This window comes from Asterias amurensis, chromosome 10, assembly GCF_032118995.1.
Source record: "Asterias amurensis chromosome 10, ASM3211899v1".
NCBI lineage: Eukaryota > Metazoa > Echinodermata > Asteroidea > Forcipulatida > Asteriidae > Asterias > Asterias amurensis.
This window is the reverse complement of record NC_092657.1, coordinates 2,112,674-2,256,329: the sequence shown is the minus strand read 5'-3', so window position 1 is coordinate 2,256,329 and position 143,656 is coordinate 2,112,674. Positions and strand designations below refer to the sequence as shown.

The 143,656-nt window shown below is 40.5% G+C and overlaps 8 protein-coding genes across 12 annotated transcripts; 4 read left to right on the top strand and 4 right to left on the bottom strand.

Annotated features, from left to right (window-relative positions):
• Positions 1 to 22,406: 22,406 nt before the first annotated feature.
• Positions 22,407 to 45,996, top strand: LOC139943184 (serine/threonine-protein kinase greatwall-like). The gene is made up of 12 exons (XM_071939999.1): positions 22,407 to 22,601; positions 24,707 to 24,762; positions 25,816 to 26,005; positions 29,724 to 29,863; positions 31,449 to 31,537; positions 34,404 to 34,519; positions 35,320 to 36,696; positions 40,538 to 40,733; positions 43,438 to 43,551; positions 44,306 to 44,407; positions 45,258 to 45,368; positions 45,811 to 45,996. Exons 1-12 carry the CDS (start codon positions 22,485 to 22,487, stop codon positions 45,855 to 45,857), a joined length of 2,655 nt encoding a protein of 884 aa, XP_071796100.1. The 5' UTR covers positions 22,407 to 22,484; the 3' UTR covers positions 45,858 to 45,996.
• Positions 45,997 to 58,207: 12,211 nt separating this feature from the next.
• On the bottom strand, positions 58,208 to 68,305 carry LOC139943156 (protein Hikeshi-like). Of its 2 annotated transcripts, XR_011786763.1 has the most exons (5): positions 68,147 to 68,305; positions 65,335 to 65,572; positions 63,598 to 63,728; positions 61,517 to 62,129; positions 58,208 to 61,385 (listed from the first exon to the last, which is right to left on the bottom strand). XR_011786763.1 is itself a non-coding variant. In XM_071939978.1 (4 exons), the coding sequence occupies exons 1-4, from the start codon at positions 68,174 to 68,176 to the stop codon at positions 61,929 to 61,931; spliced, it is 600 nt and encodes a 199-aa protein (XP_071796079.1). In that variant the 5' UTR covers positions 68,177 to 68,305; the 3' UTR covers positions 58,208 to 61,928. The 2 variants fall into 2 exon arrangements, 1 of the variants encoding a protein (XP_071796079.1); XM_071939978.1 differs by having other exon boundaries at positions 58,208 to 62,129.
• Positions 68,306 to 73,466: 5,161 nt separating this feature from the next.
• Positions 73,467 to 78,440, top strand: LOC139943154 (cysteine-rich motor neuron 1 protein-like). Its single transcript, XM_071939974.1, has 6 exons — positions 73,467 to 73,671; positions 74,932 to 75,126; positions 75,469 to 75,663; positions 76,006 to 76,200; positions 76,540 to 76,734; positions 76,859 to 78,440. The coding sequence occupies exons 1-6, from the start codon at positions 73,569 to 73,571 to the stop codon at positions 77,083 to 77,085; spliced, it is 1,110 nt and encodes a 369-aa protein (XP_071796075.1). The 5' UTR covers positions 73,467 to 73,568; the 3' UTR covers positions 77,086 to 78,440.
• A 620-nt stretch (positions 78,441 to 79,060) lies between these two features.
• Positions 79,061 to 90,717, top strand: LOC139942871 (uncharacterized). The gene is made up of 3 exons (XM_071939673.1): positions 79,061 to 79,167; positions 82,894 to 83,053; positions 83,750 to 90,717. Exons 2-3 carry the CDS (start codon positions 82,915 to 82,917, stop codon positions 89,896 to 89,898), a joined length of 6,288 nt encoding a protein of 2,095 aa, XP_071795774.1. The 5' UTR covers positions 79,061 to 79,167; positions 82,894 to 82,914; the 3' UTR covers positions 89,899 to 90,717.
• Positions 90,718 to 91,682: 965 nt separating this feature from the next.
• Positions 91,683 to 104,261, bottom strand: LOC139942872 (3-ketoacyl-CoA thiolase, mitochondrial-like). The gene is made up of 9 exons (XM_071939674.1): positions 104,246 to 104,261; positions 101,625 to 101,791; positions 99,718 to 99,846; positions 98,418 to 98,534; positions 96,436 to 96,583; positions 95,868 to 96,040; positions 94,855 to 95,055; positions 94,342 to 94,496; positions 91,683 to 92,924 (listed from the first exon to the last, which is right to left on the bottom strand). The coding sequence occupies exons 1-9, from the start codon at positions 104,259 to 104,261 to the stop codon at positions 92,840 to 92,842; spliced, it is 1,191 nt and encodes a 396-aa protein (XP_071795775.1). The 3' UTR covers positions 91,683 to 92,839.
• A 2,455-nt stretch (positions 104,262 to 106,716) lies between these two features.
• Positions 106,717 to 126,374, bottom strand: LOC139943198 (carbohydrate sulfotransferase 11-like). Its single transcript, XM_071940016.1, has 4 exons — positions 125,570 to 126,374; positions 121,975 to 122,103; positions 113,818 to 113,996; positions 106,717 to 108,779 (listed from the first exon to the last, which is right to left on the bottom strand). Exons 2-4 carry the CDS (start codon positions 122,084 to 122,086, stop codon positions 107,868 to 107,870), a joined length of 1,203 nt encoding a protein of 400 aa, XP_071796117.1. The 5' UTR covers positions 122,087 to 122,103; positions 125,570 to 126,374; the 3' UTR covers positions 106,717 to 107,867.
• Positions 126,375 to 126,700: 326 nt separating this feature from the next.
• On the bottom strand, positions 126,701 to 131,873 carry LOC139943078 (peroxisomal membrane protein 4-like). The gene is made up of 4 exons (XM_071939889.1): positions 131,730 to 131,873; positions 129,955 to 130,017; positions 129,293 to 129,491; positions 126,701 to 128,548 (listed from the first exon to the last, which is right to left on the bottom strand). Exons 1-4 carry the CDS (start codon positions 131,837 to 131,839, stop codon positions 128,297 to 128,299), a joined length of 624 nt encoding a protein of 207 aa, XP_071795990.1. The 5' UTR covers positions 131,840 to 131,873; the 3' UTR covers positions 126,701 to 128,296.
• A 50-nt stretch (positions 131,874 to 131,923) lies between these two features.
• On the top strand, positions 131,924 to 140,358 carry LOC139943079 (uncharacterized). 4 transcript variants are annotated; one of them, XM_071939893.1, is made up of 5 exons: positions 131,924 to 132,000; positions 136,148 to 136,509; positions 136,941 to 137,146; positions 137,481 to 137,660; positions 138,283 to 140,358. In XM_071939893.1, exons 2-5 carry the CDS (start codon positions 136,482 to 136,484, stop codon positions 138,442 to 138,444), a joined length of 576 nt encoding a protein of 191 aa, XP_071795994.1. In that variant the 5' UTR covers positions 131,924 to 132,000; positions 136,148 to 136,481; the 3' UTR covers positions 138,445 to 140,358. The 4 variants fall into 4 exon arrangements, with proteins under 4 accessions (XP_071795994.1, XP_071795991.1, XP_071795993.1 ...); XM_071939890.1 differs by lacking the exon at positions 131,924 to 132,000 and adding an exon at positions 133,061 to 133,331; XM_071939892.1 differs by lacking the exon at positions 131,924 to 132,000 and adding an exon at positions 135,127 to 135,240.
• The last annotated feature ends 3,298 nt before the right edge of the window (positions 140,359 to 143,656 follow it).

Below are 143,656 nucleotides of genomic sequence, written 5' to 3'. Positions count from 1 at the left end.
TTTGTAATTGTCCGGGCCTATTTTTTGAATGACTATTATTTTTGGTTGGGTTGCCTGACTGCGCCGTGTGTTTGTGTACATTCTACACGCACAGTGTACGTCAATTTCTAATGGGTGCCTGCTCACGCCGTCGAATCTAGCCCCGCCTTAAAAATCGTCAGAGCATTCAGTTTTTTACGAGAGGAAAGCCCTTGAACAAGGCAATCCAGTGGTGGTAAAAATTTGAAGATTGAGCACGATATTGGGATCGAAATTAACCATTGTACATCTTGTTTTTCTCTCCGACAGATCTGTGCACAAAACTCCCATAGTGGAGGTTGTTGAAATCGTTTCTGAGCAACCCCGCTTACTTGAGCTTTTTTCTATCAAGAAGTGTGCAAGTCGCCCTAAACCTTTAAAAAATGGATGCCGGGACTTGCCAGGATGACTAAGGTACAAACTGCATCTCTCTAGCATTTTTAGTTCCAGAGTTATTCCAAAGCATTGCTGAAAGTTTTTAATTGTCCGGGCTTATTTTTTGAATGACTATTATTTTTGGTTGGGTTCCCTGACTGCGATTGTATACACGCACAGTGTACGACAATTTCTAATGGGTGCCTGCTCACGCCGTCGCATCTAGCCCCGCCTTAAAAATCGTCAGAGCATTAAGTTTTTTACGAGAGGAAAGCCACTGAACATGGCAATCCTGTGGTGGTAAAAATTTGAAGATTGAGCACGATACTGGGATCGAAATTACCCATTGTACATTTTGTTATTCTCTCCGACAGCTCTGTGCACAAAACTCCCATAGTGGAGGTTGTTGAAATCGTTTCTGAGCAACCCCGCTTACTTGAGCTTTTTCCTTTCAAGAAGTGTGTAAGTCGCCCTAAACCTTTACAAAATGGGTTCAGGGACATGCCGCGATGACTAAGGTTCAAACTGCACCTCTCTGGCAATTTAAGTTCCAGAGTTATTCCAGACGTTGCTGAAAGTTTTTAATTGTCCGGGCCTTTTTTTTGAATGACTATTATTTTTGGTTGGGTTCCCTGACTGCGATTGTATACACGCACAGTGTACGTCATTTTCTAATGGGTGCCTGCTCACGCCGTCGCATCTAGCCCCGCCTTAAAAATCGTCAGAGCATTAAGTTTTATACGACAGGAAAGCCCTTGAACATGGCAATCCTGTGGTAGTAAAATTTTGAAGATTGAGCACGATACTGGTATCGAAATTACCCATTGTACATTTTGTTTTTCTCTCCGACAGCTCTGTGCACAAAACTCCCATAGTGGAGCTTGTTGAAATCGTTTCTGAGCAACCGCGCTTACTTGAGCTTTTTCCTATCAAGAAGTGTGCAAGTCGCCCTAAACTTTAAAAAAATGGATGCAGGGACATGCCACGATGACTAATGTACAAACTGCATCTCTCTGGCATTTTTAGTTCCTGAGTTATTCCAGAGCATTGCTGAAAGTTTTTAATTGTCCAGGCTTATTTTTTGAATGACTATTATTTTTGGTTGGGTTCCCTGACTGCGCCGTGTGTTTGTGTACATTGTATACACGCACAGTGTACGTTAATTTCTAATGGGTGCCTGCTCACGCGGTTGCATCTAGCCCCGCCTTAAAAATCGTCAGAGCATTAAGTTTTATACGAGAGGAAAGCCCTTGAACATGGCAATCCTGTGGTGGTAAAATGTTGAAGATTGAGCATGATACTGGGATCGAAATTACCCGGTTTACATTTTGTTTTTTTCTCCGACAGCTCTGTGCACAAAACTCCCATAGGGAAGGTTGTTGAAATCGTTTGTGAGCAAACCCGCTTACTTGAGCTTTTTTCTATCAAGAAGTGTGCAAGTCGCCCTAAACCTTTTAAAAATGGATGCCGGGACATGCCGAGATGACTAAGGTACAAACTGCATCTCTCTAGCATTTTTAGTTCCAGAGTTATTCCAAAGCATTGCTGAAAGTTTTTAATTGTACGGGCTTATTTTTTGAATGACTATTATTTTTGGTTGGGTTCCCTGACTGCGCCGTGTGTTTGTGCACATTGTATACACGCACAGTGTACGTCAATTTCTAATGGGTGCCTGCTCACGCCGTCGCATCTAGCCCCGCCTAAAAAATCGTCAGAGCATTAAGTTTTATACGAGAGGAAAGCCCTTGAACATGGCAATCCTGTGGTGGTAAAATTTTGAAGATTGAGAATGATACTGGGATCAAAATTACCCGGTTTGCATTTTATTTTTTTCTCCGACAGCTCTGTGCACAAAACTCCCATAGTGGAAGTTGTTGAAATCGTTTCTGAGCAACCCTGCTTACTTGAGCTTTTTTCTATCAAGAAGTGTGCAAGTCGCCCTAAACTTTTAAAAAATGGATGCCGGGACATGCCACGATGACTAAGGTACAAACTGCATCTCTCTGGCATTTTTAGTTCCAGAGTTATTCCAGAGCATTGCTGAAAGTTTTTAATTGTCCGGGGCTATTTTTTGAATGACTATTAGTTTTGATTGGGTTACCTGACTGCGCCGTTTGTTTGTGTACATTGTATACATGCACAGTGTACGTCAATTTCTAATGGGTGCCTGCTCACGCCGTCGCATCTAGCCCCGCCTTTAAAATCGTCAGAGCTCAAAGTTTTATACGAGAGGAAAGCCCTTGAACATGGCAATCCTGTGGTGGTAAAATTTTGAAGATTGAGCACGATACGGGGATCAAAATTACCCATTGTACATCTTGTTTTTCTCTCCGACAGATCTGTACACAAAACTCCCATAGTGGAGGTTGTTGAAATCGTTTCTGAGCAACCCCGCTTACTTGAGCTTTTTTCTATCAAGAAGTGTGCAAGTCGCCCTAAACTTTAAAAAAATGGATGCAGGGAAATGCCACGATGACTAAGGTACAAACTGCATCTCTCTGGCATTTTTAGATCCAGAGTTATTCCAAAGCATTGCTGGGAGTTTTTAATTGTCCGGGCCTATTTTTTTGAATGACTATTATTTTTGGTTGGGTTCCCTGACTGCGCCGTGTGTTTGTGTACATTGTATACACGCACAGTGTACGTTAATTTCTAATGGGTGCCTGCTCACGCGGTTGCATCTAGCCCCGCCTTAAAAATCGTCAGAGCATTAAGTTTTATACGAGAGGAAAGCCCTTGAACATGGCAATCCTGTGGTGGTAAAATGTTGAAGATTGAGCATGATACTGGGATCGAAATTACCCGGTTTACATTTTGTTTTTTTCTCCGACAGCTCTGTGCACAAAACTCCCAGAGGGAAGGTTGTTGAAATCGTTTGTGAGCAAACCCGCTTACTTGAGCTTTTTTCTATCAAGAAGTGTGCAAGTCGCCCTAAACCTTTAAAAAATGGATGCCGGGACATGACAGGATGACTAAGGTACAAACTGCATCTCTCTAGCATTTTTAGTTCCAGAGTTATTCCAAAGCATTGCTGAAAGTTTTTAATTGTACGGGCTTATTTTTTGAATGACTATTATTTTTGGTTGGGTTCCCTGACTGCGCCGTGTGTTTGTGCACATTGTATACACGCACAGTGTACGTCAATTTCTAATGGGTGCCTGCTCACGCCGTCGCATCTAGCCCCGCCTACAAAATCGTCAGAGCATTAAGTTTTATACGAGAGGAAAGCCCTTGAACATGGCAATCCTGTGGTGGTAAAATTTTGAAGATTGAGAATGATACTGGGATCAAAATTACCCGGTTTGCATTTTATTTTTTTCTCCGACAGATCTGTGCACAAAACTCCCATAGTGGAAGTTGTTGAAATCGTTTCTGAGCAACCCCGCTTACTTGAGCTTTTTTCTATCAAGAAGTGTGCAAGTCGCCCTAAACTTTTAAAAAATGGATGCCGGGACATGCCACGATGACTAAGGTACAAACTGCATCTCTCTGGCATTTTTAGTTCCAGAGTTATTCCAGAGCATTGCTGAAAGTTTTTAATTGTCCGGGCCTATTTTTTGAATGACTATTAGTTTTGATTGGGTTACCTGACTGCGCCGTTTGTTTGTGTACATTGTATACATGCACAGTGTACGTCAATTTCTAATGGGTGCCTGCTCACGCCGTCGCATCTAGCCCCGCCTTAAAAATCGTCAGAGCTCAAACTTTTATACGAGAGGAAAGCCCTTGAACATGGCAATCCTGTGGTGGTAAAATTTAGAAGATTGAGCACGATACTGGGATCAAAATTACCCATTGTACATCTTGTTTTTCTATCCGACAGATCTGTGCACAAAACTCCCATAGTGGAGGTTGTTGAAATCGTGTCTGAGCAACCCAGCTTACTTGAGCTTTTTGCTATCAAGAAGTGTGCAAGTCGCCCTAAACTTTTAAAAAATTGATGCAGGGAAATGCCACGATGACTAAGGTACAAACTGCATCTCTCTAGCATTTTTAGTTCCAGAGTTATTCCAAAGCATTGCTGAAAGTTTTTAATTGTCCGGGCTTATTTTTTGAATGACTATTATTTTTGGTTGGGTTCCCTGACTGCGCCGTGTGTTTGTGCACATTGTATACACGCACAGTGTACGTCAATTTCTAATGGGTGCCTGCTCACGCCGTCGCATCTAGCCCCGCCTTTAAAATCGTCAGAGCTCAAAGTTTTATACGAGAGGAAAGCCCTTGAACATGGCAATCCTGTGGTGGTAAAATTTTGAAGATTGAGCACGATACTGGGATCAAAATTACCCATTGTACATCTTGTTTTTCTCTCCGACAGATCTGTACACAAAACTCCCATAGTGGAGGTTGTTGAAATCGTTTCTGAGCAACCCCGCTTACTTGAGTTTTTTTCTATCAAGAAGTGTGCAAGTCGCCCTGAACTTTAAAAAAATTGATGCAGGGAAATGCCACGATGACTAAGGTACAAACTGCATCTCTCTGGCATTTTTAGATCCAGAGTTATTCCAAAGCATTGCTGGGAGTTTTTAATTGTCCGGGCCTATTTTTTGAATGACTATTATTTTTGGTTGGGTTCCCTGACTGCGCCGTGTGTTTGTGTACATTGTATACACGCACAGTGTACGTTAATTTCTAATGGGTGCCTGTTCACGCGGTTGCATCTAGCCCCGCCTTAAAAATCGTCAGAGCATTAAGTTTTATACGAGAGGAAAGCCCTTGAACATGGCAATCCTGTGGTGGTAAAATGTTGAAGATTGAGCATGATACTGGGATCGAAATTACCCGGTTTACATTTTGTTTTTTTCTCCGACAGCTCTGTGCACAAAACTCCCAGAGGGAAGGTTTTTGAAATCGTTTGTGAGCAAACCCGCTTACTTGAGCTTTTTTCTATCAAGAAGTGTGCAAGTCGCCCTAAACCTTTAAAAAATGGATGCCGGGACATGACAGGATGACTAAGGTACAAACTGCATCTCTCTAGCATTTTTAGTTCCAGAGTTATTCCAAAGCATTGCTGAAAGTTTTTAATTGTACGGGCTTATTTTTTGAATGACTATTATTTTTGGTTGGGTTCCCTGACTGCGCCGTGTGTTTGTGCACATTGTATACACGCACAGTGTACGTCAATTTCTAATGGGTGCCTGCTCACGCCGTCGCATCTAGCCCCGCCTACAAAATCGTCAGAGCATTAAGTTTTATACGAGAGGAAAGCCCTTGAACATGGCAATCCTGTGGTGGTAAAATTTTGAAGATTGAGAATGATACTGGGATCAAAATTACCCGGTTTGCATTTTATTTTTTTCTCCGACAGATCTGTGCACAAAACTCCCATAGTGGAAGTTGTTGAAATCGTTTCTGAGCAACCCCGCTTACTTGAGCTTTTTTCTATCAAAAGTGTGCAAGTCGCCCTAAACTTTTAAAAAATGGATGCCGGGACATGCCACGATGACTAAGGTACAAACTGCATCTCTCTGGCATTTTTAGTTCCAGAGTTATTCCAGAGCATTGCTGAAAGTTTTTAATTGTCCGGGCCTATTTTTTGAATGACTATTAGTTTTGATTGGGTTACCTGACTGCGCCGTTTGTTTGTGTACATTGTATACATGCACAGTGTACGTCAATTTCTAATGGGTGCCTGCTCACGCCGTCGCATCTAGCCCCGCCTTAAAAATCGTCAGAGCTCAAACTTTTATACGAGAGGAAAGCCCTTGAACATGGCAATCCTGTGGTGGTAAAATTTAGAAGATTGAGCACGATACTGGGATCAAAATTACCCATTGTACATCTTGTTTTTCTCTCCGACAGATCTGTGCACAAAACTCCCATAGTGGAGGTTGTTGAAATCGTTTCTGAGCAACCCAGCTTACTTGAGCTTTTTGCTATCAAGAAGTGTGCAAGTCGCCCTAAACTTTTAAAAAATGGATGCAGGGAAATGCCACGATGACTAAGGTACAAACTGCATCTCTCTAGCATTTTTAGTTCCAGAGTTATTCCAAAGCATTGCTGAAAGTTTTTAATTGTCCGGGCTTATTTTTTGAATGACTATTATTTTTGGTTGGGTTCCCTGACTGCGCCGTGTGTTTGTGCACATTGTATACACGCACAGTGTACGTCAATTTCTAATGGGTGCCTACTCACGCCGTCGCATCTAGCCCCGCCTTTAAAATCGTCAGAGCTCAAAGTTTTATACGAGAGGAAAGCCCTTGAACATGGCAATCCTGTGGTGGTAAAATTTTGAAGATTGAGCACGATACTGGGATCAAAATTACCCATTGTACATCTTATTTTTCTCTCCGACAGATCTGTGCACAAAACTCCCATAGTGGAGGTTGTTGAAATCGTTTCTGAGCAACCCCGCTTACTTGAGCTTTTTCCTATCAAGAAGTGTGCAAGTCGCCCTAAACTTTTAAAAAATGGATGCCGGCACATGCCAGGATGACTAAGGTACAAACTGCATCTCTCTGGCATTTTTAGTTCCTGAGTTATTCCAAAGCATTGCTGAAAGTTTTTAATTGTCCGGGCTTATTTTTTGAATGACTATTATTTTTGGTTGGGTTCCCTGACTGCGCCGTGTGTTTGTGTACATTGTATACACGCACAGTGTACGTTAATTGCTAATGGGTGCCTGCTCACGCCGTTGCATCTAGCCCCGCCTTAAAAATCGTCAGAGCATTAAGTTTTATACGAGAGGAAAGCCCTTGAACATGGCAATCCTGTGGTGGTAAAATGTTGAAGATTGAGCATGATACTGGGATCGAAATTACCCGGTTTACATTTTGTTTTTTTCTCCGACAGCTCTGTGCACAAAACTCCCAGAGGGAAGGTTGTTGAAATCGTTTGTGAGCAAACCCGCTTACTTGAGCTTTTTTCTATCAAGAAGTGTGCAAGTCGCCCTAAACCTTTAAAAAATGGATGCCGGGACATGACAGGATGACTAAGGTACAAACTGCATCTCTCTAGCATTTTTAGTTCCAGAGTTATTCCAAAGCATTGCTGAAAGTTTTTAATTGTACGGGCTTATTTTTTGAATGACTATTATTTTTGGTTGGGTTCCCTGACTGCGCCGTGTGTTTGTGCACATTGTATACACGCACAGTGTACGTCAATTTCTAATGGGTGCCTGCTCACGCCGTCGCATCTATCCCCGCCTACAAAATCGTCAGAGCTCAAAGTTTTATACGAGAGGAAAGCCCTTGAACATGGCAATCCTGTGCTGGTAAAATTTTGAAGATTGAGACTGATACTGGGATCAAAATTACCCGGTTTGCATTTTATTTTTTTCTCCGACAGCTCTGTGCACAAAACTCCCATAGTGGAAGTTGTTGAAATCGTTTCTGAGCAACCCCGCTTACTTGAGCTTTTTTCTATCAAGAAGTGTGCAAGTCGCCCTAAACTTTTTTAAAAAATGGATGCCGGGACATGCCACGATGACTAAGGTACAAACTGCATCTCTCTGGCATTTTTAGTTCCAGAGTTATTCCAGAGCATTGCTGAAAGTTTTTAATTGTCCGGGCCTATTTTTTGAATGACTATTAGTTTTGATTGGGTTACCTGACTGCGCCGTTTGTTTGTGTACATTGTATACATGCACAGTGTACGTCAATTTCTAATGGGTGCCTGCTCACGCCGTCGCATCTAGCCCCGCCTTAAAAATCGTCAGAGCTCAAACTTTTATACGAGAGGAAAGCCCTTGAACATGGCAATCCTGTGGTGGTAAAATTTAGAAGATTGAGCACGATACTGGGATCAAAATTACCCATTGTACATCTTGTTTTTCTCTCCGACAGATCTGTGCACAAAACTCCCATAGTGGAGGTTGTTGAAATCGTTTCTGAGCAACCCAGCTTACTTGAGCTTTTTGCTATCAAGAAGTGTGCAAGTCGCCCTAAACTTTTAAAAAATGGATGCAGGGAAATGCCACGATAACTAAGGTACAAACTGCATCTCTCTAGCATTTTTAGTTCCAGAGTTATTCCAAAGCATTGCTGAAAGTTTTTAATTGTCCGGGCTTATTTTTTGAATGACTATTATTTTTGGTTGGGTTCCCTGACTGCGCCGTGTGTTTGTGCACATTGTATACACGCACAGTGTACGTCAATTTCTAATGGGTGCCTGCTCACGCCGTCGCATCTAGCCCCGCCTTTAAAATCGTCAGAGCTCAAAGTTTTATACGAGAGGAAAGCCCTTGAACATGGCAATCCTGTGGTGGTAAAATTTAGAAGATTGAGCACGATACTGGGATCAAAATTACCCATTGTACATCTTGTTTTTCTCTCCGACAGATCTGTACACAAAACTCCCATAGTGGAGGTTGTTGAAATCGTTTCTGAGCAACCCCGCTTACTTGAGTTTTTTTCTATCAAGAAGTGTGCAAGTCGCCCTAAACTTTAAAAAAATTGATGCAGGGAAATGCCACGATGACTAAGGTACAAACTGCATCTCTCTGGCATTTTTAGATCCAGAGTTATTCCAAAGCATTGCTGGGAGTTTTTAATTGTCCGGGCCTATTTTTTGAATGACTATTATTTTTGGTTGGGTTCCCTGACTGCGCCGTGTGTTTGTGTACATTGTATACACGCACAGTGTACGTCAATTTCTAATGGGTGCCTGCTCACGCCGTCGCATCTAGCCCCGCCTTAAAAATCGTCAGAGCATTAAGTTTTATACGACAGGAAAGCCCTTGAACATGGCAATCCTGTGGTGGTAAAATTTTGAAGATTGAGCACGATACTGGGCTCGAAATTACCCATTGTACATTTTGTTTTTCTCTCCGACAGCTCTGTGCACAAAACTCCCATAGTGGAGGTTGTTTAAATCGTTTCTGAGCAACCGCGCTTACTTGAGCTTTTTCCTATCAAGAAGTGTGCAAGTCGCCCTAAACTTTAAAAAAATGGATGCAGGGACATGCCACGATGACTAATGTACAAACTGCATCTCTCTGGCATTTTTGGTTCCTGAGTTATTCCAGAGCATTGCTGAAAGTTTTTAATTGTCCGGGCTTATTTTTTGAATGACTATTATTTTTGGTTGGGTTACCTGACTGCGCCGTGTGTTTGTGTACATTGTATACACGCACAGTGTACGTTAATTTCTAATGGGTGCCTGCTCACGCGGTTGCATCTAGCCCCGCCTTAAAAATCGTCAGAGCGTTCAGTTTTATACGAGAGGAAAGCCCTTGAACATGGCAATCCTGTGGTGGTAAAATGTTGAAGATTGAGCATGATACTGGGATCGAAATTACCCGGTTTACATTTTGTTTTTTCTCCGACAGCTCTGTGCACAAAACTCCATTAGGGAAGGTTGTTGAAATCGTTTCTGAGCAAACCCGCTTACTTGAGCTTTTTTCTATCAAGAAGTGTGCAAGTCGCCCTAAACCTTTAAAAAATGGATGCCGGGACATGCCAGGATGACTAAGGTACAAACTGCATCTCTCTAGCATTTTTAGGTCCAGAGTTATTCCAAAGCATTGCTGAAAGTTTTTAATTGTCCGGGCTTATTTTTTGAATGACTATTATTTTTGGTTGGGTTCCCTGACTGCGCCGTGTGTTTGTGTACATTGTACACACGCACAGTGTACGTCAATTTCTAATGGGTGACTGCTCACGCCGTCGCATCTAGCCCCGCCTTTAAAATCGTCAGAGCTCAAAGTTTTATACGAGAGGAAAGCCCTTGAACATGGCAATCCTGTGTGGTAAAATTTTGAAGATTGAGCACGATACTGGGATCAAAATTACCCATTGTACATCTTGTTTTTCTCTCCGACAGATCTGTGCACAAAACTCCCATAGTGGAGGTTGTTGAAATCGTTTCTGAGCAACCCCGCTTACTTGAGCTTTTTCCTATCAAGAAGTGTGCAAGTCGCCCTAAACGTTTAAAAAATGGATGCCGGGACATGCCAGGATGACTAAGGTACAAACTGCATCTCTCTGGCATTTTTAGTTCCAGAGTTATTCCAAAGCATTGCTGAAAGTTTTTAATTGTCCGGGCTTATTTTTTGAATGACTATTATTTTTGGTTGGGTTCCCTGACTGCGCCGTGTGTTTGTGTACATTGTATACACGCACAGTGTACGTTAATTGCTAATGGGTGCCTGCTCACGCCGTTGCATCTAGCCCCGCCTTAAAAATCGTCAGAGCATTAAGTTTTATACGAGAGGAAAGCCCTTGAACATGGCAATCCTGTGGTGGTAAAATGTTGAAGATTGAGCATGATACTGGGATCGAAATTACCCGGTTTACATTTTGTTTTTTCTCCGACAGCTCTGTGCACAAAACTCCATTAGGGAAGGTTGTTGAAATCGTTTCTGAGCAAACCCGCTTACTTGAGCTTTTTTCTATCAAGAAGTGTGCAAGTCGCCCTAAACCTTTAAAAAATGGATGCCGGGACATGCCAGGATGACTAAGGTACAAACTGCATCTCTCTAGCATTTTTAGTTCCAGAGTTATTCCAAAGCATTGCTGAAAGTTTTTAATTGTCCGGGCTTATTTTTTGAATGACTATTATTTTTGGTTGGGTTCCCTGACTGCGCCGTGTGTTTTTGTACATTGTACACACGCACAGTGTACGTCAATTTCTAATGGGTGACTGCTCACGCCGTCGCATCTAGCCCTGCCTTTAAAATCGTCAGAGCTCAAAGTTTTATACGAGAGGAAAGCCCTTGAACATGGCAATCCTGTGGTGGTAAAATTTTGAAGATTGAGCACGATACTGGGATCAAAATTACCCATTGTACATCTTGTTTTTCTCTCCGACAGATCTGTGCACAAAACTCCCATAGTGGAGGTTGTTGAAATCGTTTCTGAGCAACCCCGCTTACTTGAGCTTTTTCCTATCAAGAAGTGTGCAAGTCGCCCTAAACTTTTAAAAAATGGATGCCGGGACATGCCAGGATGACTAAGGTACAAACTGCATCTCTCTGGCATTTTTAGTTCCTGAGTTATTCCAAAGCATTGCTGAAAGTTTTTAATTGTCCGGGCTTATTTTTTGAATGACTATTATTTTTGGTTGGGTTCCCTGACTGCGCCGTGTGTTTGTGTACATTGTATACACGCACAGTGTACGTTAATTGCTAATGGGTGCCTGCTCACGCCGTTGCATCTAGCCCCGCCTTAAAAATCGTCAGAGCATTAAGTTTTATACGAGAGGAAAGCCCTTGAACATGGCAATCCTGTGGTGGTAAAATGTTGAAGATTGAGCATGATACTGGGATCGAAATTACCCGGTTTACATTTTGTTTTTTTCTCCGACAGCTCTGTGCACAAAACTCCCATAGGGAAGGTTGTTGAAATCGTTTGTGAGCAAACCCGCTTACTTACTTGAGCTTTTTTCTATCAAGAAGTGTGCAAGTCGCCCTAAACCTTTAAAAAATGGATGCCGGGACATGCCAGGATGACTAAGGTACAAACTGCATCTTTCTAGCATTTTTAGTTCCAGAGTTATTCCAAAGCATTGCTGAAAGTTTTTAATTGTACGGGCTTATTTTTTGAATGACTATTATTTTTGGTTGGGTTACCTGACTGCGCCGTGTGTTTGTGCACATTGTATACACGCACAGTGTACGTCAATTTCTAATGGGTGCCTGCTCACGCCGTCGCATCTAGCCCCGCCTAAAAAATCGTCAGAGCATTAAGTTTTATACGAGAGGGAAGCCCTTGAACATGGCAATCCTGTGGTGGTAAAATTTTGAAGATTGAGAATGATACTGGGATCAAAATTACCCGGTTTGCATTTTATTTTTTTCTCCGACAGATCTGTGCACAAAACTCCCATAGTGGAAGTTGTTGAAATCGTTTCTGAGCAACCCCGCTTACTTGAGCTTTTTTCTATCAAGAAGTGTGCAAGTCGCCCTAAACTTTTAAAAAATGGATGCCGGGACATGCCACGATGACTAAGGTACAAACTGCATCTCTCTGGCATTTTTAGTTCCAGAGTTATTCCAGAGCATTGCTGAAAGTTTTTAATTGTCCGGGCCTATTTTTTGAATGACTATTATTTTTGGTTGGGTTGCCTGACTGCGCCGTGTGTTTGTGTACATTGTATACACGCATAGTGTACGTCAATTTCTAATGGGTGCCTGCTCACGCCGTCGCATCTAGCCCCGCCTTAAAAATCGAAAGAGCTCAAAGTTTTATACGAGAGGAAAGCCCTTGAACATGGCAATCCTGTGGTGGTAAAATTTAGAAGATTGAGCACGATACTGGGATCAAAATTACCCATTGTACATCTTGTTTTTCTCTCCGACAGATCTGTGCACAAAACTCCCATAGTGGAGGTTGTTGAAATCGTTTCTGAGCAACCCCGCTTACTTGAGCTTTTTCCTATCAAGAAATGTGCAAGTCGCCCTAAACCTTTAAAAAATGGATGCCGGGACATGCCACGATGACTAAGGTACAAACTGCATCTCACTAGCATTTTTAGTTCCAGAGTTATTCCAGAGCATTGCTGAAAGTTTTTAATAGTCCGGGCTTATTTTATGAATGACTATTTTTTTTTGGTTGGGTTCCTGACTGCGCCGTGTGTTTGTGTACATTGTATACACGCACAGTGTATGTCAATTTCTAATGGGTGCCTGCTCACGCCGTCGCATCTAGCCCCGCCTTAAAAATCGTCAGATCATTAAGTTTTATACGAGAGGAAAGCCCTTGAACATGGCAATCCTGTGGTGGTAAAATTTTGAAGATTAAGCATGATATGGGATCGAAAGTACCCGGTTTACATTTTGTTTTTTTCTCCGACAGCTCTGTGCACAAAACTCCCATAGTGGAGGTTGTTGAAATCGTTTCTGAGCAACCAAGCTTACTTGAGCTTTTTCCTATCAAGAAGTGTGCAAGTCGTCCTAAACTTTTAAAAAATGGATGCAGGGACATGCCACGATGACTAAGGTACAAACTGCATCTCTCTGGCATTTTTAGTTCCAGAGTTATTGCAGAGCATTCCTGAAAGTTTGTAATTGTCCGGGCCTATTTTTTGAATGACTATTATTTTTGGTTGGGTTGCCTGACTGCGCCGTGTGTTTGTGTACATTGTATACACGCACAGTGTGCGTAAATTTCTGATGTGTGCCTGCTCACGCCGTCGCATCTAGCCCCGCCTTAAAAATCGTCAGAGCATTAAGTTTTATACGAGAGGAAAGCCCTTGAACATGGCAATCCTGTGGTGGTAAAATTTTGAAGATTGAGCACAATACTGGGGTCGAAATTACCCGGTTAACATTTTGTCTTTTTCTCCGACAGCTCTGTGCACAAAACTCCCATAGTGGAGGTTGTTGAAATCGTTTCTGAGCAACCCCGCTTACTTGAGCTTTTTCCTATCAAGAAGTGTGCAAGTCGCCCTAAACCTTTAACAAATGGATGCAGAGACATGCCACGATGACTAAGGTACAAACTGCACCTCTCTGGCAATTTTAGTTCCAGAGTTATTCCATAGCATTGCTGAAAGTTTTTAATAGTCCGGGCCTATTTTTTGAATGACTATTATTTTTGGTTGGGTTCCCTGACTGCGCCGTGTGTTTGTGTACATTGTATATACGCACAGTGTACGTTAATTTCTAATGGGTGCCTGCTCACGCCGTCGCATCTAGCCCCGCCTTAAAAATCGTCAGATCATTAAGTTTTGTACGAGAGGAAAGCCCTTGAACATGGCAATCATGTGGTGGTAAAATTTTGAAGATTGAGCACGATACTGGGATCGAAATTACCCATTGTACATCTTGTTTTTCTCTCCGACAGCTCTGTGCACAAAACTCCCATAGTGGAGGTTGTTGAAATCGTTTCTGAGCAACCCCGCTTACTTGAGCTTTTTCCTATCAAGAAGTGTGCAAGTCGCCCTAAACTTTTAAAAAATGGATGCAGGGACATGCCACGATGACTAAGGTACAAACTGCACCTCTCTGGCAATTTTAGTTCCAGAGTTATTCCATAGCATTGCTGAAAGTTTTTAATAGTCCGGGCCTATTTTTTGAATGACTATTATTTTTGGTTGGGTTCCCTGACTGCGCCGTGTGTTTGTGTACATTGTATACACGCACAGTGTACGTTAATTTCTAATGGGTGCCTGCTCACGCCGTCGCATCTAGCCCCGCCTTAAAAATCGTCAGAGCATTAAGTTTTGTACGAGAGGAAGCCCTTGAACATGGCAATCCTGTGGTGGTAAAATTTTGAAGATTATACATGATATAGGATCGAAATTTCCCAGTTTACATTTTGTTTTTTTCTCCGACAGCTCTGTGCACAAAACTCCCATAGTGGAGGTTGTTGAAATCGTTTCTGAGCAACCCCGCTTACTTGAGCTTTTTCCTATCAAGAAATGTGCAAGTCGCCCTAAACCTTTAAAAAATGGATGCCGGGACATGCCACGATGACTAAGGTACAAACTGCATCTCACTAGCATTTTTAGTTCCAGAGTTATTCCAGAGCATTGCTGAAAGTTTTTAATAGTCCGGGCTTATTTTATGAATGACTATTTTTTTTTGGTTGGGTTCCTGACTGCGCCGTGTGTTTGTGTACATTGTATACACGCACAGTGTATGTCAATTTCTAATGGGTGCCTGCTCACGCCGTCGCATCTAGCCCCGCCTTAAAAATCGTCAGATCATTAAGTTTTATACGAGAGGAAAGCCCTTGAACATGGCAATCCTGTGGTGGTAAAATTTTGAAGATTAAGCATGATATGGGATCGAAAGTACCCGGTTTACATTTTGTTTTTTTCTCCGACAGCTCTGTGCACAAAACTCCCATAGTGGAGGTTGTTGAAATCGTTTCTGAGCAACCAAGCTTACTTGAGCTTTTTCCTATCAAGAAGTGTGCAAGTCGTCCTAAACTTTTAAAAAATGGATGCAGGGACATGCCACGATGACTAAGGTACAAACTGCATCTCTCTGGCATTTTTAGTTCCAGAGTTATTGCAGAGCATTCCTGAAAGTTTGTAATTGTCCGGGCCTATTTTTTGAATGACTATTATTTTTGGTTGGGTTGCCTGACTGCGCCGTGTGTTTGTGTACATTGTATACACGCACAGTGTGCGTAAATTTCTGATGTGTGCCTGCTCACGCCGTCGCATCTAGCCCCGCCTTAAAAATCGTCAGAGCATTAAGTTTTATACGAGAGGAAAGCCCTTGAACATGGCAATCCTGTGGTGGTAAAATTTTGAAGATTGAGCACAATACTGGGGTCGAAATTACCCGGTTAACATTTTGTCTTTTTCTCCGACAGCTCTGTGCACAAAACTCCCATAGTGGAGGTTGTTGAAATCGTTTCTGAGCAACCCCGCTTACTTGAGCTTTTTCCTATCAAGAAGTGTGCAAGTCGCCCTAAACCTTTAACAAATGGATGCAGAGACATGCCACGATGACTAAGGTACAAACTGCACCTCTCTGGCAATTTTAGTTCCAGAGTTATTCCATAGCATTGCTGAAAGTTTTTAATAGTCCGGGCCTATTTTTTGAATGACTATTATTTTTGGTTGGGTTCCCTGACTGCGCCGTGTGTTTGTGTACATTGTATATACGCACAGTGTACGTTAATTTCTAATGGGTGCCTGCTCACGCCGTCGCATCTAGCCCCGCCTTAAAAATCGTCAGATCATTAAGTTTTGTACGAGAGGAAAGCCCTTGAACATGGCAATCATGTGGTGGTAAAATTTTGAAGATTGAGCACGATACTGGGATCGAAATTACCCATTGTACATCTTGTTTTTCTCTCCGACAGCTCTGTGCACAAAACTCCCATAGTGGAGGTTGTTGAAATCGTTTCTGAGCAACCCCGCTTACTTGAGCTTTTTCCTATCAAGAAGTGTGCAAGTCGCCCTAAACTTTTAAAAAATGGATGCAGGGACATGCCACGATGACTAAGGTACAAACTGCATCTCTCTGGCATTTTTAGTTCCAGAGTTATTGCAGAGCATTCCTGAAAGTTTGTAATTGTCCGGGCCTATTTTTTGAATGACTATTATTTTTGGTTGGGTTCCCTGACTGCGCCGTGTGTTTGTGTACATTGTATACACGCACAGTGTACATTAATTTCTAATGGGTGCCTGCTCACGCCGTTGCATCTAGCCCCGCCTTAAAAATCGTCAGAGCATTAAGTTTTATACGAGAGGAAAGCCCTTGAACATGGCAATCCTGTGGTGGTAAAATTTTGAAGATTGAGCACAATACTGGGGTCGAAATTACCCGGTTAACATTTTGTCTTTTTCTCCGACAGCTCTGTGAACAAAACTCCCATAGTGGAGGTTGTTGAAATCGTTTCTGAGCAACCCCGCTTACTTGAGCTTTTTCCTATCAAGAAGTGTGCAAGTCGCCCTAAAACTTTAACAAATGGATGCAGAGACATGCCACGATGACTAAGGTACAAACTGCACCTCTCTGGCAATTTTAGTTCCAGAGTTATTCCATAGCATTGCTGAAAGTTTTTAATAGTCCGGGCCTATTTTTTGAATGACTATTATTTTTGGTTGGGTTCCCTGACTGCGCCGTGTGTTTGTGTACATTGTATATACGCACAGTGTACGTTAATTTCTAATGGGTGCCTGCTCACGCCGTCGCATCTAGCCCCGCCTTAAAAATCGTCAGATCATTAAGTTTTGTACGAGAGGAAAGCCCTTGAACATGGCAATCCTGTGGTGGTAAAATTTTGAAGATTGAGCACGATACTGGGATCGAAATTACCCATTGTACATCTTGTTTTTCTCTCCGACAGCTCTGTGCACAAAACTCCCATAGTGGAGGTTGTTGAAATCGTTTCTGAGCAACCCCGCTTACTTGAGCTTTTTCCTATCAAGAAGTGTGCAAGTCGCCCTAAACTTTAAAAAAATTGATGCAGGGACATGCCACGATGACTAAGGTACAAACTGCATCTCTCTGGCATTTTTAGTTCCAGAGTTATTGCAGAGCATTCCTGAAAGTTTGTAATTGTCCGGGCCTATTTTTTGAATGACTATTATTTTTGGTTGGGTTCCCTGACTGCGCCGTGTGTTTGTGTACATTGTATATACGCACAGTGTACGTTAATTTCTAATGGGTGCCTGCTCACGCCGTTGCATCTAGCCCCGCCTTAAAAATCGTCAGAGCATTAAGTTTTATACGAGAGGAAAGCCCTTGAACATGGCAATCCTGTGGTGGTACAAATTTGAAGATTGAGCACGATACTGGGATCGAAATTACCCATTGTACATCTTGTTTTTCTCTCCGACAGCTCTGTGCACAGAACTCCCATAGTGGAGGTTGTTGAAATCGTTTCTGAGCAACCCCGCTTACCTGAGCTTTTTTCTATCAAGAAATGTGCAAGTCGCCGTAAACCTTTAAAAAATGGATGCAGGGACATATCAGGTTGACTAAGGTACAAACTGCATCTCTCTAGCATTTTTAATTCCAGAGTTATTCCAGACCAATGCTGAAAGTTTTTAATTGTCCGGGCCTATTTTTTGAATGACTTTTATTTTTGGTTGGGTTCCCTGACTGCGCCGTGTGTTTGTGTACATTGTACACACGCACAGTGTACGTCAATTTCTAATGGGTGTCTGCTCACGCCGTCGCATCTAGCCCCGCCTTAAAAATCGCCAGATCATTAAGTTTTTATACGAGAGGAAAGCCCTTGAATATGGCAATCCTGTGGTGGTAAAATTTTGAAGATTGAGCACGATACTGGGATCGAAATTACCCATTGTACATTTTGTTTTTCTCTCCGACAGGTCTGTGCACAAAACTCCCATAGTGGATGTTGTTGAAATCGTTTCTGAGCAACCCCGCTTACTTGAGCTTTTTTCTATCAAGAAGTGTGCAAGTCGCCCTAAACTTTTAAAAAATGGATGCAGGGACATGCCAGGATGACTAAGGTACAAACTGCACCTCTCTGGCATTTTTAGTTCCAGAGTTATTCCAGAGCATTGCTGAAAGTTTTTAATTGTCCGGGCCTATTTTTTGAATGACTATTATTTTTGGTTGGGTTCCCTGACTGCGCCGTGTGTTTGTGTACATTGTACACACGCACAGTGTACGTCAATTTCTAAGGGGTGTCTGCTCACGCCGTCGCATCTAGCCCCGCCTTAAAAATCGCCAGATCATTAAGTTTTTATACGAGAGGAAAGCCCTTGAATATGGCAATCCTGTGGTGGTAAAATTTTGAAGATTGAGCACGATACTGGGATCGAAATTACCCATTGTACATTTTGTTTTTCTCTCCGACAGCTCTGTGCACAAAACTCCCATAGTGGAGGTTGTTGAAATCGTTTCTGAGCAACCCCGCTTACTTGAGCTTTTTTCTATCAAGAAGTGTGCAAGTCGCCCTAAACTTTAAAAAAAAATGGATGCCGGGACATGCCAGGATGACTAAGGTACAAACTGCATCTCTCTGGCATTTTTAGTTCCAGAGTTATTGCAGAGCATTCCTGAAAGTTTGTAATTGTCCGGGCCTATTTTTTGAATGACTATTATTTTTGGTTGGGTTCCCTGACTGCGCCGTGTGTTTGTGTACATTGTATACACGCACAGTGTACATTAATTTCTAATGGGTGCCTGCTCACGCCGTTGCATCTAGCCCCGCCTTAAAAATCGTCAGAGCATTAAGTTTGATACGAGATGAAAGCCCTTCAATATGGGCCTATTTTTTGAATGACTTTTATTTTTGGTTGGGTTCCCTGACTGCGCCGTGTGTTTGTGTACATTGTACACACGCACAGTGTACGTCAATTTCTAAGGGGTGTCTGCTCACGCCGTCGCATCTAGCCCCGCCTTAAAAATCGCCAGATCATTAAGTTTTTATACGAGAGGAAAGCCCTTGAATATGGCAATCCTGTGGTGGTAAAATTTTGAAGATTGAGCACGATACTGGGATCGAAATTACCCATTGTACATTTTGTTTTTCTCTCCGACAGGTCTGTGCACAAAACTCCCATAGTGGAGGTTGTTGAAATCGTTTCTGAGCAACCCCGCTTACTTGAGCTTTTTTCTATCAAGAAGTGTGCAAGTCGCCCTAAACATTTAAAAAATGGATGCAGGGACATGCCAGGATGACTAAGGTACAAACTGCACCTCTCTGGCATTTTTTAGTTCCAGAGTTATTCCAGAGCATTGCTGAAAGTTTTTAATTGTCCGGGCCTATTTTTTGAATGACTATTATTTTTGGTTGGGTTCCCTGACTGCGCCGTGTGTTTGTGTACATTGTATACACGCACAGTGTACGTCAATTTCTAATGGGTGGCTGCTCACGCTGTCGCATCTAGCCCCGCCTTAAAAATCGTCAGAGCATTAAGTTTTGTACGAGAGGAAAGCCCTTGAACATGGCAATCCTGTGGTGGTAAAATTTTGAAGATTGAGCACGATACTGGGATCGAAATTACCCATTGTACATCTTGTTTTTTTCTCCGACAGCTCTCTGCACAAAACTCCCATAGTGGAGGTTGTTGAAATCGTTTCTGAGCAACCCCGCTTACTTGAGCTTTTTTTCTATCAAGAAGTGTGCAAGTCGCCCTAAACTTTTAAAAAATGGATGCCGGGACATGCCAGGATGACTAAGGTTCAAACTGCAGCTCTCTGGCATTTTTAGTTCCAGAGTTATTCCAGAGCATTGCTGAAACTTTGTAATTGTCCGGGCCTATTTTTTGAATGACTATTATTTTTGGTTGGGTTCCCTGACTGCGCCGTGTGTTTGTGTACATTGTATACACGCACAGTGTACGTCAATTTCTAATGGGTGGCTGCTCACGCCGTCGCATCTAGCCCCGCCTTAAAAATCGTCAGAGCATTAAGTTTTGTACGAGAGGAAAGCCCTTCAACATAGCAATCCTGTGGTGATAAAACTTTGAAGATTGAGCACGATACTGGGATCGAAATTACCCATTGTACATCTTGTTTTTTTCTCCGACAGCTCTGTGCACAAAACTCCCATAGTGGAGGTTGTTGAAATCGTTTCTGAGCAACCCCGCTTACTTGAGCTTTTTTCTATCAAGAAGTGTGCAAGTCGCCCTAAACCTTAACAAAATGGATGCCGGGACATGCCAGGATGACTAAGGTACAAACTGCATCTCTCTGGCATTTTTAGTTCCAGAGTTATTCCAGAGCATTGCTGAAAGTTTTTAATTGTCCGGGCCTATTTTTTGAATGACTATTATTTTTGGTTGGGTTCCCTGACTGCGCCGTGTGTTTGTGCACATTGTATACACGCACAGTGTACGTCAATTTCTAATGGGTGGCTGCTCACGCCGTCGCATCTAGCCCCGCCTTAAAAATCGTCAGAGCATTAAGTTTTATACGAGAGGAAAGCCTTGAACATGGCAATCATGTGGTGGTACGATTTTGAAGATTGAGCACGATACTGGGTTCGAAATTACCCATTGTACATCTTGTTTTTTTCTCCGACAGCTCTCTGCACAAAACTCCCATAGTGGAGGTTGTTGAAATCGTTTCTGAGCAACCCCGCTTACTTGAGCTTTTTTTCTATCAAGAAGTGTGCAAGTCGCCCTAAACTTTTAAAAAATGGATGCCGGGACATGCCAGGATGACTAAGGTTCAAACTGCAGCTCTCTGGCATTTTTAGTTCCAGAGTTATTCCAGAGCATTGCTGAAACTTTGTAATTGTCCGGGCCTATTTTTTGAATGACTATTATTTTTGGTTGGGTTCCCTGACTGCGCCGTGTGTTTGTGTACATTGTATACACGCACAGTGTACGTCAATTTCTAATGGGTGGCTGCTCACGCCGTCGCATCTAGCCCCGCCTTAAAAATCGTCAGAGCATTAAGTTTTGTACGAGAGGAAAGCCCTTGAACATAGCAATCCTGTGGTGATAAAACTTTGAAGATTGAGCACGATACTGGGATCGAAATTACCCATTGTACATCTTGTTTTTTTCTCCGACAGCTCTGTGCACAAAACTCCCATAGTGGAGGTTGTTGAAATCGTTTCTGAGCAACCCCGCTTACTTGAGCTTTTTTCTATCAAGAAGTGTGCAAGTCGCCCTAAACCTTAACAAAATGGATGCCGGGACATGCCAGGATGACTAAGGTACAAACTGCATCTCTCTGGCATTTTTAGTTCCAGAGTTATTCCAGAGCATTGCTGAAAGTTTTTAATTGTCCGGGCCTATTTTTTGAATGACTATTATTTTTGGTTGGGTTCCCTGACTGCGCCGTGTGTTTGTGCACATTGTATACACGCACAGTGTACGTCAATTTCTAATGGGTGGCTGCTCACGCCGTCGCATCTAGCCCCGCCTTAAAAATCGTCAGAGCATTAAGTTTTATACGAGAGGAAAGCCTTGAACATGGCAATCATGTGGTGGTACGATTTTGAAGATTGAGCACGATACTGGGTTCGAAATTACCCATTGTACATCTTGTTTTTTCTCCGACAGCTCTGTGCACAAAACTCCCATAGTGGAGGTTGTTGAAATCGTTTCTGAGCAACCCCGCTTACTTGAGCATTTTTCTATCAAGAAGTGTGCAAGTCGTCCTAAACTTTTAAAAAATGGATGCCGGGACATGCCAGGATGACTAAGGTTCAAACTGGTTCTCTCTGGCATTTTTAGTTCCAGAGTTATTCCAGAGCATTGCTGAAAGTTTTTAATTGTCCGGGCCTATTTTTTGAACGACTATTATTTTTGGTTGGGTTCCCTGACTCCGCCGTGTTTTTGTGTACAATAGGCAAGGTACTACAGTCTGGGAATTATAGCAGTTAGTAGACCTACTTGTTCATAAAACCATTTTATAGTTTTTTTACTCAAATATCCAGCAACATGTTACTCATTATAAGTATTATCATAGTCTAATTGTTGGTTTACCGAGACAAAAATATCAACAGAAATCATGATAGAAAACATGCCTGTTTTGACTTTGTAAAGTTCAACTGGCTAACATCACGTGTAATGATAAAAAAAAGTAATGTTTTTGTCATAGTTGTGAAACACCGCCCTCTTGTGTTTAAAGAATAATATTTTCGACTGGTTACAGTTGCAGGTGTGTAGTAAGGAACATGTGTAAAAAGGGTACCAGATCAAAAATTTTAAGCAGCGCGATGTTCAATTTTTGTGTTATCCAGAAGGATGTCATGGCGAAAAAACCTTGATTTTAGCTGATTATAATTAAAAAAACGTATGAATATTTCGTAATGGACACCAAAGAAGACACTGGAGAACCTTTTGGACGTCACAAACTTCCACAAACAGTGAAATTTAAGGACGAAAATGGATCAACCGTGACGCAGTCTGGCAGTGGCAAAGCAAGGGTATGTATGTGATTCTTGTTATGTTATTAAACGTTGTAGTATCATAATCTGTATTGTCAATGTCATGTATTGACTCTGTTGTTGGGGGGGCGGGGGGGTTGCGGTACCGTAATATTATATTTCAAAAATCTGATCTTCACTCTTGGATCAGGTGCAATAGTTGCAAGCGGACAAATTTAACTGTGGTGGCCCCCCTAGAAAAAAAGTGGACATAATTATTCATATTATAATTATTATTGGATTATTGGATAACTTTATGGCGCCGTATGGCGCCACCACTTTTTTTAATTAATACAAACTAAACTTAACCTTATGCCCCGTTTGCTATTTTTTTTACAATACATTTGGGATTTTAGGAAAAGTTTCCGTATGGCGCCACCACTTTTTCATTCGATATGAAATAATATACAGTCATTTGACCAGTTCGGGATCATTGACCAGTTCGGGATCACTTCAACTTTGCAATAACCAAATAATTATATCACTTCTCATTATTACCAATTTCTGTTTATAAATGTGAAGATTAACACCCATTAAACCAACAAACCCAAAATAAGGTGCCAAATATCATCAGCAAATAAATTATGGCTGTTTTCCTGAAGGTTGTCTGCGAAATTTATCATTTTTTTGTTTAAAAATGTTGGTTGAAAAACACTGTTAAAACTTCTTACCTTTAGAATTGGAGTGCCGGGGCAAAAAAACATTTATGTAAAATGATAAGAATGTGTAAAAAAACATTCCTGTAAATACTGTGCAGTCATCTTGTTTTTTTTGAGGTGACGAAGATCCCAAAATCTTCTTTGGGGGGGGCAACTTACCCTTGACCAGTTCGGGATCACTCAACATCTCATTGCGTCAAATGGTGCCGCACTAACTTACATGTACTAAGTATGGTAAAATCATACTACTGCAGTAGAAAGTTTGTTAAGTTGATTTTGAGAAACGTTACTTCAACAAATTCTTGTAGATTTTTTATTTTGTGAGAAAATTAAACTTGGAGGGGTCAATAATGCTTTTTAGGTTCGCTTCACTTTTTCATTTGCCTTTGCTGTTGTTTTGAGGTTTTGTCGCTGGGTTTTTGCGCTGCTATTGAGGACACTTGCATGACATTCACTAAAGAAAGGAAGTCCAAGTCCATGCCAACACACCTCTGAAGTTTCGTGTCCTTGAGAGACAGTTCTATGAATGGGAGTATGGGTTTGCAATAAAGGGCACTCTACTGATTCAGAATAGATTCAACTGATCCTGAACTGGTCAAACAGGTGACGATACTTTTCTCAAAGCCTCTTCAAAAGAACTAATCTTTTTTTTGTTAGTGAATACTTGGTGAGTTTTATGACATGTTTAGGTAAACTGATAAAAAATTTTGTTTAAGATATCAAAGAGATTGCAACAAAAAACAATGTGAATTCAAAAAGTGATCCCGAACTGGTCAAACGACTGTAGTATCCAATTTACTAATACTAGTTGCGATAACGTAACCCTCCTGCCGTCGGCAGGAGGGTTACGTTATCGCAACTAATTTACCTCAATGAGATATCCCTTTTTGTAAAAATGTGTGAATAAGTGGTGGCGCCATACGGAAAGTTATCCGGATTTTATTTCATGTATTGAAATTATGTACTTTCCCTAATGCAACACTCAGGGTGCCTTATACCTGCTGCTTGTTATGCGCTTAGCCTTGGGCCTAGTTGCGATAATATAACCCTCCTGCCGACGGCGTAGCCGTCGGCAGGATGGTTACGTTATCGCAACAACTACCCAAGGTTTTAGCCAGGATTAGGTAAAAGGGTGTCCAAATTTGCTGGAAATTTTAAAACTGGGTGTCCAAATTTGCACTTACAATAAATTTACATGTAAATGACAGATGAAACAGGGTGTCCAAATTAAAAACAGGGTGTTCAAAAGACACCCAGACACCCCTCTGGCTAAAACTATGCAACTACCTTGGGCCATGTTTTCCATGAAGTTGAGTGAAAAATAAAGGTTGTTCAAGCTCCAGTCTCCCCCCCCCCCCCAATTCTTTTTTTACCTCGTTTTCCAGCGCTTTGCATCCTCTGGTTAAGTGTACTGTTTATTATTATTATAATTATATTCTTTTGCAGATGCCTTCGATAGATGACTTCATAGTCCTGAAGCCGATCAGCAAAGGTGCTTTTGGGTAAGATGATGCACACCGGAACTATGACATGTAAACTTGTTGGTGAAACAATGGGTGCGTTCGTTTAGCTTCCCTGGGTCGACCCCGGTGTGTGGCGTTTTTTTTTCCAGGACGAACGTGGGTAACTAATTGCACACGTTTGTCCTGGGGAAAAAAACGCGCCACACACCGGAGTCGACCCAGGGAAGCTAAACGGAAGCACCCTATGTGGACATCTCTTTTGGGAGTCGGTGCTGCCTCTGAAAAGAGTTGGTTTGGGCTCTGACTGAAAATTGAGTGTGGTCAGTGGTTTTGACTTTTCAAACAGACTTTGCTCATCCAGACCACTAGTCTATTGTTGCAGTGCGTGTGCGCGCTGTCCGTTTGCTTGCACGCCGTTCACTCATAATGCCACGCACGCACTGCAGCACTGCAACATTGTAACACCCCTTTTACAGAATGGTTTAGCCCAACAACAAAATAATGCGTTTGCAATGCGATGCGACAGGTTCAAAATATGAAACTGGGAATTCGCTCCGGGATCTGGTAAGTTTTTTTCCATTTTTCTTTGAATATTTCCTAAATGGTGTTTTGAGTATAATGGCAGGCTGCATTATTAGACATTGGGGATTAAGTTCGTACCCTCAGAATTTGTGTCATGATTTTTGAAAGTGGTAAAAATGGGGCAAATCTGGTGACTAGCTGTCGAAATTGTACGAGTTGGACCAGATTAACCGATGCCGCTCGAAACAATCTCGTAACCCGTCTGGAGGAGGGTTACGTTATCGCAACTATTTTCCAGCAAACTCTTTGTTCCAAATTCTGGTTGGAAAGTCTCTGGTGACAACAACCCTGAAAAGCCTGCACAGGTATCACAAATTCAAGTTAAGACCTTGCTGGGTGTGTTTTTTTTCACATGAATACCTCTGCCCTCGCAGTCAGAGGTAGGGACTGAAAAGCCAATCCTCTCCCAAGGTTCCGGTCTTGACTCGGAATTCACTAACCACTAAGCCAGGCTAAACGGCCAAACCAGTTAAGAACGATTGATTGATTGATTGAATTTTTCTCTTGCAGCAAAGTGTACCTCGGTCAGCGGAAGGACAAAGATGAACTCTACGCAATCAAAGTCATGAAGAAGTCTGAAATGTTGAATAAGAACATGGCCCAGCAAGTAACAGCTGAGAGAGACGCCCTAGCCCTCTCAAAGAGCCCATTTATTGTCAAGTTGTTCTACTCCATTCAGACACCTGCAAATATTTATCTGGTAAGGAGTTTTTTATTTGTTTAAAGGAACACGTTGGCTTGGATCGGACGAGTTGGTCTATAAAAAGCGTTTGAAACCGTTTGTTATGAAATGTATGTGGTTAGAAAGATGTTTTAAAAGTAGAATATAATGATCCACACAAGTATCACTCAAAATTGCACGGTTTTCTTTTTACGTCGCGAACTATCACGGTCGACCATTTATGGGAGTCAAAATTTTGACTCCCATAAATGGCCGACCGTGTTATTGGACGAGGTAAAAAGAAAACCACGCAATTTCGAGGCATACTTGTGTAGATCATGCAATTCTACTTTTACATCATCTTTCTAACCATATGCATTTTATAACAAACGGTCTCAAAACGCTTTTCAAAGACCAACTCGACCGACCCAAGGCAACGTGTTCCTTTAATACTATAGGCTATATTCTTTTTAGGGAGTCACCTGACACACAAGGCTTGGAGGCTACTTCAAGGTGTGGCTACAATCAAGTTTTTCCATGGGCTGTTGCCACCTACTCCTGGGGCTGAAACCTGGTTACCCCCTTTACAGTCCATGTAGGGATGTACATGTAGGTTTGGGTATCATCCATCAGAAACCTGGCTTGTAGAGCTTATAAAGCACTACCTACCAACTTTCCCAAAGCAATTATGGTTAAGTTCAGTGCCTTGCTGAAGGATACAAGTGTTATGACCAGGGCCCAATTTCATAGAGCTGCTAAGCACACAAATTTGCTTAGCATGAAATTTCTTCCTTGAGAAAAACAGGATTACCAACAAAATTTCCATTTGTTGCATATTGCTTGTTACTGGTTTTGTGGTAAGAGTCCAGTAATTTTATAACCTTACCAACAATGCAAATTAGATTGGCCTGCAACTGCCGAGGCCTTAAATTATGGGAAAATGCCTGCAACTGCCTAGGCGGGGTAATTACTAGTTAATAATAATTACTATCTATTACTTACAACTCTAACCAATGAGCAGGTTCTTCCCTGTGAGGGGCCAACACCACCAAGCCAAGTCCAAACCTGCTACATTGGCTAAGGAAAATAGTAGCGAAGAAAACTGCCTTAATAATCGAGAACCTTCTCTGACTAGAGCTGACGATGAAGTGGATGAGCATTTGCTATGCGCCCCTCAATGTCGTTACACCTCAGCAGTTTTCAAAAGAAGAAGGGAACAAAAGCGTGCGTCTTTTGTGCACAAAGAAAGCTTTATTTATTCTTAAAGGAATTCACTACATTAGTCCCCTTCCAGATCACATGAGTTTTGACACGGGATCGGAAAATTAAATTAAATAAATAAATAAATGAAAGTAGTCCTTTAATATTTACAACTATGTGCGGTTTATTTACAAAATGCATCTAAGTATCTACTTGGCCAGTGTACGCGCCTTCCTGAGCGAGTGTATCTTGTAGATTCGTCTGGAATAGTGTTTGATGTAGAAGATGTTGGAGAAGTGTTCAGTTTAGGAGATGGTGGATTAGTGTTGGATTTAGGAGATGATTCAGCTGTAGCTGGAAGTGGTACTGTGGATTCGAAATCTGTATGTGCAACCTTCAACCTATCAATACTTATCGAGTCGTGTTTGCCGTTAACGTCAATGATAAAATATTTGGCCATTCTTTCGATGACACGAAATGGACTGTTGTACGGTGGTTGTAATGGCTTCTTGACGCGATCAACACGACTAAAAACATGTGTACAAGTAAGCAATTCTTTCGGAACATGACTTGAATGTTTAGAGTATCTAGGTTGTTTGGGTTGAAGTTCTGACATGTGCTGACGCAAACGGTCAACATAGTTACTTGGGTCAACATATTTCAAATCCACAGACGGAATTACGAATTCTGAGGGCAGACTGAGTGTGGTACCATACACTAGTTCTGCTACACTGCAGCCTAAGTCAGTCTTAAGTGATGTTCGAATACTCAATAATATCAGTGATAAGGATTCTGTCCAGCGATTTGGTTCAGTTTGAGCTTTGAACGATGATTTAAGTTGTCTGTGAAATCGTTCTACCATTCCATTTGCTTGTGGATGGTATGATGTGGTGCGGGTTCGATTACAACCTAAAAGTTTTGATAGATTTTCAAAAAGCTTTGATTCAAATTGGCTACCTCTATCGGTAGTGATAGTCGCTGGTACTCCGAAATTAGCTATCCAGCCATCAACGAATGCTCTTGCAACAGTTTCGGACGAAAATATCAGAAATAGGAATTGCTTGAAGCCAACGGGTGAATCGATCAATACATGTGAGTAAATAAGTGAACCCACGAGATGGTGGTAATGGATCAACGATATCAATATGAACATGATTGAAACGAACGTGTTGTGTGTCAAATGTACCTAACGGTGTCACTGAGTGGCGATGTACCTTTGCGCGTTGACATTGAATGCAATTTCTGGTCCATGTTCTAACGTCTTTATTAATGGAAGGCCAGATGAATCTTTCAGTCACGAGTCGTTGGGTAGCACGAATTCCTGGATGGGATATACTATGAACAGAATTAAATACATCACGCCGAAATTCTTTGGGTATGTAAGGACGTGGATAGGTAGTGGAAATATCACATGTTATAGTACCGTGGGTAGTGAAAAGTGGCAATTCTTTGAATTGAAGATTAGACGATATACGTAGCTTAATTAGCTCTTCGTCTGTCTTTTGTTTACTAGCAATTGCATCGAAATTCACTGCAGTGATTTGTGTGATCGTTTGAGTTACACTTTCAATTTGTAATCTGGAAAGTGCATCTGCTGCCCAATTTTCACTACCTTTCACGTACCGTATGTCTGTAGTAAACTGTGATACGTAATCAAGGTGACGAATCTCTCTAGGTGAGAATCGGTCAGGTTTGGCCGAAAAAGAATATGTCAAGGGTTTGTGATCTGTTAAGATATAAAACTCTCGACCTTCTAACATATGTCTAAAATGTCGAATTGACAAATCTACAGCTAGCAACTCTCGACCAAATGTACTATATTTAGTTTCTGCTGGCTGTAAACAGTAAACGCTTCGAAAAGAAAGTAATGGGCTTCATGACATTATTAACACATTGATGGAGTGCTCCTCCAACTGCTATGTTCGATGCATCAGTAATAAGACAAAGTGGAGCTTCTGAGTCGGGATGCACTAACAAAGTAGCTTTGGCTAGACTTGCTTTGGCTTTCTGAAAGGCTTGTAAAGCTGTATCAGGGAGTACAATTGATTGATTTTTTGATTTACCTTTCAACAGATCAGTCAGAGGTTGCAGAATCTCTGCACAATCCGGAATAAACCGGCGGTAGAAATTAGTCAACCCTAGAAATTCTCGTAACTTACGAATGGATTCAGGAATTGGGAACTCTTAAATGGCTTTGACTTTATTCATCAATGGTAAAATACCATTTCTGTTAATGTTGTGTCCTAGAAATTCCAATGAATTAGCGCCAAACTTACATTTTCCTGGACTGATTATTACTCCATAATCTCGCTACACTGGTATTCAGCTGATGTTTGCTCATCCTGAAAATCATGAAATTTTGTTGGTAATCCTGTTTTTATCGAGGCAGAAATTTCATGCTTAGCAAATTTTTGTGCCTAGCGGCTCTATGAAGTTGGGCCCAGGATTCGAACCTACACTCTGCTGCTGCCAACACCAAAGCTTGGGTCCGGTTAACTAGACTGCTAGGCCTGACATGCGATGAAGATAAATAAGATACGCCTTATTTTTCTTGTAGGTGATGGAGTACATGATAGGAGGGGATCTTAAGTCACTGCTTCATGTCTGCGGTTATTTTGACGAGGACACTGCAGTTATGTACACAGCGGAGATCATACTTGCCTTGGAGTATCTACACAGCCACGGAATCATACACAGGTACTGAAACAGGGCCCAATTTCATAGAGCTGCTAAGCACAAAAATTTGCTTAGCGTGACATTTCTTCCTTGACAATAACAGGATTTACCAACAAAATTGTCACGTGATTTTAAGGATAAGCAAACAACAGCTGAATACCAGTAACAAGCAATATGCAACAAATGGGAATTTGGTTGGTAATCCTGTTTTTATCAAGGAAGAAATTTCATGCTAAGCAAATTTTTGTGCTTAGCAGCTCTATGAAATTGGGCCCAGGTGGGCTTTGTTGAACTTGACAGCTTCGGCAGCGACGATTAAAAAAAGTATGTATTAAGAGTATATTTTTGCAAGTTCATCCCAAACAAGGCTAAACCCACTCTTGGTATGGGCTACAAAAAGAAAAACTATTGAATGTGAAAATAACTCAGGGGAGCTGAAGGTAGGAATTGGTATTCCTCTTAAAACAGTCTAGATTGTAGGATGGGGGGAAACATGCACCAGGCACGGAGTTCCAAAGAGATGCAGTACGTGGGAAAATTTTTTTTGGAATGGCTCCTTGTTAGAACTACATCTCATCTCAGAGTGTATGGGTTGTGCAGAAGCGGAGTGCTGAAAAGGACTGTGCCTAGTTTCATAGACCTGCTTTGATAGCATATAAATATTGAGTGGCTCAGAGTGGAATGGGAGGAATATTATCGCAAGGTAAAATTTGGACTGTTCCATTTCACGAGGCGAATTGGAACTATTACTGAAACGATAATATTCCTCCCATTCCACGAATTAAAGCCACTCAGTATTTGTTTTATATAACTGAAATATATATATCCTTGTCATTTGATGTATTTCAAAAGTATAACGTCATGAAAAATCACACAAATTACTAACAACCAAAAGTCATATAGCGCCTCGTAGCGGCAACAGTGCACAAATCGGATCACAACTTTTTGCAAAGGTGCTCCTTTGTTTTAGCAGCGGCGCGGCGGCACTGTACTGCTCAAAAACATTGGGAACAAGGATGATCCTAACTGTTGAATGGGAAATGCTATTCCCCATGGACGAATAGGTCTTTTTGATCGCGGTGTGGATGGGAGTAATAGTGAATGTCACGTGAAGTAAGTTCCACCAATCAAATGACAAGGATTTGTATGTCAGTTATATAACAGAATATATTGCTTTAACAAATTTCTGCTAAGCAACAATAAGCTGGACTTGCTGGAAAGTTTAAGTGCCTAGTTAGGCTAGTTTCATAGAGCTGCTTTGAAAGCAGAAAATGTTGCTCAACAAATTTCTGCTTATCAACAATAAGCAGAACACCAGTCACAGACGCAACATGGGAAATGTTATTTGAGCTGGTAACCTTTTTCCGGTTAGCATAGTTTTGTTGTGCTTAGCTAGTTTTTTTTATTAAACGGCTTTTTATAATAGCGCTGCGAACAACAACCACAAAAGGTGCTTTACTCTGTCACATTCTTACCCATGGAGTCAGGACTGATTATTCAGTCTTGAAATGGTAAGGCGGTGTTTTTTCTTTGACAGAACAGCCAAATTTATTACTTTTTAAGACCTTTTTAAATTGCTAAGCACTTTGTCTGAAACCTCTTGCAGGGACTTGAAGCCAGACAATCTTCTGGTAGCTGATGATGGTCACGTCAAGTTAACGGATTTTGGGCTCTCGCAGATCACTCTCAATAGAAGTAAGTATTAACTAATTGCTGCTGTAGAATTGCAAAGGTTGTGGGTTCGAATCCCACCCGAGGTATATTCCTGCGATTTTGTTCACAGAACTTGGGAAAGTACCGAGTATACAGTGCTAACATACAACGATGTTTGGGTAAAACCAATTAATTAATTAGTTTTTATAAGGGAATTGAGGAGTTGCACGGTGAGGTAAAGTATTTGGTTTGCGATTACGCCATTTGTCTATCTGCTTGCTGGGTTGATTCCGTCTTTTGAGAATTTATCTTGCATTATACTACTACCGCGGAGTAAATTCTTCAGAATTTGGGAGACTTCTTCAACTTCTCTTAGAACTGTCCTGCTTTTAAACGACTACTTGGGTGAAACTGTAGAAAACTGGGTGGTGCTTGGCCTACTACTTTCGCTTAAAGGAACTCGTTGCCTTGGATCGGACGAGTTGGTCAAAACAAAAGCGTTTGTAACCGTTTTTTATAAAATGCATATGGTTGGAAAGATGTTTTAAAAGTAGAATACAATGATCCACACAAGTTTGCCTCGAAATTGCGTGGTTTTCCTTCTACTGTGCGAACTAACATGGTCGGCCATTTATGGGAGTCAAAATTTTGACCCCCATAAATGGCCGACGTGTTAGTCGACGAGGTAAAAGGAAAACCACGCAATTTCGAGGCATGTTTGTGTGGATCATTGTATTCTACTTTTACAACATCTTTCTACCCATATGCATTGTATAAAAAACGGTTACAAACGCTTTTCAAAGATCAACTCGACCGATCCAAGGCAACGTGTTCCTTTAAAGGTACGTTACAGAACTGGTAAGAAACTAAGCTTGGGCGATATCTCGATATAATCGAAAATTGCGATACCATTTCTTAAACGATTAACGTATCGTCTTGATTTTTCGTTAATTGAATTATCGGCAAATCGTGGTTTTGATGAAGTATCATGATGTCTTCCCTAATTGAGACAGCTTGCAACCGCAACGGGCTGTTAAAAAAAATAAAAAAGTCTCAGACATGTCAGAACCAACCCAAGATTCCCCAATTGAAAAAAATAACATCAAAGACTTCAGCGCCCAGGCGTCTCCCACAGACACTTCAAAGTAACACAATGTATCAATCACCTCCTCTGTGTGGGAGCCTCGCCGCCGAAATGCAGACCACAATGGGATCATATTACACAAACCACAACCCATCCACAACCATTTTATGAATGAGAGGTCACTCCATGTGCATTATGGATGCTTATAGGTTGAAATGGGCAGGATATACACACATGTAAGAACAGCCATGCGCAGTAGACACTTTAAAAGACACTTTATGTGTGTGTAACTCATAGAGCTACAACACCATGGGTAGACAGTACACCTCACAGATCCATACCTCGATTTGTTTAGCTTTTGAAGTATTTAAATTAGGCAGAGTTAAACTGCAGAATTTTAGACTTCAAATATAAATCGTGATTTAATCGATTATCGCTATACTTTTTTGTCGATATATCGTGGGATAATAAAATCATTATCGCCCAAGCTTATAAGAAACAAAAATAGTTGATGACCAATTGAGCCCAAATTTTCACAGATTTGTTATTATTTTGCATATGTTGAGATACACCAAGTCAGGATACTGGTCTTGAACCATTACCAAAGGTGTACAGTTCCTTTAAAGGAACGACAGAATTGGTAAGAAACAAAAGTCGTGAAGATCACAGATTTTCATAAAACTTACACAGCCTAATGATGATGATAGTAGAAATCATCCCTTGAAATTTTTCTGTCTGAAATGTCATATTTGATGAGAAATAAATAATCTAACTTCGCGTTTTGAGTTTATCGCTCAGTGAGCGTTTTATTCATTTTTTTGTTTGCATCAATGTCATGTAAAATTTGTAATCGTTTTTTCACTATTCTCTCGTGACCCAAATGGCCGATCGCTCTTAAACTTCTACAGGTTTGTTAGTTTATGGTGGATTACATAAAGTGCTTATATGCCAGCAACTGTTTTGCTAGCAAAAACCAATTCTGTAATGTTCCTTTATTGGATCAAGGGGACTTCTCATTAAAAACTTTACTACCAAGGAGTGAGTTATTAATTGGTCTCAGTGTTTTAGTCAGATTGCTCTAGTCATCATAAAAGCGTCATTCATAAGTACCTAAGACAGTTTATCCACTCTGATTGGTGTAGAGGGCATCACGAGGGGTTGTTTGAACGGATGATATAACACCAGTAAAAAGTGTTGAAACATGGGCGTGACACGCGAGCTTGCACCTGTGCTTATAAGACAGTTTCTCCAATCCTATTGGTTGAGAGCAACTGCCAGGACAGTTGTGCCACATCACGCGATACGCGCGACGCGCACACCAATCTCTTAGAAGGAGTTGTTTACCCGAGGGCCTTACCCGAGGGCCTTACCATTTCATAGCTGGAGGAGTGTTGTGTTGAAAGAAATCATTGAACAATTATAATTTTTGCATTTATTTTACTTTTTGACCAAAAGTGTTGATTTTTTTAACCGAAAAGGTATTTATGAATGGGAATCAAAGTGTGTTGAATCGGTTTTCAACTAGTGGTTCTTGATAATTTACCTCAACTTCGTCTCGAGAACCAGACCTCGGCGGGTTTAAACCACTAGTTGAAAACCTCTTCACCACACATTGATTCCCTTATTGACAGACGTCTCAAAGCACTTATTTATTTTCAGGCAGGTTTTTGGCAAGTTTGTTATTATGAGACTCATTTATGTAAAACCTTGTATAGGGTTTACCATGTGCCAGGGCTCATTTAGCAGCCACCGCCAGAACCACCAGGGCTAACCTGTTCTCTCAGCAAAAAAGCGTAACCGAGTTCTTCTTCTTCTTCTTTTTAGGAATAAATGTAACCGATATCATGAGCACGCCGTCCTTACCGAGCACCAAGTCAGGTTCCAGAGATTACTTTCGGACTCCAGGACAACTTCTGTCTCTCACAACAACTTTTGCTTTCGTAAGTTGGGCCACTTCAATCCGCATAATGCATCGGAGAACTGTATACTTGTATGCCTTTCAGCCAGTAAAACCATGTCTCTCATAGAAATACAGTCCAAAATTTGACATCAGGAACCTACCATGATATGACAAGTAGAATTTGTGACTGGTGTCCTGGACATTGCTGCTCAGAAATGGTTTAAAGGAACACGTTGCCTTGGATCGGACGAGTTGGTCAAAACAAAACATTTGTAACCGTTTTTTATAAAATGCATATGGTTGGAAAGATGTTTTAAAAGTAGAATACAATGATCCACACAAGTTTGCCTCGAAATTGCGTGGTTTTCCTTCTACTGTGCGAACTAACATGGTCAGCCACTTATGGGAGTCAAAATTTTGACCCCCATAAATGGCCGACGTGTTAGTCGACGAGGTAAAAGGAAAACCGTGCAATTTCGAGGCATGTTTGTGTGGATCATTGTATTCTACTTTTACAACATCTTTCTACCCATATGCATTTTATAAAAAAACGGTTACAAACGCTTTTCAAAGACCAACTCGACCGATCCAAGGCAACGTGTTCCTTTAAGCAATAGATCCCTTGCATGACGCGAAACGCAACACTGACGCTGAGCTCATGCGCACGTTTTCACGCACAACGAACAGCTTTCTTCCAATCATTTGCCTCCAGTGGGGGCATTGTTTGAGCATGTGATGTCACATGCAATGGGTCTATATATTTTCTACTTAAGGTGCTCTACGAAATTGGGCTGTGGGATATATTTGTGAAGACCCTTAATCTTTTTATTTGTTTAACAGAATCAAGGCTCTGTTGCAAACGCCAGACCGGCTCACCAGTCCCCCTTCACAACTCCGCTTACCGCGTTAGGTAACAAACCACACCACAGACCCTCGTCGTCAGAACGCCGAGGTAGCCGAGATAGATCATGCAGTTATCTTAGTACCATAGACTGTTCAAAATCCCACGTGCCAAAAGTGGACATCAGTAACAAACACGTTACGATAGTTGAAGAAGGTGGTCATGAAAACATTTGCGTTACCTCACCGATTGATAGCTGCTCAAAGGATGAAGTGTTCAATGAGAAGGAAAACAGCATTGGTATCGTTGAGACGCCTCTGAATACTGGCGGGCGGAGACGTTTGGCGAAGAAAGATTGCAGTCTTATCGGAAGCGACTCTAACAACGTTGCCATGAGGTTGATGGAGAGTGTCTCCCCGGCGCCCCCCATCATGAAGCTTGAGTTTGACTCTTCCAGCAAGATCACATCTCCCGATCTCGGCTACGACAGCAAGGGTTCGTCGAGGAGCTTCTGTGCGCCGTCAAGTGACGGTGTGGCGAGTGACGTCAGAGCAGACTCGTCTCTACATAGTCCTGGGAATGTCAAGTTGTCGACTCCGTTAACATCTCCTGGTTTTGGAGTGCAGCAATCAACGCCAGAAGGCGCCTTCAGTAACCCCCAAAACCTGTCCTCTAAGATTCCCCACGAAGGGGTAAACGTCTCCACTTCACGGACGTCCTACAGCACCGACAGCGATGAGTTCACAACCTCAGGGAGCTTCAAAAATCCTGGTGTCGCACGTGGTCGGATTCTAACCTACGACTCAAGCGAAATGTTGCCGCCTGTTGGAGCTGGCGGAAGAAAACGCAATCGCTCCGAACTGTCGGTCATCAGCCCGATTGAGGACAAAACCAAAGGAGGGTTTTTTAGTGAGGGAGGTCACACTGGTCTGACGATGGAGATCAGCGCCATCGGGTTAGTGAACAGCTCCAAGACAGGTGTCCCGACACCTGCTTCCAACCTGTCTTCCTCGTCAATCAGTGAGAGTCTGGAAGACTCAGACCTCTCCAGGAGCTTAGACATCGGTGACGCCGAAGGAGCAAGGAAAGTCAAGAGGAAGAAGAGAAACGTCAGCTTTGGTCATGAGGTGGACACCGAAGACCTCACTCCCTCCGAACTTGTCCGACCTCGTATGAGCTTGGAGAGAATAGCAGAATCGACAACCTATTTGGACGAGAAACCTCTGGACCAATCGGATTGCAGTATGGACATTCATGATGAGAATGAGAGTGAGGGTAACCAATCGGCAGGCGGCATAGAATCAGGTGGTCATGATGTCACAATGGACGGGGCCAATAGGAAAGCAATGTTTGGGCCACCCAGGACTCCATTCAGGGTAAGTTAGAGATCATTTCAATAAGCGAAAATTCTCGCTTTATATTTGCAAATTTTATTAAACCTGTCTGACAAGAACTACACTGGCCCCTTGAAAAATTTGCGAATCACATGTTAAACCTCATCACTTTCAAAGCTCACCGTGGCCTATCTGTCTCATAGAATAATATATAAGAACTAGAGGGCGCACGAGTGATGCTTCGTGCACAAACGCCACGGGACCGCAAGATTACATGCGCGTCATTCTGCACGCGCGTTGAATATGAAATACACGTTTGAGTTTTGTTTTATTGAACGCTCACGCGATGCTGTTTGTTCAACTTACAAAATGGCCGCACAAACACACGCTGTGAGATAGCTGTTTTGTCAACTTAGAAAATGGCCGCCTGCTCGCATACCGGGGCGCGTATATAGGCCAGTGCGCGCTCTAGTTCTTATATATAACTCTATGATCTGTCTATATATCTAGCGCGTGGTACCTTATCTGTTTTTAAAAAGAACTCTTTATAGATGCTTACATTATTACAATGTATACTACTAACTACTATACACATATTGACTGGCAATGAGGTAACTAGTGTACGCCTATTCCCCCAAGGGACTTTGAGTCAAGAGAGGGCGCTGTAACCAGGCACTATTTCCAAAGACTAGCGCCCGCTCGGGAACTAGTTCCCGCAAACACGGGCGGGCGATCACTTGACTATATTAGTTCATCCCACATGACCGTGTTTCAGCCAACCAGAATACAGAACAAGCAAGAGGTGTTAAATGAATATATTCCTGTTCGTCTGCTCAGGGTTCGACCTTAAAGGAACACGTTGCCTTGGATCGGACGAGTTGGTCAAAACAAAATCGTTTGTAACCGTTTTTTATATAATGCATATGGTTGGAAAGATGTTTTAAAAGTAGCATACAATGATCCACACAAGTTTGCCTCGAAATTGCGTGGTCTTCCTTCTACTGTGCGAACTATCACCGTCGGCCATTTATGGGAGTCAAAATTTTGACCCCCATAAATGGCCGACGTGTTAGTCGACGAGGTAAAAGGAAAACCACGCAATTTCGAGGCATGTTTGTGTGGATCATTGTATTCTACTTTTACAACATCTTTCTACCCATATGCATTTTATAAAAAACGGTTACAAACGTTTTTCAAAGACCAACTCGACCGATCCAAGGCAACGTGTTCCTTTAACGCAGGTCCGTTGGCCAAATGCCAGTAGAAATCGCGGCGGACCAGCTGAAACACCTTGCCAACTGGTCCGGCTGACCAGTCAAAAATATCGGCAGCGGTACTACAGAACTATGACAATTTTAAAACTATTTTCAGGCTCGAATAAAATGTAAAAACATTCACTCAAGGTTTGGATAAAATATAATAAAAATTACTCGAAGTGCCGCTGAACGCTGGCAAACTTCCGACGATCACGCATACACAGCGCAAAATCCCATCATGCAACGCAAAGGCTTATAGTCTTCGTATTAGTTCACGTGTGGCAGAAAGTGTAAGAAATACTGAACGCTAGAGGGCGTTTCAGAATATTCGATAGCGTGGGAATAGACGCCCTCTATTGGTGAAAGTACGCAATAGCTTACAAAACTAGCTTCAATCGCCTTGACAGAAGACCACAAAGCAAAACACATTCTGTCAGCAGCATGGTCGGTCAACGGAGCAGATTTCCGTGTGGGAATAAGAGTCTAACGTGTTTACGAAAAACGAGCGAGACGGTGAGGCTTCATTCAACAAAAATTACCAAGTTAGGATACTCTGGATGAGCAAAAAGGAGTATTTAATTGTGTTTAGTAAAGTTCTTCCGTCCTGATTTTGGGTAATTTTGTTGTTATTTGGGTTTTTTTTTTTTTGCGGGCGATTGGTGGGCGATCTAGTTTTATTGGTCACATATTATAATGCGCGGTTGTTTGGGGTTTTTTGCGGGTTGATTTCAAGAAAGACTTGGGTTCTAGAATGCAATCATGTGTTAAACAAAGGCGCAGTTGTTTTTGCTGCTTTTAAAAACGTTTTTTAAATGAAAATTTTGTTCACAAAACAGACGCCGGCACCGACCATTCCATACACATAATTGAAAAAAATACCGTCAAACTCGTATGCTTCTTCATGGACTTTTTTGATGTCTACTTTTTGTTTGGGGTTTTTCTGGACGAAAGTGGGAAGATTTTGGGAACTTCGGTACGATGTATTATGTTTATGAATACTTATTAAAGCCATTGGACCCTTTCGGTAAACAGTATTGTCCAAGTCCCACACTTCGTGTATCACAACTTATATATAAAATAACAATCCTGTGGAAATTTAGGCTCAATCGGACATCGGAGTCGGGAGAAAATAACGGGAAAACCCACTCCTGTTTTCGCGCGTTTCGCCGTGTCATGACATGTGTTTATAACAAATCCGTAATTCTCGTTAACGAGAATTTATATTGTTTAACCGTTTTCTCAAAAAGTAAAGCATTTCATGGACTAATATTTCAAGAGAAGTCTTTCACCATTACCTTCTGTAAACCCTGTAAATTGTTTGTAAATCCGTGAACTTTTTTTTTTTTTACTGTACCGAAAGGGTCCAATGATAGGGTACAATAATAGGGTACAATAATAGGCAATGTTTATACATGATAAAATAACTTGAGCGATCGCACGTAACCCTCCCCAACAGTAGATTTGAAGGCAGTACATAAAAAGTTAATGATATTTTAACAGTCGGTTTTAAAGTGTTTTTTGGGGTGTTTTTATAGTAAAAACACTATTTTTTTTTTCTTCATAAAAAAGTTCTTCTTACTTAGGAATACTTTTATGATGAGTGCTTACAATAAACTGTGGACTAAAAAAAAAACTACCTAAATAAAGATCATTTTGCTCTGACAAATAATTTGACCTGTTTTTAAATTAATTTTAATAACGCTATTGTTATTACATTTTTAAAGAAAAAATACTCTCAAATTAATTATCCTTTACGAACACAATAACTTGGTACACATAAATAAAGTATGGCTTCCAGTGCAGTTAAGTTGACGTTGCAAATCATGTTGAATTTTGAAATAGCGACGATCGAAAATCGAGCAGTTGGTATACAACAGAATACTATTAGTTTTAAAAAAAATAGCATAAAAAATTGACGGACCAGTCAAAAACCTGGCGGACCAGTGAAAAATCAAGCCAACTGGTCCTGCTGGCCAGTTGAAAAAAAAGTTAAGGGCAACCCCTGCTGCTGGCCAATCCCTACTGACTCCCAACTTCTTGTTCAACTAAATTTTATGGTCAAAGAGCTTTGCACCTTAGTTATGGAACGACAGATTCACCAAGCTGACTCTTCAGATTTTCAAGAGAATTCAAAAGACTCATTTAGTGGAATCTTTGGATTTGCTTTGGATTTGCAACTAGTGCCTGATTTATCCCCAGTCGTGACACTTGTGTCTTAAAGCAAGACACTTCACCATTGATTTGCCTTCGGATGGGATGTAAAGCCATTGGTCTGATGTGTCGTGTAACGCATGTAAAAGAACCCAGTGCACTTATCTTAAAGAGAAGGGGTTTGCCTGGTCTGATCGGGAGCTAATTGCGCCACAGCACCTTATGAAACATTACATTGTGCTATCTAAGGATTAGGTCTCACAATTCAAACGTAGTCCCACATCTTGCAGGAAATACTGTATGTTACAGCGTCAGGAGCATCACAGAGTGACGGACATGTGCGCTATATAAGACGCCACAATTATTATTATTATGATTTCATTGAGTTATGCTGTTTGTTGCGCATAGAGGCTCCCGTATTATGCGCTATTTAAATGTCTCGTATGATTATTGTTATTATTTTATTACTCTTTTAGTCCAACAGTGCCACTCCGGCAAAATCTACCGTAAGACCAGCTTTCTGTACACCGTTTAGGACCCCAGCTTGCACCCCGTACAGAACCCCCAAGAGCGTTCGTAGAGGCCCAGCACCCACGGCTGAAGCTCAACCACAGAGGATACTGGGGACTCCAGATTACCTCGCACCGGAGCTTCTCCTACAAAATCCGCACGGTAAATTTTGTCCGTTTCCTACACCAAATTTTGTCCGTTTTCCTACTGGTGTCTGGACAGCTGAAGTGGTCAAGCTTGATTTCACTTTTGCAGTGTTGTTTTTTTATACAGTGTGAATAATAAAATAAAAAAATTATATAGCACTTTATACACGATGTCACAAAGCACTATCAACATTATTACCCCCTTTTTCCTGAAGACGAGCATAGTATACTGTTCGAAACATCAAGACCAAACCGGCTCTTTGTACCGCAAGTTTACTATTCATATTTATATTTATAGTCTTATTATTACCTCTGATCACTGGGCCTTTTGATTCCTTTAGCCAACTCAGCTCCCTGGAGTGTATACAGCCTGTGCTGGCAAATATTTTGCGCAACTTTTGTTAAGTGTCTTGCTCAGGAACATGATTGTCACGACCAGGATTCAAACCCACACTCTTCAGCTGCTGAGCAGAAACAGCAGAGCTTGCGTACGGTGCTTTAAACTGCTCGGCCACGACACCCCTTGAATTGGGCAAAGCAGTCTTAGTTCACCAGACCCAAGCTCTGGTTGTCAGCAGTTATGTGCCATCCCCAAAACACGCACTACTACTGGGGAAAAAAGCTTCCATGCTGCTGCCCCCAACCTCTGGAATGATTTACCTCACAGCATCCGCCACTCTAGCTCACTAGCAGCCTTCAAGAAATCTCTCAAAACCCACCTGTTCAACTGATTTGCTTACTTTTATTTGTTCTTTGCTCTTTGTTTATTTTGTGTGTACAGCGCTGTGGTACTTTCCCCTGTTAGTTAGAGCGCTTTATAAATACCTTGTATTATTATTATTATTATTATTATTATTAGTGTTTGAATCCTGGTCATGACTTGTGCCCTTTGGCTGTAGTTACTACGTAAAAAGTTAAGAATGTAGTGCTGTGACTGTGAAGGGGTAACCCTGTTTCAGTCCCATGAGTAGGTGGCAACATGTCCCTGGTGACAGTTGGTTTAGGTCGAAAGCCCGAATCAGTTAAGTGTAGCGCTTACCTTGGAGTGGCCATCAATGTATACTCAGTACTTCCCCCAGTTCTGTGAAAAAAATCACAGGCATCCCTCAGGTGGGATACGAACCAACAGTCTTTGCAATTCGAGAGCAGTGTCTTAAAGTCACCTGGAAGTGGTATTTTTTCAAAATAAAGCTTTTGTCACTAATATATGTGTTTTGATGAGTGGAATGTGAATAAACAGTTAACTAAGGTTTTAAAAAATCAGTTCTTATGTTATTTACAAACTTAAGAGTAGACCCCGACCCGAGAGGGCGCTGTTCGTGACGTCAATCGAGGCAGACTTTGCCTGTAATGCGTAGAGTAAACACAATTGCAAAGTACATGTACGGACCAAGTCGTGAGTTTGTAAGTTTCAAAAAAAAAAAAATTGTTTTTTTCCGGCAATGCCGACCAGGTGTGTTGCTGCTGAATGCAGAAAAACACTTTTTGAAATGTACCAACTCACGACTTGGACGTACATGTACTTTGCACGCGTGTTTACTATACGCATTGCAGGCAAAGTCTGCCTCGATTGACGTCACAAAAGGGGTAGGCGGAGTCAGCCCCCCAAACAACTTTATATATTTTTAAAACATATAAATCGTGACAAACAATTACTAAAAAAATTGTTTTATTGTTCGTAAGCATATACTCTTATGTTTGAAAGAAAAAAAAATCTATTTCCAGGTGACTTTAATAATAATAATAATAATAATAATAATAATAACACAAGGTATTTATAAAGCGCTCTAACTAACAGGGGTAAGTACCACAGCGCTGTACACACAATAATAAAAAAAGGAAAGAATAAACAAAATAAGCAAACAATTCAGTTGAACAAGTGGGTTCTGAGAGATTTCTTGAAGACTGCTAGTGAGCTAGAGTGGCGGATGCTGTGAGGTAAATCATTCCAGAGTTTGGGGGCAGCAGCATGGAAACTTTTTTTCCCAGTATTGGTGCGTGTTTTGGGGATGTAGTCTGGTGTTTGTAGTCTTACCATGGAGTTATATATTAGAACTAGAGGGCGCATGAGTGATGCTTGGTGCACACACGCCACGGGACCGCAAGGACACACGTATGCCATTCTGCACGCGCGTTGAATATGAAAAATACGTTGGAGTTTGTGTTTATTGAACGCTGACGCGATGCTGTTTTGTCGCACAAACACACGCTAAGCAATGCCTGTTTGTTCAACTTAGAAAATGGCCGCCTGCCCGCATACGGGGCGCGTATATAGGCCAGTGCGCCCTCTAGTTCTTATATTTAAAGGAACACGTTGCCTTGGATCGGTCGAGTTGGTCTTTGAAAAGCGTTTCTAACCGTTTGTTATAAAATTGATATGGTTAGAAAGATGTTGTAAAAGTAGGATACAATGATCTACACAAATATGCCTCAAAATTGCGTGGTTTTCGTTTCATCTCGTCGTCAAAAAGTTGACTCCCATAAATAGCCGACTGTGTTAATTCGCGACGTAAAATTAAAACCGTGAAATTTTGAGTGATACTTGTGTGGATCATTATATTCTACTTTTAAAACATCTTTCCAACCATATACATTTCATAACAAACGGTTCCAAACGCTCTTTTAGACCAACTCGTCCGATCCAAGGCAACGTGTTCCTTTAACTCTATGAGTCTTACCAACTGGTCTTGTTATTTGGTACTACTCTTCTTATCTTACAGGTGTGGGCGTAGATTGGTGGGCCCTGGGTGTCTGCTTCTTTGAGTTCCTCACCGGGATACCTCCCTTCAACGACCAAACACCTGATCTGGTGTTTCAGAACATCTTAAGCAGAGGTATGTTACGGGTTACCAACTAAAGGGAACAAATTTGTTTGGTAACCACTCTTAAAAGAACACATTGCCTTGGATCGGTCGAGTTGGTCTTTGAAATGCGTTTGTTACAATTTTTTATAAAATGCATATGGGTAGAAAGATGTTGTAAAAGTAGAACACAATGATCCACACAAACATGCCTCGAAATTGCACGGTTTTCCTTTTACTTTGCGAACTAACACGGTGGGCCATTTATGGGAGTAAAAAATTTGACTCCCATAAGTGGCATTTTATAACAAACGGTTACAAACGCTTTTTATAGACCAACTGGTCCGATCCAAGGCATCGTGTTCCTGTAAATTTAATGGCAATAACAATTTACGGGATGAGAAGTGCAGTAGTATAAAGTAGGTTGAGAATTATTTCACTTCGAAGTAATATCAGCCAGAGAGTGCCCTCTCCAGCAAGCAGATATCCCGATAGGAGTCGTGCTGGCGCCCCCCACCGGTCGATCGGCACCGCCGCTACAGTAGGTTGAGAATTATTTCACCTCGAGGTAATATCAGTATGGTTATGGAAAAAGATGTCAGTTTTTATTCCCAAAAATTTAAATCCTGGAAGTGTTTCTCTGTCAGATACATTCTCCCCTTAACAAAAAAATGTCCTGTTATGCCGATAGCCAGTTGTAGGTCTTCCTTTGAGGTAAGTATTAAAGGACACTTGTGATGTTTTAAGCAAAGCAGTCGAGACTAACAGCCCTTTTTGTTTCTTACAGACATTCCTTTACCAGAGGGGGACGAAGCTCTTTCCAACAACTCATTGGATGTGATTGATCGATTACTGGTGATGGAACCGGAACATCGAGCTAAGGCAAAAGGTATAGGCCCCTTATAGCACCTTAGGTGGATTTCACAAAGAGTTAAGACTAGTGTAATCTCGAGTTAGGACGAGTTACTCATCCTAATTTAGGACTAGCATTACGTTTGAAATATCACCAAGGACCCTAATTTTTTGTGAAATCTACCCCAGGAACATTCTCAATTTAAAAGAGAGGTTCTAAGGTCAAATTTAGTTTTGAGATTGTCATCTTCCATTTGAAACGGGCCTTCTAAAAGTGGGGGAAAATATAAAGCGTCCGACCTAACTTAGCAGTTAATCTGCCTGGGGCAGCCCTACTGGCATGACTGGTTTATGTATGATCCAATTAAGTCCACTTTTGAAAAGAAACTATATAGAGATAACAGGTGTTAGTTGTAAGACGAAAAGGATGTTTCACTTTTCAGCCTCTCTGAGCTTTCCAGTAATGCTATACAGCCCTGCAGACGATTTCACAAAACTTTACGCAACTGCGTAAGTCTACCTGCTCAACGCTTATGGCGTAAGTTGCGCCACAAATGTACGGTCGAGTTCCGCCGATTTTACGAAAGTTACACCACGTCTCAAAGTGGCGCAAGTCAAAAGTTGCGCCACAAAAATGGCGTAACTTACGCACTTCGTTCATTATTTATTTGTCGTTCATGGACTCATCGACATTATGACATTGCGCAAGTTACACACTACTTTCGTGAAATCGGCTACTGGTGGTTTTATAAAGTAAAAACAAAGAATTACATGGAGATAACAGGTGTGAGTTATCAGATGAAAATGATGTTCACATTAGCCTCTTTTTTTAATGACGCTTTCCCATAATGTTCTCTAAAACAAATATAATATCTTGCTTTCTTCAGACCTGAAGTCCCATCCACTATTCCAGGCAATCGACTGGAAGCGAATCAGAGAGACAGAAGCCCCTTTCATCCCTGCCCCAGATGACCGAACAGACACCACTTATTTTGACGGTAAACAATATTCACAGTATTTTGTTTTCACCATACACATAAAATTAGATTTTTTTAAAGAAGAAATGCAGACTTTAAAGGGCAAGTAAACCTTGGAACGGTTTGATTGTTTTAATACTTTAAAATTTAGGTGTGCACAATAAAACTAACATGTGAAAATTGTCAAGGGCGGTCAGGTTTCTGAGATATCGCCGAATATCCAGAGAAAATATGTCAGCGCCTGAAGAAAGTTCCCTGATACTGAGAGGCATCACGGCCTGGCATAAAAAAAAACCACATAACTTTCGAATCGAAAGTGAAATGTTTCCCAAATGCTTTATGTATCCCAAGCCGCTGTAGGCTTCTGACCAAGAGTGATTACCAAACAAATTCCTTCCCTTTAACCTGATAATTTAACAGCTCTTTAACAGGTTACTTGTTCGTCTCCCTTTTTTTTGTTTAGCTCGGAACAACATGCAGCATCTCCAGATGTCTTCTTTTGCACTTTGACCTCTTGAATGATAGTGCAGTCCACAACTCAACAAATGAATTAATGCAACTATTCCAGGATAATGTTCAATTTGGTGCGGTGGTAAGACTGCAGGACTTGCAATCACAAGGTTGTAGGTTCGAATCCTACCAAGCTTACTGTGGTCAAGTGGTTAGACTGCAGGACTTGCAATCACAAGGTTGTGGGTCCGAATCCTACCAAGCTAACTGTGTTTCAGTGGTTAGACTGCAGGACTTGCAGTGACAAGGTTGTGGGTTGGAATCCTACCAAGCTAACTGTGTTTCAGTGGTTAGACTGCAGGACTTGCAGTGACAAGGTTGTGGGTTGGAATCCTACCAAGCTAACTGCTCATGTTACAATGACTGGATTAAGTGCTGTCCTCTAGTTACTCAATCACAATGTTGTATTTGTCCACTGGTTAGACTGCATGACCTACAATGGCAAGGTTGTGGGTTCGAATCCTTCCAAGCTAACTGCTGATTTTATAATGACTAAAATAAATGTTGTCTGTCAGTTACTGAATCACGATTTGCCCATTGGTTAGACTGCAGGACTTGCACTCAAAAGGTTGTGGGTTCAAACCCTACCAAGCTAACTGTGTTTCAGTGGTAAGACTGCAGGACTTGCAGTTACAAGGTTGTTGGTTTGAATCCTACCAAGCTAACTGTGTTTCAGTGGTCAGACTGCAGGACTTGCAATCAGAATGTTGTGGGTTCGAATCCTACCAAGCTAACTGACTGTGTTTCAGTGGTTAGACTCTAGACTTGCAATCAAAATGTTGTGGGTTCGAATCCTACCAAGCTAACTCTGTTTCAGTCGTTAGACTCTAGACTTGCACTCGAAAGGTTGTGGGTTCGAATCCTACCAAGGTAACTGTGGTCCAGTCGTTAGACTGCAGGACTTGCAATCACAAGGTTGTGGGTCCGAATCCTACCAAGCTAACTGTGGTTCAGTGGTTAGACTGCAGGACTTGCGATCACAAGTTTGTAGGTTCGAATCCTACCAAGCTAACTGTGGTTCAGTGGTTAGACTGCAGGACTTGCACTCAAAAGGTTGTAGGTTCGAATCCAACCAAGCTAACTGTGGTTAAATGGTTAGACTGCAGGACTTGCAATCACAAGGCTGTAGGTTCGAATCCTACCAAGCTTACTGTGGTTCAGTGGTTAGACTGCAGGACTTGCACTCAAAAGGTTGTAGGTTCAAATCCTACCAAGCTAATGGTGGTCCAGTGGTTAGACTGCAGGACTTGCAATCACAAGGTTGTAGGTTTGAATCCTACTAAGCTAACTGTGGTCCAGTGGTGAGACTGCAGGACTTGCAATCACAAGGTTGTGGGTTCGAATCCTACCACGCTAACTGTGTTTCAGTGGTTAGACTGCATGACTTGCACTCAAAAGGTTGTAGGTTTGAATCCTACCAACCTAACTGTGGTTCAGTGGTAAGACTGCAGGACTTGCAATTACAAGGTTGTAGGTTTAAATCATACCAAGCTAACTGTGGTCCAGTGGTTCGACTGCAGGACTTGCACTCAAAAGGTTGTAGGTTCAAATCCTACCAAGCTAATGGTGGTCCAGTGGTTAGACTGCAGGACTTGCAATCACAAGGTTGTGGGTTCGAATCCTACCAAGCTAACTGTGGTTCAGTGGTAAGACTGCAGGACTTGCAACACAAGGCTGTGGGTTGGAATCCTACCAAGCAATCTGTGGTCCAGTGGTTAGACTGCAGGACTTGCAATCAAAAGGTTGTGGGTTTGAATCCTTCCAAGCTAAGTGTGTTTCAGTGGCTCGACTGTAAGACTTGCAATCAGAATGTTGTGGGTTTGAATCCTACCAAGCTAACTGTGTTTCAGTGGTTAGACTCTAGACTTGCAATCAAAATGTTGTGGGTTTGAATCCCACCAAGCTAACTGTGCTTCAGTGGCTCGACTGTAAGACTTGCAATCAGAATGTTGTGGGTTCGAATCCTACCAAGCTAACTGCTCATTTAACAATGACAATTTTGTGATGGTTTAGTGGGTAGACTACAGGACTTGCAGTGACAAGGTTGTGGGTTCAAATGCTACCGAGCTAACCGCTATTTTAAAAATGACTAGCGTCTAGTTACTGAACCACAAGTTCTTGATTTACAATTCATAATCGAGGGCGTCCGGGCTGGAATTTCAGGAGGGGTCATGGAGATCACTGGGCTGACTACCCCTGTCATATTAACTGCTCATCCATTAATTTTTATGCACCACACTTGGAAATTCTTTTATAGAGCTTTCCTGTTATGTTCAATACAACAATTATGGAAAACATAAAAGACTATTTTACTTAAAACTTCAATAATTATGGGCAACACTGTCAAAGCAAATTTAATGTCAAAATTCCAAGACAAAAACAACACAGAATCCTGGGTCATTATTCCTTGAGTATAAAACCTTATACAATTGCAATATAACTGTATATACAATTACGATATTACCTTTATATGATTGCGATATAACCTTTTACATTTGCGATATAACCTTATATGATTGTGATATAATCTTTAACTATTGCGATATTTCCCTGATACAATTGCGATATAAATTTATACAATTTGCGATATAACCTTATAGAACCGTGGTTCAGCATTATACAATTCCTTTGAAGGCACTGGACCTAATTGGTAATTACTCAAAATAATTGGTATCATTAAAAACTTACTTGGTAATGCGCAATGGAGAGCCGGTGATAGTATAAAACATTATGAGAAATAGCTCCCTCTGAAGTAGCGTATGTTTCTGGAAAGAAGTTATTTCTCACAAAAATGTTTGAATTTGATTTTGAGACCTCAGAATTAGAATTTGAGGTCTCGAAATCAAGCATCCGAAAGCACACAACTTGTGCAACAAGGGCGTTTTTGCTTTCATTGTTCTCTAATTGCAAATTTGACGACCAACTGAGCTCAAATTTTCACAGGTTTATGTTATACATATTTTGAGATACATCAAGTGAGAATACTGGTCTCTGACAATTACCAAACGTGTCCAGTGTACTTAAATCAACGTACAAAGGTTTAACCATTGTGATTTAACCTTATACATTTCTGATCAAGCCAAATGTGTTATATTGTACTATTTCAATAAACAAAATTACAAAACATTGATAAAAAATGCTTGACTTATGCCTTGTGATTTTATTTATTTGTATTATTTGACCACATTTTTGAAGTTCGATTTGTATGCATTAAAATGAAGCTGGTTTCTTCAGTGATGGCATCATGTACCTTTCATTTTTTTCTAAGATTGAGATTTGATGTTGACCAATCTGTATCTAAAACCATTCCTCAAGTTGAAAATATTATTTATAAAAGTTAATCCTCAAGTTAAAAACACATCGGAGTCAGAGGTACCTATCGCATTATTTTAGAGAATAAAAACAACTCTTTGTGTTTTCTTAAATCTATGGCCCAAAATTTGATAAACTGTACGACATCTACCCCTTGTTTTGTTTGTATTTATTTTTAATTTTTTTTATGTATTTATTTTGAGGCACAAGGCTCATCTCTTTAAACTTTTTCAGTAAATAAAAACGGTTTACCCTACAAAAAATGGATGTTCAAAGCCTTGCATTCTTTTCTACAAAAATTAAAATGGTAAGCCTTGCGTTTTAGTAAAATCCTTGCAATTTTCTGACACAACATGCATAAGATGGCCATATTTTGTTATTATTATTATGGTTTTTTTTTTTTTTTTGGGGGGGGGTGGTTGAAGTGTACCGAAGGCTTTAAAAGTTAGATTATTTGGTGGCGCAAATTTGAGTGAGATATTTTCAACAACGCAATAAGGTCACTTTTTAATAATCTACCTACAAGTTATTTATTCCTACATTAATAATAAGCTGAGAAACAAACACAAAATAGACCTCATATATTACCTTTAGTTCTTTCAACTTTGCGCTACATCATTTCAAATTAAACAAACGTAAGGCTACTTGGTTTAATTACTACAATTAGTTACAGTGTAAGCGTTTATTCATCACTTTTAATATGATTCAAGCCTTCGATTCTCGCATTTCGAATCATTCCGCGAGATCTTGCGGGAGCCAGTTTGCCCCTTTGATCTTGGACAGGCACCGGTGATTGGAACCAGCTAAAGCAACCGACAGGTACCCGATTTCCACGCTACGCGAAATAAACATCAACAGAGTAGCAGAGGTCTGGGTACTCGACGGCTTGATGCTGTGACGCGATTTTCAAAATGGCCACCAGCCATGCTTGTGAAGTTGTCAACACCGTGGATATACTTAGGATGATTTGATGTGATTTAATGTCTCTATGGGTAAGCTTTATCATGCAGCTTATTTAAGTTAATAATGTATAATAGGATGAAGGCATCGTGGAAGACGTGTAACCACCTAGTTTGTCATAAAACGGACAATTCTTGTCGCAATTTTATTCAACCTTCATGCTCAACATAAACAACGGCAATCCGGAAGTAGCTGTAACGATAGAGCATAGGTCATTGCATTGTCATTGCCAACTTGCCGTCAATCAGATCGTGGATGAAGAATGCCTCCATGATCTGATGAAAAAAAAATTCTGTGTAGTTCTTAGATTATCTACCACTCCTACTTATATCGGCCACTCCTACATGTTTCTATGTCAGTTTTTGTTTACATGTTATGTAACACTGAGCTGTCGTAAACTGTTTACCAACCAAAATGACCGGTGCTCTGACATTCGGAGTCGTAGGCCTACCATCCAAAAGAATTGATTTGCAGATTGCCTTTCTCATATCAGGTTGTAAAACTGGTTTGCCACCTATACTGCCAAATGGTGTGTTAAGACAAAATAATGTAACTTTTTAAAGTCTGAACATGGTCTGAATAAAACTGGCGGTTTTTTTTTTTTTTTTTTTTTTTTTAATCGTCTGAAATTTCATCCAGATGTGTGGTGTAATGGAGGGCGAGGTGCACAGAAAAACCTTGGTCTGAGTCGTTTACCTTGGCAACTTTTAGAGATATTGTCTAGTGTTCGATGCCCCCAAATCAAGATTAAAATGAATATTAATTTGAGGCCCTTCCAATTGTTCCAGCAATCTGTAATCCGTAGAGCGTCTTTTGCACATACAGAACTTTCTTTGGTTAAATTTTGCGGCAAATCTGAGAGCAATTTTGTTGAGGGTGATTTTTTTTTTTTTTGAGGGTTATATCCCATGCCGTTTTTTAAAAAAATCGGTCGAAAAAATTGTTTTTCCAAATCGCCTGAAAATTAAAACATATGACAAATCTTGGTCGTCTACCTTAGTAACTTTTTGATATAATTGTTTTTATTGCCTGATTTTCGATATAACAATGTCTCAAATAATTATTGCATCAAACTCAACAAAACAAATTGTACCATCACGGCGAGTACCCACCAAGATCACTGGTGGAAATGAAACGATGTTATATTTCCCCGCCGTAATGTTGATCCCAGCTAGCCTACTAAAGACTCAGTCACCCAACCCCAACACCCCGCTACCCTTTCCCCAGCGACCGACAATCCCCAATTCCCATCGAAATGCCGGACCAACTTCCCCAGTGAACTAATTTTCTATACCTACAGCGTGTACCTTCGACTCAAATAATTATTTTGTAAGTCCCCTATTATGCCTATGTTTCCTTGTAAACTATAATGCGCCATATACTTACAGCGTGTGCCTTCCATCCACTCACATATTTTTTAAATCACAACCAAATAGTCCCCTGTCTACCCGTCAGTAAAGCGTATGCCTTCCACTCTCAAATTATTTACCAAGTCTAAAGCAAGGATTTCCCTATGCCATTGTACCATGCGAACCATTTCCCCATTAATTAAACTAATTGTCTATCTTTATGCCTACAGCGTGTGCCTTCAACTCGTCGAATACTTTTTAAGTCCGAACACAAGAGTCCCCTATCTACTACCAATACCCATCAGTAAAGCGTATTATGCCTTCCACTCGCAAATTATTTACTAAGTCCAAAGCAAGGACTTCCCTATGCCATAGTACCATGCGTACCCCTTTTCCCACTTTATACTATACAGTGTGTAGATTTTAACTCAAATATGTTTTAAGTCCGAACCAATGAGTTTCCCATGCCTATGTAACCAGCCCACAACTTGTGCATTTCACTCGAAATTACTAAGTATAAAGCACTGATTTTAATATGCCATAGCATCATGTGTAAAGTGTTCCACTCGCAAATTATATACCAAGTATAAAGCATTGATATTCCCATACCATAGTATCCAATGAAAAGTATTCAATTATATATTAAGTATAAAGCACTGAAATCCCGTGCCATAGCTTTCTCATACCATAGTATCCTATGAAAAGTATTCAATTATATACTAAGTATAAAGCACTGAAATCCCGTGCCATAGCTTTCTCATACCATAGTATCCTATGAAAAGTATTCAATTATATACTAAGTATAAAGCACTGAAATCCCGTGCCATAGCTTTCTGTGTAAAGTATGAACCGAAGGTTTATCAGGTCTAAAATGCGAATTATCCTGGGGGGGACCCAAGTGGGTGTCGTGGGTAGGTGTCGGCCTCCCAAGCAAAAGGTCCCCGGTTCGAACCCCGGTGGTGGCAGCGCGGCTGCCGTCCGAGAAGTCTCGACTCACCAGACAGTGGCACACACCGCGCAGTGGCACTCACCGCTAGCACTCGCTGAGGAAAGAAACTTTAAACTTAAAACTTAAAACGAACCTATGCTCTTTTTTATAAAAGTAAAAAAAAAATTATAAAACCAACATTTTTAAAACGTCTCCAACTTTTCTGAAGCTGGATTCGATCCCGGGACCCTCCGGTCCAGAGACCAGAGCCCTTCCACTGGGCCACTGCTCCTTCTTACTAATATGCGTTCGAGTTTAATTTTAAACCTTCGTATGACAAACTTTTAATTAAAACGTAGTAAAAGAACACGCGGGAATCGAACTCCGCACCATTGGGTGTAGAGTCCGGAGCCCTTCCATTGAGCCACGTCTCCTCTTACTTCATTTGCGTTCGAGTTTAATTTTAAACCTTCGTATGACAAACTTTTAATTAAAACGTAGTAAAAGAACACACGGGAATCGAACTCCGTACCATTGGGTGTAGAGCCGGGAGCCCTTCCATTGAGCCACGTCTCCTCTTACTTCATTTGCGTTCGAGTTTAATTTTAAACCTTCGTATGACAAACTTTTAATTAAAACGTAGTAAAAGAACACACGGGAATCGAACTCCGCACCATTGGGTGTAGAGTCCGGAGCCCTTCCATTGAGCCACGTCTCCTCTTACTTCATTTGCGTTCGAGTTTAATTTTAAACCTTCGTATGACAAACTTTTAATTAAAACGTAGTAAAAGAACACCTGGGAATCGAACTCCGCACCATTGGGTGTAGAGTCCGGAGCCCTTCCATTGAGCCACGTCTCCTCTTACTTCATTTGCGTTCGAGTTTAATTTTAAACCTTCGTATGACAAACTTTTAATTAAACGTAGTAAAAGAACACACGGGAATCGAACTCCGTACCATTGGGTGTAGAGTCCGGAGCCCTTCCATTGAGCCACGTCTCCTCTTACTTCATTTGCGTTCGAGTTTAATTTTAAACCTTCGTATGACAAACTTTTAATTAAAACGTAGTAAAAGAACACACGGGAATCGAACTCCGTACCATTGGGTGTAGAGTCCGGAGCCCTTCCATTGAGCCACGTCTCCTCTTACTTTTATTGCGTTCCAGTTTAATGTTGTACCTTAGAATGAACAACTTTAAATCAAAACGTAGTAAAAGAACACCCGGGAATCGAACCCCGTACCATTGGGTGTAGAGTCGGGAGCCCTTCCATTGGGCCACTACTACTCTTACTTCATTTGCGTTCGAGTTTAATGATATACCTTAGAATGAACAACTTTAAATCAAAACGTATTATAGCTTATGCATTCCACTCGCAAACTATTTACCAAGTGTAAAGCAAGGATTTCCCTATACCAATGTTCTCAAGCGTAGAAAAAGAACACAGACCGGGGTTTGAACCCTGTACCATTGGGTGAAGAGCCCGGAGTCCTTCCATAAGGCCACTACTACTCTTACTTCATTTGCGTTCGAGTTTAATTTTATACCCTAGAGTGAACAACTTTATATCAAAACATATTGTAACTTATGCCTTCCACTCGCATTAATTATTGATTAGGGGTTAAGCAAGGATTTCCCTATGCCGTAGGGTACCGCGTAAACCAATTGTTCTTCAACGCAGAAAAAGAACACCCACCGAGGTTCGAACCCAGCACCTTTGGCTTCAGAGTCCAGAGCTCTACCACTGTGCCACTGTCCTTCTTCATAACAAAAGGTTCGAGTTTAAAGATAAACCTTAGAATGAATTCAACTTTAAATCAAAACGTTATAGCGGGTGCCTTCCACTCGCATGTTATTTATTAGGTATAAAGCAAGGATTTCCCTATGCCATAGGGTTCCGCTTAAACCAATGTTCTTACGCGTAGAAAAAGGACACACACCGGGGCTGGAACTCAGTACCTTTGCGCTCAGAATCCGGAGCTCTACCACTGGGCCACCGCTCTTCTTAAGAACAATGGGCTCGAGTTTTATTATAAACCTTAGAGTGGACAACTCTAAATCAAAACGTACATAATATAGCGAGTGCCTTCCACTCGCGTGTTTTACAAGGATTTCCCGATGCCATAGTACCCCAGGTAATGTAAAGATTGGGACTGGGTACAACAGAGTTGATGCATGCACAAATTAGACGGTGTTTGGGATAAATAAAATGCACGGACTAAAACGGGTCTATTTAACTGAGAAAATGTCAGCGATTGAAAAAGTCTCTAGAAGCGGGGCAAATCGGGCGAATGGAGGGGGGGGGCATATTCAAACAGGGGGCGTAACAATGTGACCAACAAAACCATTTATTATTATATGTAATAAATATTTGATAATCTAAGTAAATTGAACTCTAAATAAGACACGGGACGGACTATTCTTTATGTTTTAATTCAATATTTTGTTTAATGTTCGAGTTTCTATATTTCACATTATTACTGCTCTTTAAATCAATATAAAAAGAATTCAGACAATAATTGACACATTCAAATTTATTTGAAGCAGCAGTTTTTTTATTTATTTTCATTAATTTAAATAATTAAAATAATTAAAATTAAAATTTAAACGTCAAGTGTTTGTGCAGCGTACAAGAATTTTGTTTTTCTCCAAAGCCGATCAGAGAATACTGATCGAAACGTCTAAATTTACATCTACGGTTCTTTTTAGAACCACCCTATATTTAGAGATGATAGTCATTGCAGTGTTACCGCAAACCTTTCCATATCATATTTCAACCATGCAAAGTTTCAAATCCTACATTAAGGGTACAACATCAAAGCATTGCCAATGTTAGATAGGCTGTACAAATTGTATGCAGTGAATAATTAGATTGGAACAATTTTACGATCTCACCACCAATTTCTGTCCGTTTTGTTTTAATCCCCGAATAATCAACGGGAAAACAGCAACCTATGATCCTACTGACTAACAGAGAATCATATTGAGCAATAACACACCATCGCCCATTGTGTTGTGCACAGAAGACCTGCACGTACATGTACATACACAATCATACCAGCTAGACGTGGTGTATACCTATAGCTAATAAAAACAAACAAATCACAAACATTGCTTTTACCATGGGTTTGAACGACTTTATATTGAATCAGAAAAAACCAGTATACATTAGTCTTGCCTGAACAGATTCCCTGAAGATTAAAACCACATCAAAAAGGCTCTAAATATCGTCCACGGTGACAGCCAGAGTCAACAGCATGCTTGGAGATCATTTTGAATACATGTGTGCGTACATTACTGGGTACGAAGCATGGGTTATAAGACCAACTATAGGGTACCCGACTATTCGTGTTCTTGTCGCAATATCGCTTACTTCTTGATATAGCAGTGCCTACAAAAGAAGGGATTAAAATGAATTTGAGACCCATCCCATTGTTCCAGCAATCTTTAACTTGGAGACTGTTTTTTACACATGACAAACTTCCTTTGGTTAAATTTTGAGGCAAAGCGGGGGGAAAAAAATTTCGAGGGTGAAAAAAAACGTCAAGCTTACTACCTACCCTTGTCGTTTTTTCAAAAATCGGCCGAAATTTGTGTCTTCCAAATCGCCTGAAATTTCATACCTAGGTACAATAGGGGGCGAGGAGCAGGAAAATCTTAGTTTTAGTCGTCTACGTTGGCTTCTTTTTGAGATAAAGCCTCATTTCGGATAGTACGACGGTTTAAAATCAAGGTTAAAATGAATATTTGAGACGCATCCTGTTGTTCCAGCAACCTGTAACTTGGAGACTGTCTTTTACACATGACGAACTTCCTTTGGTTAAATTTTGAGACAATTCGGAGAGAAAATGTTTCCGAGGGTGAAAAAACGTCAAGCTTACCTTACCCCCTTGTCGTTTTTTCAAAAATCGGCCGAAATTTGTGTCTTCCAAATCGCCTGAAATTTCATACCTAGGTGTAATAGAGGGCGTGGAGCAGGAAAATCTTGGTTTTAGTCGTCTACGATGGCTACTTTTTGAGATAATGCCTTATTTCGGATAGTACGACGGTTTAAAATCCAGGTTAAAATGAATATTTGAGACCCATCCTATTGTTCCAGCAACCTGTAACTTGGAGGCTGTCTTTTACACATGACGAACTTCCTTTGGTTAAATTTTGAGGCAATTCGGAGAGAAAATGTTTCCGAGGCTGAAAAAACGTCAAGCTTACCCCCTTGTCGTTTTTTCAAAAATCGGCCGAAATGTGTGTCTTCCAAATCGCCTGAAATTTCATACCTAGGTGTAATAGAGGGCGTGGAGCAGGAAAATCTTGGTTTTAGTCGTCTACGATGGCTACTTTTTGAGATAATGCCTTATTTCGGATAGTACGACGGTTTAAAATCCAGGTTAAAATGAATATTTGAGACCCATCCTATTGTTCCAGCAACCTGTAACTTGGAGGCTGTCTTTTACACATGACGAACTTCCTTTGGTTAAATTTTGAGGCAATTCGGAGAGAAAATGTTTCCGAGGCTGAAAAAACGTCAAGCTTACCCCCTTGTCGTTTTTTCAAAAATCGGCCGAAATTTGTGTCTTCCAAATCGCCTGAAATTTCATACCTAGGTACAATAGGGGGCGAGGAGCAGGAAAATCTTGGTTTTAGTCGTCTACGTTGGCTTCTTTTTGAGATAATGCCTCATTTCGGATAGTACGACGGTTTAAAATCAAGGTTAAAATGAATATTTGAGACGCATCCTGTTGTTCCAGCAACCTGTAACTTGGAGACTGTCTTTTACACATGACGAACTTCCTTTGGTTAAATTTTGAGGCAATTCGGAGAGAAAATGTTTCCGAGGCTGAAAAAACGTCAAGCTTACCCCCTTGTCGTTTTTTCAAAAATCGGCCGAAATTTGTGTCTTCCAAATCGCCTGAAATTTCATACCTAGGTACAATAGGGGGCGAGGAGCAGGAAAATCTTGGTTTTAGTCGTCTACGTTGGCTTCTTTTTGAGATAATGCCTCATTTCGGATAGTACGACGGTTTAAAATCAAGGTTAAAATGAATATTTGAGACGCATCCTGTTGTTCCAGCAACCTGTAACTTGGAGACTGTCTTTTACACATGACGAACTTCCTTTGGTTAAATTTTGAGGCAATTCGGAGAGAAAATGTTTCCGAGGCTGAAAAAACGTCAAGCTTACCCCCTTGTCGTTTTTTCAAAAATCGGCCGAAATTTGTGTCTTCCAAATCGCCTGAAATTTCATACCTAGGTGTGAAAGAGGGCGTGGAGCAGGAAATTCTTGGTTTTAGTCGTCTACGATGGCTACTTTTTGAGATAATGCCTCATTTCGGATAGTACGACGGTTTAAAATCCAGGTTAAAATGAATATTTGAGACCCATCCTATTGTTCCAGCAACCTGTAACTTGGAGACTGTCTTTTACTCTACCACCTGGCCAAATAATCCAACCTAGTTTGGGTATGACCTACCCCAAATTCATTCCCTCGACAAGCAGTAAAATCAAGTCTATATAATGTACGGGTACAGGATTCGAACCGGGTGTACCAGCTCTCGGTAGAACACGCATTGGAACTATCCAGTGCACCTAGGTGCCTGTTGGTGTGTCTGGGGTGGTTTTTATACTACTTATAATAATTCACTGCGTCCACTCAAGCAAAAAAGAAAAGAAACATACACCCAGTAGAGTTGAACCCGGGTCTCGTGGCTCCCAATCCCATGCGTAGTTTGTTTAGCTACGGTGCCACCTAATACCCCATGAGATTTAGTACAATTAAATGAACCCAATTAACCACACCATTAAAGACGTAATTTTTGTTTTATTTATTTGACCTTGGAAGTTTTTTTTCTCTGGACAATTATGTGTATTCAAATTATCCTTCTTTTTATAAACTGAAAGAAAAGAAAAAAAATGGACTTGCCGTTTTTGTTCCCTAAATTTTACATGTAGGTCTTTTTTGATGAAAATGCTGGAATCACGACCTCTTTTGTTTTGTTTAATGTGATTTTGTTTAATTTCGGGCCCGTAATGGATAAAAATCCTGGACTTTGTGATGTTTTCAAATCTTGAGGGTGCACAATTTTGAAGTTTGATTTTACGTTAAAGGGTTTGCACAACAATAATGAAAGAGAAAACATGAAACACAGATTCAACCTTATTCCATTGCAATTTAATTTCTACAGTTGCTATAAAGCCAGTGGACACTATCAGTAATTGTCAAAGACCAGTCTTCTCACTTGGTGTGTCTCAACATATGCATAAAACAACAAACCTGTGAACATTTTAGCTCGATTGGTCGTCGGAGTTGTGAGATAACTATGAAAGAAAAACACCCTTATCACACGAAGTTGTGAGATTTCAGATGCTTGATTTCGAGACCTCAAATTCTAAACTTAAGGTCTCGAAATCAAATTGAAAAAATTACTTCTTTCTCGAAAACTACTCCACTTCAGAGGGAGCCGTTTCTCACAATGTTTTATATTACCAACCTCTCCCCATTACTTGTTACCAAGTTACTGCCTTTAAAACTACCAGGCATTTAAATAACTACACACAATATTTTGCAAATATTGGTTGCATTAATAATAATAATAATTGTATTGTATCCAATTTTATTCCTTAAACGGAACAAACCTCATACCCCGGGAAGGGTTACAACAACAACAAAACTTAAACTTATTATACAAAAAAGAAGAAGAGCTCTCGAAAGGTCAGCAAGAAACAAAATACTTAATTATGTTTGGGTTTCGAAACACAATGCATAACGGTTTTATTTTGAGAACTCATAAGGAAAATTAATGTTTTCCTTCTCAAATAAGATACTAAAAACGGTGTATCTTTGACCCATGATGATGGTATCATACAATTTCTTTCTGAATACAGTAAACATTGGGCAAAAACAAATGCAATGAATTTCCGTTTCCACATCCTCCAAGCAGTTAATACATCTACGATCCTTATATTCTACACCTGTATATCTCCCAACCTCAACTTGTAATTTATGTGCTTAGCACCTAAACCTTGCTAAGCAGTGACGATATTGAGGATTGTGTACAAACAACTTAAGTATGGCTGTATTTTGAAGTTCTTTTTAAACGTCCTATATGTATTTCTATTTGGTTTGCGGTAACACCATGTGTGTATCTACTTGCCAGGTAGAGTTTGTTCTTAGAGAACTGTCTTGCTTTATTCTACTACCGCAGAGTAGATATTCGGGGGTTTGGGAGACTTCTCAGTTCTGAAAAGAACTGCCCTGCTTATTAACTATTACCTGGGCGGATGGTAAAGAAATAGGCTGGGACTACTACTTTAGCTTATATGATCGTAATTAACTGTACTACCGCGGAGTCAGTTCTTGGGTTGGTCTTAACGTTTCCACTAGCTTGCTCTAGTCATCGTCAGGAGACTGAACAAACTCTACTTGGCAAGTAGATACACACATGGTGTTACAGCAAACCAAATAGATGCAATGCCTCAAATCCGATGTCCTATATGTACTAAGTTTATTTCTTTTGGTAATCTCTCAAAGCAGTTGCAAATAAATACATTACAAAATTCTTTGGGTACTTTTTGTAACACTAAACACAATGTTCACAGATTTACATTAAACTTACACCGTTTGAAGATGACAGTAGAAAGCTTACCTATGTTACTTGCTGAGGTGATGTAGTTTGTGAGAAATGAGTAAAACAATGTCCTGAACATACGTTTTTACATGCTAAAATAATTTTTGAAGAGTCGAAAATTATTTTCATGACATTGTTTTACTCATTTCTCAAAAACTACAGCTTCACAGCAAGTCATGTTTTCAGGGAAGCTCTCTACCATCATTATCTTCAAACTGAGTAAGTTTAATGTAAATCTGTGGACATTGTGTTTTTTGTCCTACAAAAGTACTTGGTTCTTATATAGCGCTTTGTATCACACAAAGCGCTCAGTATTTTTCCTGCAAGGTATGTGGGGGCAGGTTTTTGAAGTATGATAACGTTTTCTTATAGGACCATGTACATGACTTTACAAGGTGCTGTAGCACAATATGCTGCAGATCAAACCAGGAACAGCAGGGTGAACCCCTACTCTTACGATAAGTGCACTCGGTTCTTTTATGTGCATTGCATGCACAACACACAGGACCATACTCCAGTTCGAGCATCGATTAGAGGATCAGTGCAGAAGATAAGTACAAATGGCATAGCCTTTCAAAGACTTTCCAGGCTGTTTGATAAAAAAAATTCAGATTTTTCAAAGGGCTAACAAAATACGGTAATCAGACTAAAATTAGAAAGACCACCATGCCCAATTGAAAAACATCACCATAATAATTGCATCAATTTCAAAGTAAAAACATTTTGCAAATTGATTTATATACAGTTATTAAAAAATTGTTTAGTAAATGTTAAAGCCATTGGACCCTTTCGGTTCAGAAAAAAAAAAAAAGTTCACAGATTTACAAATAACTTACAGGGTTTACAGAAGGCAATGGTGAAAGACTTCTCTTGAAATATTATTCCATGAAATGCTTTACTTTTTGAGAAAACACCAAAACAATATAAATTCTCGTTAACGAGAATTACGGATTTATTTTAAACGCATGTCATGACACGGAGAAACGCGCGGAAACAAGTGTGGGTTTTTCCGTTGTTTTCTCCCGACTCCGATGACCGATTGAGCCTAAATTTTCACAGGTTTGTTATTTGATATAGAAGTTGTGGTACACGAAGTGTGGGCCTTGGACAACACTGTTTACCGAAAGGGTCCAATGGCTTTAAAGGCACTGGACACTATTGAGAATACAGGGGGTCACCTTCACAAAGAGTTGGGACTAGTCCTAACTTAGGACTAGTCCTAGGAGATATTAAAATCCTGAGGCTAGTCCTAAGTTAGAACGAGTAACTCTAGTTAGAAGACTAGTCTTAACTCTTTTTGAAGTCCACCCCTGCAGGGCCCTGGTCTTTGACAATAGTATTACCAAACAGTGCCCAGTGCCTTTAAAGGGTCAGCCGTCGATTTCACACAACTCTTCCTAACTTAAGACTAATCTTATGACTTAGGACGAGTCCCAACCCTGCACTGTAGCATGCAGACCTTAAGATTAATCCTAAGTTAGGACGAGTTACTCGTCCTAACTCAAGATAAGACGAGTCCTAACTCTTTGTGAAATCGACGGCTGGGTACTTTTTACACAATGTCCACAGATTTCGAGAAACGAGTAAAACAATGTTACAAAAGTTATTTTAGTCTCAGTGTTAGCATGTTAAAACGTATTAGCATGTAAAAACCATAACATACCATACATGTAACTGGTTAATACGTTTTTACTTGCAATCACTGAGAGTGAGACGAAAATGATTTTGGTGACTTGTTTTAGTACTCTTTTCTCAAAAACTACAGCACCTCAGCAAATATTATTGAAAGGGAAGCTTTCTACCGTCATTATCTTCAAACGTAAATCTGTGAACGTAATTTTTTGTGTTACAAAAAGTACCCAAATCTTAAAATTTTAAAAATACAAAAATTACCCAAGTACAGTTACTTCCTCCAAAAGTTCTGATCTTGCGCCATTTTTTTCTTGAAGTTCTGAAACCATTTATCTAGGACCGTCATGGGGATCCAGCTGACGTTTGGCTGGGGTGTCATCTGCGACTGGTTGATTCCGAACGACGAGGCGTAGTTGTAGAAATTCTCTAACATCTTCATGGAGAACTCTGAGAAGCTGGTCAAAGTCGACGTCTAAAATAAATGGAGAGAAAACAAAAACTTGGTAAAAGGCACTGGACCCCTTTGGTAATAAACCGATCCAGCTCCGCCCCATTGCGAATTGACCAATCACAACCCATTGCGCAACAAAAAGTCTGACAAATAAAGTCTGACATGCGTATGCTTGGCGTGGGCGGACGAGCTGTGCAGAATGGCATAGGAGAGCCTCACGTGTTCTTGCTCACATGTGCGCCGTGGGCGGAGCCTAATGGATTGGTCTATGGTTAGAGACCAGTTTTCAAGCACTTGCCATGCCCATGTATCCCAACATGTATGCATAAAATGTAACAAACCTGTGGAAATTTGCCTTAATCGATTATCAAACTTCCAGAAAGTAGTTGAAGAAAAGATTCTTTTTAGAAGTCTGAGAAAGGCCTCACGCCTGAAGTCTTTCGCAGATGCAAATATTTAAGTGAGAAATTACTTCTTTCTCAAAAACTTTGTTACTTCAGAGGGAGCCGTTTCTCACAATGTTTTATTTTATCAACAGCTCTCATCGAGTCGCATTGTGTTTCTGATAGTGATGTCCGATTGTGTTTCGCAAGTAAATTATGTCGTCGTGAATAGTCGTGAGCGACACAATTTTTTCACAAAGCAGGAAGCCACGACTATTGTTGTAGCTGTCGTGGTGGTACCATTTACCGAGTAGTTAAAAAAAAAAGGTAGTCGCAACTCCACTAAGCATCCGATAGTCGCGACTTTGACACTAGTCGCAATAGTCGCCCAGGCTTAATTGCATCACGATTAATTGAAGACGTAATAATAAAAAAGACAAGTTCTTATTCAGCGCATTTTTCAATAACTATCTCAATGCGCTTTAGATTAGTGCCCTGGTCATTGGGCCAATTACATCCCTGTAATCTTTCTCAGCTCCCTGGGGAGTATACAGCCCTGAGCTGCCTTGGCACACCAGTGGCTTTTTCATACACAATATCAACCTCTACCCTCGCAGGTACCCATTTATATCCCTGAGTGGAAAGAAGCAACTATAGTCAAGTGTCTTGCTCAAGGACACAAGTGTCATGACTGGGATTCGAACCCACACTCTGCTGACTTTACCACCAGAACTTAAATTCAATGCCCTTAATCACTCGGTCATGACACCCTACAAATCCAATGCAGCCCTTTCATTTTTCAAATGTTACTAAAGCTTCCAAATGTTTCCGCCCCAGAAAAAGCCCTAATATTTAGGACTTTGTCTCTGTGAACAGCACAAAGGAGAGTCCTATAGAGGGCTAGGCGCAACCTGAAACATCTTAAATCAAATACTCGGCCCAATTTTATAGAGCTTCTTAAGCACAAAATAAGCTAAGCAAATCAAAATTATGCTAACCGGAATAAAGTAACCAGCCAGTGAGAATTTTTGTAACAGTATTTTCTACTCGAATTGGGACCTTGTCATACCCAGCCGACTTTGCACAATAACAAAATAAAAACGTACCTGAGCAGTTTCTGCTGGTATCTGGTGCTGGATAACGTGAAGGGGTTCCACAGAGATTCCAATCTGTGACATCGTTTTCATCGGCTGCTGTACAGGCATAGACTGCATGAATGAGTTGTTTGCAGAACTTCCTTTGAAAGATACATTCAAACAAATCATGAAAAGACAATCAATCAATCAACCCGCAGAGGCAGCAAGGGTCCATCGCGCCGATTTCATGTGTCCACGTCCTACAGCCTCACGACACATGTGGGCGATTTCGCTCGGCCGGCCAAGTTGTTGGGCCTAGGATGACCAAGGGCGGCCTCTGTCTAGGTCTCTTCCAGCCAGGAGCTGGTGCTAGGCCTCCCCTGGAGTTGATGGCGATGCTTTAGAGCTTATTTTAGCTATGATTTTGTCAGCTAGGCGAGCGACATGACCGAAGAAGGCAGAGTGGCGGTGTTGAATTAGTTGGTTGATGGGGGGGAGGACACGTTCTTTGGGTGACCTCATTGTTGTTGACGAAGTGGAACCACTGGATGCCAAAAATTGATCATTGACACTGGACACCTTTAGTAATATTTTCAGAGACCAGTCTTCTCACTTGGTGTATCTCAAAATATGCACAAAGAACAAACCTGTGAAAATTTGAACTCAATTGGTCTTCGAAGTTGTGAGAGAATAATGGAAGAGAAAAAACCCTGTTCGTACGAAGTTGTGTGCTTTCAGTTCAGATGCTTGATTCAGACCTCAGCTGAGGTCTCGAAATCAAATCAAATATTTTAGTGAGAAATTACTACTTTCTCAAAAACTACGTTACTTCAGATTCAGAGGGAGTCGTTTCTCACAATGTTTTTTACTATCAACAGCTCTCCATTGCTCATTACCAAGTCAGTTTTTATGTTAACAATTATTTTGAGTAATCACCAATAGTGTCCAATGCTTCTAACCAAGATGATTTCTTGCTTTGCTTTAGGGAATATCTCAATAGTCTTGCTCTGGGCAAGAAGGATTGTTCCTGTAGGTATTTGGGCAATTCCAAGCAAACATGGACATAACACACAAAAATCAAGTTTGTGTCACAACTTTCTTTCCACTTAGAAGTTATAGCTAACATATGAAACCAATGTATTTTTAGTTGTTGACAAGGAATGAACCCAATTTTGCCAAATCTGAACTCGGCTTGGGCACCATGTAGGCGTGGCTACATTGTCTGGAAAACTGTAATGCGACTGACCGTAATGCGACTGACCATGGTTTTGCCATGTATATCTAAAAGTTCAAATTGCTGACCATTTATAAGTATCCTGTTGGATACTCATGTATAAGAGTTGTGTATTACATATAGTAACACTTTCACAATCTTTTTGATAGAGGAGATTTTTGAATTGTGACAAGTGTGTTTTTTACCATGTTCTTTTTGTGTAATGCGACTGACCGGTCTTTACAACGTTATAACATCCAGAGCACAAAGCCCACAACATTTCTAATAATTATCAATTCAAAGCCTTGGGTGTCAAGTACAAATCAGTCTATAAACTTAGAAGAAAGAATATCTCACACAGAACTTCTAGCACCACGATCGAGAAATGACACTGAAAAGTGTTATGCAACTGACCGTGGAAATGCCCATTTGCACGTACATGGACATGTAATAATAATATTGTGCGGGTGGAGATGTGACAGTTATGCCAATAAAACGGGATATAAACACCGGCCTGATGAAACATATTGACTACATTTTTTTGTCAAACATACCTTTCTTCAAGCCGACTACTTTAAAAATGGCACTTGGCTTTTCGTTGGTGATGTAACCAAGAAACATCCAGACCATTTCGCCCTCCGGTGACGGCCAACTGAAGTAGATGGCCCCGCCCATTCCCTCTGGAAACGCTCCAGTTCCGGTCAGGAAGACAACGATGTGGTTGATGGTAGCCGCATTGAAAATGTTGAAGAGGACATGAGTGTCGTCTATCTGTTGCATGTCCGTCTGGACCTAGAGAGTAAAATGGGTGAAACTAGTTAAGAGATGGTTGCGAGAACTAGATGTTAAATTTGCATTTGGGATAAAGAATTTCATAATACTTTTGATTTTACCATTACACCGACGAGTAACTTTCACGAGTTCTCAGGCATATTACTTGGGTGGGATTAGAACCCAGGACCTTTGCAAATCTGTAGCAGTGTCTTACAAACTTGACCACCTAGAGTGCCTGGTAGCTAGAGGCAGTTTGAACCCTTTATTTAGGATGGTAAGAAGACACTGCTCTATAACTGCAAGGGTCGATGGTTCGAATCCCACCCAAGTAATATGCTTGTGATTTTTTTTCCAAAGAACTCGGGAAAGTACTGAGTACTAACGTATTGGTGTAAAGGGTAAAACCACAACTGATCTGATTGCGAGTTTAGTGTTGGGGATGGGGAACAGAGGGGTCTCCCTCGATCCGAGGTCTCTGTAGAAAGACAACGATGTGGTTGATGCTAGCCGCATTGTCATTGATAGAGGATGACGTGCGAGTCGTAAACCTTTGAATGTCCGTCTGGACCTGAGAATAGAATGGGTGAGAATAGTTAAGAAATGATTGCGAGTGTAAAGCCAGGTTCATACTTCTTCCTGCGAAAGCGAATGTGAATGCGTTGTTAATTTTGCACCCCAAATTCGCAAGGAATAGTTCACATCAGTTTGCTAAGTGCTAAACAGCCATGTGAAATCGTCACCATTTGTTCTATCGCATATTTGCATTCGCATTTGTAGGAAGTATGAACCTGACTTTACACTCGCAATCCTACTACTACTTGCCGTCAACTCGTTTGATGTCGTCCACTCCGTCAACACAACCAAATATCATTTTGATAAGTTATTCCAATGGCCAACAACTCAGAAAAGAGAGTGTTTTACTTTATAAGTACAGCTTCTTGTCAACACAACCAAATATCATTTCGATAAGTTGTTTCAATGGTCAACAGCTCTAGTAAAAAAAGAGAGTGCTGTACTTTTGTGTATAGCTTCTTGCTGTGGCCCCTAGCGTAGGGCCAAGCTACATGTACTCTGTCTCTACTTAAAACACAGAAAACTATCCCCTATCCGTTTCATGCGAGTCCTGCCACCACTGTTTTTATATCACTAATTTCTCAACAAATGAAAAAGGAATCTATCTTGTTTCAGAGTAAATAAATTTAGCTGGTCAACTTCAGTGATAATTGTTGATATTGCAATTATGATTTTTGAACAAGTAGAAGATACTCCCTGTCCTGTGCAGTGGCCGGTGGCACTAGCTAGACAACGAACTAGCAAGATACAGAAACGTTTCCCGAAACGTCCATTTCATTTGTTTGTGTGTGTGCATCCAGTAAAGACTAAACTAAAACATGAATTTAAACAATTTTTTGTAAAAAAAAAAAAAAAAAGATAGGCTGGTACCCTCTTTGAAGCGTACTCAAAAAGTAAAACTATACCAAGTATTCCCGCGACATCGTACGGCAGACTTCGAGAAGCCTGAGTACCAGACCTAATTTGTATCGTAGGAGGTCCTGTTTTCGAGGTGTCCCTAATATCGTGGCAAATCTTTTACCTCTCTGTGCGTGATGTAAACAGTCCCAAGATAAAAATTGTGTGGTTTTATTCGCCAAGCAAAGAGTCTCCTCTTCTTTGACCAAAACTTAGAAACACGTAAGGCTCCACTGGTCATTTGCACTTGTAAATGCAAAAAGTTTGGTATTTTAGGCATTTCTACAAGGTACACAAATATGTCATAATGTTGAGGCCATATAAAAATATTTGCCCACCTAAAAAATTTCATCAAACGCTATTTCAATTCACAATTCATGATGATCAAAATCATGTGACTGAATGTTTTGCTGAGCATTCTTGAAAAAAAATACCGAGGCTTAAAGAAGCCTGTGCCTTATATCATTTTCTAATATATTTGGAGATTTTTATTTTGTAACCCTCGTATCAATACTATTATTTATATTAAAATTTAAACATCAGCTTGTTGATTCAATTATCACTGTTTATTTATACGCTTTATTATATATATTAAGAAAAAAAATAGAAAAAAAATAAATAGAAATCAGATTTTGAAGCCAGTAATTATTCACACTTTTTATATTTTTTTTTATTTTTTGCAAGTTACCATGGTAACTTTTAAAATTTAATAAAACAATATTTTGAATAAAATGAAGGCAACTGCTGGCTATACAGTCATACACAGAGTCTCAAAGAACACTTGTAGTCACTGCAGATGTTTCTTCCATGTATGGCTTCACCGGGAAACCACACTTTCTCGTTTGCCGTGAAAACAGGAAAAACTCAAAACAAATGGGGCCAGTTGAAGTCATCCAAGATCGGTGTGTGGTGTGAACATTTCAATGTCCATCAAGTTTTAATACATGTTTGCATACTTCGTATTAACAATTAATGAAGATAATTAGGACATCGGTTGATATATGGCATCATTATTTTTTTCCCAATTCAAAGAAAAAGGCATAATAGCGTGATAACTGGTATTAAGCAGAGGATAGTTGTTATGATTGTTATTTTTTTAACCGAAAATATTACTTGACTTACCAATCGTCCAGCGACCAAACAGCCGAACATTGTGGGTCTCCTGCTGGTCGAGAGAGCAGGAAACTAATTCCTAGGAAAAAAACCTCTAAATTTGCATTGAATAACCGAAACACACTGCATAAACGGAGCGACGGACTGGCGGAAAGTCCCTTTCTTAGGCTTTCTTACACACAGCACATTCAGGTGTTAAAATGCACGCCGAGAGAGGGCGCACTGCACCACTGGCCCTTTTCGAAACGACGGCCTCAGCTCCCGAGTCGACTCAGGCTCTAGCTTGGCTCCGCGAGAGTGTTTTGACAATAGCGCGTGCTTTGCGTATACGTGCTCAGGGCTTCAGACGAGACGAGAGTAAGGAGCCTGAAGCTGAATCCAAAGCCAACTACATTACCAATTCAAAACAAATTCAGTTTAATATTATAATATAAAAGTCAAGCAAAAAAGCAAACATTTATTCCGGCGGGTGAACCTGACCTGAAATGGGTCGATCCATGACCTAAATCAAGGTCGATCCTGACTCGGAAGTTTAGAGTGTTGTGCAATGCTCTATGCAGTTTATCTTAGTATAGTCGAGCTACAAGCAAAATTTCACTTAGAAGATGAACTTTAAATAAATTAAAATGTTGAGGTTTGCTCACAATAATAAGAGACCAGACCTGTGTTGTTTTAAACGCTTAGTTTCCATGATGGAAATTAGAGCTGCAAATTGTTTGTTCATTTTTACGAGTTTCTTCTTGCAGTTGAGCTCTCCCGTTTCTAAGACAGAGAGCAGTGGTGCCTGCGATGGACTGTTAGTAGATGGCGGTGTTTCATTTCTTTCGTCAAATTAATGAATGAATTTGTTTTTTTTTAAACGACACTTAGACGACACTTAGGCCAACGGTTTGAGAAAGTAAAAACAACAGTTTAGCGCTCCCTACGGCTCGTCTAGGTTCTTTATGTCTGAGCATTCAACGTCTTCAAGGACTGGCGTTGGTGGTGCTGTATAGGAAACGAGAAGAACTTTAAAGGCAGAGGACACTATTGGTAATGCTCAAAATAATTATTAACATAAAACCTTTCTTGGTGACGAGTAATGGGGAGAGGTTGATTGTATAAAACATTGTGAGAAACGGCTCCCTCTGAAGTGCCATAGTTTTCGAGAAAGAAGGAATTTTGCACGAATTTGATTTCAAGACCTCAGATTTAGAACTTGAGGTCTCGAAATCAACCATCTAAACGAACACAACCTCGTGTGACAAGGGTTTTTATAAGTTTTCTTTCATTATTATCTCTCAAGTTCGATGACCGATTGAGCTCAAATTTTCACTGGTTTATTATTTTATGCGTTTATGTTGAGATACATCAAATGTGAAGGCTAGTCTTTGACAATTACCAATAGTGTCCACTGCCTTTAACTCATAATTGGTGTCTTTAAGGGAGCACGGGTAAAGAAACTGACATGTATTGCAAAACACTTTGTGAAACTTCAATGTTATGAGACTTACTTAGGCAAATCTCGAAGCATTCCCCGTCAAGTTTCTCTCTTTGGCTAGCACTGCAGAGCAGTTGCAGACAGGTCTTATGCTAACAACGCATAGTGGCATTATCACAGAAACACACTGTACAGTCATCCGGGGTCCAAACTGTACCATGCAAGTACAGTGTGTCTTTCTGCATACAGGGAAGATGATCTACAAAGCCATCTACAAAATGTTAGGAAAAGATACATGTAAAAGACACAGGTGTCAAAAAGTTTGGTGAGAAACACTCTATGAAAAGCCCTTTTCACACGGCATCAATTTGACAAGGGACCCTTGCTTAATTTTAGCATGGTTGCAAATTTTACCAATGCATCTCGTATGAAAGAACATTGTGTAACCTGTCCTAAAGGATGGCAAATTTCACTAGGTACCGTTGAGAATTCACGCATTGTTGTCCTTTCACACGAAATGAAACAGTGCAAAATTTAAGCAAGGGACCCCACCTGTTATATCGATCTCGTGTGAACGGTGATTTAAACTCTTAAAAATGATTCCCAACGGGGGGTTTAAGGGAGATCAGTTGTTACACTATCGTTACTAATAGCGTACTAGTTCATTACACAATAGTATTTTACCTGGATCAATGGAGGACGAGCTCCAAGTCAAGTCGTCAGCCAAACAACAGCAAGCTACTGCTATGGATAAGACCAAGACAACTCGACCTACAAAGGCACACATGACAACACGCAGTCTTTAGTTACTTATTGGTAGAACAACACTACAGAGTCAGGCAAACGAGTCCAGCACCAGGTTCACTGAATCAGTAACTTGTTGCAGCTTTGCTTTTACAGCAATTATTTTGGTGTTATCGTATTGAAGTTTAGCTCTCCGGGATAGCCCTCTTTCACTCGATATAAAAGAATGGGTCTTATTTTCTTGGTATAAGACCCCCGACGCAACATTAATGACATCTATAATAGGAGGGTTCTTGAAACTCTAATCTCAACATTGAACATGAGCTAAGTTGTAGGCCTAAAAGAGGGTAGGGGGCCTTACCAAGAAACCAAATATAAATTGTTTTGAACGTGGAAGAAGCAGAGCTCAAGGCTGGAATTGATGAAATAAACATCCCAATTATAAACAAATATAAAACATAACATGGTGCACCACCCATTGTGCTCATAATTGGTTTACATTCGGCGCTGAAAATGCCCGTCATAATCTAATGACACTTCGACAAGCACAAAAGCCTCGGTTTCACCTAAACCTGTTGTCCTATTTAAACTTCCTATTTGTGTATTATTGATCAATAACAAATCATTGTGAATTCAATTTCTTCATATCTAATAATTGACTATTTACAGTGTGTTCGCCTATAATAATTGACAAACTTTGTTTGAAATGTGAAAGGTAAGGGCAGCAATGAAATAATGTATGATCATGATGAATGAATGAATGGATGAGTATGAGGTTGTTACTTCCCCAGCTAACATAATTGGTGCCCCACGGTGCTCGCTCGGGTGAGCCCCTGACAAGAGCTAAACGAACGACCACTAACCGCTCTCATAGTGACGTCATGCACCTGGGGCCAGCCCCCAAGTGGACCACTCCACAAGCAGGGCACTGGGGGCTGACCCAGGTGAGCCACTGGAATGACGTCAAAGCTATTCGAACGCACCAGGGGCAGTCCGGGGTCGACCCAGGGAAGCTAAACGAACGCACCCGGAGATTCATTACACATGTTGTGTATCGCTGATGATGGATGGGGGTCGAGGTCAAAGATTTGGTGGCGTTCATTCTTCTTTTGAAAGATGTTTTCTTGGAGTACAACATGTTTTCGACTAAATTCTGAAGGAATGGACCGTCATGTGTTTATAACACATGCATAATGGTGCATATACCTCATATATTGTTTGAGAGGCTATAGAAAAAGAGTGATTAAAAGGAACATTACAGAATTTGTTTTGCCAACAAAACAGTTACTGGCATTGTAAGCACTTTATTTAACCCACCACATACATAAACTGACAAACCTGTAGAAGTTTGAGGTCGATCAGCCAGCCAGTACTGTGATTTACTGCCCCCACCAGCTTATATCATTCACATACCCCACCCCCCCCCCCCCGCCCCCTGGGTGTGGAGAGAATCTCATGGGACACAAGTGTCACGACCGCGTCCAAAACAATATTTGTGTTTTTTTTTTCTTGGTAGAGGCCCCCTGCCCACGTAGGCCTACTTACAACTTGGCTCATGTTCAAGGTCACTATCGAGCTTCAATACCCAGATGCTTTAATAAAGCCACTCGACACTATTGGTAATTGTCAAAGATCAGTCTTTTCACTTGGTGTATCTCAACATATATGCATACAAATAACACACCTGTGAAAATTTGAGCTCAATCGGTCGTTGAAGTTGCCAGTTAATAATGGAAGAAAAAACACCCTTGTCACACGAAATTGTGTGCTTTCGGATGTTTGATATCAAGACCTCAAATTCTCAGTCTGAGGTCTCGAAATGAAATTTGTGGAAAATTACTTCTTTCTCGAAAACTACATTACTTCGGAGTGAGCCGTTTCTCAGAATGTTTTATACTATCAACCTCTCCCCATTACTCGTTACCAAGAAAGTTGTTAATAATTATTTTGAGTAATTACAAATCACTGCCTTTAAAGGCACAGGGGTGGATTTCACAGAGATTTAAGACAACTCAGATCTCGAGTTAGCAAGATTTACTCGTCCTAACTTAGGGCGAGCCATACGTTTTTAGTATAAATCCATCTCTTAGGACTAGTCCTAAGTTAGGACTAGTCTCTCCTATTAAACTCTTTGTGAAATCGACACCCTTGGGTGGATTTCAAAAAGAGTTAGGACTATTCTTATCTCGGGTTAGGACGAGTTTATACTCGTCCTAAACTTAGGACTAGCCACACGTTTTTTTAGGCCTATATCTTCCAGGACGAGTCCTATCCTAGTCCTAGCTCTTTGTGAAGTCGACCCCTTTGGTAATTGTCAAAGACCAGTATCCTCAAGAATAAAACTGTGAAAATGGACTCAATTGGTCGACGAAGTTGCGAGATAATATTTAAAGAACAAAAGACCATTGTCGCACAAGTTGTGTGTTTTCAGATGCCTTGAGTTCGAGACCTCAGCTGATGAAGTCTCGAATTCAATTCAAATGTTTCAGGGAAAAATTACTTCTTTCTCAAAAAAACTACGTTACTTCAGAGGGGGGCGTTTCTGACAATGTTTTATACCATCAAAGCTCTCCATTGATCGTTATCTTAGTAAGTTTTTATGTTAAAAATTCGTTTGAGTAATTACCACCAATAGAGTCCAGTACCTTTAAAAAAAGAGTACTTCAAAACACAATGTCCACAATTTACATTACACTTACACGGTTTGAAGACAAAGATGGTGAGTAAACTTCCCTAAAGTATTTTATTTTTTAAATGAGTAAAATAAGCTCAAAAATAATTTTCGTCTCGGCAGACGAACATTATTTCTTAAGCATGTATAGGCCTACTACGTGATTACGCGACTCTCCTGACATCTTGCTCTGTGTTTGTTGTCTTTAACTTTATTAATTTTTTTACCTAAAAACTTGACGACAAATGAAGCTCAAACCTCTACAAACTATAATCATCATTCACTGTAAGTGGGGGTAGGGAATCATGTCATGGCCAATGACATGGTATCAAAACCCCTCAGATTCCACGTGATTAAGGTGGAGGCGGGACGGGGGCGCGGGGGCCTTACCAAGAAATAAGACCGATTGTTTTAGTACCTGGAAGAGGTATCCCGGAGGGCTAAACTTCAGTGCTAACACACCAAAATATTGCTATATAAAGCAAGCTGCAGCAAGTTGCTGATTCAGTGAACTTGATGCTGTAGAACTCGTTTGCCTGACTGTGTGGTGTTGCTCTACCAATAAGTAACTACAAAGAAATACTGCGTGTATAGTCATGTGTGTCTTCGTAGGTCGAGTTGTCTTGGTATTATCCATTGGAGTAGCTTGCTGTTGGGCTAGCGTCATGACTCGGACCTCGTCCCCCACTGATGATACAGGTAAACAATGTGTAATTAATCTTTCCGATAACGTAAACGATACATTTGTTATATAATAGTGTGAACAATAATTTATGGCGTAAACACTTATTGGTAACACCGAAATGTAGAGCTGTGGAAACGGCTCCCTCTGAAGCAACGTAGTTTTTGTGAAACGGGCAATTTCTCACTCTAAAAAGTTTGTTCAACAAGGGTGTTTTTTCTTTCATTAATCTTCGGCAACTTCAATGACCTATCGAGCCCAAATTTTCACATCAATTTATTATGTTATGCACACCAAGTGAGAACACTAGTCTTTGACGATACCAAAGGAAATCAGTCCTGTGGTTTATTTCACAAAGAGTAAAGATATTAAAAACTAAAGGCTCGTCATAAGATAGGACGTGTTACTCGTCCTAATTGCTTTTTAACTATTACCCGGGTAGCCTTGCTCAAGGCTCTCGCATTATTCGCTCCGAAAAAGACGTCGCTGTAAACCCACCCGTATACCCTGTGCGTGGTGCGTGCGATCACACCGCGTGGCCCACCCGTATACACACTGTCACATTGTACGACTACTGTGCATACAAGTCATCCGCACTCGTACCACTAACCGCATGCGGAGGACGGCCGACGCATGCGGATAGTGTACGGGGGCATCGTATCGTGCGATGTTTCGCACAGTGAATACGGGTGGGTTTTTATACAGCGGCGGTCTTTTTTTCGGAGTGAATAATTCGACTGCCTTTAGCATGGCTATTACCCGGGTGGAGAAACTTGACTGGGACTACTATTTAGCTATCGTTACTAACTGATAATTGCATTACCGCGGAGCAATGCGGAGCGACTCGTCCTAACTCGAGATAAGACTATAGTCTCCACTCTTTGTGAAATTCACAGTGTCTTTAAAAAAACAAACACATTTCAGAACAATACTAACCTTATTGTCTCCTGACGATGACAAGAGCAAGCTAGTCGAAACGTTAAGACCATTGTTAATAACTGACTCCGCGCGGTATTACAGTTAATAACGATCCTATTTAAAGTAGCAGTCATCAAGCCTATTTCCTCCGCATGGGTAATGGTGAAAGTAGGACAGTTCTTTTCAGAAATGAGAAGTCTCACGAACAATCTGATAGTAGTAGAACTATTATATAAAGACAGTTCTCTAAGAACAAACTCTTTCTGGCAAGTAGATACACACATGGTGTTATAACGCAACCCAAATAAATACTTTTACCTCAGTTAGTTGAATTGTCTTTAACTAATATCTTCCTCTAGCAAATGGAGAAAGAGACAATCTTCCTTGTGAGTACCTCGGCAAACCGTTACTCCATGGCGCGAGTATCAAGCACGACTGTGTAACATGCTCCTGTGATAATCAAACGTTGAGCTGTGGGTTTGAGTCATGTCCACCGCTCAACTGCAGACACAAAATCAAAGTTGAAGGGCAATGCTGCAAAGTCTGCTCAGAGGGTAAGTCATCTCTAAAAGATTTGTTTTTGCTAACGCTGAGACCAAAGTTAAGAACTGACTCCGTAGTGCAGTTAGCTTTCCTTTAAGCTTAAGTAGTAGTCCCAGCCAATTTTCTCCGCCCAGGTAATAGAAGGTAGGACAGTTCTTTTCACAGAATTGAGAAGTCTCCCCGAACAATCCGATAAATCTACTCCGTGGTTGTAGTATAGAATTATATATAAAGACAGTTCTCTAAGAACAAACTCTACTTGGTAAGTAGTTATAAACGTGGTGTTATAACGCAACCCAAATAAATACTTTTTCCTCAGTTTGTTAAATTGTCTTTAACTAATCTTCCTCTAGCAAATGGAGAAAGAGACAATCTTCCTTGTGAGTACCTCGGCAAACCTTTACTCCATGGCGCGAGTATCAAGCACGACTGTATAATATGCTCCTGTGATAATCAAACGTTGAGCTGTGGGTTTGAGTCATGTCCACCGCTCAACTGCAGACACAAAATCAAAGTTGAAGGGCAATGCTGCAAAGTCTGCTCAGAGGGTAAGTCATCTCTAAAAGATTTGTTTTTGCTAACGCTGAGACCAAAGTTAAGAACTGACTCCGTAGTGCAGTTAGCTTTCCTTTAAGCTTAAGTAGTAGTCCCAGCCAATTTTCTCCGCCCAGGTAATAGAAGGTAGGACAGTTCTTTTCACAGAATTGAGAAGTCTCCCCGAACAATCCGATAAACCTACTCCGTGGTTGTAGTATAGAATTATATATAAAGACAGTTCTCTAAGAACAAACTCTACTTGGTAAGTAGTTATAAACGTGGTGTTATAACGCAACCCAAATAAATACTTTTTCCTCAGTTTGTTAAATTGTCTTTAACTAATCTTCCTCTAGCAAATGGAGAAAGAGACAATCTTCCTTGTGAGTACCTCGGCAAACCTTTACTCCATGGCGCGAGTATCAAGCACGACTGTATAATATGCTCCTGTGATAATCAAACGTTGAGCTGTGGGTTTGAGTCATGTCCACCGCTCAACTGCAGACACAAAATCAAAGTTGAAGGGCAATGCTGCAAAGTCTGCTCAGAGGGTAAGTCATCTCTAAAAGATTTGTTTTTGCTAACGCCGAGACCAAAGTTAAGAACTGACTCCGTTGTGCAGCTAACGTTCCTATAAGCTAAAGTAGTAGTCCCAGCCAATTTTCTCCGCCCAGGTAATAGAAGGTAGGACAGTTCTTTTCAGAATTGAGAAGTCTCCCCGAACAATCCGATAAATCTACTCCGCGGTTGTAGTAGAATTATATATAAAGACAGTTCTCTAAGAACAAACTCTACCTAGCAAGTAGATACACACATGGTGTTATACCGCAACCCAAATAAATACTTTACCTCAGTTTGTTGAATTGTCTTTTACTAATATCTTCCTCTAGCAAATGGAGAAAGAGACAATCTTCCTTGTGAGTACCTCGGCAAACCTTTACTCCATGGCGCGAGTATCCAGCACGACTGTATAATATGCTCCTGTGATAATCAAACGTTGAGCTGTGGGTTTGAGTCCTGTCCACCGCTCAACTGCAGACACAAAATCAAAGTTGAAGGGCAATGCTGCAAAGTCTGCTCAGAGGGTAAGTCATCTCTAAAAGTCACCTTTAAAAACCCTCTTGTTTTTCGCAAAAGAAATTTGTCAAATTATTATTAAAGAAACCGATTGTTATTAATAGTAAAATATTTTGCTCTTGTTTAACACAGCACCACCAACGGCAGTCATTGAAGACATTGAAGGCGATGAAGAAATAAGTAACGAAACACCGCCCTCTACCGACAGTCCACCACTCCTCTCCATCTTAGAAACGGGAAGAGCTCAGTTGCAACTGGATCAGGAACGCCTTCAGATCGAGATTGACCATCTTGACGAAACTCGTAAAATGAACAAAAAAATTGCAGCTCTGATTTCCCTCATGAAAACTCAGCGTTAAAGAATTTTATGACCACCAGGCAACCACAGTGTCTTATGGGTAAACAGTTTCAGATGTTGAATTTTCTATAATGCAGGGGAAAGCAACAAACCTCAATTTGAAACTTTGCAAGGTGGAAGTACGATATACTAAACAAAAGGTTTGCGGTAGGACCATGTAATGATAATCTCAAAAAGTTTATTATTTTTTTAATATTACTTGCTTGTAGCTTGCTTGACTACAATAAACTGAAATTCGATTGAATTGATAACATAGTTAATGTGAATTATCCTGTATTGAGTGTTGCGCAACACTAAACTTCCACGTCAGGATCATCCTTAATCCGGGTCCAATGGCTTGACCCATTTTAGGGTCAGTTTGACCCGGAAAACATCTTTGTTCAATTGCGGTTTGCTTATAGCTTGACTTTGATAATAATAAGCTGAAATTTAATTGAAATTATTACTAAGTTTATGCGAGTGATTAAGGGTCGAGTGTTGCACAGAACTTCCGGTCAGAATTTACCTGGAACCAAGTCAGGTCCAATGGCTTGACCCATTTAAAAGGTCCGTTTGACCCAGAATACATATTTTAATTGTGTTTTGCTTTCAGCTTGACACATGAATTATGTTGCTTTCGGCATGAATGAAGCACATACATTTTTCTCTTTATAAACTCTTTTTTTATTTTTTTTTAGGGCTCCCAATGGTGTTCATCTTTGGGAGATATAGATTTATAGAATTCCATATGAGTGCCATGATTGTTGGTAATATATCTTACACTTTAATTTGTTGTAGTCACGCATTGCGTTAAAGGCAGTGGACACTATTGGTAATTGTCAAAGTCTAGCCTTTACAGTTGGTGTATCTCAACATATGTATAAAATAACAAACCTGTGAAAATTTGAACTCAATCGGTCATCAAATTTGCGAGATAACAATTAAAGAAAAAAACACCCTTGTCACACGAAGTTCCGGCGTTTAGATGGTTGATTTCGAGACCTCAAGTTCTAAATCTGAGGTCTCGAAATCAAATTCGTGGCAATTTGATTACATCTTTCTCGAAAACTATGGCACTTCAGAGGTAGCCGTTTCTCACAATGGTTTATACCATCAACCTCTCCCCTCGTCACCAAGAAAGGTTTTGTGCTAATAATTATTTTGAGTAATTACCAATAGTGTCCACTGCCTTTAACGCTTTGTTCGAGCATTTTTGTCAATGCCTTTGTGGCGCAAAGAGCAGAGAGCGACTGGAACGGGAGACCACGCGCGTGAGTGACTATCGAGAGGCATTGCAAAGTCACGTTCGCCACTCGAGTGTGTGGTCTCCCATTCAAGTCGCTTGCTGTGCTGTTATTGGTGCGTGCTGATACTATTAAAACAAGTATTGAATGAAATTTATCTGTTGTATGATTTTTGTTTGGTAATGGTGACTGCTAAAAATAAATGTAAGTAGATGCCCGGCCCACCTTACAAAACCATAGGTCCGAGACACAATTTCATAAAGATGTTTAAAGGAACACGTTGCCTTGGATCGGACGAGTTGGTCTATAAAAAGCGTTTGTAACCGTTTGTTATTAAATGCATTGGTTGGAAAGATGTTTATAACAAACAGTTACAAACGCTTTTCAAATACCAAACTCGACCGATCCAAGGCAACGTGTTCCTTTAAGCAGAAAATACCACTCGGCGAATTGCTTAGAATAACGGATACAATCCTGAGTGGGTCACCAGTCGTAACGATGAACACTTAATAATAATAAGCTTAATTTAGTGATACTGGATTTTAGTTCTGTATTATAGAAATTCCCTCGAGATTCCTCATTGAAAAGCACTACGGCAGTTGCAAGTTTATTGCACAGACAAGAATTGCCCCCCCCCCCCCCCCATAAAGTGCGTAGCGTCGCGCGTTCCCACAAATCACGCGCATACACCATTCATAAAAACTAACATCAGAGCGCGCGAAAAAACAATTCGAGAGGCGGGAAAGAGAACGATTAGAGATCGATACAACTTTACAAATCTCACTGACGAAGAATCTTCGCTTACTACAAAGCATGAATCCATACGGAAACCAACCTTGTCAAGTTGTGGGGGAAACAAGGTAGGAAAAAACGAAACCAAAAGCAACCCAAAACAACGCCATCGCAAACGTAAGTATTGTTTACAATATTGAATGAGTATGTTAAGTTAAGTCCAAACGAAACGCAATAGTTCTCTTTGGAAAATATAAAAGCACAGGGCACTTTTGGTATTATTTATTATCCAAAGAAAGGTATTCTCGCCTTTGGTGTATCAAAACAAGCATGACATTTAATTTTGAAATATTTTATTTTTGGTTATAAAAACTGCAAGGGGTTAAACTTTTGACTGATTTTGAACCATTTTATTTTTCCGTCAATTTTTAAAAATGGGCCTTTTTGAGGCAGGATTTTCAGTAATAAAAACTGCAAGGGGTTAAACTTGTTCCACTTTTGAACCACTTTATTTTTCGGCAAATTTTTAAAAATGGGCCTTTGAGCCAGGATTGTTGTTAAAAAAAACTGCAAGGGGTTTAACTTGTTCTTTTGACTGATTTTGAACCATTTTATTTTTCGGCCAATTTTTAAAAATGAGCTTTTGAGCCAGAATTTTCAGAAATAAAAACTGCAAGGGGTTAAACTTGTCTTTTTGACTGTTTTTGAACCATTTTATTGTTCGGCCAATCTTTACAAATGGGCCTTTTTGAGCCAGAATTTTCAGTAATAAAAACTGCAAGGGGTTAAACTTGTTCTTTTGACCGATTTTGAAACATTTTATTTTTCGGCCAACTTTTAAAAATGGGCCTTTTTGAGTCAGAATTTTCAGTAATAAAAACTGCAAGGGGTTAAACTTGTTCTTTTGACTGTTGTTGAACCATTTAATTTTTCAGCCAATTTTTAAAAATGGGCCTTTTGAGCCAGAATTTTCAGTAATAAAAACTGCAAGGGGTTAAACTTGTCCTTTTGACTGAATTTTGAACCATTCTATTTTTCGGCAAATTTTTAAAAATGGGCCTTTTTGAGCCACAATTTTTAGAAATAAAAACTGCAAGGGGTTAAACTTGTTCTTTTGACTGTTTTTGAACCATTTAATTTTTCGGCCAATTTTTAAAAATGGGCATTTTGAGCCAGAATTTTCAGTAATAAAAACTACAAGGGGGTTAAACTTGTTCTTTTGACTGATTTTGAACCATTTTATTTTTCGGCCAATTTTTAAAAATGGACCTTTTTGAGCCAGAATTTTTATTAATAAAAACTGAAAGGGGTTAAACTTGTTCTTTTGACTGAATTTGAACCATTTTTTTTCCTGCCAATTTTTAAAAAATGGGCCTTTTTGAGCCAGAATTTTCAGTAATAAAAACTGAACGGGGTTAAATTTACTCTTTTGACTGATTTTGAACCATTTCATTTTTCGGCCAGTTGCTAAAAATGGGCCTTTTTGAGCCAGAATTTTCAGAATTAAAAACTGCAACGGGTTAAACTTGTTCTTTTGACTGATTTTGAACCATTTTATTTTTCGGCCAACTTTTAAACATGGGCCTTTTTGAGCTAGAATTTTCTGAAAGAAAAAACTGCAAGGGGTTGAACTTGTTCTTTTGACCGATTTTGAACCATTTTATTTTTCGGCCAATTTTTAAACATGGGCCTTTTTGAGCTAGAATTTTCAGAATAAAAACTGCAAGGGGTTACAGTAATAAAAACTGCAAGGGGTTAAACTTTTTCTTTTGACTGAATTTGAACCATTTTTTTTTTACGACCAATTTTTTACAAATGGGCCTTTTTGAGCCAGAATTTTCAGAAATAAAAAGTGCAAGGGGTCAAACTTGTTCTTTTGACTGATTTTGAACCATTTTATTTTTCTGCCAATTTTTAAAATGAGCCTTTTTGAACCAAGATTTTCAGTAATTAAAACTGCAAGGGGTTAAACTTGTTCTTTTGACCGTTTTGAAACATTTTATCCTTCGGCCAATTTTTTAAAATGGGCCTTTTTGAGCCAGAATTTTCAGTAATAAAAGTTAAAACTTGTTCTTTTGACTGATTTTGACCCATTTCATTTTTCGGCCAATTGCAAAAAATTGGCCTTTTTGAGCCAGAATTTTCAGAAATAAAAAGTGCAAGGGGTCAAACTTGTTCTTTTGACTGATTTTGAACCATTTTATTTTTCTGCCAATTTTTAAAATGAGCCTTTTTGAACCAAGATTTTCAGTAATTAAAACTGCAAGGGGTTAAACTTGTTCTTTTGACCGTTTTGAAACATTTTATCCTTCGGCCAATTTTTTAAAATGGGCCTTTTTGAGCCAGAATTTTCAGTAATAAAAGTTAAAACTTGTTCTTTTGACTGATTTTGACCCATTTCATTTTTCGGCCAATTGCTAAAAATTGGCCTTTTTGAGCCAGAATTTTCAGAAATAAAAACTGCAAGGGGTTAAACTTGTTCTTTTGACTGATTTTGAACCATTTTATTTTTCTGCCAATTTTTAAAATGAGCCTTTTTGAACCAAGATTTTCAGTAATTAAAACTGCAAGGGGTTCAACTTGTTCTTTTGACCGATTTTGAAACATTTTATCTTTCGGCCAATTTTTAAAAATGGGCCTTTTTGAGCCAGAATTTTCCAGAAATAAAAGTTGCAAGGGGTTAAACTTGTTCTTTTGACTGATTTTGAACCATTTTATTTTACTGCCAATTTTTTAAATGAGCCTTTTTGAACCAAGATTTTCAGTAATTAAAACTGCAAGGGGTTAAACTTGTTCTTTTGACCGATTTTGAAACATTTTATCTTTCGGCCAATTTTTAAAAATGGGCCTTTTTGAGTCAGAATTTTCAGTAATAAAAACTGAACGGGGTTAAACTTACTCTTTTGGCTGATTTTGACCCATTTCATTTTTCGGCCAATTGCTAAAAATGGGTCTTGTTGAGCCAGAATCTTCAGAAATAAAAACTGCAAGGGGTTAAACTTGTTCTTTTGACTGATTTTGAACCATTTTATTTTTCGGCAAATTTTTAAAAATGGGCCTTTTTGAGTCAGAATGTTCAGTAATAAAAACTGCAAGGGGTTAAACTTGTTCTTTTGACTGATTTTGAACCATTTCATTTTTCGGCAAATTTTAAAAAATGGGCCTTTTTGAGCCAGGATGTTCAGTAATAAAAACTGCAAGGTGTTAAACTTGTTCTTTTGACTGATTTTGAACCATTTTATTTTTCTGCCACTTTTAAAAATGAGCCTTTTTGAGGTCTCGAAATCAATTCATTGTTTTAGTGACAAATTACTTCTTTCTTAAAGACTACGTTTCTTCAGAGGGAGCAGTTTCTCACAATGTTTTATTTTATAAACAGCTCTCCATTGCTCGTTACCAAGTAAGTTTTAATGCTAACAATTGTTGTGAGTAATTACTAATAGTGTCCACTGCCTCCTTAAAGAGAAGGTCCACGTTTGGTAATTACTCACACCAAATATTAACTTTAAAACTGACTTGGTAACGAGCATTGGATAGCTTTTGATAGTATAAAACATTGTGAGAAACGGCTCCTTCTGAAGTAGCATAGATGTTGAGAAAGAGGTAATTTCTCACTAAAATAATAAAAGACATCTAGCTAGAAGTCTTTTATTCCTATCTGAAAGCACACAAATTCGTCGCTTATGTTGGGATACACGAAGTGAGAAGACTGGTCTTTGACAATTACCAAACATGTACCTTCCCTTTAACGGTGTTGGGTAGAAAACTAAACATATAGAAGCTCTGTTGCTGTTTTCCGGATTGTTTGGTAGCAGTTGGAATGAAGGTGCATTGTGATGTTTTAAAACCTACAGGTGCAGAGGAGAACGGCTGCTATGGAGGCGTCAACTAACAAGAGTTCGCCAGAGACTCTGAGTCATCCAGGAACTACAATGGGTGGCCGAGACGCTCTAAACGTTTCCCTTCATACACGTCGTCATGAGGCAACTCTTGGAGCGCCCTCTATGATACAAGGTAGCTGTATAAACTGTTTCGCAATTACCCATAGACCTTATAAGGTCATAAATGCATTGACGTCATCCAGCCGCCATCTTAGAGCAAAAACGATGACGAAACAATCGAGACGCACAGATTTGTACGCGCCACGCACAGTATTGGCCAATGAACAACCTCCTTGACCTCTAGATGAGGGCGCCCTACTGAAATGACGTCATGTCCATGAGGTATATTGCGCAAGCACTAACTGTTGAATGAGGTGCATGCTGGTCTAGCTAGCAACTTTGATCGCTGCCAGACCAGCATGCACCTTATTCCAGGCCTCATGTGTGCGTATCAAGTATATGCGATAAGATTGTTACTAATATGTGCTGCATATTATACCAAACAGAGGTTTTGTCAGTAATGTTTGACAAATAAACGACAGGCTTAAAAGCAGGGGGTATTCTTTTGGCAATTGTCAAAACACAAGTATCCCCATTTGTTGTACTCAAACCATGCATATAAATAACAACCTGTGAAAAATCGAGCTCAAGTGATCATCGAAGTTGCAAGAAAATAATGAAAGAAAAAACTCCCTTCTTGCATAAACATTTCTCAAATCAGTTTGTACCATCATCAGCTGCAGTGCTTCTTACAAGTCAGATTTTTATGGTCACAAATTTTTGCAGTTCTTACTAATCTGTGACCTATAACTTCTTTTTTCCCCTGCAGGAGATCAGGCCAAATCGCCATCAAGTTCTCCCTGCACATCAAACTCAAGAGCGGGCAACAAACCACCCGCATCAGCCCACTCTGTTCATGATGGTTTCAACTTTGCGGCAGTTGCCTTTTCCTCACCGGTTAGCAACCAGACGCGTCCACCGAGAAAGAAGAAAAACAGCAGACCCATGAAGCAGCAGCCACAGGAGAAATCTAAGAAACTTAATACGACGGAGGCAAATCACCTCCCGGAGGTAGATTGTGGTATCAACTTGGAAGCTTGTGGGAATCCATTGACCGCCAAGCGAAGAGTAACTTTCAAGGATGAACTCGCGAAAGTGGTGGTCACCAAACATTTGACGCAATTTCCACATAAAACAAAGGAGAGTGTTGAGGACGCAACAACTCCTTCGTCGACAGAGGGACAGGTTTTACAAGGCAAAAACAACTTTTTAAGAGACCATGATTTGTGTCCAACCAAAGATGGGGAGTGGTGTAACGATGGCAAAGATGCAGAACATGAAACAGCCAGTGATGAGTCAAATGGAACAACCGTCGTAAGAAGAGCATGTACCAGTAAGTCTCCAGTGGCCGAGATACTTAAACAAGGAAATGATGGTCAATCTAAGGAGGTCACTGCCGAGTATTGTCAAGATAAAACCATGACCCATCCAGAACCAGAAATGAGTTCGACACAAGCTGGGCCAAGTCATGTTCGCACCGTGAAAAATGCAGATCAGCTTGCGATGGCATCAGATCAACCACCCTGTGACCAATGTGATTTGAGGCAGGGACGCCCCACCATCAGAATCTGCAAAGTGACTCCAGCTGGTGAGGAAAACATTGACGCAAGCCTCATCACTCCCCAACACATCTCGGTTGCCACGACAACAGATTTACAAAGACATCAAGGAGGAAATTTTTGTGAAGAAGATGAAGACAAAGTTCTTGTGATTGACGAAACTTTAGTCGACGATGAGGGATCAGTTGCAAGGAGACCAACTGCAGAAAATACAGTTAGTCTCCTTGGTTGGTCTATCGACAGCACAGAGGATACCCTAAACAGAACAGAGGACACCCTAAACACAACAAAACATCAAACAACTGATGAGGTGGTTTTGCCTGGAGGGTTATCAAGGAAAGACAACCAGCAGGACACCAACCAAACTGATACCGAGTGTAAATCGCCATCTTATCCAAACTCATTGGCTGTTTGTTTTACAAAACCATCTTTGGTCTTATGCGGCGGCCGTTCTTCGTCATATTCAACTCCCCAGATTCTCTCCGCTAAAACACCTCAAAGCTCTGGAGGCAACTCACACTACGCTGCATCAACACCAGCAGACACCACGTCAAATAAGACTCGGCTCATGGCAGCACGTTTGCAGACAGACACCACAGGAAGTTTGACAAGAGACCCCTTGCATACGACGACACAAGCCCAAAACAGTTCCCTTACCGAGTACAACAACGATCTATCGATGGCTGAGAATCGAGCGCAGTGTGTACAAGCGGGCAAGTTTCCATTGTTTGACATCAAAGATGGCAGCCATTGCAAGGAATCTATCCATTCAACTCTAGGAATGAGACATCCTAGTCAAAGTCGAAACACCATACAGGAACAATTGATCTGGCGACAGAGTGTCGAGACGAGCAGACTCCTCGCCCCATCTTACTTCAAAAGGTCATGTGCACCCGAACAAAACCTGCAAGCGAGTTCATTTGTCAACCACTTTAACGAGCAGACTGGCAACCACTCTTCGCTGCCTAATGCTAAAACAACTTCCCAACCTGTCCGAATACTGGCAAATACAGGACCTCAATACATGGTTCTGGCGCGTAAAGTTGCGACTGCCCAACAAGGAGCACATCAAACTCAGTTCGCTCGCCCACAAATTGCCTCAATCAGACCTCAGTTTGTTCCAACAAATTCACCTGTTCTCTATCGAGCACCCACCACGTCAACAGGCGGGCCAGTGCAGTATAAACAGACGGCTGTTCAATCAACTTATCCCGGTGGACAAAGAAGTTTCGGAATCAGTGGACCACAACCTCTGCAGCAGAGGTTTACACAACCCCAGCCATGGAATCAGATGAGTCCTCAATTTGTCAGACTGAAAAAAACGTCAGTGAACACAGGCAATCAGCTAATACGGCCGGCCGTTTTTGCAGCACCATCTCATCTAGTCCCCTTGGATATGACGTCACGAGCCCGTACAGCGCCCTCACTTAGATCAAATGAAGATCAATCATTGGCTGGGAGTTGTGCGCGGCGCGTACAAGCGCACACCTTTCCGTCGGCTGAGCTCAGCAATGGCCGCCAATGCAGGGGGTCTCTAGCTCCTTACCAGAACCAGACAGCTCCATCGATGCCTACTACTCAAACACAACCACCTCAGTTGACTCAACAAACTGGACGGTCTTTAATAAACTCACCACTCCCTCAGAGAAGGGCGCCACCATCCCTACAACCACCACCACCGCCACCTCGACAGCATCCGCGTCAAGTTTGGGTCACTAAGCACCCCTGTGGAACAATTAAAGAGCAAGATGTCACATCTAGCGCAAGACAAGCTAGAGTTGCTCCGTCTTCCTTCATTCCAACTGGCACACTTTTTGTTCAAACTCCACAAGGACTCGTGCAAATCCAACAACACAACCAAAAAATGAACCGACCTCAAACAGGCTGTCAGCAACAAACAGCAGCAACACAAAAGACCAACCAAGAAAGTGCGGGGCGATCAAGAACCATTGAGAGACAAGATCAAGGGAGCTCTGGTTCTAAAGGACAGAGACCTTCCGCAGCAGCAGTAGCAACACCAGCGTCGAATGTGTTGAGGAAGTCTGACGAGTTAACTGGGGTTCGCTTGCCATACCCGATGCCAACACAGAAACAGCTTCTATTTCTCTTGAGAAAAACCGAAATGCAAAATCCTCCAAAGACAGGGATTGATGCCCCGCCTTCAGACCGTGAAGTTAAAGGTGACATCAATTCAAACACTGACAACAAACACAAGGGTGCTGAAAGACGTTCCGCGGGATCGGACAGGAAGACCATTCAGAACAAAAATGAAGTACTTGCGGAAGGTAACAGTAAGAAGTTGACAGGTACAACCACCAATGAGACCACAAAAGATGGAGTCACAAATGGGTCCAAAGAAGGAACAAAACATTCTAAGATCTTAGTAGCATCTGAGACTAATGGAGATGAGTACATAGACAAACGTAATACTTCAAATGGAAAGGGAGATCTTAGTGATGCTGCATCGAAAACCAAACCTCACATAAAAATCAAAGCCACTCAACTAGACGACTCTGAACGACAATGCAACAAAAGCGTTTCCGGTTTACCAAAAAGTAGCTATGTGAAGTTTCTTGACAGTTCAGTTACTGTCAAGTGCATGTACTTCCCTAAGGCACCATCAGTGTTAGGAGTGAATAAAGGCAGGGAGACTGGTGAGGAAGGATCGAAAGACCAATCTCAATCTGAGACACCGTTAGACAATAAGGAGTTGAATGTATCAACAAGTGACGTCTGCAAGAACGGGGAGACTTCGGAAAATTGCGCCGTTAAGTCAGCGCCACTTAGACATGAACCAGAGCCGGAAGATTACAATAAGGTACAAGAAGATCATGCTACAGAAAGACAAAGAAGAGGAGGTAATAATAAATCCTCCGTAAAATACAAAGAGGCAGAGTCGGATGAAGATAATGATTGTGACGAGACTTGGCATCCTGGGCCAAGAAGATCGCCTTTACAATTCACAAGGAGGATTAGAAACCCACGGACTGGTGGCTTGTCTAAAATGAACGTCCATGCATCTGTAACAGAAGGATCGGGACACCCCACAGATGGAACATTGAGAAGTCCGACAACCGAAGAGGACATCAGAAAGGAAGATTTGCAAACTAAACCTGAAATAAAGAGTAAAAGAAAAGCTACTTGTGTAAAACTTAACCATGGAGGATTTGATTCAGAAGGATATTTGAAAAGTATAGACGAGTTGGGACATCCAGAAACCGGTGACTTATCAAAAAATATATTTGGAAGTGAGACCGATGGAGATGAATCATCCCCATCTTCAATATCTTCTTCAGGGTCGTCATTGAAGGCTGGAAGGAAACTGGAAGCTTCACCAAGCAAGAGTACACCATGTAAGACCCCAAGGACACCCAAGAATCGTCTCAAGAGTAACTCAAACATACATAAGAAACAGGCTAGAAAGACAGTCATCCCAGGCACACCAAATGTGAAGTCGCAAATTGGGAGCAACGTGAACAGTCCATCTAAGCGACTTCATCAGCGCGCATCTCAAAGCCGCAGTAGCGACTCTGACAACCTGTCAACCAAATACTCCAAGACGACCAGTTCCAGACAGGGTCTCAACAAGGCTGCAAAGACTGCGACCAGCTCTCCTAGTGGACGTCCACGAGCGTCACCAAGAAGGCTGAACGACGGACAAATGAGGCAGAGACCTGCTGCCCCGTTGTGGCAAAAGGTATTGAAGATGCTTGGTCTGAGAAAGAAGCCTGTACGGTCACCACCATCAGGCGTAACGATGTGGCACAAACGACGGAGCTCGTCGGTGGTTCTGGCCGAGTCCTTAGCTGAGTCTGCCGGGCGCTTAGGAAAAATGAAGGACAAAAGTTTGCGCGAAGAAAAAATGGTTGAGACCAAAGAACTCTCTATGAAAAACAAAGGTAAAGAAAAGAACCGAAGCCCGACAGAAGAAAAACAGCATGTAAAGGGACATCAAAGTGCTTCTAAGAAGAGTCCCAAGAAGAAAACAAAGACGAAAACGAAGAGGCGACGTCACAAGAGACGAAGAATTATCAAGAAGGCAAAGGTTTCACCAGAGAGCACAACCGATCCTGCATCCGGAAGCCTCACCTCGATAGACTTCGATTCTCGAAGAAAGACACGTTTAAGGACAAGACGAGATTCAGACTCGCTCAGCAGTCTGCCAGACAGTGCCTCCTCAGCATCTCCTTTGGCCCGGGTAGGACGCCGAACACTTGCTTCGCTCTCAGCCCAGACTTGGGAGGATTGCTACCGGTGCACCTACCTCAAGTGGAAAGAGACAAGCGAGAGTCCTGAAACCCTCACGAACGATGAAGGATTTAAAGTCATGACAAATGAGCTGGCCACTCCCTCGAGAACAGGTCCCTCCAAGGATAAGAAATGCTTCCAGAAGCTGCTTATGTCCACATGGGACGGCATCGTCCAAACTGCTCAGGTAGGGGCCGTCGAGGGAAAGACGGTGCCCAAGGTCGAAGACGAGGAGGGCTGGCCAGTCGAAATGACAAGTTGCGCCCTTGTGGAGACGCCACCTGTTGTGTCTGAGCTGAGTGTTTGTACAACCGACTGCTTCAGGGATGCGTCAACATTTTCTCAGCAAGGCGACTGTGATGTTTACAGGGAAGACACTGATACTGTAGTCTCCTCTCAAGTTGACATCAAGAGTGAGTTACCAGATGCCGCTGCTGTCTTGGGTTCCGATGATAAGATTTGCATTGAACCCTATGGGTATCCACCCAATCTAAGTCCGATCCAAGACTACTCCGAGATTCAAGATGCACTGCATCCCGGTCAGGACACTCCTCGGTTCTTCATTCCGCAGACCCTGACTGAGGAAACCCTTCAGCTCCTGGCAGAAAGCGGAACCATTGACTCAGACCTGAACGGGCTTCAAGCATTTGCTCTCTTCATGCCTGAATCCCGAAGAACCGACCAATATGGAGATCCCAGTTCCACCTCACCCCCTCTTCAACATCTACTATCAGATGGTGAGGAAGATGTACCTCCAGTTATCTCCTGTCACAAATTGTCTACCGATGACGATGACGTCATAATTGAAGGCAGGACAGAAGATCTCGAAGAGGTCGAAGAAAACACTAACCAGTCCCGGTCCAATCTGTTTTACATTCCCGTCTCGCTGACCGATGAGTCACAAGAATACGTTGATGAACCCCTAGGACTATTGGAAGCACATCCCCAGGCAACAGACGGAGAGCAACGTGGTGATTCTTACCACCACGAAGATGCAGAGACAGGCAATAAAAGTGACCACGGCTACGAAGAGGAAAGAAAAACACTTGAGGGCGTGCTCCTTCAGAAATTAGAAACGTCTCTTGAGGAAGGGGAGATCATCGATTACTAAAAGATTTGTAAGGATAAAAACACCATTATTTAAAATTTAATCTGAAAGCTTACTGATAATAAAGTTAATATACTAGAACCACTCCGTTAAAGCACAAATTTTCACAGGTTTGTTGAAGATCACACAAATCGCGAACCCTGTCTGCGTTTATTTTGAAACCTCTACCAATTCTGTATATTACAATAAAGATTTTGTATTTTGTATTTTATGTTTAAAAGATAGTTACACATCTCTCTTCATTACACATCTAGTTTTGCCGATTGTTTTTTGTCTATCTGATACTGTATTTCATTATTTCGTTTTCTTCTGGATTCCCTGAATGGTTTGATAGTTCATTTATTATTCAAATGTAAATAATACTCAATAGCACTTTTATGTACTGAAAATTCCACAAAGAAATAGAATGACATCCGTTTTATATTGCATTACTGAAAAAGTAACTGTAAATTTGATCTGAAAAATGTTTTCTGTACTCAATGTAAATAAGTTCATAATTTAACAATTTTATCAGGTAAAATTTGTAAGTTTTGCAAACTTTTAAAGTAAACTGTAAGCCAACTGGAATTATACACACATATGGAGTAAAAGATCTGCAAAAGGTTACTCAAAATGGATTGGTCGAGTTGGTCTTTGAAAAGCGTTTGTAACCGTTTTTTATAAAATGCATATGGGTAGAAAGATGTTGTAAAAGTAGAATACAATGATCCACACAAACATGCCTCGAAATTGCGTGGTTTTCCTTTTACCTCGTCGACTAAAACGTCGGCCATTTATGGGGGTCAAAATTTTGACTCCCATAAATGGCCGACCGTGTTAGTTCGCACAGTAGAACGAAAACCACGCAATTTCGAGGCAAACTTGTGTGGATCATTGTATTCTACTTTTAAAACATCTTTCCAACCATATGCATTATATACAAAACGGTTACAAACGCTTTTGTTTTGACCAACTCGTCCGATCCAAGGCAACGTGTTCCTTTAACTAAAAAAAGAGAAATTTTATGAACTTTAAGACGCATTTATGTAGCAACATACTAGGTGCTGCAGCGCATTCAACATCCACTACCAGAAACACCTGGGCTAACCACTTCTCTATTAGCGACAAATGTCAGCGAGTTTGCTACGCATAGAAAACAACGTACAGGACCTACAGCTTTAGGTCCCATCCAAAGGATAAAGAAGCAATGGTTAAAGCCATTGGACACTTTCTGAACAGAACAAAAATTAAAAGTTCACAGATTTTCAAATAACTTACAGGGTTTACAAAAGGTAATGGTGAAAGACTTCACTTGAAATGTTATTCCATGAAATGCTTTACATTTTGAGAAAACATTAAAACAATATAGATTCTCGATATATCGAGAATAAAGGATTTATTTTAAACACATGTCAAGACACGGCGAAACGTGCGGAAACAAGGGTGGGTTTTCCCGTTATTTTCTCCCGACTCCGATGACCGATTGAGCCTAAATTTTCACAGGGTTGTTAAGTTGTGACACATGAAGTGTGGGCCTTTGGACGATACTGTTTACCGATGTTGTCAATTGCTTTAAGTGCTTTAAGACCGGGACACAAACCAACACTCTGCTGGTGACAAACAACAGAACTTTAGGTGCAATGCGCTTGACCGCCACAAAATAAAACAATACAAAAAGCACTTCTCTTTGCGACCAATTATACAAAGTTTTGTACGCGAATAACACAATGCACAGGACAAACAACAGAACTTGATGTCCAATGCGCTTGACCTCCCCAAAAATAAAACGATACAAATAGACTAGGTCATATAAATCTGAGTAGATTTATTTGTTCATCTTTATGTACATTAACAATGGTGAGGCACATATAACCCTATAGCCAGATAGCTTATGGAATTGCAAATCAGTAAAACCTTTTAGTGGAAACCACAGACCACAATTTGGTCTTTCATAAACAAAGAAGAGAAAACAATTTTTACACAAAAATGTAAAAATACAAAACCTAGAACTCAATGAATGTTATCCAAACACAAAAATGTACATAACGTTCCTAGGTATCAAAGTGAATACTATGGTTTAGGGTCGATTTCACAAAGAGTAAGGACTAGTCCTTACTTAAGACTAGTCCAAGGAGATACCAAAACCTTAAGGCTAGTCCTAAGTTACAATGAGTAACTCGTCCTAACTTGAGATCAGGCTAGTCTTAACTCGGTGTAAAATCCACCCCTGTACGGTGTCACATACTTTTATTAAATAATGTTGGCATCTATGAAGTTGAGATTATATTATTTCTGGATTCAGAGGGAAAATTGAAAAAAATTATTCCATCATCTTTGTTTTATGCACTGTGACATATTCATTTTAAAGGTTTAACAAAATGACTTAAACGTGTGAACACACACACACAGGATATGACAAAGTTTCATAGAGTTGCTAAACGGCTGTTTTTTGTGCTTATTGCGCGAGTTTCAACGTCATAGCCCTGCTTACCGTAAGCCAACGAAAAGGCATGCTAAACTTCCGTTACTTACTGTATGAAAATGTATGACATACAATACAAATTGATAGTGAACCGGCAGCCGATTGCACAAAATGCTAGGAGTAATCCTCACTTGAGTTAGAACGAGTAACCCGTCCTAACTTAGGATGGGTTCAATTCGTCCTGACATCTTTAGATATGGAAATTCACTCACCCTACATGTAAGTCTTAAGATTAATCCTAAGTTAGGAAGGGTTTGGAGAAATCGACGGCTGTGCGCCTACATTTCTTGATAACCTCTGAAAAAGACTTACACTTGAAGCAAACTGTTTTGCCGTAAATAGCATGAAAATGTGCTTACCGTTAAGCAGGGCTAGAAAAATGGTCACAGGTCATGAAATTAGAAGTAGCACATAACTCATTTTGCTCAGTGCCGCTGTCATTTAGCCCATAGACAGTTCAAGTTGTTTGATTTTAATATCCAGTTACTGCATGTTTTCAAGAATTACAGCAATGCCTTGTCCTCCACCGATACAAGCCGATCCGACTGCGTATTTTCCACCAACACGTCTGTGAAAAAAATATTGATATTATTATCTGATGGAAGTGGATGAGGCCACTAGAAAGTGGCTGCTTCACAGTACTTTGGCGAAAAAAAATTGTTCTAGACATACGAGAGAAGAAGAAGAACCATCATAATATTAACTTAGACCGTGTCACAGACATGACACTTATGCCCTTGAGCAAGGCACTAAACCATAATTACTTCATGAAACGTTTTGGAAGGTACTGTAGTTCATTCTGCTCTAGTAGCCAGGCTCCTAGTGGATAAAACCCATGCCTACATCCTTATGGACCGTGAAGGGGTAAATATTGCCTAGCATTCTACAGCAGGGAATCGGTCAAAAATTGTATGTAAACCTTACAATAATAAAAATCATTTATGAAAATCACTTAGTCCGCCCTTTCTATCCTAGGATAATATTAAATGTATAAATCATAATGGTTTAAGATTTGCAAAGCGCACATGTATCTGCCTATAACGGCAGCCAAGGCGCATACAAAAATACATTAATAAAATTCCAAACAGACAGTTCACAAAATAAAGTAATAAACAATAATAAATCAACAAATCAAAAGACATGTTCAAAAGACGCAAATTATAATAAAGATCCATTAAAAGTTATATCAGAATACAAACAAAAGTGCCGTAAAAATCAAATCACACAACATCAAAACATAGCCAATAAAAATTACATCACAATGCATTTAATAAAGCCTTACAAAAAATAAACAATTTACCAACTACATCGAGAAATTAAAGATGCAGGAGACATTAAAGATGCAGCAAAAAATTTCACAAACAAATTTTTAAAAAGCAAAAAACCTCACCCCTTTATAAGGGGGAACAAAACTATGTGATGAACACCGTAAAGAATGGATTGTAATGAACACAGTAAAGAATGGATTGTAATGAACACAGTAAAGAATGGATTGTAATGAACACAGTAAAGAATGGATTGTAATGAACACAGTAAAGAATGAAAAGAAAGTAAAATATGGCAAATTTGTCACGCAGTATTTTCTGCTTACCAGCTTAAGGAAGATCTCTTAAAAGGCACTGATAATCACTCAAATTTTTTTTAGCATAAAAACATATTTGGTAACATGCAATGGAGAGCTGTGGATAATAAAAACATTGAGAGAAATGGCTCCCTCCGAAGTAACAAAGGTTTGAGAAAGATGTAGTTTCTCACTAAAATATAAAAGACTTCAGCTGAAGCCCTTTATGCATCTGGAAAGCACACAAAGTGATGCAACAAGGGTGTTTTTCCTTTCATAATTCTCTAGCGACTTCCATGACCAATTTGGCTCAAATTTTTCACAGGTTTGTTATTTAATGCATATTTTTTATGGGATATACCATGTGAGAATACTGGTCTTTGACAATTAACCAAACGTGTCCAGTGCCTTCAAGTCAACTCACCTGATTTCATGAGCAAGATGGGCGGTTATCCGACTTCCCGAAGCGCCAACGGGATGGCCCAGTGCAACAGCGCCCCCATTGGTGTTAGTCTTCTCAATGTCTAGCCCGAGCTCCTTTTGGACGGCCAAGAACTGCGCAGCGAAAGCTTCGTTGACCTTAAAACAGCAGACAGAAACTTCTTAAAAAAGTGAAACTTCACATTATTCATGGAACAGTCATGTTTCAGTTCTAGTAATGACATACAGTTTGGTAGTTGCAGGACATTCTAAATGGTTCATTCAAAATGCTTGTGTATTTGATTTGAAGTCCTCCTCCCCGAGAAACACACTTTTATAATTAAAATTTGTTATTACTTTGTTGTGCGTCTGACCGCAATTTGCATTGACACGCGATGAGAGTGTATCATCACCCAGTTTGCATATAATTGCCTACGATTAATGTTATAATCGATCCTTACTTTGAGAGCTCTGTAAGCAATGGCCTTTAATACACCAATCCAAAATCCACCCTTACCTCGCATAGATCCATATCTGCGATGCTTAGCCCCGCCTTCTCCAGCGCTCGTCGGACTGCTGGCACTGGTCCAATACCCATGATGCTCGGGTCGCAACCCGAAACATGGTAGCTGACGAGCCTGGCTAGAGGGGTCAGGCCGTGTTTGGCAACGGCTTCCTCACTCGCTAGAATTACGACGCCAGCTCCATCACATATACCCTAAGGAAAGAGAGATAAATAAGTTTAAAGGCAGTGGACACTATTGGTATTACTCAAAATAATTATTGGCATAAAACCTTTCTTGGTGTAAGTAATGGGGAGAGGTTGATGGTATAAAACATTGTAAGAAACGGCTCCATCTGAAGTCCCATAGTTTTTGAGAATGAAGTAATTTTCCACGAATTTGATTTCGAGACCTCAGATTTAGAACTTGAGGTCTCGAAATCAACCATCTAAACGCACACAACTTCGTGTGACAAGGGTTATTTTTCTTTCAATATTATCTCGCAACTTTGATGACCGATTGAGCTCAAATTTTCACAGGTTTGTTATTTGATGCATATGTTGAGATACACCAACTGTGAAGGCTAGTCTGTGTCAATTACCAATAGTGTCCACTGCCTTTAACTAGAGCGAGACTTGAAACTGCGACATCCAGATTAAAATGCCAGTGCTCCTCCAGCAGCATTTTGACAAAACATTTCACTGTGGTTATGTAAAAATATTTCAGTTTCTATCCTTCAACATTTTGAATCTTAGTACAGGCCACCCTATGAGGAAATTATAAGTTTCTACTGGAGCATTTTCAGGGCCACCAAGGCAATGGCCAGGGGGCATGGAGGTATCAGTCGTCGATTTCACCAAACTCTTCCTAACCTAGGATTAATCTTAGGACTTGGGACAGGTTCAGTTCCGTATCCAAATACGTAGGACGTATTGAACCCATCCTAAGTTAGGAGGGGTAACTGGTCCTAACTCGAGTTAGGATTAATCCTAGCGTTTCGTGAAATCAGCTGCTAGCCTGAACTCACTGAGGCATTTCCGGCAGACACCAGTCCGTTCTTCTGGAAGACTGGAGGAAGTTTTGCCAAACTCTCCAGAGTTGTTTCTCGGGGATGTTCGTCGGTATCGATGACCTGAACACCCTTTCTGGTCTTTATCTCAATAGGGGCCATCTCAGCTTTGAACCGTCCTTCGTCATTGGCTGAAAAATAAATCATAATTAAAAAATAAAATGTAGTGTCATGGCTGAGTGGTTGAGAGAATAGAATTCAAGTTCTGGAGTGTGGGTTCGGGCCCCGATCATGGCTCTTGTGTCCTTGAGCAAGGTAGTAATAACAATAATAATAACAACGTTCATTTATAGGGCACACATATCCATTTCAAAATGCAGAGAATTTTTTTCAAGCAGTATTTTCTGCTAAACAGCTTTATGAAATTGGGCACAGGTTTCTACCTCGAAATCATTCCTGTAATAACAGCACTAGGAAATCATGTAATGCTTAGCTTCAACTATATTCAACTCAATCAACATGTATTTCCATATTAAGTAAATAAAAGAGAATAACAAACAAATTTAGTACAATTATTTATGTTTACCTTTCTTCCACCGTTGCTGTGACAACAGTGAGAATTTATCACAGTCTTCTCTGGTGAGGCCGTATTTTGCACCCAGTTTCTCGGCGGTCATTCCCATGGGGGTTTTGATGTGGTAGTCAGTAAGTGTCGCCCACAAGGAATCTTCAAGCTGTAGAACACAAGGCAAGACAGTGTCTTATACAGCAAGTCTATCGCGCAAGTATCTGTAGTGGCCCTTACAGTTTTTCCTTTGTCCCGTTAAGCATGCTCAGGGGGCCCTCATCCATTCTTTTCATTACGTCACGCCATGTGCGCTTCTCCAACTCCACAGGTATATAACGCTCCAGTCTCGCTACCATGGGCAGCGCGCCGTATCGATACCTCTCGTCACTAACCCCTGGGAGGGATGTACTAGGAAACAACTCTGATTGGCTCAGTAAATTGGTTATGCATTAGATGTCAAGTGCGTGCGCGCGTAGTTTTAAGATATTTTTCTGTTGATCACGCCCGCATTTTTTATGACACGAACACGTTTTTTAAAAACAAACACATTCTTTAATAAGATGAAAAACATGTGTGCGCACGTAGAAAAGATTGAATAATGAATATGTACACTCATTTACGGCTCATTTAAATGTGCTAGGATATAGCACAAGTAAATTTGCCAATTCCAGGGGTTATGATCGAGCAAGGCATGCTGGGAAAAAATGGCGCAGTGAGATTGATCACCCCTGGGAACGAGGTTGATAATGTTCGCCTGCACATGCACTCACTCTCGCACTTTGTATTTCTACTACTGAGCAGGCACAGCAAACTAACCAAACCAGTTGTATGTATTGCTTTTTAAACAAATATCGCTTTCAGTACAACCAACAATCATTTTCAATTCGACACTTAGGTATTTCACATTACTTTTCCTAAGACTCTTGTTGCTGTGGTGTGCTATGTGGCAGTAGTACACAGCTAACAGGCGCACCGCAGCTACAAGCCAATTAGTTAATTCCTACAAGTTAAGTACATTATAATTTTTGTTGGCACAAGTGCAGCCCCCTTTTTGTTTACACTAAGCAGGCAAGGCAGCCAAGCTCGTAATAATGTTCCTAATTTCATTTAGTAATAAAATATTCCAGCGAAGAACACGCTACGAAATATCTACCAATGCGCTTAGTATACAAATATACAGAAAGATACATTTACCACTTTTATGGTCCAGTAACCCATCCTTTCATACTAAACATCCTTTGTCCTCGCCACTCCCCTCATATTGGTTCATAGCCACCATTATTGTTTCTGAAATAGAAACTTTGATTGGCTGTTATTTTCCCACTTCTTTCTTTCCTTAATCCCTTTCCCCCTCTCTTTTTCTATAAATGGATATGTATTTGTTTGTACTTGTTTTATGCCTCTGAAGAAGGTCCGGATTGGATCGAAAGCTAAGGCCATCTACCCTATTCATTATTTTAATATACAGAAAGATAAATATTTAAAATAGGAATTCTGAGACTCAATTATGTAGCACCTTGTAAAGGTTTACAAGGTGCTACGGCGCATTCAGCAACCACAGCCAGGCACTGAAAAATTTTCACTGACAAATTTCACCCTTTAATTATTAGGGTGTGAATTGGGTACTAGATAAAGATGGCTTCCTACGATGCAAGGTGCCATGCCAAGATTGAAGTGAAAATGGTATGGTCCATTTTCACTGATGACTTTTCACCCTTTAATTATTAGTGTGTGGATTGGGTACAAGACATAGATGGCTTCCTACGATGTAAGGGGCCATGCTAAGATTGAAGTGAAAATGGTATGGTCCTTTTTCACTGATGACTTTTCACCCTTTAACTCTTAGAGTGTGAATTGGGTACAAGACAAAGATGGCTTCCTACCATGTAAGGTGCCATGCTAAGATTGAAGTGAAAATGGTTTGGTCCTTTTTCACTGATTGTTTTCACCCTTTAATTACTAGTATGTGGATTGGGTACAAGACAAAGATGGCCACCAACCTTGAGGTCCACTCCCAGTTTGGTGCCAAAGCGAGTGCCTCGGACGGTGTAGGGAGCCATGCTCATATTCTCTGTGCCGCCAGTCAGAACCACCTCTGCATCTCCTGTTAAAATATCCTGATATTGAACAAAAATAATAAAACCAACATTGTCATTATGGTCCCAGTCATGTGTCACTTGTGTCTTTAAAGGATTTGTGTATTTTTTGTAGGACACAAAACACAATGTCCACAGATTAAACTTATACCGTTTGAAGAAAATAATAGTAGAAAGCTTACCGTAAAAATTACTTGATGATGAGGTGCGATAGTTTTTGAGAAATGAGTAAAACAATGTCATGAAAATACGTTTTTCTTGCTAAAATAATCTTCGCCTCATGATCACTGAGACGGAAATTATTTTCATGACATTGTTTTATTAATTTCTCAAAAACTACAGCACCTCAGCAAGTAATATTTTCAGGGAAGCTTTCTACTATCATTATCTTCAAACTGTGTAGTGTAGTGTTTAGTGTAAATCTGTTTTTTGTCCTACAAAAAGTACATAGACCCTTCAAAGGGAAGGTATACCAGCATTCTCGCTAATAGTTGTCTGTCAACTGCTTTCAAATTCTCTCCTATAGGGAGCATTCGATTAGCTTCCCTGGGTCGACCCAGGTCTGCCCCCGTTCTGTTTGAATAGCTTTGACGTAATCCCAGGGGCTCACCCGAGTAAGCCCCAAGTGCCCTGCTTGTGGAGTGGGTCACTTGGGGGCTGGCGCCAGGTGCATGGATGTCACCACGAGAGGGTGAGTGATCGTTCGATTAGCTCTTGTCAGGGGATCACCCGAGTGAGCACCCTGGGGTCGACACAGGGAAGCTAGTCGAACGCACCCATAGTCTCTCTTGTCTCGATGGCTAGTTCAGTGCTGACATTTCATTGGACATGAGCTGCTAAGCACAAAAATTTGCTTAGCATGACATTTTTTGCCTTGATAAAAACAGGACTACCAACCAAATTTCCACGTGATTTGCAGGGTAAGCAAACATCAGCTGAATACCAGTAACAATCAATATGTAACAAATGGAAATTTGGTCGGTAAACCTGTTTTTATCAAGGCAGAAATTTCATGCTAAGCAAATTTTTGTGCTTAGCAGCTCTATGAAATAGGGCCCTGGTACTGGTGGCTAGTTAAGGGCAAACCCCGTACACTATTGGTAATCACTCTTAAAATGATTGGCAATAACAAAACGAAAGCCAACAGGAGCTTGCGATAGTATAAAGACATTTTTCTTTGTTTAAAATACTTGATATTAGTTACCTGAGCTCCACTGACTATGGACTGGAACCCGGACCCACATAGGCGATTAACAGTCAAAGCAGGTTTATCTTCTGAGACACCAGACCGAAGAGCCACATGTCTTGCAACGTATGCGGCATCAGGGGATGTCTGTTGATGTAAAACATTGAAGACAAAAACTAACAGCGTGTCGTTGTGGAGTGGATAGGAACCCAAGACCGAGCCCTGGTGTTTCTGATCAGCTGAGTGTAGGTTCGAGTCCGGGGCTTAATTTAAAGGCACTGGACACTATTGGTAATTACTCAAAATAATTATCGGCATAAGACCTCACTTGGTAACGAGTAATGGGGAGAGGTTGATAGTATAAAACATTGTGAGAAACGGCTCCCTTTGAAGTGGCCTAGTTTTCGAGAAAGAAGTATTTTTCCACGAATTTGATTTTGTGACCTCAAGTTTAGAATTTGAGGTCTCGAAATCGACCATCTGAACGCACACAACTTCGTGTGAAAGGGTATTTTTTCTTTCTTTGTTTTCTCGCAACTTCGACGACCAATTGAGCTCAAATTTTCACAGGTTTGTTATTTTATGCATATGTTAAGATACACCAAGTGAGAAGACTGGTCTTTGACAATTACCAATAGTGTCCACTGCCTTTAATTTGAATTGTTTAATTTTGTTTTTTTACCCATACATCGATGTGTGTTAGCACTGTATACTCAGTACTTTTCCAGAGTCCTGTGAAAACGCTGTAACAGCGTGTTGTTGTGGAGTGGATAGGAACCCAAGACCGAGCCCTGGTGTTTCTGATCAGCTGAGTGTAGGTTCGAGTCCTGGGCTCAATTTAATAGCGCTGCTTAAAGGAACACGTTGCCTTGGATCGGTCGAGTTGGTCTTTGAAAAGCGTTTGTAACCGTTTTTTTATAAAATGCATATGGGTAGAAAGATGTTGTAAAAGTAGAATACAATGATCCACACAAACATGCCTCGAAATTGCGTGGTTTTCCTTTTACCTCGTCGACTAACACGTCGGCCATTTATGGGGGTCAAAATTTTGACTCCCATAAATGGCCGACCATGTTAGTTCGCACAGTAGAAGGAAAACCACGCAATTTCGAGGCAAACTTGTGTGGATCATTGTATTCTACTTTTAAAACATCTTTCCAACCATATGCATTTTATAAAAAACGGTTACAAACGCTTTTGTTTTGACCAACTCGTCCGATCCAAGGCAACGTGTTCCTTTAACTCAATTTTAACTGTAGTACATGCAGCAAACACATTTTCTTAAGTATTAAGCATATTTCCAAGGTTAGCAAGAAAAATTAGGCGACCAGGTTGCCCATTCACCATTGATATGTATATAGTTACACTTATCATTTTTTCTTCAAATTAGCATACCTTTTCGTGTGCTTTAGGGTTAGAGGTGTATGAAACGGAAAGAACAAATTCTGTCGTTAAAGCAGCTCTATGAAATTGGGAGCTTGTCTTAAAGGAACACGTTGCCCTGGATCAGTCGAATTGGTCTTTGAAAAGCGTTTGAAACCTTTTGTTATGAAATACATTTGGTTAGAAAGATATTTTAAAAATAGAATATAATGACCCACACAAGTGTCACTCGAAATTGCACGGTTTCCCTTTTACATCGCGAAGTAACACGGTCGGCCATTTTATGGAGTCAAACTTTTTACTCCACAAAATGGCCGGACGTGTTTCTTCGCGACGTATAAGGAAAACCGTGCAATTTCGAGGTATGTTCGTGTGGATCAATATGTTCTTCTTTTAAATTGTCTATCTAACCATTTGCATTTCTAACAAACGGTTTCAAAAGCTTTTCAAAGACCAACTCGTCCGATCCAAGGCCACGTGTTCCTTGGCACTTAATCTACAAGCCCAGACAGACTTGTGGAAATTTGAGCCCCTGAACATACCTGAGCAACATTTCCAACGAATGTGCTGTCAATGATCTCTGGATTGATATTCCCAGCAGCGAGGGCAGCTTTCGCTGCGACTTCACAAAGATCTGTCTGCGATAGGTCCTTTAGCTTCCCTCCAAACGCTCCGAAGGGGGTTCGCTTAGCAGCAACAACGAATATACCTATAAGGATTAAGCCAGACAATTAAAACTTTATTTCAGTAATTTAAACTTCTTAACCCTGCGCTGTGGCATGGTCAGTCCATGACCTACATGTAACGGTTGTAAACAAATTGTTGTCACTCATTAAAGGGTCTATGTACTTTTTGTAGGACCAACAACAAAATGTCCACAGATTTACATTTAACTTACACAGTTTGAAGATATTGATAGTAGAAAGCTTCCCTTAAAATATTACTTGCTGAGGTGCTGTAGTTTTTGAGAAATGAGTAAAACAATGTCATGAAAATACGTTTTGTCTCAGTGATCATGAGACGAAAATTATTTTAGCAAATCTGTGGACATGGTGTTTTGTGTTACAAAAAGTACCCAAATCCTTTAACGGTATGGTAAAAAATAAACAAACTTCACAAGTTCCCTAAAAGAATGAGCCAGATAACACTATTACCAGCAGAATCAGCATGGGGAGAGACATCGACCTACAGTCAACTTTAATATTGAAGCCCCAAATTGAAAACACACTTGTTGTGATTGTCAATACACAATGGGGCGGGGCTTAATGGATTGGTCTATTGCCTCGTATGACATGGCCATTAGATCTTAGCAGCCGATTATTACTAGGCAATCAATCTTCTAGTCAATGGCTTTGTCGATTGATACCATCTTAGAAGAGCTTGTGAGAAACCAAAATCAGTTTTGTCGCAATTTGTCACTGGACGGTCGCGGACCATACGACCATGCGTTGCCGCATAGAATCTGGCATAATTGCAGAGCAGGGAATTAAACTTGTAAAAAAAAAAATTGGGTTGAAATAATGAAATATTTAGGGGTGGGCAAAAATTACATGTAAACTCAGACGGGCAACTACCTGCAAGACGACTAAGTAAATGCCTACTACGTACTACACTATTCTACATTTTGTATCTGACCACCTTTGCTTTTTCAGTCATTATTTTGTTACTTATTAAAGCAGTATAAATATCTTGTTAGACATTATTCTGTTTGAGTAAGACTTTTAAAGAAACAAAAATCGTGAAGATCACAGATTTACATAAAACTTACACGATCTAATGATGATGATAGTAGAAAACATCCCTTGAAATATTTCTGTCTGAAATGTCATATTTGATGAAAAATAAATAATCTAACTTCGCGTTTGGAGTTTATCGCTCAGTTAGCATTTTAGTCATTTTTATTTTGACATCGATGCAATGCAAAATTTGTAAAATGTTTTTCACTATTCTCTCGTGACCCAGATGACCGATCAATCTCAAACTTCTACAGGTTTATCAGTTTATGTATATGTTGGATTACAAAAAGTGCTTACTCTGCCAGCAACTGTTTGTTAGCAAAAACAGATTCTGTAATGTTCCTTTAAAGAAAGAAAGTATTTTATTTCATAATAAAAATGAGAAAAAAAAAGATGCAGCCAGATGAGATATACAATAAAAACATTTTTTTTCGGGCCCTAAATTAACTAGCCTGTTTTAATATGTGCTTAGTATTTATAGCATGGCAATACTAAATAGAATAAGTCTTGCTTAGGACCACCACAACACAGTCCAGTGACAGTGATTCCCCATGCTGCTGAGTCACGTGTTTGACTGTGGTGATTAATATTATTATTGGGTGCGTTCGTTTAGCTTCCCTGGGTCGACCCCAGTCTGCCCCGGTACGTTCGAATAGCTTTGACGGCGACGGGGCTCACCCGAGTCAGCCCCCAGTGCCCCGCTTGTGGAGTGGGTCACTTGGGGGTGACCTGAGGTGCATGCCGTCACCACGAGAGGCCGAGTGTGATCGTTCGATTAGCTCTTTTCAGGCCTCAGGGGCTCACCCGAGTGAGCACCGCAGGGTCGACCCAGGGAAGCTTAATAAGGAAAAGTTTCCGTATGGCGCCACCACTTTTTTCATTCGATATAAAATAATATAGGAACTTATTTACCTGATTGATATATCCCTTTTTGTAAAAATGAGTGAAAAAGTGGTGGCGCCATACGGAAAGTTATCCTTTAAATTAATAATATTAATATTAATTAAACAAATTTATATTAATTTGCTAACTTAGCAAAAATAGTATTCGTTAAGCAGCATGGCAATAATAAGTCTTGCTTAGCAGAATTAAGTTAGTGTGTACAGACTCAGTAGTAACGTGGAAATTGCGCACTCGGCCTAGTAAGTAGTATAGTTGTATTGTAATAAACTAAGTTATAAATGAACGACGCAAAATATATCGCAATTGGTTAAGCCATTTTTATAATAAAAAAAACATTGACGGTCGTCGGTGGCTATTTGGTCACATTGTATTGCTTATTTGTTTCTATATCAAGCAAATCTCCACCATACATTAATGCACCGTTAAAACTACTGCAATTTACTAAATTAACAAACAACAGCTATACAGAAGGTAAAAGCTTCACCAGTTTAAAAAAATAAATCTGTGCTGCACGGACAACTCACCTCTGCTCATCGCCATCTTGGATCTCAGAAAATAGTATGGTGGCGTTTAGCCATCTCAAGTAACGCATGTTGTGAATAGGGTACCAGACTGTGTGTAGGTAACTTTTTTTTACGTAATCGTCACGTGTTTATAAGTTCTAATGAAATCTGTGATTGACGTGAGTAAAATTTAAAATAATTTTAATTTGGGATTGAACAAGAACTGTTTTACTACAGCTTAATTAGTCCCCGGATTCGACGAAATGTGTACTTAAAGTTCTTCTTGTGTATCGCCCTCTTTTGAACCATCCTCCTCCATGGGGGCGGGGCCAGATTTGCCAAGGACACCGTGATAGGAGATTCTGTGTGTCCCCCCCCCCCCCCCCCCGCCATACGGCGAATTGTGTACAACTTCTCCGGCCCATGTTTATTTCCACCACGGGGACAGACTCTCCTCGATCTGCGGATAGAATTTCATGCAGGACTCACCGGTGTCGCATGCAATTATGTCCTCAATGCAATACTATCCGGAGGACATTATTGCATATGCAATAATGATGCAATAATGTCCGCCGGACGGTTTTGCATAATTTGCAATCGTGACCGCCCGGACGCTGCTGCATAATGCAATTGTGTCCGCCCGGACACATTTGCATATGCAGATGTGTCCGCCCCGTGCAAAACCGTCCTTGCAGTAAACAACCGCCCTTGGTCGACGGAACACGTTCGCCATTTTGTTAGCTAAGTGCATGCTACCTCCATGATGTCATGAATGGAAATGTTCGGCCGTTGGGTATTCGCTGCAATCATAAAAAATACGTGATTCAATATCCATGCTGCATATGTATAGGTTCAGTGCATGCACGCTGGTTTACAATGTACATGTCCGCCGGACGGTTTTTGCATAATCTCGGACACGATTGCATATGCAAAAGTGTCCGGAGCAGACAATATTGCATGGCGGACACAATATTATTGCATCTGACACCGGCGCAGCTCCAGGCGAGGCTGCCAACAATAATGACACATCTATCCCTAATTTGGTATTCTGTCCATTAATTTTTTTTTCAGGTGTAATTGGACATTACTGGTGTGGGGGAGGGGGGCGGTGCAGGAACACCCTCCCTGCACATGCGGCCCCCTCCCTCCCAAATGAAATTAAAAATGCACAGATGAATGGAGTCGATAAACACCAAAAGCCCACTGATTATACTAATGGACTTCACTGCGGCAAGGTTGTTCTGATCCAATAAGCAAAGTCTTGTCTGATGGTCGATATGAGATATTATGTGAATGGGGTTAATAATTCACTCAAAACTGCGACATGTGGCCAACCGGGCGCAATGGTTTTGTACACAAACATTGCCACCGTCGTAATGCTTATGGAGAATAGTTGTTGTTCTAAATCGATTCACAAGAGAGAATCCTCAAACAAATGGTGTTACATTTTTTAGGATGGCACTTCAGTTCTATCCGACTATGCAGGTGGGAGTGTGTTTGTTGTTGATGAGATGTACGGAGAGGACTCGTTATGGTTAAACACAACTCATGATTAGTCTTATTTATTATAGGTCAAGTAGATAGGACCATGCAACCTTTGTTCACCAAAATATTACGTATTTTTAAAGGCACTCAACACAGTTTTTTTTTTTTTTGGATTGCCGATAATCAGTATTCTCCCATGATGTTTGACATAGAAAACCCAAAGGTACGTAGGTGTTCATGGTGTCTTTAAACCATGCAGCTTATTGGACAAAATCGCGTGTTAAAACAGCACAATACTAATTCGGCATTAAACATTACGAGAAATCAAAATTTCGATTTGTGGTCGAAAGAAACAAATTAATTACATCAGTTGTGTGTGCCCGAACTATGTGAATGAATATTCTGTTGGAGAAAGTGGCAAGCTGTTCATCAACAAAAAGGATCTATGGTAATGCAAAGAAAAAACATTAACTATAATAATAATAACCGTATTTATAACGCGCCTTTTGCCAAAGGATACAAAGCGCCAGGTATTATTACTGCAAGGAGTGGGCGAATTTTGAGATACAAGACCTAATCCTTAAGCACCATGTAATGGTTTACAAGGTGCTGTGGCGCAATATGCTGCCAATCCAGCCAGGAACACCGGGGGCGAACCCCTTCTCTTTTCGATAAGTGCACTGGGTTATTTTACATGCGTTTACACAACACATGGGACCAACGGCTTTACGTCCCATCCGAAGGACGAAGCAATGGTTGTGTGTCTTGCTTAAGGACACAAGTGTCACGGCTGGGGATTCGAACCCACACTCTGCTGATCAGAAACACCAGAGTTTGGATTCGGTGCTCTTAAACGCTCAGCCACGACACTCCCAACTGCCTGGCGTTTCGACCCCAGCAGAGTCTTTCTCTTTAGCCTTCGAGAAAGACTCTGCTAGGGTCGAAACGCAAGGCCGTTAGATTTGAATAATCTGCTTTCACACTACCAAAAACAACGAAACGAAATGCAAAGTAAAACAAAATATGATTTATTTATAAAGTATTAATAACACCCATTTTGTACAAGTACAGAGCAGCAGACACAACCCAAAATTAAAAAAAAAAAATTGCGGTTACAATTCCGACTGTGTTAAATAATCTTACTTAAATAGTTATGAAGATAATTATTGCATTTTTTCAATAACCTGTCACCTTGATAAACCTTTGGTAATGGGTCTAAACATTAAAAACAAAACAGGCCTTCACCAAATACGCTTTTTGGGACGCTTGGTGGCAGCAAATTCACCAAGGAATGTTCTCGCTAATGTGCGCATCCTCGCTGAGAACTACGTTAATTACATGGTGAGTCTGCTGCCACCTAGCGCCTGAAGTCTCGCATTGAAAGCAGCAAGAAAGAAGACATTAATGCATTCTGGAAAAAATTCCGGATCAGATAATATGACCCGGATCAAGTGTGTGAGGCCTGACCCTCTCTGGATCAGTTTGACCCGAATCTGTGAATAAATTACGTACAGGTAAGGTTAAAAGTACTTCAGCAATTAAATAATAGAAAATGGAAGTTTAATTACAATACAATAATTGCAAATGAGTGTACATAATTGATACAATACAGTAATTAATACAGAAATACAATAAGAACATCTGATCTGTGTGCTGAGGCGATGACCATGGTGTCATGAGGCCAGTGTGTATGGTCAGCCTGAAGGCTTTTTCAAACTAAGTTAAGAAAACAACTTGTTCCCTGTATGCCAATATTACCAAGTCTTTTGGCCATTTCATGAAATGATTTCCTTCCAATAATGTGAGTAAACATTAGCACCTTAGTATTATGAAACTGCTATTCATAATCAACGTTCTTGAGGAAGTTTTGATTATGTCCAATACCACTCATGTGAGACTTTTGAACGCTAGGTGGCAGCAGACTGGTAAGGTCAATTTCCAAGCACAATGGATATACCCGGTAGGTCTGCTGCCACCTAGAGTCCCCAAACATCCTCAGTCTGTTCTGAAAATAATTACGGCTCCCATCCCAAGAGGAAGCTGGTAGTGTGAGACTCGTATGTTGTAAAATAAACGTTCATAAGAAAACAAAAATAAGGAGATGAAAGAATTATTAACAAACTCGGTAACAAATGAAAGGAAACAAAAGTTGTTTCTGTTAAGGTTTTCTCGTCCATACCTCACTCAAAGTGAGAGGAACGGTGTAGTTAAACAGAAAAAACTCTTCCTTGTATCGACTGACGAGTTGAGGTATAAGATCCGGTGAGATTTGTGAGTAGTACTTCTTCATTACATCTTGGGACGAGCTAAACGTATGGTGAGTCTCAGTGGATGGGTACGTCTCAAGTTTATCAATTCCAATCTTCTTAAAGATGTATTTAGCATCCTCCGTTGCTGTCTCCAGCTTTCCTATGTAATCGTAGTGAATCTCGCAAGGGTGGTACCAATCGAAGAGCGGCCTCCAATGGTAATCTCCAGTGCGGTCTTCTGGGTTCTTGACCAGCCACCGGAGAAACTCCTCAAACGTTGGCCTCCCGCTGGCTATCTGAGCCCTGGTGGCGCCCTTCCGGAAAGCCTGGATGATTTCTGAGCCGATTGGTTTGTAGTACGGGAAATGACGCAGCTCTACGTACTTGTCTCTGTACCCGGATAAAAGCCTAGCGAAGGGCTCCCGTACGAAGAGAACTTTAGTGTAGTTTTGTAGATCATATAGGAACCTCCCATTATCGTATTCCCTGATAGAGTAATCCCCAAAAGGCTGGGATTTTTTGAAAGACGGACTGCCTTTTGTGTAAAGTGACCTAATGACCTGTCGCCAGCTGAAGGACCCAACTTTAAGCACTCGGCAGATCATGAATTTGAAATCGTCATTTGCGTACGCGTGCTCGTAAAACGTCTTCCACGAGAGAATTTTTTCCCGGTCTTTTTGGAAGTCCAAAAGCGATAAGTTGTAAAGTTCTCTACACTGCTGGTGAATGAGGTCGTGTCGCAACTTCTGTACCGTCTCCATGCGTTGTGAGAATTCGTCTTCTGCTGACAAAGCCTTCTTTGTGACCGGTGACAGTTTCTCCTGAAATAATAATTTCAAAAGCGTTCGAAATTTACAACACGAAAAATGGAAATGATATTGGCACTAACACAAACATCATTTTACGTACAGCTTAAAGCTCGATTCATACTTCCAGTGAATTCAAATGCAATATAGATTTTGACGTCAACAAGTTGTAAGAAATAATTTACACCAATAGGGGACTTTCGGGACGCTTGGTGGAAGCAGACTTACCTGGTAAAATCACAGACAAAGGTATTATAACGTCTGTGGGTAAAATCCATTGATCTCCATTATACTGACTGGATAGGACATTGCGCTATGCTGCGTGCATAAACACGCGGCCCAACAATGGCGGCGCAATTCCTTCAAACGGGTAAATTAATGTGCACTTGGTCGGGTTTGAGTCTGTCAGTTGAAGTTGTAAATTGAGAATAGAAATGTGGGGAAAACATGACGATCGATAGTTTGAAGTATGAAAAAGTTTCTGAGTGAAATGCAATAAAGCAAACTAACTTTACATTTGTTTCTATCAAATGCCCTATTAGTATTATGATAATGATATTTAAATTTCTAAACAAACACTCGGCCGAGAAACTGTTTTGGGATTCAGGTACATGTTTTTTTTTATTCTTTCAGTTCATTGAGAAAATGGCAATAAACCATATAAAGACAAAACAAGAGTCGCTCCTACAATAAACAATTCGAGTAGGCACTAGAGTGAGAACTACATACTCGCTAAAATCGAGGGAAAAGAACAAGAAAGATGAAAACAAAATACAATGTGATAAGTGAGAGTTGACTCCATTAACAAATTTAAACTTTTTATTGTTAAGCTTTTATTCATCATGTTATTTTGGTCACAAATAACGAAGTCGGCTATTTCCGAGATGACTGATCCTCTCAACGAACTTGTATCGTCTGTACATAATTCGCATATACTTGTCGCTTTCCCGAACCTTTTAATTATTGATGCTATGACAAACATCTGTTGAAATCCGGGCTTCCCGTCCTCGTCGATTCCAGACAACCATCTGTAACGGAGCGAAAACAAAAATAGTATTGCTCTGTAAAAATAACAAATACTTGGCCTATAATAATTATTTTATGAAAGATAGTTTAAATTTCCGGCTTATATTTGTAACGTTAGACATAATAATAATAATATGAATCGCTAAAAAAATGCAAAGGCCTACCTACTTATGGAAAGACAATCCCTTTGCCGACTCAGTTTTCCCTCCTCCAGTGATTGACAGCCGCGCACGACTTCACCATCAGCATTTTTAGTTTGTTTGATCCGATTCCAATTGTATTTATCCCCAAATGACAATTAAAAGGACGAAAACTTATCTCTGCTTGCAGCAACTCCGTTTAAAAGTGTACAGCGCATTTCGTGTGACGAACGGTCTTCACCCGTTTGAAAAAATACGCGCGCGGCCTGCGTTTAGACGCGATGTCCTATCCAGTCAGTATAATAGACCTTTTCGCAAATACCGGGGCGCGCGCGTAACGCTTGGAATTAGGTGCATTGTGGTCTAGCTGGTAGCAAAATTTGATCCATATCTATCCCACAATGCACCTCATTCAACAGTCTGCGCTTGCGCATTGGTATTTGCGATAAGGTCTATGGAGATCAATGGTAAAATCCATTGTTCTCGGTAATATGCGCATGCTCAGAACTATGCAAACAATTGATTTTACCTGGTAAGTCTGCTGCCACCTAGCGCCCCAAAAGTCCCCTATTGACTTGTGTGCTGCACTCTTGTGAAACATTCGTTGAGAAAACAGCCCTGTGACGTTTGCATTCGCAAGAAGTATGAAATGGGGCTTTCGGCCATAATTATATGCGTGTACGTTTTTGAAAGGGAAAAGCCACCAAGGCATTTTCTCCTTTGTAAATGGCACCCTATGAGGAAATTGTACATTACTACGGGAGCATTTGAAGGGCTCCAAGGCAATGACTAAAGGGCATGGAGGCAATTAGGGCGATTCACAACGCGGTGCGCCCTCAAGCGGCGAGCATGCAGGGAGTGGCTATTTTTCACTTTTCGGTCGACAAAAAAATTATTCCAAAATGGCGGCTAGTCATGCTAATACTGGCTCTAAGGCAAGGACTAATGCCTTGGGGCATGGAGACAATTGCCTTTGTTGCCTTTCTGTGGTAATTGCCTTGGATCGGTCGAGTTGGTCTTTGAAAAGCGTTTGTAACCGTTTGTTATAAAATGCATTATGATTTAGAAAAATATATTAAAAGTAGAATAAAATGATCCACATGCACAAGTATCACTCGAAATTGCGTGGTTTTTTCTTTTACCTCGTCGACTAACACGGTTGGCCATTTATGTGAGTCAAATTTTTGACTCCCATGTTCGCAAAGTAAAATGAAACCACGCAATTTTGTGGATTATTATATACTACTTTAAAAAAAATCTTTTTCACCATGTGCATTTTATATAAACGGTTAAAAACACTTTTCACAGACCAACTCGACCGATCCATGCCCAAGGCAACGTGTTCCTTTAATGCTAGAAGCGTTCATCAAACTCGCCGAACAAAGTGCACTAAATCGCCGTTCAAGGTTATTTTATACTATTGTTAGGTGGCAAAAGAGCCGCAGATGGAGTTTACATGTTGGGTGATCAACCGAACATGAAATAACAAACCTGTGCCAAAATGTGGGCGTAATTCTTTGTGTGACTGAATCAGGAGAAAGTATTGACAAAGAATGGCACATTATTTTTCAATTGTCCTCAATTTTGGCTATCATGCTCTAGAAAACTATCTAAAAAGATGTGATTTCTACGGATCACATGTTTTTAGATAGTTTTCTTGAACATGACTCCAAGATTCCACAGACAGAAATGTTTCTGGTGTGACTTTCACAATCAGTGAGCTGGCAGACTAAAATTAAATAGTGATATATTTTTTACCCTCACACCAATTCTCTTTACCGATCACTTTTTAGACTTTTACCATAGAGTTTTGTTTAGGAATTTTGTGAATTTGTTTTTATATTACTTTCAATGTAAATCTTTGTATGTTAAACCACCAAGAAATCTCAGTGAAGTGCAGAATTTAGCTGAAATTCAAGGAGCTATTTCTCTTTCAATATGCTTTTAGAATTACATTCCCTAAAACATCTTGAAAAAAATTCCTCATACTATTTAGAGAGATGCCCTCCATCCAAGCCCAGACAAAATTTCAATGACAAACATGTGTATTTCACTCCATTTTAAAGGAACACGTTGCCTTGGATCGGACGAGTTGGTCTATAAAAAGGGTTTGTAACCGGTTTTTTACACAATGCATATGGTTGGAAAGATGTTTTAAAAGTAGAATACAATGATCCACACAAGTTTGCCTCGAAATTGCTTGGTTTTCTTTTTACTGTGCGAACTAACACGGTCGGCCATTTATGGGAGTCAAAAATTTGACTCCCATAAATGGCGGACCGTGTTAGTCGACGAGGTAAAAGGAAAACCGTGCAATTTCGAGGCATGTTTGTGTGGATCATTGTATTCTACTTTTACAACATCTTTCTACCCATATATGCATTTTATAAAAAACGGTTACAAACGCTTTTCAAAGACCAACTCGACCTATCCAAGGCAACGTGTTCCTTTAAGCATTCAAATCTTTATAGTGTTAAAGGAATTTGCCTTCCTCTATGAATGTACCGTTTGAAGGCCACGTTAGTACGCTTATGGGTGACCTAAACAAAAAATGTGAACTCGCATGCGCAGTGACCCTTGACACTCGGCAGTCTAATCACAACGTGCTTGGTCAATAAACTGCGAACCATATGTTTTTTGATAAACTGTCACATCCATCTGTTATCGATCGTGTTTAACCTGTGACCTTGGCCATGAGTGATGGTCATGAACATGGCATCTCCAAGAACTCTATTTCACCCTTGTGGTTTTTTTTCTTCTCCTTTATGTTTGTATCTCATTGAAAAGACATCTCCACCATGGCCTTACATTCCACATTGATAAAAGGCAGTGAAATAAGAAGAATTCACAAGACTTCTACGTGACTTCTACGTAATACTCGGCAATGTCCGTAAGTCAGGATATAGACCTTTCTTTTGCAATGTCACAGCCCGAATTTTTGCCAACCCAGATTGGAAAACTATGGAAAGCCGTAAGTGCAAATTAAGAAAAGATCGCTATTTTTGGTAACAATGTAACCAAATTTGTTGATTTTGTTAAAAACAAAACAAATAATTATGAGAGGTATTTTATTGAATTGAATGTTTGCAGAAAATGCTGAATTTGGTTAAAACATTTGTTTTTAAGATTTAGTGTTTTTACTAACATTCGGCCGACCATGCCAACCAAGGCGGTTTGTTTATCAACAAAAGAAAGGTCTATAACGCCAAGGAAAAAAACGAAATGTGCATGCGCAGTGTGGGCGCCTGTGCCACTTAAATGAATTTACAAGGTGCAAGAAAACAGGGGTCCATACAATTATGGATTACATGTGACTGCCACTACAACTTCCTTAAACACCTCGTATGTTGGTGAGGATATTCAAAGGTGCTTCCAGGAAGGGTGTTCCACCAGGCGACCGCACGAGGAAAGAAGGAGTACTTATAGAGCATGATACGGGAGACAATGGGTTGGTACTTATTATGGGTGGTAAGATCTCAAGGATGGCTATAATTTAGCAAGGGTCCCATGCTAAATTGTAGCAAGGTTGTAAACTTTACAGAATGTACCTCGTGTGAAAATAAAAAAAACAATTCAAGTGTCGAAGGTATAGCTGGACAAAATGTTGACTTGGCCAAGGTATTTCACCTGGTATTTTGGCCAGCGGACCCCTGTTCCAATACACACTGATTATCGGTGGCTAATACAGGTACGCCGTCACTCACATAGTCTTCGAGGCTCGTGATTACGCAAGGTATCTGCTGTTGAACCCACGTACATTTACCTTTGACCTCGTATCATATCACATGGCTTTCATGGTTCTTGAGATTCGCAGTTAAGTTCGACGTACATGTGTATACATTAAAGCCAATACCTGTAACAGAGGACCAGTCTAAAGCACATCTTACCGTGACATGCTCTGGAAGAAACGGTGCTGGCCGTTGAGTAGGCGTCTTTCGAGTTGTATTATAAGACTTCTCAAGTGGGGAGCCAGTCATTATCATGTTGGATGGTAAGACAAACCTCTGTGCTTGGAGACTACGTGGCACATCGGCCATGCGGAAAGGCTTCCATAGTTCAGCCGTGTCTAAAAATGACCAAGAGTGAGAAGAAAAATATGGGCTACTTAAACAATGAGCAGCATGAAACTAGGAACAACCTGGAAATGTTTTGAGCTGTTGAATATCTCATTGAATATGATGAATTTACAGATTTACCATTATTGACCATAAACACGGACTCGGTAAGAACATAGAGAAAGGACAAGAATAACTGCAGCTGTTGAGAATAAACATTTTGAGACAAGATTCCCTCTCGAAGTTATATGACCTGATTTCCACCTCAACATGTTTGAATAAATGTTAGAAACCACTTTGAAATCGTTTCTCAGATTTCTAATGATTTGTGTGTCCGTTCGCAATTCCAGCTGTTACTTGCTGTCCCATCGCTAAGCCACCTATCGTCTGATAAGCTTGGGGCGGGAAGGTCAATGAGGGGCATAAGTTCACTCAAAAATCAGAGTCAACTTTGCAGAAAACAACCAAATTAATGTACTTTGTATGGACTATGTTTACGCAAGGTTAAAGGCAGTGGACACAATTGGTTATTAATACTCAAAATAATTATTGGCATAAAACCTTACTTGGCGACGAGTAATGGGGAGAGGTTGATGGTTTAAAACATTGTGAGAAACGGCTCCCTCTGAAGTGCCATAGTTTTCGAGAAAGAGGTAATTTCCCACGCACGAATTTGATTTCGAGACTTCAGATTTAGAACTTGAGGTCTCGAAATCAACCATCTAAACGCACGCAACTTCGTGTGACAAGGGTTATTTTTCTTGCATTATTATCTCACAAATTCGATGACCGCTTGAGCTCAAATTTTCACTAGTTTATTATTTTATGCATATATTTAGATACATCAACTGTGAAGGCTAGTCTTTGACAATTACCAATAGTGTCCAATGCCTTTAACGGTAGTAGTTCAAGTAGCCTGAAGTGCATTGTTGATAAACGAGCCGAACACACTGTCAGACCATGGAGTTTCCGTCCTCCATGGTGCAAACCAAAACTCAAAAACAAGACGTCATCTGCAGTCATGGATAGTTTCGTGTGTAAAATATTGAATTAAAATGTGAACACCCTTCTTTTTGTTATATCGTTTCTTTGCGCAGGAATGATGTTGTGTATTTATTTCACTGTGTAAGCAACTAATGACATGGACATCCATGGGGGCGTATCCCACCCCCTAATAACAATAAATAATTAATAATAATAATAATATCGAAGTCTTATATAGCGCACGTATCTACCAAACAAGGTACTCAAGGCGCTGAGTATATACAAACTTTCAGAATGATAGGTAATTGCAGATATGAATTTTGAAACCCAATTATTAAAGACACTGGACACTATTGGTAATTCTGGTCAAAGACCAGTCTTCTAACTTGGTGTATCTCAACATGCATAAAAAACACACCTTAGAAAATTTGAGCTCAATTGGTCGTCGAAGTTGCGAGATAACAATGAAAGAAAAAAACAATTGTCACACGAAGTTGTGTGCGTTTAGATGGTTGATTTCGAGACCTCATAATTCTAAAACCTGAGGTCTCGAAATCAAATTCGTGGAAAATAACTTCTTTCTCGAAAACTATGTCACTTCAGAGGGAGCCGTTTCTCACAGTGTTTTATACCATCAACAGCTCCCCATTACTCGTTACCAAGTAAGGTTTTATGCTATTAATTATTTTGAGTAATAACCAATGTCCACTGCCTTTAAGCACCTTATAAGGGTTTACAATGTGATACGGCGCATACAGCAGCCACGTGGTCTCCCCTTCAAGTCGCTTGAGATAGCGTCTCTACGAAGCTGTCAAAGCCACGACGACCTTGACGAAAGGCTACAACACCTCAAAAAAGAAATCCCAAAGAATGTCATTAATTTCTATGCGAGACTGTGGTTTGGAGACCAATGACCTTGGAGCGCTCCTTCCGCAACCACACAGAGTAAACCCAGCTCCCTCCATCTCCTTGTTTCTTTCTCTACGCGCCCAGACTCTCAGACTCTAGTCACCCATGCCCAGACCGAGACTGACATAGACTTGCGGACAAGTCGTTAATGGTCTACCGCAGTGAGATAGTCGAGTTGTGGTGGTGCTCTCGCGAGATCACTGCTCTCGCGCGAACTGCTGGTTGCCGACTTCTGCTCCCAATGGGACCGTAGTCGTCAGTGAGAGCAGGGGGTCTCGCGGGGCCAGCAATCTCGCTAGAATACATCAGTAATCGTGGGGAGATTCGGAATAAAGTCGGAACGCTCTTGTGATTGCGACAGACATTTACCGACTTGTCCACAAGTCTACGTCCGAGAAGAGTCCCACAAGCATGGCCCGAGTTTGACCCCCGCGACCAGAAACGAACCCAACGACCTTCCTGCAAAGCCAGCTTCCTGCCAACAAAAGTGAGAGTGCATTGTGTCCTAGTTTTACACCGATCTTTGTTTGGTGGAACGACCGTGATAATGTACTGCGGAAATCGTAATGGGATTTGTGTCCTTATTTGGTGTTTATTTGTATATAATTAGTGAACCTTTAAGTATAGCCACCTGGAACGACCATACGACAGCCCAAAGTGATGATAATTATACTATAAAATGCAGTATGAATAAAAACTCACCAGGTTGTGTTTGGAGGGGGAAAACAGCATAAAAATTAATAATTATATGCGATAGTCATAAATCTTTTTTTATAGGTATTATGGTGGACACGTTTAGGACAAAATTGGGTTTGGGTAAATTTGTCTGTACACACCCAAACCAAACAGTGCACTCATAAAATTTACCTCTAAAAGGCTAATAAGTATGTGGTTATGTAAATAGACATATTTAATTTGTTACACCCCAAAAGTGTAATCTGAAAAGCGTTACTGCAGTAATGCTTCTCAAATTTTGTATTTAAAACAATCAAAACGTTTCCAAAAATCCATAAGGTATAGTTTGCCTTTACACCATCTTCTCAACCACTTCACAACGAACTGGGAAATCCAAGGCAACTTGTCCCACCTTGACGTCATTTCTCGCTGAAACATCTGCTTTTAGTTTCCGTGGACAAATAATCTATACTCTAATTTGCTTGTTGTAAACAATGCATTTAAAGGCAGTGGACACTATTGGTAATTGCAGTTCACAGTTGCTGTATCTCAACATATGCATAAAATAACAAACATGTGAAAATTTGAGCTCAATTTGTCATCCAACTTGCGAGATAAAAATGAAAGAAAAAACACCCTTGTCACACGAAGTTGTGTGCGTTTAGATGGTTGGTTTCGAGACCTTAAGTTCTAAATCTGAGGTTCTGAGGTCTCGAAATCAAAACTCGTGAAAATTACTTCTTTCTCGAAAACTATGGCACTTCAGAGGAAGCCGTTTTTGACAATGTTTTATACCATCAACCTCTCCCCATTGCTCGTCACCAAGAAAGGTTTTATGCTTATAAATATTTTGAGTAATTACCAATAGTGTCCACTGCCTTTAAGGAGGTGTAATCATTAATTTAACACCCCTGTGGTGTACGTGGAGGGGGAAATTTCCTTCCTCGACGGGTGGGTGTTTTATTTCGTCTTTTTTTGTTTTTTATACTCCACAGAAGGCAGCCCATGTTTTATTTCGTCTCCTGTCCCTTTGTTAGCATAAAAACCTACAGTGTGTATTCCAATTTACGAACTTTTTCCTTCGTGGATCGGACTAAACCGCTCCGGATTTTTGGCGATATATCTCAAAAACGCGACAAAAACTTTGAGTTGAAAATGCATAGGTTTTGGGGGGTTGAACAAAGAATTGACTGGATTAGAGTGCGATTCGAACCAACGACCTCTGGATTAACGTGCCAGCGCTCTACCAACTGAGCTATCTAGCCCTATATTGGCGGTGTCCCTATTTTGTCAATATCTAGGTTCGGGGATGCCGAAATTTGCATAGGTTAGTTTTATCTTCATGGTCTATCTATCTATTTACATTTAAATTATACACAATCTATTGCCTATAACTATTGCAGACATAGCAAACGATCAAACGGATCCAAAAACCAATTTGCCTTTATGACAATAATAGATTGGCCTAAGGAAACTGGGGTCGATTTCACAAAGAGTTAGGACTCGTCTTATCTCGAGCTAGGACGAGTAACTCTTCCTAACTTAGGATTAATCTTAAAGGCACCTGGAAATAGGATTTTTTTTCTTTTAAACATAAGAGTATATGTTTATTGACAATAAAACAATTTTTTGAGTAATTGTTTGTCACGATTTATATGTTAAAAAAATTAATTAAGTGACTGGGGGGGTTGACTCCGCCTACCCCATTTGTGACGTATGAAAAGGAAGACTTTGCCTCGATCAAACATAGACCCCCCTCGATGCGTAGATAAACACACATGCAAAAGTACATGTAATTCTAAGACGTGAGTTTGTACGCTGCGAAAAAGGTTTTTTTCTGGCGTTTTCCGGCTATGCCGACCAGGTGTATTGCTGCTGCATGCAGCAAAACAACTAAAGATGGGGTCAGTCTTCATCTGTTTCCTGCAGATCCCAAGTATAGGCGGTTGTGGGCTGCGAAAGTCAGATTAACTAGAGCAAAATGGTCCGGTCCGACGTCTTTTTCAGCGCTGCAGCGAACACTTAGAGCCGTCGTGCTTCGAATCCTGGATACACAACTCATTTGACATGACGAGAAGAGCCATTCTTAAACACGACGCCGTCCCAACAATTTTTCTAGCTAGTGGGAAGTCGAAGAAGGTATCTGAAAGACGTGACGAACTCAGAGGAGCATTTGCTAAACGTGAAAAAATTCGGGTAAGTTTGAACTTTGAGGGTATGTTTTTAGCTTTTGCCAAGTGACACGATTTTTTGTTGGTACCGCATGCGATTCACCGTGCGTGCAGGTCCTATGTGACCGTCGGCCCATTATACAGCAGCCATAGTGCGTGCGTGCAGTCTGCTCAGTGGCCGTTTTTCTATAATAATACGTAGGCAGACCCACATCTTACAACCCATTTGGTCACTAAAAAGTCGCATAGTTAAATAAAAATAGCAGCAATAGCTTTTGTAAAAACCACTAGGCGTTCAACATGTTCAAGTTTCAATGTACGTATGTGTGTAAAATCGTGTCTAAATTTGTTTTGATGTGCCATGTTCCCAGACGTAATGCACGGGGGCCCCGACTACAAATTTTCTCTCAAAATATCGCGCCTTGAAATACGTCACGAACAGCGCCCTCTCGGGTCGGGGCCTACTCGTAAATTTGTAAATACAATCAAAACTAAGATTTTTAAACCTTAGTTAATTTTTTATTCACATTCCTCTCATAAAAACACATATTTTAGTGACAAAAGCTTTATTTAAAAAAAATACCACTTCCAGGTGACTTTAAGGTCTGCATGCTACAGTGCAGGGTTGGGACTCGTCCTAAGTCCTAAGATTAGTCTTAAGTAAGAAAGAGTTTTGTGAAATCGACGGCAGAATTTAAAACGATCAGACGGATCCAAAAACCAATTTGCCTTTATGACAATAACAGATTGGTCTAAGGAAACAGAATGGCATTCACTTTGCCATTAATGACAAAACCAGATAGCCTATAGGCACGTAAAGGGAACACAAAATTGTCAACTCGAAGTCCTTTGAGAAATGCCTGGTATGGGCAGAATGTATCAACAGTACAATGATGTCAACTGCTGACAATACATGAAACGCGTAACGGCACACAACTAAGCACATATTAATTTACACAGAGATTTGTGAATTTCAACATCAATAAAGCTGAGTGATATTAAATTCAAACCTCCGGCAGTGGACACTATTGGTAATTACTCAAAATAACTATTGGCATAAAACCTTTCTTGGTGACGAGTAATGGGGAGAGGTTGATGGTATAAAACATTGTAAGAAACGGCCCCATCTGAAGTGCCATAGTTTTCCAGAATGACGTACACGAATTTGATTTCGAGACCTCAGATTTAGAACTTGAGGTCTCGAAATCAACCATCTAAACGCACACAACTTCGTGTGACAAGGGTTATTTTTCTTTCATTATTATCTCGCAACTTTGATAACCAATTGATTTGATAAAGTTAATTATTTCAGGTATGATGTAACAACATCGTCCTTCAATAATTCCTACATCTGTTGTTTATGTTTAAAACAATATTACTTATTAAAATAAGTTAATTATTTCAGGCATGATGTAACAAACGTCCTTCACTAATTCCTACATCTGCTGTTTATGTTTAAAAAATGTTTTAATTCTGTGTCATATAAAAAACAAAAGCCGTCCCCCCCCCCTAAAAAAAATACAAACTGCGGAGAACACCCAAGTGAAAATAATACACAATACACGAACTACATGTATATAAAACGTCATCGCAAAATTAGCGGTTAGCTTGGTAGGGTTCGGACCTACAACCTTGTGGTTGCAAGTCCTGCAGTCTAACCACCAGACCACGGTTAGCTTGGTAAGATTCGAACCAACAACCTTGTGGTTGCAAGTCCTGCAGTCTAACCACCAGACCACAGTTAGCTTGGTAGGATTCGAACCTACAACCTTGTGATTGCAAGTCCTGCAGTCTATAATCACTTGATCACAGTTTGCTTGGTAGGATTCGAACCTACAACCTTGTGATTGCAAGTCCAGCAGTCTAACCACTGAAACATGTAGCTTGGTAGGATTTGAACCCACAACCTTGTGATTGCAAGTCCAGCAGTCTAACCACTGAAACAGTTAGCTTGGTAGGATTCAAACCCACAACCTTGTGATTGCAAGTCCAGCAGTCTAACCACTGAACCACAGTTAGCTTGGTAGGATTCCAACCCACAACCTTGTGATTGCAAGTCCTGCAGTCTAACCACTGAACCACAGTTAGCTTGGCAGGGTTCCAACCCACAACCTTGTGATTGCAAGTCCTGCAGTCTAACCACTGAACCACAGTTAGCTTGGCAGGGTTCCAACCCACAACCTTGTGATTGCAAGTCCTGCAGGCTAACCACTGAACCACAGTTAGTTCGGCAGGATTCAAACCCACAACCTTGTGGTTGCAAGTCCTGCAGTCTAACCACTGGACCACAGTTAGCTTGGGGGATTCGGACCCACAACCTTGTGATTGCAAGTCCTCCAGTCATACCAATGAACCACAGTAAGCTTGGTAGGATTCCAACCCACAACCTTGTCACTGCAAATCCTGCAGGCTAACCACTGGACCACAGTTAGCTTGGCAGGATTCAAACCCACAACCTTGTGGTTGCAAGTCCTGCAGTCTAACCACTGGACCACAGTTAGCTTGGGGGATTCGGACCCACAACCTTGTGATTGCAAGTCCTGCAGTCTAACCACCAGACAACAGTTATCTTGGTAGAATTAAAACCCACAACCTTGTGGTTGCAAGTCCTGCAGTCTAACCACTGGACCACAGTTAGCTTGGTAGGATTCAAACCCACAATCTTGTAATTGCAAGTCCTGCAGTCTAACCACTGAACCACAGTTAGCTTGGCAGGGTTCCAACCCACAACCTTGTGATTGCAAGTCCTGCAGTCTAACCACTGAACCACAGTTAGCTTGGCAGGGTTCCAACCCACAACCTTGTGATTGCAAGTCCTGCAGGCTAACCACTGAACCACAGTTAGTTCGGCAGGATTCAAACCCACAACCTTGTGGTTGCAAGTCCTGCAGTCTAACCACTGGACCACAGTTAGCTTGGGGGATTCGGACCCACAACCTTGTGATTGCAAGTCCTCCAGTCATACCAATGAACCACAGTAAGCTTGGTAGGATTCCAACCCACAACCTTGTCACTGCAAATCCTGCAGGCTAACCACTGGACCACAGTTAGCTTGGCAGGATTCAAACCCACAACCTTGTGGTTGCAAGTCCTGCAGTCTAACCACCAGACAACAGTTATCTTGGTAGAATTAAAACCCACAACCTTGTGGTTGCAAGTCCTGACGGTTAGCTTGGTAGGATTCGAACCCACAACCTTGTGGTTGCAATTCCTTGACTCTAACCACTTGACCACAGTTGACCATGCTTACCTGCGTATTTGTCTAAACGGCGTCTCCACAGAGTCGTCACATCAACAATAATAAATAGGGCAATACTTAAGACAACGACCACGCCGAGTGCCAGTTTCCGCCGTACCTTCATGACGATTCTTGTATAAACTGAAAATGAGAACCAAATGCCAAAAAAAATGTTATTATTGTTTTCAATTTTAAGAATCGTTACCAAACGTATACCTCCCCATTGCAGGCACAGGAGTGGATTTCGCATAAAAAATTAAATAGTTAAAGACAGTGGACACTATTGGTAATTGTCAAAGACTAGTCTTCAAAGTTGGTGTATCTTAAAATATGCATAAAATAACAAACCTGTGAAAATTTGAGCTCATCGGTCGTCGAAGTTGCGAGGAAAAAAAATGAAAGACAAAAAGACCCTTGTCACACGAAGTTGTGTGCTTTCTGATGCTTGATTTCGAGACCTCAAATTCTAAACTTGAGGTCTCGAAATCAAATTCGTGGAAAATTACTTCTTTCTCGAAAACTATGGCACTTCAGAGGGAGCCGTTTCTCACATGGTTTTAGACCATCAACTTCTCCCCATTACTCGTCACCAAGAAAGGTTCTATGCTAATAATTATTTTGAGTAATTACTAATAGTGTCCACTGCCTTTAACAACATTATTTCGAAGTGAAAATTGGATTCTCAAAATGCTTTACTCTATCGAAAGCTGCTGTACTTCTAACATAGTAAGTTGGTTTGCCATTAAATTTAATGGAGTGATTAACAAACGTGTGCCTTCCATTTTATAGTATAGTCCCTACTCACATAATGGCCTTTCTAATGAGAAATGGGCAGTTCTACGTCCCAGTATTGAATTTGAAATATCCCTTGCACTGTCTCTTTATTTATTATTAGGAGACTGTATACGATTATGCAAATGAGCCCCAATGGAGTCTGCATACGTCCGTAATCGTAGTTTTGTTTTTATTGGGTTAAGACTATTAAAGGTACTGGACACTATTGGTAGTTACTCAAAATAAATGTTAGCAAACTTGGTAACGAGCAATGGAGAACTGTTGATAATATAAAACATTGTGATAAAACGGCTCCCTCTGAAGTCACGTAGTTTTTGAGAAAGAGGTAAGGTTATTTTGCATAATTAAAGACTTCTCATCTGAAGCATTTTATTATGTATCTGAAAGCACACAAAGTAATGCAACAAATGTGTTTTTCTAAACCATTATTCTCTTGCAAATTCGATGACTAATTGAGTAAAACACACCAAGTGAGAATACTGGTCGTTAACAATAACCAATTTGTCCAGTGCCTTTAAAGACACTGGACACCATGGTAAATTGTCAAAGATCAGTCTTCTCACTTGGTGGATCCATGCCTCCATGGTGGATCTCAACATATGCATAAAATAACAAACCTGTGAAAATAATATGAGCTCAATTGGGCGTCGAAGTTTCGAGATAATAACGAAAGAAAAAACACGAAGTTGTGTGCTTTCAGATGCTTGATTTCGAGATCCAGGAATCTAGTTCTGAGGTCTCGAAATCTAATTATTCAAAACACGAAGTAGTGTGCTTTCAGATGCTTGATTTCGAGACCTAAAAAATCCAATTCTGAGGTCTCGAAATCTAATTCGTGGAAATTTACTTCTTTTTTGCAAACTACGTCACTTCAGAGGAAGCCGTTTCTCACAATGTTTTATTCTCTCTCCCATTACTTGTTAACAAGTAATGTTTTATGCTAATAATTGTTTTGAGTAATTACCAAATAGTGTCCACTGCCTGTAAGACTTTTACAAAGCAAACATCGTATCCCAGCAGGGGCTGTACTATTTGCAAGGTATAGGCCTACCGCTAAATTAATCACAGATTAAAAGTTGCAAGACGAAAAAAATAATAACAATAATTCTCAAGGCTAAAATAATACATTAGAGATTAGAGATCAAAATATAATCAAGGATATGTAATAATAATAATACATAATAGCAAAAAAAAATAACACAGGAAAAAAATAAGACCAAGCAGTAAAGTTATCGATTGAGTATTTTTATTATTAATAAACTAGGGAGTGAGTGCAGCTGTTTTTGTACTGCAACTTGTCCTGTATTATGGATTTGTAGGGAGGTTCTGAGTTATTTCTCCACAAATTAACGACAATAAAAACATACTTCCTGTAAAAAGCCTTGAGAGATGTTGATATAATAAAACATTGTTTGATCGACCCCTCTTTAGGGTAATATAGCTTTAGAGAAAGATATATATTTTTTTGAATCCAAGAAAGGCTTTAAAGACCTTGCTTGGCATCTGAAAGGACACAATTCTTGGGGGATCATGTTTTTTGTTTTGTTATTTTCTTGAAACTTTGATGACCAACTGAGCCTCAGTTTTTAACAGATTTGTAATTATTTATTCTTTAAGTTATTTGTGATCTCCCTCTGAAGTGTTTAAGTTAGGCCTATATGGAAAACCTTCAAAAATAATAATATGTATTAACGAACAAACAGATTACAGATTACATAACATTACATAAGAACAAATTTGACTTGCTGAAATTGTGCATGGATTTGTTTTAAACTATTTTTATCTCGACTCACATACTCGAATTTTATAAGTCCAATAATGTTCACGGGTTTGTTAATTCATGTATAATTATTTGATGTTCACACAAAACATGAACACTGTTTGTGACTATATTTGTCGGCTCTGCCAATCCCGTTTAAAGGCAGTGGACACTATTGGTACTCAAAATAATTATTAGCATAAAACCTTTCTTGATTAAGAGTATAGAAACGGCTCCATCTGAAGTCCCATAGTTTTCGAGAATGAAGTAATTTTTCACGAATTTGATTGCGAGACCTCAGATTTAGAACTTGAGGTCTCAAAATCAACCATCTAAACGCACACAACTTCGGGTGACAAGAGTTTTTTTTTCTTTCATTATTATCTCGCAAGTTCGATGACCAATTGAGCTCAAATTTTCACAGGTTTGTTATTTTATGCATATGTTGAGATACACCAACTGTGAAGGCTAGTCTTTGACAATTACCAATAGTGTCCACTGCCTTTATTGGAAGTCCGCTGCGCTAGCAAATCATCCACTAGGTAGATGCTCCGTATTCCGACATGTTCCGACATCCATATTTTGCTCAAACTTGCTCTGTTCAAACATAGAGCAACATTTTCAGGAAAAAAAAATCATGGTATTACTTTTAAAAACACACTGTGGTGGATGAAGACAATTTTCTTCATCCATGGTAAGGGTTTTAAGAACATCGGAATAGGATGTTAAAATAGGGATATAGGGTGCATTGCTGAATCCTCCTACCACTTCTTCATTCAGTACAAAATAAATTAGTATCAAACTTACTCAAAATGAGATATTCCTTTCGGTAAAAAAAAAAATGAGTGAATAGAGTGGTCACCGATCTGCATGCAGGATACGGAAGTCTGTCCCAAGGCGTGTAACCTTACACCGCATTAGTAGTTGACACCAACTGCCAACCATAGAGATTGCATTAACTAGGCCTATTCACAACCCCAAAACACGGCGTATCTCCATACAGGAAAGGTCCACCACACCACGGATGAAGAATGGTTCTTTCCATGTACTCACCTTATTAACCTACCAGCAAAAGTCAACTTATCCACACAACGACGGCGCCAATGATTGTTACAAAATAGCTGCAGAAATGAACTTCCATAAAATAAACTTCTGGAAAACCGGAATTTAGAAAGACCGATTTGAGAGTTGGGTCAGTTTCATTCCATTCTTGTATGGTCCTCCATGCTCTATGGTAGTAGTAACACCATTTACCGATTCAATACCATCTACCAACTCCATACTAGTCTTCGAACAAAACGTTTCTCGTTTACCTTTCACGCACAGCGCGGCGCTATCGGCGAGCTGGATGAACGGGTGTGCGTGTACCAAGACTAACTCCATCCATGTATCCATCGATGCATTATATTGAGAAAGGATTTCTCCTCAGTTCTCTAATCCCCATGGGCCCGTTGTTTGCACCCCAAACACAAAAAAGAAGTCGCGCGGAAGTGACATGGGGGACACGGCGAGTGTGCCGTGACTGCACTAGGGCATTGAGTGCTGAATTCACAGGAGGGTGTTCTCGGTTGGCGCTATAAGTAATGCACTGTTGCCTACTGTAGCATCTAATCTGCACAGACTAATAGTGTATGGTGTAATAGACTTTGGTCGCAATGGAATTAATATGAACCAACCTTGCTCCAGATCTAGCTGCTCTTTGGAACCATGAAACAAACTTTCTATGAGGGGTAGACCATGGTATTTGAAAGCTTCGGAATAAGCTGAGTTATTTTTTTAACTGAATATGACGATACCGTTACCCAATGGAAGTAGCAACAAACTTTTAAAGGAACACGTTGCCTTGGATCGGACGAGTTGGTCAAAACAAAAGCGTTTGTAACCGTTTTTTATAAAATGCATATGGTTGGAAAGATGTTTTAAAAGTAGAATACAATGATCCACACAAGTTTGCCTCGAAATTGCGTGGTTTTCCTTCTACTGTGCTAACTAACATGGTCGGCCATTTATGGGAGTCAAAATTTTGACCCCCATAAATGGCCGACGTGTTAGTCGACGAGGTAAAAGGAAAACCACGCAATTTCGAGGCATGTCTGTGTGGATCATTGTATTCTACTTTTACATCTTTCTACCCATATGCATTTTATAAAGTTTTGACCAACTCGTCCGATCCAAGGCAACGTGTTCCTTTAAATCTTACACTACAAGTTGTAATATGCATGGCTTTGCTCCTCCCATGTCTAAAACCTAAGAGGCATAATTAACATCACACAGACAGTGTATGTGTACCTCTTCCTCAAATGATGGTGAAGACGATCAGAGCATGGTCGAAACGTCGAGTTGAAACAATTATTAAACGGCTCCTTTTTAGAGATTACCATAATACATGGCGTTACCGCCAAACCATAATTATCAACTACGAAACGGTATAATACAAGAATGCTGACCCCTCCCCCAGCTAAACAGCTAAAACAAAAAACAGTGGAGTATTTTGAAATTGATGGAGGTTTTATCCTCAACAAAAAAAACAAGAAAAGGCAAATGCTGAATACATTTTTAACAGCGTTAACATTTATCGGCCAACATATCAATGATGCTAAAACCCCACCCTTTTCGTAGCCTTTTATCAAGACGTTTCTTGGCCTTGGACAGCTTCGTAGAGCCACTATTTCCCGAGCGACTGGAAGGGGAGACCACGCACTTGGTTTAATTATGGTTTTAATGGCCTATGGTAAAACATGCAGGCAGTGCCTGTGAATAATCTTTGTAAGCCAGTGTTGCCTAGCGTTTTGGGATTAACAACTGACTCAATACACTTTGGTATTGATCTAGTGGGACCTGTTACGTCATCATGTGGACCAGTCAACTTTTAGAGCTGGGACATAATTCCCATAGCATAATTTCCATAGCACAGACCTCTTCCAAGGAGAGGTCTGGCCAGGGTGCAAACAAATGTTGTTCACTAAATAAAAAATAATTTTTACATCATTTCGTCCCATACATTTTTTCATCCATAAGAACAACAGAGGGCGCTATGTAGCCTACTAAGAAGATACAAATCTCCTAACAACATCGAATTGAATGTCTAGAATTAAGTTTGTTGCCAGTCTGCACCAAACACGTTCGACAAATAAAGACTTTGTAAAAAGTCTTCCAACCCATACAAAGTACAAACTATGCCAGTAAACTTAATTGTCAATGTTTATAACATTAGAAAAATAATAATTTAAACAATGAATTACTCAAGTTTGATAAGGAATCAAAAAGTACGGTTATACAATTATTTACACAAGTTAATTTCCGAAAGACTACACCTTTGATAATTACTCCCCCCCCCCCCCAAAAAAAAAGGAAATGACCATTTAAACCTAATAAAAGAGCACTGGAGAGCTGTTGATATTATACAATAATCCTAGAAAAGAAGCAATTAATCCTCTAATTGAGAAATGTAGTTTTAAAGAAAGAAGTAATTTTCATCTCAAAATTTGACCAGTGAATGCTAAAGCCATCAATATTAAATCCTATTGATTGTTCAATGCGGATTTTGAATGAGTCGGGTGTTAAAGTGTATGTATTTTCGTTGAAAGGAAAACCTTTATTTCAATAAACCCTAGTTTGAGTGAATTATAAAAAAAATACGTTTTTAAATGCGTATAAATTAAATTAATGAATTTGTTTGCTGAAATTTGCCGGGAAAGCTATAGATCCATATTCTTCTACAATGTTCGAGTTCTTCCACCTATACAATTAGAAAAAAACATTCAACAATTTGAACATCTCCTACAACTTATTGTGCCATAGAAAGTCTTTAAGTCCATGCCAGATGTCAGAATCCCTGTAAAGATACGTCATCGATTTCTGGAGCGAAGGTTGGAGGACCTCTCTGTGGTTTGAGAACTGCCACATGACAACAGCCCAGACTATCGCTGCAAAGACCGGGAACGGGTCTCTCTTTGGTGGGTTGATAGCGCCTGTTTTGACTGCGAGACGAGCGAAGCCGAAGAGCACCCGAGACAGAAGGTACATGTTTATCTGTGTGTGTGGAACCAAACCAGTTATTAGGAGATTCATTTTCAATTTATATGATGACTGGGCCCAATTTCATAGCACTGCTTAACGGTAAACAAATTTGCATGCTTACTGTAGCAGAAAAATTTGCTTAAGCCTTAGCGTATTTCACAGGTTAGCAGATAAACTGGGCGGCCATATTGCGTGTTTACCATGGATTTGCATTGTGACGCCATTTATTTTTGTGCGGTAAGCACCGGAAGGTTAGCATGCCTTTTCGTGACGGTGTGCTTACGGTTAGCAGCGCTATGAAATAGAAATTGCACAGTAAGCACAAAAGCGGCTGCTAAGCAGCGCTATGAAATTGGGCCCATGTCTAATTTCACTCCAAGGGCTTTTTCAAACGCCTCTACTCATTATACCCCTGGCTGAAGAAAGCAATTACTGTAATCTTTTACTCAAAAGCCGCGGTTTATACGCTGATTTAGGCGCATACACAGTGTGGCTTACAAGCCTAAAGCTAATCGTCTTGTAAAATATCTTGCTCAAACCCAAGCTTTCCGACCCAATTTTCTCTTTCCCATCTGATGGCTTTTTTTAATAAAGTGGCTTTATCTATGTACTTTTAACAGTTTCTTTAATCTTTATCACACTATTTTATCCATGATTTATCAGCCTTTAAAGCTGTTTTCAATGATCGTTTTTATTTCAATCAATAGAAAAAAAACTCTGATGAAATGATAAAGTAGAGGGCCAAAGATATCCTACCTGACTGTTGACATTATTATTGCTGCCAAAAATAAGATATCCTCCGATGAAACCTGCGACCAATGGATGGAGGTTATGTGCTTTGCCCTCAGCCCATCTCATAATGGCCAGTAGAGACTTATAAAGAAACACGAAGGAAGCCAGGTTCTTAGAATGTGTGTATGTAGCTCTAAGGATTGACAGGATTTGTTGACGCCAACTGGAAAAGAAGAAAACAAATTTAAGGAACATTACAGAATTAGTTTTGCTAACAAAACAGTTGCTGGCAGTGTAAGCACTTTATGTAATCCACCATATACATAAACTGACAAACCTGTAGAGGTTTGAGATCGATCGGCCATCTGGGTCACGAGAAAATAGTGAAAACCCGAGTACACATTTTCCATGACATTGATGCAAAACAAATTAATAAAACGCTCACTGAGCTATCAGAAATATTTCAAGGGATGCTTTCTAGCATCAATATTATAAAAGACCGTGTAAGTTTGATGTAAATCTGTGATCTTCACGAATTCTTTTCTTACCAATTCTGTAACGTTTCTTTAAGTTGTTGCAAACTGCTTATATATACCTGTTTCAAAGTGTTGGTTTTTCTGCTCCCCTACATGCATTGCTAACAAGCATTTATTTAGTTTTCAGGCTCAGGAATATCTAGAACTTACCTTCCTCTTCCAAAGAGAAATGTCATGACCAGAGCATGTGGAGCTCTGATTTTAACGCCATACCTGTGGAGAGGTCAAAAATAATTGATTTATAATTCTTCAAAAGAACAGTTCAGAAAAAAAGTCAAATTCAAAGATTTGATTGAGCGAGTATTATTCTACTGTGTGCTGCTTCAGAAAGAGTAAATTGAAAAGAACTAGGTAGAAGAATGATAATTTCAACTCCACATTGTTTGAATTGCAAAATTTAAAACTCATAGTAAAAAAAATGTCAAATACTAACACAGTTTAACAAACTGGTAATTTGCGAGAAGAAAAACATTTATTTATTTATTTTTTGTTTTATCAAAAATCAAATAGCCTGGGTGCAATATTGAAAATGCATCGTCTTTTTCAATGTGAAGGTTGGACGGTAATCATGACACAAATAATGTTCCACCTATTCTATGTCCTAGAGCTATGAAATGAAGTCAGTTAGTTCGCTGTCGTCTCATCCCATGTCCCCACTAGCGAGAGCGTAAACGAAACATCCAAAGTTCTAGCCAGGGTTCTAGAATATAGGTAGTAGGTGCAGCAGTTACTTGTAGGTTTTTTCCCCCTTGCTGCTTGCGTTTGCTGTTTTGAGACTTATTTTAGTTATAGTTAAGTAATTTCTGAGACTAGTTGGTTGGATGGATCAACCTAGTTGCGATAACGTAACCCTCCTGCCGACGGCGAAGCCGGAGGGTTACGAGTCGCTTCAATCGAAAAACGGCGAAATGGTCAAACACGTACAATTTCAACAGCTAGTCAACAGATTTGCTCAATTTTTTTCCCCTTTCGAAAATCATGACTTAAATTCCAAGAACACGACCTTAATCCTCAATATCTAATGAATAACATTCAACACACTATTGAGAAAGTATTTTGAACTAAAGTACAAAAACTTACCAGATCCCGGAGCGAAACAGTCCCAGGTTCTATTTTGAACCTATCGCTTCGCCATTTTGTGACTTCCGGATGTTCATTGCTGTTAGACTAAACCATTCTGTAAAAGGGGTGTTATAAGGCAGCGCAGCAGTCCGTGTGCGCTGTCCGTTTACTATGCCCACTGTTCACTCACTTAAAGCACTGTAGCACTGCAGCACCCCTTGTAACACCCCTTTTACAGAATGGTTTAGTCAAACTCGGCTGCGGCTCGGTCGACTGGTACCTGCGGTTGGGTTCAGCGCTTGGGGCTGCGCATGGTAACCAGCGACAGGTTCAAAAATAGAACCTGGGAAATTTGTGACTGTTTCGCTCCCGGAATCTGGTAAGTTTTTGTCCTTTTTTTTCAAAATATTTTCTCAATTGTGTTTTTGAATCTTATTCATTAGACATTGAGGATTACGTACGTGTTCATAAAATTTGTGTCATTATTTTTTATTTAAAGTGGTAAAAAATGAGCAAATCTGTTGACTAAAATATTTCGCCATTTTTCGATTGAAGCGACTCGTAACCCTCCGGCGGCTACGCCGTCGGCAGGAGGGTTACGTTATCGCAACTAGGATCGGCCATGGGAGTGGTTCAGCGGGAAGGGCGGGGCGTACTTCTAGAAACTATAAGGCTCCCCCCGTGAGCTCACGGGTGAGCCTTTAGGCTTTACAGTTTCTAGAAGTAGGCGGGGCGGTGCTTATTTTTGCTGATCTTGATCGTTTTGATTGAATTGAATTGCAGCACAACGGTTCGACCATCCTTGCCCTCAATTTCAAGCCCCAAAACACGGTATATAATTTAACAATCGTATGTATACTCACACAGCTCCATTACGGAGGCCTTTCAGGACTGCTAAAGCTTCCCTGTGTCTCCCTGAAGTCAAAAACGTGTTGATCGACTGCAAAACTTCCATTGCTATGGGCGCCGCCATTTTAACACTAGCAAGCGCCCCCTTTTGACTCTAATTTTTGAAACGGTTGTCGCCGGTAGAGGGCGCGGGCGCAAGTCAGGGGTGTTTTTATTTTGGATTGGCTCAAAAACTAAACGGCTAAAAACGGGTTAACCAATCAAAAGTTAGAAAGACAAATGAAGGTAAGTCGTCAGAAAATAAATATTTTGGTTTGTTTTCAAGAGGCTTGGAGACGTTATAACAAGTATTTTAGAACCTGTGAGTATTTTAGCATTGCTACGGGGGGAGGGGGGGGGGGGGGTGGGTAGTAGTAAACGGACTGGCCAACTCTATGAATCCCGTTATGCAGATGTATCGTGTTGCACTGACGACCAACAACGGCTAACAAAAAATGGAGGTAACAAACCTCGCCAATCAAGACTAGTCAGCATCAACCGTTGATCCCTATGATCAATGGCTTCACGCATCAGCTGGGAGTACATTAGTCTCGGGCCAAGACGTCAGTGAACGATTTTGCAGTGGAGAAACCAGAAAACAAGAAGACGATCAGAGCATACTGATCGAAACGTCGAGTTAATCCAACGGTTCTTTTCAGAACCACCCCAACTCATTTAGAGATAGTTATTACATGGTGTTACCGCAAACTCTTCTATAGATTTTACAGTGGTGATTTAGGGAGCCTGGTTCTAAAAAATGAAAAATTGTGTCGTAAGAGGGCGCGCTATAACGGTGTACAACCGAGCACAGTGCACCACCCACTATCGATAACGTCTTGGGATAAGACTAAGAAGCACAACAGCTAGCTCCATTGGTGTGCGATCAAATGGCGGAACATGAAACCACGATGAAACGAAACCAAGAGGAAGGAAATAAACCATGTAAACTTTGCTTAAGCACGAAAATAGCTCGCTTATTTTACACATGTTACTGGCCAAAATTTCCTGCCATATACCTTGCTCGTGACCTGTATCAAGCTGTTGTTTACTTAGCATTACAATTGAGTGGAGTCTTGGCCGGTAATCTGATTTTACTTAGCAATGAATTTTTTGCTTATGCAGCTCTATGAAATTGGGCCCAGCTCCCCTCGTGACTACAAAAGTGCGACGACCTTTTACGGAAAATACCGGGACTTCACCGTTAAATCCGATGCGGAGGTATTATTACATGACCTTCGACACCGCGCTCTGTTGCCATTCAAGTTCCATGAAACTTGTTTTGATATGTAAAACCATCGCATGAAAAGAAAACCCCGATTGTTGAATGGTAAAACCCAAAATCTATCTTGCAGTGAAGCTGAATGAAAATGGTGATGAAAAGACAGAGTATTGCAAGAGCGTATTTTGTAATAACGAAGTTAATGTAGGGCTTAGTACGCGGTGTGTGATGTGGGGTTTGTTAGTATGCTCTCTCTGAATTTCTACAACGCTGAAGTATTGAGGAAACCGTATTCGAAACCGTACGGGCAAAAATACCACTGGTGGTGCGACCGTAGGCCTATCTCCATGTATAAAAGGTATAACATTATGTTTTATAATGCATAAACAGTTATTATAATACTGCGTGGTTCTAGTATGTTGTGTGTTGTGTGCATGTGCAGTTTGGCACGATTATCTTGTGTCTGAATAATAATGCGGGCAGAGCGAGGAGAATTAATACTCATCCCACCCTCCATATATGATTATCCATAGCTTAATAATCACACAGCCATCCACAGAAATGGCATAATGTTCCTCCCTCGATCGGTAAGCTTGTCTGTCTGTCTGTCTGTCTGTCTGTCTGTCTGTCTGTCTGTCTGTCTGTCTGTCCATACTGACTACTGTCTGTCTGTGTCTCTGTCTGTCTTTCTGTCCTACAACCATTATACGCCAATCTCGGAAATAGTCCATGTATGCTTCGTTTTCGAGGGCACCAAGGCATTTATTCCTTGCTTAAGGAAGGGCAGCCAAGGATTTCTTGTAATTTTGTTTACTCATTGAGCATTGCTCCATGGTTTACTGCAGAAGCATAAGGGCACCACGAAGCAAAGACCAGGGGGCATATCTATCATGTGGAGGCAATCGCCTTGTTACCGCATGGAGGTAGTTCGAACTACCTCCATGGTTTACCGTACCTCCGTGTGAAATTAATCGTCATGCTTGAATGAACTCTCTAAAAGGCCAACTCAGTGTTGTTTTATTTATAATGAGGTTCGTACCTGAGCCAAACTTCATAGAGCTGCTTAAGCACAAAAATTTGCTTAAGCAAAAAATTCATTGCTTAGTAAAATCAGATTACCGGCCAAGACTCCCCTCAATTGTTATGCTAAGTAAACAACAGCTTAATACTAGTCATAACCAATGTATATGGCATGAAATTTTGTCCAGTAACATGTGTAAAATAAGCGAGCTATTTTCGTGCTTAAGCAAATTTGTTGCTTAAGCAGCTCTATGAAATTGGCCCCAGGATGGACCCAGGCATGCTGTAGCACAGTCGTTGCACATAAAATGAATTATCAGGAAGTAACGCCAATAGTCTCGTATTTATTTGTGTTTATAACATGCACACTCTGATGCCGTACTCTTCTTGTGTTATCATTTGTAATTCATTGAGGTCAAAATAAAAAATTTAAAAAATCACATACAATCATCATCATCTTCAACGTGGCCGTGATTGGGTTTGAAGTAGATAATAATATTATTGATATTCAGCGTTAGAGTAAAGTAACCCTTGAAGTCGTGTGGTTTTGTGTAATTATTTAATTGTATGTTGTGAATTTGTGTGTCTCTTCTTTTTAAATGAAAAAATATATATACATAATTATTTTATAACTATCCAAGACGAATTTTTTTTTGTTCAAAGGCACTTGACGCTAAACATAATTTTTTTTTATCTGACCGCACGAACAACTCGCATTCGTCTCTACTCTCGATCGGATTAGCCAAAACATTAGTAGAGATTTGCGTATCCATCGCTTACGAAAACATTAGTGTTTGCGCCTCAGATCTTGTTTAGCTATATGAACAACACGTATATCGAACCGCGGTCCCTATTGCATAACACCCCTCCGTGGTGACAACACATGCTCCGTCCCAACTGAAGTTTCATCCCAACTATGGTTGGGTCCCGTAGGGTGCGTTCGTTTAGCTTCCCTGGGTCGACCCCGGTCGCGGCGGTTTTTTTTGTCTAGGACAAACGTGGGTAATTATCGGCACACGTTCGTCCTGGGGGAAAAAACGCCACACACCGGGGTCAACCCCGGGAAGCTAAACGAACGCACCCAATGAGTGATATAGACTTGTGTACGTCTTGTGCGCGTAAATCGAACAAAATGGACGCGTTAAAGATGCGCGAGGTAGTACTAGTAGTGTCTTTAAAACGCCGACGTTGGAAAGGTTTTTTTTTATGCAGAGCATTACAATAAAACACGTGCAACTTTTGTCAAGGTAAGTTTAACCCAAACTAACAACATATTTGAGAGTCTATTGGTGCATTATTCATTCTACCTCCGTGGTCGGTGCGTGCAGTCACAACTGGTGGAACATCTTCTCTACGGTGCATTTGGTGGTAGAACCTCCATGGCGTTCCGCGCCCGCGAACACCATGCATGAAAACTTGTGTCGTACAATTTCTCCTTGTTCATATACTGTATGCATGTTGACCAGGTCGAGAAATGTTCGAATAGAGGCTACTACACACATGACTTCTTCTATTGATATACCGAATAAATCATTACATGAGCTGTTGTAAAAGTGGAAGACAGTCTCAAAGGCGGTGGTCACTATTGGTAATTATTCAAAATATTTATCACCATAAAACCTTTCTTGGTGACGAGTAATGGTGGAGAGATGATGGATGTATAAAACATTGTGATAAACAGCTCCCTCTGAAGTGACATAGTTCCCTCTGAAGTGACATAGTTCCCTCTGAAGTGACATAGTTTGGAGAAAGAAGTAATTTTCCACAAATTTGATTTCAAGACCCCAAGTTTAGAATTTGAGGTCTCGAAACCAAGCATCAGAAAATTAAGCACACAACTTGGTGTGACAAGGGTGCTTTTTTCTTTCATGATTATCTCGCAAATTAGACGACCGATTGAGCTCAAATTTCCACAGGTTTGTTATTTTCTGCATATGTCGAGATACACCAACTGTGAAGACTATTCTTTGACAATTACCAATAGTGTCCACTGTCTTAAACTAAACTATAGCTGGGCCGTCCCAACTGTAACACTCACGTTGGGACAAATCCCAACTATTGTTGGGACAAGTCAATTTTCAAGTTGGGACCGATGGATCAAATGATCGAAACATTGATTACCATATTGTTTACTTTGAACAAACAACCCTTTAGATCCTGAGTCATTGAATAAACACGGACGGTGCAAAAGTGACGACCTATGGAGGGCTACAACACTGCACTTCAGCGAGAATTTCTTTTGATGACCAGAGCAGACATTGAGCACAGAAACGTGTGCCCTACCCCAACAACGAAAGATCTGTGACTGTTGGAAAGAAGGGGTAACAGCCGTGGAATAGAAGGTTTTGTAACTGTGGAAAAGGAGGTTCTGCAACTGGGGAATAGCCAGGGTTTGTGGCTGTGGAATGCCCGGTTCCACGAGGTTGAAAACACTCGACGGCTGCTGTGTTATATTGAGCGAGTAAAGAGGACGTCGTACTCCTTCAAGATGGATGATGCAGACGCAATGAAAGAAGGTATGTGTAAGGAAATTACGTTCACTGGCAGTGTTCTTCTCTTTGATATTGCCGAAGACCATGGAGGTAGAAAATAGATCTGTGTCTACCTCCTTCATGTTTGGACTAAGATTTCACCCACAGTTCAATAGGCGCTGATAATGCTTGTTGAACATAACGTAAATTGCAATGTGTTAAAAACTGCACACAAAATTAAAGGTTCTACAGTAATATTAGTATTGATTTCGGGGTTGAAGAAAGCATGAACAAAGAAATATTGACTACAACAGGTTTGGAACCAATGACCTCTAGATTTACAGTGCCGGCACTCTACCAACTGAGCTATATAGCCCTATCTTAGCTGTCTCCCTATTTTGTAAATATCTACGTTTGTGGATGCCGAAATAAAATACACACTGCAGAATGTCTCAACCTTTGTTCACCATCCACAGCTCTCATTTCTCAATCCGAGAACTATCTCAACCCTGAGGAGGAGGATGAACCTTGCACCTCATCGGCGTCACAGCTCAACGCTGGGGGCGCTAGTTCCTACGACCACTACCAATACCCAACCGAGCAAGTGGGCCCGAAACGAGGGGAGAATTCATTGAGGAACACACATCAGATGAAGTCCAGCAACGGTGAACCCACTGACCCAGTATGTGTAATTTGTAATTTAGTTTCGGCTAGAGCCGAGCCCAATGTTTCATAAAGTCTTTAAGCATAAAAACTTGCTTAACACAGAAAAGTATTGCTTAGCAGAATCAGGTTACCAGCCCAGCTTACATTAAGTTTGCACTGTTGTGGCTGTATAGTGCTCTCCAACATCATTGTTATTATTTATGAAGAAAATATTGTCACAAGGGTAAGCACGAGCAGTCAAAAACACCAGAAATATCGGGAGCAAAAAAGTGTAACACGTCCAGGCTGCCATCTAAAATGAGGACATATTTAGAAAAATTTCGAATTTTGGTTTATCTCGAATTTTACAGAATAACGACCGATGCAATAACGTAGCAGTAGACATAGAGAGAGTAAGACCACCAGCGCCCTCTACGGCTGTTGTGATGCCGGTCATGTACCCTCGAGACTCTGACGTACTTCCTACAGCAATACTGATGACGTTTTGCTGTCCTGTGTGTGGATGCATGGCAATATCACAAGCTAGAAAGGTGTGTATGCTGTTGGTGTGTCCCTGGTCAAATACAAGTGCGCCCTCTAGGGTAAAGGTTGATTGGTGTTACGTCATCTTGAATGGTTGGGTTGAGCCAACCCCGTCTACCAGGTATTCACATCTGCAAGAAGGCGGTACATCAGCAGCATCCAGCCACTACATAGTCCAGCATTCTCTTGAAGATAGTCAGATCATACAGATCGAAACGTTGAGTCATTAACCATCGGTTCTTTTCAGAACCAACACTACTCAAAAAGAGATATTCAAATGGTGGTACCGCCAACCTATCTTAGTAATTTTAAGTTGGGGAGGTAGTGCTGTCTGCTCTACCAGCCAGATTTCCGATGGATGATACCCAAGCCTACATAACGGACTGTAAAGGGGTAAGCCCTTACCCTGTTTCAGCCCCAGGTGTAGGTGGCAACGGCCCCTGGCGAACATAAATTGTAGCCCAAACCTTGAAGTTAATGGCATTCTTCAGGCCTTGGCGACGTAAAAAAAAAATTAAAAAGGGATTGGTGTTACCGCAAACATCTCTGAGTAATGCTTTGTTTCATCACCATAACTTTACAATTTATTTGATAAAGTATAAAACAATGTTTCTTTCTCCTTCTTTATAGGCACGACGACTACGTGAGGAAGGGAAGTACACGTCATCAGCGCTTGCATCGGATGCTTCCTCTTGGTGGGCGTGGTCAGCCGCTCTCTCGGGGTGCTTCATCATCCTAGGCATGGCTTTATCCGCAATGGTCTTCATGCTATTGAAACTGATTCAAGCATAGTTTCTCGACGACCAGCCGCTCTATACGGGTGCAGTACCCACAGAGGGCGCCCTGACATATATTACAGATGATCTAGACTGATCCGCTGTCCTTATCCCCAAGGAGTTCCTTATCCCCAAGGAGAGTTGGGTATATGTACAGTATAAACATGTTCGTCTGATTTAACTGTGAATCTCCAGGAAAGTGAAGGCCATGTTAATGAATGAGAAATCAAAGATGACTATGGCATGGAAGTGGGCTCAAAACTCTAAGTGTGACGTCAGATATTCACGCTAATCCACTATCTCATTTAAGTTGACGTCGAGTGCGTCTTTTTTTCAAAAGTAATGACTTCAGATGTTCAGGCTAATCCTCTGACTCATTAAAGTGGAAGTTGAGGGCGTCCTTCAAGCATCAGTTTATGCTCTTTAGTTTACAGTACTAAAACAGTGATTCGCCGTCCCGGTGGCCTTTTAATAGAAACTGCCTTACATCAATAACTACTTAGACTGACAAAAGTACAATGCTGGTTACCGCAAGACGGGCATTGGTCTAACAGACGCAATGGTTTCATTGGATGGACATGTGTACGTAAAGACGTACCCAACTGGATCTATAATGCACACACGATTTATTATTGTAATGCACGGTCAAAGGTTAATCTGCAGGAAACCAACATACCCGAAAGACCGGTATCTGGCGTTGTTCGCGTTCAGGGAAGAGTGACGTCACATCAGGCTACAAGAGCAGATAGTTTTAATGCACGGCGAACACAAACTGTGAAACATACATACTGTTGGGTCGAAGTTTTTTTTTTCAACACCGTACGCACAGAGAAGGCCTGTGTTCAATACTCAAAGTCACGTGGTTGTTTTTGTTGCACGGAACCGCCTTGGACAAGTCTATGTTTGAGTTTATTTTCTCCTACCTATACATGTACAAAGACATGCTGCTTAAAATGATTTTGCAGAGGAACAAAGTAAAGATGAAGAAACTTTTGATGTTTTCAGATTTACTGTAAATATGAAACAAGTACTAATTATTATAATTATATCCAATTAGCCTTTCAGCACAAAATCAATTATGGCCTTATAAATGAAAATCAAAAAAAAAAAATTGTTGGTATAATTTGTCAGTTTTCATCTCAAAAATATCGTGCTATCAGAACGCCTTTATTTTTTACATTTTTTTCTTTTTCTTTTCTGAAACGCCTTCTGTAATCTAAAGTCGACTGTGTGCCAATTTTGTTTTATTTCCTTTTGATTTATTTACGAGTTTTCATCTCAAAGTATCGTGTTATGAGAAAACATTTTTCTTTAACAAAATTATATATTTTCTTAATTGCCTTCTGAAATCAAAACTCTGACTGTAATTATGATAAACAGCATATTTCTTTCTTAATAAATTGTATTTTCTACGTGCACTGTGCTAACAATTATATTGCTAGATTCGAGATTTAATTGTCAATACATATTGAAGGTATACATGTTTGGATATGAGCAAACAGATACTATTGTTTGAGTCAAAAAGATTACTGATTATGAAGTTCGTTCTGGAACCATTTTTTTCTGTAAAAAATAAAATGAAAATTTTAGCCATTGCTTGTGGGGTCCAGGTTGACCCCTTTTGGGTCCTTTGTTCCGTTGTATAAGAGACCCCACAGGGATGCTTCTGTAAGCCCACTTCAAAGTGTTACACTTGGGAACACTGAATGGACTTACAAAATGGCTGCGGCAACGTTATTCTTTCGATAACGTCACCTGGCGTTAGTAAAGCACATACCACATGATTTGTGTGATGGGAAAACTAAACTACATGTAATCATGTACATATTATTTTTCTCATAAAGATGCATAATTATACGGTGAAATATAGTTTGAAATGTAACACTAATATTTTTGTTTTCAAAAGACAAAAAATCAACGTTATTTAAAATCCTATAAAAATAAATATCTTTAACAAAAAAGTTTTGTTGTTTTGGTCTGGTGCCTCACTTCTTACTTTAAAGCGATAAGACTCGAGTCGGATACTTTGATATTGGTAGTTGTACAATCTGACACTAGAGGGCGCACATTAAGTCGGATGCCTGGCAACCTCATTGATTATACGGGTATACTCGTTCCATAATGAAACAGTAGTCAGAACTGAGACACGTTTATGCAAATTGTAAAGTTTGCACTCGAGTTCAAGTCAGATCTAGGTCCAATATCTCGATCAATGCACTTTAAATGAACACGTTGCCTTGGATGGGTCGAGTTGGACTTTGAAAAGTGTTCTGTAACCGTTTGTTATAAAATGCATATGGGTAGAAAGATGTTGTAAAAGTAGAATACAATGTACAATGATCTACACAAATATGCCTCGAAATTGCGTGGTTTTCTTTTCACATCATCGACAAACACGGTCGGCCATTTATGGGAGTCAAATTTTTGACTCTCATAAATGGCCGACCGTGTTAGTTCGCGACGTAAAAGGAAAACCGTGCAATTTTGAGTGATACTTGTGTGGATCATTATATTCTACTTTTCAAACATCTTTCTAACCATATGCATTTCATAACAAACGGTTTCAAACGCTTTTTATAGACCAACTCGTCCGATCCAAGGCAACGTGTTCCTTTAAGGTCCCGCCAGATGTTAAGAATTCTACACAGCAGGTGGGTGTAGCAGCCGTTGATGCGGTCCTAACGTGAACCTACCACGCAGGGAGCTGGAAGTCCACAGGTGGACTAGCAAGTAGATACGGTCAAGATAACAGTAGGTTGAAAGTCATGTGCAAGCCAGCTGAATGCAGTGTGTACAGAAAACAACTGTCTTGTATTTCAAAATATGACACATAATCTGAGTTTAAAATCCATTTTGTTATACTATTTTTATGAGGCTAACATGCAAACGGGTAAGCCCTCACCTTGACGTGGCAGTCCATAGCCTTTTGGTGGTGTTAGGTAAACTTTCTTAACCCTTTTTAAAGCTGCGTTGAATGAAACGCAAAGCTCACTTTGGGTGCGTTTGATAAAGCTTCCCTGGGTCGACCTCGCGGTGCTCACTCGGGTGAGCCCCTGACAAGAGCTAATCGAACAGTAACACTCGCCCTCTCGTGGTGACGGCATGCACCTCGGGTCACCCCCAAGTGACCCACTCCACTGACCCGGGTGAGCCCCTGGAATGACGTCAAAGCTATTCGAACGTACCGGGGAAGACCGGGGTCGTCCCATCCCCAGGGAAGCTAAACGAACGCACCCAATATGATTTTATTGTTTGGTTTTGAAAACCCCCAAGATAGCAGCACCACGAGTTTCGTTTCGTTTTTGTATGTGTGACCCTTGGAATAAGTACGGGCATGAAACGGCAAGTCTGATCATATAGTAGCTCTTTAGTTTTATTGAGATCTGTAAACGGTGAATCTGTTGGGTGAAGACACGCAAAGACGTCAGTTAAGGTCTTCGGCCCAAAACAGAAAGCTCTTGAACCGGAAAGCAGCCCGCAGAGGGCGCTAGCCATGCAAGTAAAGCAAATGATTACGTAACATAAAAATAAACGTGGGGGGGGGGGGTCGCATCGCACCCGTGACATTATTCCCCCTGGAGAAAAATGTCGTCCTCGGCATGCAACTAACATAACCTATGTTACATATTTACACAATGGAAATTTTACAACTTATGAAAACAAAATGGTGGCAAATGTCTTCCATGCCATCCAACCTTTAAACAAAACTCTGGTGTTCCAAGCATTTAGTTAGAACAACAAAAAGGTAAGTATTCTATAACTAAGGAGCAGAACACCAGTAATTTAAATACATCTCTAAATGGTTCCTTCAAAAAAGACTCTGTCATTTTGGTAGACAAAACTTAATGCAGAAGTTAATTACATTACAACTTCAATATCTTGACACATTGAAAGTAACAATTATAACGAAATGAACATAACTCAGAGAGATTTTTTTGTTTCTTTCTCTCTATAACAGTATTATTTAAATAATACTTCGTTATCTTCATTGAGTTACAATCAATAATAATACAGTGTATATACAATTTGGGGGGGGGGGTTATTAGATGGAACTGTGTTCTTGCAGAAGGAGACGCAGACAAGCTTTTCTTCTTGTCTTAGCCATAGTAGGCTCTTTCCACTTGTCGAACAGTCGTCGTCCATTGCATATCTTTTCTTGGCGTGATGTATCTCGTGCTTGCAGTTGTTTGGTTTGACCTATGAAGTCATAGGTAAACCTTGTGGGCGGCTGTCTGTTTCTGATAGGTCTAGGGCTCGGTGGCGAAAGATATACCGTACTTTCAGTGTCGTTCGACTCATCTGTAACATCAATAGTTTGGGTTTCCAGTAACTCAGGGGTAAGTTGCGGTGGTGCGACAGGAGGGGAAACTTCAACGACATTGCTTGGCTCAAGATCTATGATTGGTGTGAGGACAGGAGGTGATAGTGACGGAGATAGTGAAGGAGACATTGACGAAGATTCAGTTTCTACTGGGATGAAGTCTATGTCTATCTCTTCGTCGCTAGTTTCACTATGATCCATGATAGTTGGAACTTTCTCACTCTCCTGATGTTCGTCTGACTCTAACTGGGTTTCCTGATGTGGTTCATCGGCTGTTGTGTTGTTCTCTTCTAGTGGGAGAAACATGCATGGAGTCAGCATGTTTCTGTGCACAGTTCTTTCTCTACCGTCGCCGAGGGAGCGGAGGCTGTACACAGGTAGATCTTTGTGCTTTGAAATCACAATATAGGGCTGTGATTCCCATCTATCGGCTAATTTGCATGTGCCAATGAGGTTCTTGTTTTGGATGAGGACTCTGTCACCTAGACGTAGAGGAGCGATGGAGGAACCTCTGTCATACAGGCGTTTCTGCTTCGACTGCGCTTGTTTGACGTAGTCGCTGGCCCTTGTGTATGATTTCTGTAGTCTTTCTCTCAGCTGCTCTACATAGTCCGCATAGTTTGAAGTAGACTCTCTCTGAGTGGAATTGAGTCCAAACATCAAGTCGACTGGTAGATATGGGTGTCTACCAACATCAGGTAGAACGGAGCATAACCGGTGGAGTCGTGACGTGTGGAGTTGTATGCGTGTGTCATTATTTCGACGTATTGCTTCCAGTCTTTCTTCTGATTTTCTTCTAATGTCCCAAGCATGTTAAGGAGCGTATGGTTAAAACGCTCTGTGACGCCATTTCCTTGAGGGTGATACGGGGTAGTTCGGCTCTTTTGATGCCACAGATCTTGCATAA

Bases quoted from the DNA above. Each gene is read 5' to 3' on its own strand.
- LOC139943184 (XM_071939999.1), top strand. From the start codon at position 22,485: ATGGACACCAAAGAAGACACTGGAGAACCTTTTGGACGTCACAAACTT. The intron at 26,006-29,723 runs GTAAGGAGTTTT...TTTTTCTTGTAG, and splicing joins CACCTGCAAATATTTATCTG to GTGATGGAGTACATGATAGG. The intron at 29,864-31,448 runs GTACTGAAACAG...AACCTCTTGCAG, and splicing joins AGCCACGGAATCATACACAG to GGACTTGAAGCCAGACAATC.
- LOC139943156 (XM_071939978.1), bottom strand. From the start codon at position 68,176: ATGTTCGGCTGTTTGGTCGCTGGACGATTG. The intron at 65,573-68,146 runs GTAAGTCAAGTA...TTTACTCTCTAG, and splicing joins GTTTGGTCGCTGGACGATTG to GTCCAGACGGACATGCAACA. The intron at 62,130-63,597 runs GTACGTTTTTAT...CATTTATTTTAG, and splicing joins TACCAGCAGAAACTGCTCAG to ACGTCGACTTTGACCAGCTT.
- LOC139943154 (XM_071939974.1), top strand. From the start codon at position 73,569: ATGTGTGTCTTCGTAGGTCGAGTTGTCTTGGTATTATCCATTGGAGTA. The intron at 75,664-76,005 runs GTAAGTCATCTC...ATCTTCCTCTAG, and splicing joins CTGCAAAGTCTGCTCAGAGG to CAAATGGAGAAAGAGACAAT. The intron at 76,735-76,858 runs GTAAGTCATCTC...TGTTTAACACAG, and splicing joins CTGCAAAGTCTGCTCAGAGG to CACCACCAACGGCAGTCATT.
- LOC139942871 (XM_071939673.1), top strand. From the start codon at position 82,915: ATGGAGGCGTCAACTAACAAGAGTTCGCCAGAGACTCTGAGTCATCCA. The intron at 83,054-83,749 runs GTAGCTGTATAA...TTTCCCCTGCAG, and splicing joins AGCGCCCTCTATGATACAAG to GAGATCAGGCCAAATCGCCA.
- LOC139942872 (XM_071939674.1), bottom strand. The intron at 96,041-96,435 runs GTAAACATAAAT...TTTATTTTTCAG, and splicing joins ACAGCAACGGTGGAAGAAAG to CCAATGACGAAGGACGGTTC. The intron at 92,925-94,341 runs GTGAGTTGACTT...TTTTTTTCACAG, and splicing joins CATCTTGCTCATGAAATCAG to ACGTGTTGGTGGAAAATACG.
- LOC139943198 (XM_071940016.1), bottom strand. From the start codon at position 122,086: ATGAAGGTACGGCGGAAACTGGCACTCGGCGTGGTCGTTGTCTTAAGT. The intron at 113,997-121,974 runs GTAAGCATGGTC...GGTCATTTTTAG, and splicing joins CCGTTTAGACAAATACGCAG to ACACGGCTGAACTATGGAAG. The intron at 108,780-113,817 runs GTAAGATGTGCT...TTATTATTTCAG, and splicing joins TTCTTCCAGAGCATGTCACG to GAGAAACTGTCACCGGTCAC.
- LOC139943078 (XM_071939889.1), bottom strand. From the start codon at position 131,839: ATGGCGGCGCCCATAGCAATGGAAGTTTTGCAGTCGATCAACACGTTT. The intron at 130,018-131,729 runs GTGAGTATACAT...ACCTCTCCACAG, and splicing joins GGCCTCCGTAATGGAGCTGT to GTATGGCGTTAAAATCAGAG. The intron at 128,549-129,292 runs GTAGGATATCTT...CCACACACACAG, and splicing joins ATAATAATGTCAACAGTCAG to ATAAACATGTACCTTCTGTC.
- LOC139943079 (XM_071939893.1), top strand. From the start codon at position 136,482: ATGGATGATGCAGACGCAATGAAAGAAG. The intron at 136,510-136,940 runs GTATGTGTAAGG...CACCATCCACAG, and splicing joins TGCAGACGCAATGAAAGAAG to CTCTCATTTCTCAATCCGAG. The intron at 137,661-138,282 runs GTGTGTATGCTG...CCTTCTTTATAG, and splicing joins CAATATCACAAGCTAGAAAG to GCACGACGACTACGTGAGGA.